General features: G+C 43.1%; 5 protein-coding genes and 2 long non-coding RNA genes across 8 annotated transcripts; 6 read left to right on the top strand and 1 right to left on the bottom strand.

The window, feature by feature from the left end:
• Window positions 1-14023: 14023 nt before the first annotated feature.
• Window positions 14024-18070, top strand: LOC309362087. The gene is made up of 3 exons (XR_014164788.1): window positions 14024-14093; window positions 14367-14395; window positions 17367-18070. It is a non-coding gene; the product is annotated as an uncharacterized lncRNA (long non-coding RNA).
• Window positions 18071-18880: 810 nt separating this feature from the next.
• SH3BGRL (SH3 domain binding glutamate rich protein like) lies at window positions 18881-58106 on the top strand. Its single transcript, XM_081897529.1, has 4 exons — window positions 18881-19102; window positions 46249-46434; window positions 51997-52077; window positions 54434-58106. The coding sequence occupies exons 1-4, from the start codon at window positions 19058-19060 to the stop codon at window positions 54464-54466; spliced, it is 345 nt and encodes a 114-aa protein (XP_081753655.1). The 5' UTR covers window positions 18881-19057; the 3' UTR covers window positions 54467-58106.
• A 3327-nt stretch (window positions 58107-61433) lies between these two features.
• Window positions 61434-63332, bottom strand: LOC309361860 (SH3 domain-binding glutamic acid-rich-like protein 3). Its single transcript, XM_081897105.1, has 3 exons — window positions 63139-63332; window positions 62375-62542; window positions 61434-61850 (listed from the first exon to the last, which is right to left on the bottom strand). Exons 1-3 carry the CDS (start codon window positions 63184-63186, stop codon window positions 61749-61751), a joined length of 318 nt encoding a protein of 105 aa, XP_081753231.1. The 5' UTR covers window positions 63187-63332; the 3' UTR covers window positions 61434-61748.
• Window positions 63333-64126: 794 nt separating this feature from the next.
• LOC309362070 lies at window positions 64127-71588 on the top strand. Its single transcript, XR_014164769.1, has 3 exons — window positions 64127-64811; window positions 70374-70543; window positions 71400-71588. It is a non-coding gene; the product is annotated as an uncharacterized lncRNA (long non-coding RNA).
• A 927-nt stretch (window positions 71589-72515) lies between these two features.
• Window positions 72516-77175, top strand: LOC309362017 (TLR adapter interacting with SLC15A4 on the lysosome-like). Of its 2 annotated transcripts, none has more exons than XM_081897490.1 (2): window positions 72516-72637; window positions 75908-77175. In XM_081897490.1, exon 2 carries the CDS (start codon window positions 75959-75961, stop codon window positions 76871-76873), a length of 915 nt encoding a protein of 304 aa, XP_081753616.1. In that variant the 5' UTR covers window positions 72516-72637; window positions 75908-75958; the 3' UTR covers window positions 76874-77175. The 2 variants fall into 2 exon arrangements, with proteins under 2 accessions (XP_081753616.1, XP_081753615.1); XM_081897489.1 differs by lacking the exon at window positions 72516-72637 and adding an exon at window positions 73070-73319.
• Window positions 77176-90172: 12997 nt separating this feature from the next.
• Window positions 90173-119937, top strand: LOC309361987 (sodium/hydrogen exchanger 2-like). Its single transcript, XM_081897408.1, has 12 exons — window positions 90173-90244; window positions 94289-94752; window positions 96287-96537; window positions 97469-97686; window positions 98943-99139; window positions 102556-102645; window positions 104214-104284; window positions 107836-108000; window positions 110220-110331; window positions 111182-111316; window positions 118992-119064; window positions 119609-119937. Exons 1-12 carry the CDS (start codon window positions 90220-90222, stop codon window positions 119746-119748), a joined length of 1941 nt encoding a protein of 646 aa, XP_081753534.1. The 5' UTR covers window positions 90173-90219; the 3' UTR covers window positions 119749-119937.
• A 4089-nt stretch (window positions 119938-124026) lies between these two features.
• On the top strand, window positions 124027-138946 carry LOC309361867 (transmembrane protein 182-like). Its single transcript, XM_081897117.1, has 5 exons — window positions 124027-124309; window positions 125656-125770; window positions 129047-129145; window positions 130406-130543; window positions 138502-138946. Exons 1-5 carry the CDS (start codon window positions 124157-124159, stop codon window positions 138729-138731), a joined length of 735 nt encoding a protein of 244 aa, XP_081753243.1. The 5' UTR covers window positions 124027-124156; the 3' UTR covers window positions 138732-138946.
• The last annotated feature ends 4577 nt before the right edge of the window (window positions 138947-143523 follow it).

A 143523-nucleotide genomic window follows, 5' to 3' on the forward strand; every position in this document is an offset into this window, starting at 1 on the left:
GCGCGTGAACTTGCGAGGTTGTTAGCAGAAGAACAGCAGCCTGGCTGCCCAGACACCTTTATTCTGCAAAGAGTGGCGGTCGGGGGCTGGGGAAAAAGGGTGCGTGCGGGGATAAGAAGCTGGGTGTCCCTGCGGCAAAGATTTCTCGAGAACGATGAAGGAGACAAAAGAGAGGGTAGTCGGGAGAGAATGTGCCTTATTCAAAAAAAACTATCCAATTGCTAAGCTGCTACGAAGTTTTCTGTTTTCATTCAAATTAATAATTAGCCCTTATATTTCTCTTCCTTGGACAGACGTCACTGAAGTTCTGTAGTTGCTCCAGCAGGTGTCTCTGTTTAGTTGCAGAATAATGAATGCTTCATGCACATGCAAAGTCACAAATGCGTGTTCCTTTCAACCCCTTCAGATATTTGATACTGTTTTTTTTAAAAAATAAATACTTGTGCAACATCATTTCCAGCCCTTCTTTCACTATCTAAATAGCCAACACACTGTTTCTTCCATTGATCATCAGGATCACAAGATAATTCTTTTCTACAACTGCATGCACATGAGCTGCAGTGACAGCCCGTGCCCCGGCTCCAACAAAAATCATCCACCTACAGTGCAAATATTCATGCAATGAAAGTCAGCTGAAAAACATACCTGTCCAAAGGATCTGAATGGCTTTGAAAGCTAAATGGGTGCTTCACCACAGCATATAAGGCAGTCAAGTACAGGAACACACAAGGCTTCTATCTGCTTTTCCAAGAAACAGAATGCAGTAAATTCCAGTGAGTACAATTTGTGAAATCTCTCCCATTTTTGCAGCAGACAGATTGCTCCGTATAGTTAAAGCTATGGTTTTCCCGGTAGTGATGTATGGAAGTGAGAGCTGGACCATAAAGAAGGCTAATCGCCGAAGAATTGATGCTTTTGAATTATGGTGCTGGAGGAGACTCTTGAGAGTCCCATGGACTGCAAGAAGATCAAACCTCTCCATTCTTAAGGAAATCAGCCCTGAGTGCTCACTGGAAGGACAGGTCCTGAAGCTGAGGCTCCAGTACTTTGGCCACCTCATGAGAAGAGAAGACTTCTTGGAAAAGACCCTGATGTTGGGAAAGATGGGGGGCTCAAGGAGAAGGGGACGACAGAGGATGAGATGGTTGGACAGTGTTTTCGAAGCTACCAGCATGAGTTTGACCAAACTGTGAGAAGCAGTGGAAGACAGGAGTGCCTGGCGTGCTCTGGTCCATGGGATCACAAAGAGTCGGACATGACTAAATGACTAAACAACAACAAAAACAGATTGCTCAAATGGCTCAAATAGTAATTACACATATGATGTCCTGTATGCAACAGAAGTAGGAGAGCCAGTGTCCTGTGTTGGACATTCTGAACCCAGAAGACCAGGGTTCAAATCCCTGCTGAGCCATGAAACTCACTGGGTGATGAGCTAGTTACTCACTCCATGCCTAACTTCAGGGCCTTGCAGAGCTAGGCAGAGGCCCGGGCCAGGTAGATAATGTCCCCCCCCCCTTTTTTTACCATGGGGATAACTGAAGTCTTATAAATAAATAAGTATATAAATAATTTTCACAAAAGTTATGCTGACAAATAATTTTATTTCAAGGCTTGAACCTTATCTGCATATAAAGACAAAATGGAAAATAAAGATATACAATAGTGCTTTTTAAAAATACATAGGGAAAAGGATTATTTTAAGTAATTACATTTGAAAATGCTTTCCTAGCTTTCTTTTCTGCAAATTCTTGAATTACGCAGGAAAAATCAAGCAACTTCACCTTATCGTGGTTTATGTTTATCATTGCTAAACCATTTAGGTGTTCTTGAGCCATTGTTGATCGAAAGAAAAACTTAATTCATTTTAATATATTGAAACTTCTCTACAGGCCACTGTAGCTGGTAATGATAAGAAAATGCGTAATGCAATTAGAAGATTTGGAAAAATGTTTTCCAAATTCAAGTTTAGTATTTGATCGGCAATTTCTTTCGGTGATGGAGAATTAAGTTTGAAATTCGTATCAAAAGTTTGCTTAAGGAGGAGTACTTGACTCTGAATTTCATCACGGAAATATGGTTCGAGTATCACAAGTGAAACCAAGTGCATTTTTGTATCAGTTCGTCATTATTGAAGTATTGTAACTTCCACAAAACATCGAAAAGTTCACATATTTCCCTAACAACAGAAAAATGCCATGTCAGTCCAACAATAACAAAGTCAATTATTTTGAAGAATACATTCACTCTGAAGTCGTTTTAGCATCCTCTTGAGTTAGACATCCCCTGCGAGTAATAAAAGTATCTGAAACACCTATTTTGACATTCTTGAAGTATGTTATTCCATTTCTCTCTAAAATTCAAAATGTCTCTTTGCAGTTGATCTATGTTGTCCCTTCCAACATCCAATGTGGCATTGCGTGATTCTATTACCAAGTTTATCTCATGTATCATTGTGAGAAGTTTGCTCCAAATACTTGGCATTACAACATATTGTACAACGCTCTGTCACAAGAGACTAGGGCCCTGCGGGACTTGATATCTTTCCGCAGGGCCTGCAAGATGGAACTGTTCTGCCAGGCCTTTGTTCAGTCTGACTCCCTCTCCTTGTAGCACCCTGCTTGTGGTTAACGCTTAGCTGGAATGAAATATTCAACGCAGCAACAGAGAAATTAAAATAATAATTTATTTGTCAGACAAATAAATGAGAGGCTCAGTGGTATATGGTTACCAAGCTCTGGCCTGCCTCCTGCCATTATGGCCAGCACTTATATTCCCTTAATCCAGCCCCCTTTGCTCCTCCTTGGGCTGCCTCTGTTCAATCAGCCTGGTTGGATTTCCTATTGGCTGATTGCTATAACTAATCACAAAAAGATACACCCATATCCTCCTGTCCTTATAAGGGAGACAAAGAGCTATAAATGACAAATAAGTAATAATATATCTTACATGGAATCTTAATTACCAGCTCACCTCTTGCCCTCCTTGCCCTATTGCCTTCTAAAACAAATGGTTAATCTTACATTTTTATCTTCAAGGATCTTGAGTTAATCATCAATGAAAGATCTCCTTCATTTGAGGGTCTTTTAAACAAATGCCTGACAACTATATATCAGAAGTGTTCGATGGCGTCTCCTGTCTGGCAAGGGGGGCTAGGCTCATTTGCCCCTCTGGTCTCCTATTGCAATATGACTCTAAGAATCTAGCATTTCTTAAATCCTTTGCATAATTACATTTAAGCCAATATATTTAAGCTAATATATTTCATGCATTATAATTTAGGAACCTGATCAAGATATAAGCCAATATAAGTCTTGATTAAAAATGCAGTCTATATTCAGATGCCACATTCCCCCCTTTCAAGCTCAAGGACCTTGCTTACCAAGCGTCCTTGATAGCTTGATCTTCATCATATTCCTGAGGTAAAGCTCTGTATAGGGCCATGATATGAGGTAGAGTTTCATTCGAAATCATCTTGCTAATTGTACTTCTAAAACGTGAGATGATACATGGCACCATACATAAAACCATTATTACTACCGTCAAGAAAAACAAGCAAGACAATAATATCCCTTTGAGTCCCGCAACATTAGGTAACCAATTGGTGAGCCATCCCATATCCCATCCTTCCCATATTTGTACTTGGACATGTGCTATATTCTCCATCTTTGTAGCCAACACACGGATTGCCTCACCATTATCTGAAATGTTAAAGCAACAGGCATTCCCTGTCAAGTTCAAGACTCCACATAGGCCTCCCTGCCTGGCAAGTACATAATCCATTCCCATTTTCAGCTGCAAAATGGCGGCTCTACTTTCATCCAACTGTTGTGCAATAAGTCTCAAACTCTGGGCCGTTGCATTGGTTACAAGTTCCACTACTGCTTGCAATCGAATTATTCTGTTTAGATTATAAATAGGATCCCGTGCCCCTTGTATGAGCTCACCAGGATTCCAGGAGGCAGGATCATAATAGGCTATAATGCGCTCTGGCGGCCAATCATCAGCACCGCTCCAACTTTGGGTACTTCCTCCTGCTATACGAGAAATATCAGCATTCCTTCGTGTTCGCTTAGCTGAACTAGTGGGCATAATCCACATTGGTGGTAATACCCATCCCAGGAAACAAGTCCCACTCCATTTGGAAGGGAGTTTCTTGTATGCCCATTCTCCACATATCCACCACAACCATCGGGTCTGAGGTTTTTGGTACGTGGAGTACAGAAGGCGAAAATATCAAAAGAGGTAGAGAGTTCACAGTGCAGTATGTTAGATTGCCTTTTTCTGTCACAGTTATGTTCCATACCACTTTCCATGCATGAATAAAAGGAGGTGCACAGGGCAAGGTATTCCGAGTTCGATACGTAGTACCGTTTGCCCAGGTTTGACTATTCTTAATATAATCCCAAGTATAGTGACAATGAGAAGAGCCTATCATGGTAGGATCAGCTGCATCTGATGATTTATGCACACAGATTTCCCCTTGCACAGGTATAACTCGTAATGGTTTAGTTGAGTTCCAACCGGGGAAATTCTGTACTTCTGTTTGGTGTGGCATTCCGCTTACCATACCAATGGCACTTAATGGTATTGGTAATAAGGGCATACCTCCCTCTGAATCATCTGGCCCAAGAGAGCAAACAAGGCAATTGGTCCTATTTGCAACATTGGCTACCATTTCAGCTAAACCTACCCACATATTGTGGTCATGGCTGAATCCATATTTAGCAAATTTGGTCAGATTCAAGGACCCTTCCCTTTCCCAAGGGATCAGGATTAATAATAAAATCATGTTGATGTCTAGCATATGCATTCCTTCCACAAAAGATTACCTTATTGTGATAGCAAATAATTATTAGTCCCAATATAATTCCCCCAGTGACAGAAATGGGGAACCACCAAGACCAAAACATATATCTTTTTATCTTCAAGGATCCCCAATGTGTAATATCTCTGATAATTGTTCCACAAGGGGGCAGTCAATCAATTGTATAAGAGAATCTTCCCGTTCACAATTGCTGGTTTAGACGCTCCTCAAGCTTCAGGCGTGCGCAGGTCAGCCAGCTTCCAGGTTGTGGCTGCAGCAGGCCGGTCGTCTAATGTTGCCCGTGACCTAACCCGTTCCCGGTAGGGCTAGATACAGGGGTTTTTGGAGAGAGTCAGTTTTAAAGGATTAGAGGGGTCACCTTTGCATGTCCAACTGCCTTCAGACTTCTTCAAACGAGAGTGATGAATCCAGGGGGTCACCTCAGCTACCTTCACCGCTGTTAGAATAGAGAGCAGGACGGTGTAAGGTCCACGCCACTTAGGTGCAAGTGGATCACGTTTCCACTCTTTCACCCATATGCTATGCCAGCCTGGAGCTGATGAATCGGCCTGGCAATGCTGCACGGCGTGTGCTTGAGGGCCCACCTGTTAAGATAAAAAACAAACAAACACGGGAGAGAGACAAAAACACGGGAGAGATTGCACTTGTCCCTGTGTCACATGGTCTCCTATTTGTTTGAGGTCAGTTGGAATATCCTGAACAAAGGAGGGCGGCCTCCCATACAGGAGCTCAAAAGGTGACAACTTAAGTCTTTTTGTGGGTGCGCACCGAACACGAAACAGTGTTATGGGTCAGCAAGCACATGGGGATATTAAAGCAGCCTGTGCTTTTCCTTTGCAGGCTTGGCACAGCCCGGCCTGGTCCCTGGGGTGCAGGGCCGTAAGAGATGGAGGCAGGCTGGGCCCTCTCCCTCCTGGGTGAAGCACCTGCCGGAAGCCTCGTGGCAATCATCCCCCCCCCCGGGGGCACACGCAACAGACACTGGGGCCAACGGAGCGTGGTGGGTTAGGGTGGCAAATGCCTCTCTGAGCTCCGCAGAAAAGCTGAACTTGCACCAGAGCCGCCTCTGACCCACATAATGGGCTATTGCCAGCTTGTATTTTAGGGAGCTGGATTCTTGTTTTCAGCCTTGCAGCAGCAGTACCCGACTGCACACACTTAATGTGATCTCACAACAATCCTAGGAGGTAGGCCATGGTTATTCCCATTGTAGAAAAGAGGAGAAACGGAGTGATATAATGCCAGCAGTAGTATAAATATGTCCCCATACATGCACCATACAAATAAAGAGTGGACACATAGTCCTACAGATACAACCGGCCCTTTGAGGGTGACCAAACTGTTGATGCGGCCCCCGATGAATTTGAGTTTGACACCCCTGCTTTAGACATATTAGTGGGCTTCTGGCATGCCCTGCAGATGCCTTGCACAAGCGTCTGGCGGTAGGTAGTAAGCCTGGCCAGGTGAATTGCATTGTTTGGATCCCAATTAGGATCTTCCAAGGGAAAGTTGTCCTGGAGATGATGGTCAATATTATAAATATTTCCCACTCTGGCCTGCTCACGCAAATATATCTGTGCCTTTTCAATTATGTCTCTCCTTTCCTCAGTGGTGAAAAGAGTATTCAGGAGCTGGCGACAATCTGTCCAAATAGGACTATTACTATTGAGGTCACCAAGTCCATCATAGCCTGAGGTTTTTCTGCGAAAGATGGGGTGTTTTCCAATTCATCAGATCTGTAGTTGTGAATGGAATACATTGCAGGGTCGAAGTTCGAGGTGGCCGTGGTCCAGGTTGCCCATTAACCAGCACAGGCTCCTCAAGTGCATCAAATACTCTTCTAAGAGGGGCTACTACGTGACCTTTTTCTTCACTTTGCTCTAGGGGCCTCAAATCATAGGGGATGGTATTTGTCCCAAGGCGTTCTTTTAGCAGCTTTATACGCCTGGCTGTATTGCTTGCTGACCGATTAAGGTCTCCCTGTAACTTCTGTAATAATTCTCTAGGACTTGGATGTACAGGGGTTTGGGGTAGGCAATCAGTTGTTCCACTAAAAGAGACTGTAGATGGAGTTCTACTGGGACTCACAGGTGGAATAACCACTTCTGCTTGGGCTTCATTATAGGACTCCAATGCCTCCTGAAGATATTTATCATAATCTATCAAGGAATCAAGCTCTGTGACTCCACCCCCATTATTCGTTCCACTTTCTTGCCTTGGGGTTACAACTGGTGGAGGGTTTGAATTAGGCTCCCTTCGATGTGGAGCATAGGGTGGAGGTGGAAGCACCTCTACCTCTGGTCCCTCAAAAATGGGTTTGAGTTTATTTGGCAAGATTCCTTTCCTAGCTTCGGCTTTTACAGCCAATAATTTGCATTGTTGGACTTTGCATTCCCTTATCCATGGAGGATTTTTTTATTTAATGTGCTCAGCCAGGAATCTATATATGAAAATTGTTCTGGGCACCCTCCAGTTTCTTTGGTGATGTTAGACCAAAGTTTGCTTACTAAATTTATATCAAAGGTTCCCTGGGATGGCCATCCAGTAATTTGTTTTGGTCATTCTAGTTCACATAACGTTCTCAAGCGCTCTGGCGTCATTTTGACTCCATATGCCCCTGAGAAGGCTTTCTTAAAATTATTTAACATACATTCAAGAGGTGTATTTCCCCCTTTGAACCCCCAACTCCCATTGTATGGCCCTGTGAAGTATCCACTCAGTCACTCACACACATGCCTTACTGGGAAACGAAGTAGTACTCACTCCACACTTAGGTCAGCTACACATTGTACTTTCTCACACATGCAATGCGCTAGATACTTCAACCACACTCTACCTCCCAATCTTCCCTTTTCCCTACACCAGATCACCATCTGATGTACCCAGCCACCTAGCGTACTCAGTTCCCCTTTACTGAGACGCAGAAGTTTGATCAGGACTTCTCTTCCTCCCAATTAATTGGAGGGCCAAAACCCCTTAGTGCACTTACCCTTAGCTGGTTGCCTGTTTATTTCTCTGGTCCCCCCCGGTCCGTCGCCGCCAGTGAGCAGGGTATCAGACAGACGAGACTTCTGCGTTCCCCCTGGAAAAATTTACCAGTGCGCGCTGGGAAGCAGTTTAAAGATCCTCTCTCTTGTACCCTGTCCAATAGGGCGAAGGGGCTGCGTTCCAGCAGACCACTTATCCGAGTCACGGCACCATAAAATGTAGCACCCTGCTTGTGGTTAACGCTTAGCTGGAATGAAATATTCAACGCAGCAACAGAGAAATTAAAATAATAATTTATTTGTCAGACAAATAAATGAGAGGCTCAGTGGTATATGGTTACCAAGCTCTGGCCTGCCTCCTGCCATTATGGCCAGCACTTATATTCCCTTAATCCAGCCCCCTTTGCTCCTCCTTGGGCTGCCTCTGTTCAATCAGCCTGGTTGGATTTCCTATTGGCTGATTGCTATAACTAATCACAAAAAGATACACCCATATCCTCCTGTCCTTATAAGGGAGACAAAGAGCTATAAATGACAAATAAGTAATAATATATCTTACATGGAATCTTAATTACCAGCTCACCTCTTGCCCTCCTTGCCCTATTGCCTTCTAAAACAAATGGTTAATCTTACATTTTTATCTTCAAGGATCTTGAGTTAATCATCAATGAAAGATCTCCTTCATTTGAGGGTCTTTTAAACAAATGCCTGACAACTATATATCAGAAGTGTTCGATGGCGTCTCCTGTCTGGCAAGGGGGGCTAGGCTCATTTGCCCCTCTGGTCTCCTATTGCAATATGACTCTAAGAATCTAGCATTTCTTAAATCCTTTGCATAATTACATTTAAGCCAATATATTTAAGCTAATATATTTCATACATTATAATTTAGGAACCTGATCAAGATATAAGCCAATATAAGTCTTGATTAAAAATGCAGTCTATATTCAGATGCCACATTCTCTTTCATAAGAAGTTGTATGAAAGTGGCCTCCCAATTTTTCTCACAGGCCCATATAAGTTCAGCACAAACAGTTGGGCCTGGTGAGCTTTTAAGGTCCCCAACCCTAATCTGCAGGTTGCCATCTGATTGGATTTTATTCTGATCCTTATCTGATTTGAGGATGTATTTTAATTGTCTGATTTTATATTAATGTGTTATACATTTGATGTTAGCTGCTCTGAGCCCGGCTTCGGCTGGGGAGGGCGGGATATAAATTATTATTATTATTATTATATTCAAAAGTGTTCACGTTTTTTTTTATTCCCCAAAGATCAGCTTTACATTCTGCAGTTAAATTTTTTAATTCACTGGTCTCAGATACTGCAGTTCGAATACCATCAAAATGGTTTGCTATTCGTTTTACACTATCAGAGTGTGATTGGCACAACTAGAGAAAATACAGTTCTCATTCTTTCCATTTAGGATAGCCTGTACACCTGTGTACTTTCCAGCCATGTTAGACCCATTGTCACAGTCTTGAAAGTTCAAATTGAGCCTCTCTAAGACGTCTAATATTTCAGTGGCAATTTCTTCTCCAGTCTTTATGGAAAATTCATGAAAACCAAGAAAGCACTCTTCAGTTACAAAACTTTTAGCTTCCCTCCTCATATATCTGATGATGAATGATAACTGTTCTTGATGAGAGCAATCAGGGGTTGCATCAACAGCAATCGCAAAATGCTTAGCTTCTTGTATTTCTTGAATGATACTCCTCTGGATGAATGATACACAAATTTCAATAAACTCATTTTGAATTCTACTTGATAGGTAGTATACTTGGAGTCTTACACCATTTTCCTGTGCATTTCGTACTTCTGCAACATGTTCTGCTAATAATGAATCGTATTTACTGAGGAGCTCAACTAAACCCAAAAAGTTACCATTATGACTATCACCAAGTCGTTCAGAAGAACCAAGGAAAGGGAGACCTCTCTCTGATAAAAACAGGATAATGTTGAGGATGCGTTGAAGTATTTTCTTTCAGCCTTGAGCTGGTCAAAAACATACCGTAATTGTCAACTGCAGAACCACACAGAGCAGCTCTACTTGACATTTTCCACGCAATATAGTTTTCTTTATGTAAGTTAGAATTTTCATGGCTAGGAATGTGATCCTTTAATTTTCTCCATCCTTTCTCTGTACTCCATCCTGGGTGATCTGTTAGTGCACTCATATTAGTCGTAACTCCCCCAAAAAATCAAGGTTCACAATAAAGAGATTGCTTAACTTGGCTCCAACACAACCAGTCTTGTTTATGTTTTTCGCCATTTTTCATTATTACAGTAAAAAGACGGCTTGGAAATGAATTATTGTCCTTATCACTCGGAACATTCATTGGTACCTCAAAGTCCTGAACAAATTTGACCATTAATTATAATTAAATTATAATTAAAACTTCTCCGTCTTCTTATTCTACTCTTAAAAAAGATGTATGCTTGTGAGAAAGCCACTATTGCTCATAAGCCACTATTTCTTTAAAAAACATGGTTTCCACCAAATTTTATCCTCATTGAGCTATATGTACTCCTTGGTTGTAAGTAATATTCCTGGCCTAGTCAACAAAATTTTAAACAAATGGCCACATCTTCATCAATTTTCCATCATTTTCCAAAAAAAAAAAAAAAAAAAATTAGCGATAAGAAAGCCAAAACACTTATCTTAAAGGTACGTGTGGTTTTAATTTTTGGCAAACAATATTTCAAACAAAAACTCACCAACTATTAACAGCATGAAAAACATGGTCCACCATCACGTTTGTGGCACACTGGCTGCTGGAGCCTTGGTCGCCTCCACCCACCCGGCCCCCATTCCGCGCTCCTCTGCGGAGCCAATTGCAGGCCCTGCCCCAGACGCCGGGGAAGCTTTTCTCTCTCGCTGCCAGCCATGTCCCCAGGGAATCCGCCCACCGCCGCCGCCGCCTTTGCACCTCTGCGTTTGCCCCAATGCATTCCCTGTGATTGTGAATATGCTGACCGAGGCCCCCTTTGGAATCGGAGGCCTGGGCCAAGTGCCCCGTATGCCCCCCCCCCCTTCTGTCTGGGCCTGCCTAACCTACCTCACAAGGTAACTGTCAGGATAAAATGGAGAGGTGGAGACCTGTATATATATCACTCTGAATTCATTGAAGGAAAGCTGGTATATAAATGTAGTACAGTGGTACCTCGGGTTAAGTACTTAATTCGTTCCGGAGGTCCGTTCTTAACCTGAAACTGTTCTTAACCTGAAGCACCACTTTAGCTAATGGGGCCTCCCGCTGCTGCAGGAGCACGATTTCTGTTCTCATCCTGAAGCAAAGTTCTTAACCTGAAGCACTATTTGTGGGTTAGCAGAGTCTGTAACCTGAAGTGTATGTAACCTGAAGCGTATGTAGCCCGAGGTACCACTGTAATTAAAGTAGATGTGAAAGCCAACAGGTCCATACCACCAATGCATTTAAGGCTTACACAATAGAGGGTGGGAGAGACAGTGTGAGCTGGCCACATGCTGCACACTGCTTTAGCATTGCTTGCAACAAAAACTCTGAAGAACAGCTGCTAGTTGTTGCTGGGAATGGAGGAGAAATTTGTTGGGATTTTTCTTCTACGTGCAGCTTCACACGAAGTCAATTAAGAGTTGGCCGAAGGCCAAGCATGGCTGAGCAGAAAGGAGTAATTCTGCCTAGAGATATGCGGCCTTAGGTACAGCTCTACCATTGGTTGAGGTCTCACACAGGCATGATGACTTATGACCTAACTGACTAGAAAGGTTGTTGGTCAGTGTGGAGTCTGAGAGTCATTTGGATTCGTTTTCTGTTTTTGTATATAGTAATTTGTAGAGTCTGCTGTAAATAATAAACACCACCAAGTAAACAAGTTACTGGTAGCAGGGTCTGCTTCCTGCTTCGTCCATCCTGCCTGCAGCTGATTGCTTTCTCAAACTCTGCATATGCTCTGCTAAGGTCTGGCTAAGGTCCTGCAACAGGTCAAAGTTGCAAAACTCCAATAAAATTAGATTCTGTGCATATTTAAGTATGAATCTCTCATATTCTCATTTTCCAAAACAACATGAGAACTAAAATACAGTCTTCCTTGAAAATTCTCACTTCTTTGAATTCTGTGATGCTCAGCCAAACAATGTCTGCAAAAATACACGGATTGGGGAAAATTTTGTATAAAAATAAACACGGTGAAAGTAACAGACAAAACTGCATTAAATTAGGACAAATTGCTAGCAAAAATATGTACAATAGTCATAACGGCATACAAAAATGTGTTTAATAGAAAAATATTGAAGAGCGTTTTGGTGTGGAGGGCACAAACCAACCACATCAGCTTACAACCAAGCCTGACCTGTACCCAATGCATGGTATCACCCTCCAAGCCAGCATTAACATTTGTAGAATCACTTCCAATGCCCTTCTTCAGGAAATCTGCAAGTTGAATAGCAATAACTTTGGCTGGTTTGTCTTTCTTTGAGCCTTTTTCTGGAGTGAAATGGTAAAGATACCTTCCACCTGGCACACTGCACACAGAATAATGCTTCCCTGTGATGGTGATGTGGAGCTGCTTATCTGAATTGTCTGCTTTCAGCATAAATTTAGTTGTATCTTCACAGCCGTCAAAGAAGATGCAGTCAATATCAGCCTTCTGAAAAAGACCATCAAATTCCCAATCCAGAGATATCATAACTTTTTATTGGGCCCTCTTGACTTTATTGTGATCAACGACAAGTCTTCTTCAGTGATCAACCCAGCATCCATGAAGGCAGCCGTGGTGATGGCAGCTGTAACACGCAGGCAGTGGCGTAGCATGGGTTGTCAGCACCCGGGGCAAGGCAAGTAATTTGCGCCCCCTAACCCCTAACCTGCCGCTGCTGCCAGCTTCTTCTTGCTGCTGCCTGGTCTGGTCTGGTGTGGTTCTCTCCCGCGCTCAGCGCTGCGCTGGGCAGCTGCTGCACTGTCCCTCCCCCAGATAGTCCCTCGCTCTCTCTCCGCACCGCACGCCTGGCACCCACCCCCTCCACAGTGGGCGGCGACCCGGAGGCTCGGATCGGATTCGCACAGCCAGCACTGCAGTGAGAGTGAGTGAGCCAGGTAGGGGCAGAGAGCTGCGAGTGCGAGCGCGCTCCCCCCAGATATTGCACCCGGTGCAGCCAGCCCCTCCCTGCACCCCCACACTACGCCACTGCACGCAGGCCAACTCCATATCCAATGCTCTGCATAACAACATTGTGTATTTCTGATGTTTTGTACTCTTTTTATTAGAAGTGGAAGGCTTTCTTAGTGTCAATGTATAACTTCCATAATTTCCATCTTGGGCATTAGCTATTTGTTCTACACGTTCAACAGCAGATAATATTATTTCATTTGATTGTAGTGAAACATGCTTCACTATATATTCTTTGGTAGATTTGTGCGCTTCATCAATAAAAGTGTTCAAGGACACTTTGAGATAACCTGGTATGTTTGCAGGAGTCTGGACAACATTAGCCATTTAATTGATTCTGATTTATTTGTGTGGAGATTAGACAGTGTTCCATCAAAGCACACCTTTCAGTGCGTTTTCCTACCACTTTCCTTATTGTAAAGCTTCTGATCTTTCAGGGAAGAGGACTTATTTTGCACAAGATTTTCTAATCAACTGTAACTGTACAACTTGAATTTGCCAGTATAAAAGTTAATTCCACTCAAAAATAGCAACTATCTGGCAGCTCCCCTCAATCCTCCCTAAGAATTTCTCTTTAGATAAGGCATCTTCTTTCCGCGTGGAAGCCATTTCAGTCTATAATCAACACATTTATTACTTGTTTCCATCTTTTTTTAACCCAGTGAGTAACTTTACTTTCCATTCACGAATATTTTATATATAATGAATATATCACAAGAAGCATCCAAATGCTATTAATAAAAAAATGCACAGCATTGCCATAATTATTAGCAATAGGTCATCCATGAGAAAGATGAATTGCATGTGAGGGGTAATTAGGGAAGTGATTAAGCTGCCAATATCATAGCACTTTTATGCAAGCATATCATCACTTGAAATACTGTGTACATTTCTTGGGCACCACATCTCAATATTGTAGAGATATTTTAGAGCTGGGAAAGGTGGAAAAGGGGGCACAGCCAAAATTATCAAGGGCTGGCGTAACTGCTATGAAAGGGGCTATTTGAGGCTAGTTTGCAGGGGGGGGGGTGATAAGCAGGGAGGCATGACAGAGGTGATACAATGACGCATGGTGCAGAGAAAGTGGGAAGGGGAGAAATTTTCCTCCCTCATAATATTAGAACTGTTATGTAGTGAAGTTCACCCTGGGCCAGCAGGGGGATACTGTAGATAGTTTTCACTCAGGTCTGTAGATAGTTTTCACTCAGGTCCACGTCAGTTATTTTAGGCGGGAAACTCTGGGTTGTTGTTGCTACAATGTTGACAGCTGGCTGCCTATAAAAGCAGGCCGGCTGAGCTGTTTGCTGTTCAGTCTTCTGATCCAGCATACAAAATAAAGAGCTGCTTGGAGAAATTGCTGTGTCGTCTGCCATGTCTACCCACTATTCTACAAGAACCCTGAGCCAATGAAGTTGAATTGTGAGAGATCCAGGTCAGGCAAAAGGAAATACTTCATACAGCACATAGTTGAACTCTGACATTTGTTACTGCAAGGTGTGTGATGGCCACTGACTTAAAATGAATTGAAAGGGAGTTTAGACAGATTCACGGCCTAGGATCCTTGTACCTATGGGACCGCCTCTCCTGGCATGCCCCACGGAGAGCCTCAAGGTCCATAAATAGCAACACCCTTGTGGTCCCTGGCCCTAAGGAAGTTAGATTAGCCTCAACCAGAGCCAGGGCCTTTTCAACACTGGCTCCGGCCTGGTGGAACGCTCTGCCTCATGAGACCAGGGCCCTGCAGGATCTGATTTCTTTCCGCAGGGCCTGTAAGACAGAGTTGTTCTGCCTGGCCTTTGGCTTGGAGCCAATTTGATTCCCTCCCCCTCTTTCTTTTTTTCCTTTTACCTTTCTCCTCCTGTGATGAGGCTGCATTTTAATATTTTAATGTTTCAATATTTTAGTTGTTGTATTTTAATCTTGTTTTTAAGTTGTATTCATTCAACTTGTTTTTATTATTGCTTGTAAGCTGCCCCGAGCCCGGCCTTGGCTGGGGAGGGTGGGGTATAAATAAAAATTATTATTATTATTATTATTATTATTATTATTATTATTATTATTATATGGCTGTCAAAAATCTGCTAGTCATGGTGGCTATTTATTTGCTGCATCAAGGATTAGAAGCACCATCAAAGATCAGAGGCAGGATGAGGGCAGCTGGCTTCACATCATGTTCGTGCACTTCCAATCTTCTTCTGGCTAGTCCATTGTGGGAAGCAGGATGCTGAACTAGGCAAGCTAGGGCTATCCTAAATATCATCAGGTCTAATAATACCCTGAAAGTTTATGATATTTAGGTTAATGGCAGCAATGCCTGCCACTGGACAATGAATGCATTGTGCTAAACAAGGCCTGGGCTTAGTTTTTAAGAACTGAATTATCTAAAAAATAGTAGCAACATAAATTGGAGGTTTTAAATTTAAACTGGGTTTTAGAATTTCAGTTGTATTAAGTGCCCCCATTAAACCTGATTTATATTCACATAAAGATGCAATATAAGCGTAAGAAAGTCTGCAACTGAATCTATGGCCCTCTGCCAGCTACATCATTAGTGTGCTTTTCCATGTTAAAAAAAAAAAGAACCAAGGCAAAAAAAATGTGACGTTTGAGGTCAAGCATTATAAACATAACACGTGGTGATTTATTGTGTAAACTCTGAGTAAGACTTTGTCAACTAAACAGCATGGAAACTTCCTTTCCTCCTCATGAAGAAATGATGTTCCAGCCACTAACAACTAATCCTTGCTTCAATTAAAGTTTTGGGAATTTGAGTTTTTTGTGTGTGTCCTGTTTGGAGACTGAAATCCTTAATTACACAATTGTTCCCCTAAACTGATATACGCTAAGTTCTGCAGCACATAATGCAGGTGTTGGCCAGAGGTTTTGGATTTCTTCCCTTTCCCTTTTGTTTTGTTTCTGTTCTGCTCCTTTCCTTTTCTCCTTCACTCATATTATTCAATACAAACTTTATCCCAGAGTCAAAGGTACCAAGTGTTTAACTTCAGGGATTGCCAATTCTTTAATCTCTTTGCAAGTTATTCCGATTAGGGAGGTGATAAGACCTCTATGGAGGAGGTTTGGGTGGTTGTACAAATAGAAATTTTTACTATGCTAGGCCAAAAGAGCAGCTGCACTGCAAGGTTCTGATTACTAGCTTTGCAAATGTGGAGCACAGTGACCTTAAGGCAGAACCAGCTGTTCCAAAATGTGCATGACCAGCCCTGTGTCAACATATGGCATCTTTGGGGAGCTCCTGTAGCCCCAGTATCTGGGGAGGACCCGCTGCTGATGCATCCAGATCCCAGGTTCAAAGTTCAGCATCTCCAGGTTGGGCTGGGAGAAAACCCTGCCTCAAATCCTGGAAAGTTTCTGCCTGTCAGTGTAAGCAAGACTGAGCTAAATGGACTAAGGTAAAAAGGGATGTGGGTGATGCTGTGGTCTAAACCACTGAGCCTCTTGGGCTTGCCGAGAGGGGTCAGCAAGGCTTACCTTGCCTCGGATGGTTCACTGCCGCGGAGCCCCCTCCATGGGCCGGATCGCAGGTGTGCAGGAGAGTGCGTGACCGCGATTTCCAGCGTCTGTGTCGACGCAGTTTCCGGTGCTGCAGAAGTGAATCCCTGCACTGCGCCAGTTTAGCGCAGAGCACGGGGACTCACCGAGCGGGCGGCTCAGTTCAGGAGTGCGTGGGCCGGTAAAGCAACCCCTGTGGGCCACTTGTGGCCCGTGGGCCTTAGGCTGCCGATCCCGAAGGTCAGCGGTTTGAATCCCCGCAATGGAGTGAGCTCCCATTGCTCTGCCCCAGCTTCTGCCAACCTAGGAGTTCGAAGGCATACCAACATGAGTAGATAAATAGGTACCGCTGCGGCAGGAAGTTAAATTGCATTTCCGTGCACTCTGGTTTCCATCACAGTCCTCCATCTGCCAGAAACGGTTTAACCATGCTGGCCACATGACTCAGAAAACTGTCTGTGGACAAACGCCAGCTCCCTTGACTTTAAAGTAGAGATAAGCGCTGCACCCCAGTCGCCTTTGACTAGACTTAACCGTCCAGGGCTCCTTTACCTTTTACCTTACATGGATTAATGACCTATCTTAAGCCTACTTGGATATCTAAAATGTTGCTGTGTGTGTTTTAACTTGTTTTAAGTTTATTCGTAACTTTTTGGACGATTTCAATTGTTGTTTTTAACAGCTTTTTACCAATAATTTTACTGCTCTATTACTTTTGTAAATTGATTTGAAGGTTAAAAACAAACAAACCGTAAGCAGTATATGCAGTTTATGAAATATTAAATTAAAAATTAAATGAATTGTGTTATTGAATAAGGCATTTTTAGATATTTTGTATTGTTTATTGTTTCACATTTTCTGATTGTGATTGTTTTCATCTGCTTTATCTTAAGCCACTCTGAGAACGTTAGAAGAGCCTACTGGAAATGGAATAATAAGAAGAAGAGGAAAAAGAAGAAGAGGCTGATATTGGAAAGCGAGATGCCCGATGTCACATCATTGCAGCACCTATTATGAACAAAATGGGGCCACGAAGACAATGATCTGTTACAGCCTTTCAGCCTCAACATCTCATTGTGCCCTTGGCCAACCGTATCTCTTAGCTCAGATACATCCAATAGGGATAATTGAGGTGAAGAGTCTGTGCTATAAAACACCAAGACCCTGGTTTAAATCTGCCATGAGACACTTTCTCTCAGCTTCACCTCCTCTTTTGCCTCAGGGCAGTAATAATATTTACCCAGCTTTCTGGGCCATTGTAAGGGCTTTTTGATCAGTTTCTTGAATGCTGCTCTCTGGCCCATCAGGAGTAGACTTGAGTTGCAATGGCCTCCACAGTCACTTATGGACTCACTGTTAAAACTGTGTTCATGGAAGACAATCTTACTTGGCTATGAGTGATCGCCAAAGAAGAAGAATGAAGGTACCAGGAACAGGGCCTTCTTGGTGATGGCTCAACATTTGTTTAATTCCCTCCCACAAGAAATGCATATGACCACATTGTAGTTAAGCCATGCTCTTAAGCCTTTTAATTTTTTTGAAAAAACTATAAACACTTGTTTGACTGTCTTTGTTTGCGTTCTCATTTTGTATTGTTATGTAGAGCACTGCCCTGTGTTCTTTGGATGAAAAGTCTGTACAAATTTAATAATAATAATACAGCTTTTTTAAAATGAGGTTTAATACTGTTATTTTATAAACCGGAATTGTTTTGTTATACAGTACATTTCTTGCACACTGACTTGCAGGTGTGCCCTTTATTCAGGCATTTTAAAACTATATTTAAACAAAGCATTTGAAACCAAGAGCCAAGCATTATTACCTTAGACCAGCCTTTCTCAACCTTGGTTCCCCAGATGTTGTTGGACTACAACTCCCATCATCGCTGACTGCTGGCCCTGCTAGCTAGGGATGATGGGAGTTGTAGTCTAACGACATATGGGAACCCAAGATTGAAAAAGGCTGCCTTAGACCTAATAATGCGAACTTTCCCGATTGTAAGCGCCCCGAAGCAGGGGCATCTCTTGCGTTAAGTCGGTTTCACGTTGATCGGTGCGATTTTTGAACGCAAGCCATTTCATTTTAACAAATGCCTCGGAGCGGCTTTGAAGGTTCTGGGGCTTGAGGATTGTAGCAGAAAGTGAACAAAATAGCTTCCCCGTTTCGGAAAAAAGAGATTTACCCCTAAATCAGCAGAAACGCGTTCCCCGCCCCCCGGGGCCAGGAGATCCGGCGCGGGTAATAAGCGAGCCTTCGCAGTTCGCATTTCTGCTTCGGATTGTATCACCAGTGCAGTTTCCCCCACTTCCTTTCGATTCCGCGATACAAACATGCTCTCCCTCTCAGCTTCTTCCGGGGTTTGGATGATCAGCGAGCGGGTCCCATGCGTAGCAATAGCAGCAGCTGCCGCTCGTAGCAGGAGGCGGGGCATTCCGTGTTTCCACACTGCACGGCGCTGCGCCTCTTCGCCTGCGCGCTTTCTCTCTCTCCCCATCCTCCTGCGCTCGCTTTTGGCTGAGACACTGTTCCTGGCCTCCTGCGCTCGTTCTGCCATCGCAAAGAAGCGCCTGCGCCCTTCTTCAGGATGGTGATCGTAGTTTTCATCGCTTCTTCATCAGGTTCCACAGCGGTAAGGAGAAGCCAGCGGCTCCTGCTCCCCTCCCTCGCCCAGTAGCTGTTCTCCTTCCTAACTTTCCCCCACCCCTTTGTACTGAAGGAAAGTTGCAGCAGCAGGCTCCTTCCCTTCCCTCTCTCCCGTTTCCCCCTACAGTACTGCGATCTCTTACATTCAGGGCATTTCCCTTCCTTATTTCTTTTATTTCCTCTGCTCGCTTACCAAAAATATGGGCTGGGTGGCTTTTGCAAATTGTAGCAAGCAATTTGGGACAATCTTTAGCAGGGTTTATTTTATCTGCCATTTTATGATGGGGTGGGGGGTGGGGCAACCCTATGTATTATCGGCATCTTCAAGGCTGACATGAGTATGATCCTAAGCAATCTTACTCGGAGGCAAGCTCCGTTGTGCTCAGTGCTGCTTCCTGCCCTTACTGTGGCATCAGCTTTCATAGTATGAGAAGCTGAGACTATGAAAGCTGATGCCACAGTAAGGCAACTATCTCTGTGCTTGATTACCTGGGGGGTAATTTCCCACTGAAAACAACTGGATTGATTCATGAGAAAACATGCAGTAGGATTGTTTTTCTCTTCAGTTGCCAGAAAACTCTGGACAGTGCAATCATTATGTACATGTTTATGGACATCTCAGAAGTAAGTTCCATTAATTTCATTTTGTCTTGCTCCCAGGTAAATGGGTATGCAGCTGCTGTCTACAGCTGCCAAAGCAACACATGGATCCTCTTCTGGAATTTAATTCCCATTGACTTTAATAGGATTTGCTTCCAGTGAAGCATACTTGGATAGTGCTCTTTGGTCTTTAAAGTTCTTTGCAAATACCCTTGAGGAAGGAGTACTCTAATCTGTACTGATTACTTTGCATGCTCCAGTACTGAATCCTAGTATTCAAGACTGCTTCTGCTTGCTTAGGGTGGTCCTTCCAGTTCCCAACTTTTAAATTTTTTTTTATTGTATTGATTTGTCACAGATATATGTACTAACACGTAACCATGTAAGTACTGTACTTGTCTGAGATAACTTGTTTGCAACCTAGCAAGTTTTTCACTAATAACTTTAGGAAAAGCTTAAAAGTGGAGTAAACAGGGTAGACTTCTGCTGCATTTGGTGATTCATGGGTCGCAGCAGCAAGTAACCTTTCCTTACCTAGGAAGGGCTTAATCTGCACCTTCACACCTTCTGCCTACAAAACTGTTTAGCTGGAATGCATGAAGGCATAATGTGAGTGCATCTTAGCATGTACAGAGTGCCTTTCCCTTACATTTGAGTAGCAACCACCAACTTCGATGTTCCTGGGGTTAGGCGAAACTATACCTAGGGAAGGAATGGGTTTCAGTTCTCATTCTTTTCCCTTTTTGGCAAAAGCACTTTTATTTCATGGAGATTATCCAGGAGGTAAGCATCCGTTTAATCCACTTAACGCCACTCTTCAGGCTAGTCCTGCTGTTCAGAATACAAAGGCTCAGATTTCCCCCTCTGGTATAGAAATTAAGCATTAACCTCCCCCAATATTCCTTTCCTGTTTCGTTTCTTTGCTTTTCAGTATCCAGTTCTACAATCTTGAATGCTCTTGTTTTTATTACATTTCTATATGACCTCCCTTCAAAGGGAGTGTGTGTGTGCATGTGTGTGTGTGCATGTGTAAATCTTGTTATTCTCCAGACATGGCTTGTGTAACTTCAGAAACAGAGCTAAATCAGGTGCCTGATTGTCAGGTGTGTAAATCAGGTGTAGCCCCTGTGGCTTCGTTTGGACAAGGAATTGGAGGGTCCTTTAAGAAGTAAATTTGGTACCAATATAATTTAGAACACAATGTACCGTATATACTTGAGTATAAGCCGACTTTTCCAGCACTTTTTTTATGTTGAAAAAGCCCCCCTCGGCTTATACTCGAGTGAGGTGGGCGGCAGCGGCCCAAAAGGAGCCCTTTTGGGCTGCTCCTTCCTCCGCCGCTGCCGCTGTCATTTCCGGCTGTTAGTTCTTCTTTCTCCGCCGAAGCCACCACCACCAGGTTTGTGGTGTGGTGAACCAGCTTATACTTGAATCAATAAGTTTTCCATTTTTTTGTGCTAAAATTAGGTGCCTCGGCTTATATTTGGGTCAGCTTATACTTGAGTATATACGGTACCTTGGTTCTAAGCTCTGCTTGGCCATTAAGTTCAATGGGTAGCTTTGTACAGTACCAGTCTCTGCCTACCTCACAGGGTTGTTAGGAGGATAAAGTGGGGAAATCCCATATATCTCCCTACTCCCACTCTTTGAAGGAAGGTTGGAATGCAAATAATATGACAAAGAACCTGAATATAACTATGATAAAATAAAGCCTGCAACAAAATGTTGCAGTGTGGAATGAGTCAGATTAGGATGTTCCATTTCATCCTTTCTCTGTTTACTGAAGATGTTTGTACTAGCTCAAACCTTGGGGTTCCCTGAACCTGCTTATAACCTCCCATTAGTGCATGGATTCTGCTATTTCGGGCGTATAAGGACCCAGTGCTTGGAAAATTTAGAACATTGTTAGTGTATGATTATAACTCTCGGACTCCAGGACAAGGTGGCTTTTAAAAAGAAAGAAATTCCCAACTTGAAATGTACTTGTGGCAGATCTGCCATGTGAGTGACCCATTCTAACCATAAAGCACCATTTTGTATGCCAGTGAAGGCTTTCTTAAAGTACATCCTAGGAGCTGCTTTGTAAAAAAATGTCAAGACTGTTGGTTCATCTTGCCCAGTAGTGTCAACTTCTGTTTTAGACAGCAATTAAGGTGCTTCCCATATTATTTTCCACTGACCTTTTAAACAATAGAAGCTGTGGACTGAATTTTGGGCTATCACTGGCCTAATCAATGCAGATCTACAGAGAATTGAACTCAAGAGTGCTGATTTTGGAATCCAGAATTTACTAGCCTTTGCATCATGGAACCAACAACATTTGAGAGTGCTGTGCAGCTGAGGTAATCCATGGTCTGGCTTGTCATTGCATCTGAAACCTGACTGATGGGTTCTTTCCCACAAACAAGCCATGATCCGTAAGCCCAGAGCAAACCTTGGTTACAGCTCATCGTCCTCTTGGAGAAAAATAATAAAAGAGCCTAGGTTTGGACTTAATGCTAAGCCAAACAGTGGCTTAACTCTCACCAGGGGTGCAGGGGAAACTCACCTTTGAACCACAGTACAGTGGTACCTCAGGTTAAGTACTTAATTCGTTCCGGAGGTCCGTTCTTAACCTGAAACTGTTCTTAACCTGAAACACCAACTTTAGCTAAGTTGAGTTCTGTTCTTATCCTGAAGCAAAGTTCTTAAGCTGAAGCACTATTTCTGGGTAGTGGCGGAGTGTGTAACCTGAAGTGTATGTAACCCGAGGTACCACTGTACTGGTAGTTAAGTTTAATATGATGTGTGAGTCAGACCTTGCAAAAATTAAAGTGCAGACTTTATGCAGCAAGACAGAATCCAGTATACACTGGAACTTCAGGCAGTTCAGTTTCTTGTGGATAATATTGCAGAATAACTGACGAAATGACTGTACAGTTACATGCGGGGGGTGGGGAGCCTGTGCATGTGGCAAACACTCATAAGGAAGTGGTGAAATAGTTGCACCAGTTTTTACAGCACTTCTGAGGTGGATTTGGATTGTTTCTTTATTCTTGCATTGTGGCTTCAGATGTTTACCAAGCAGCAGGATCCACCTTCTTCTAAATCTAAAGAAGCCCATCAGCAGAGTGACTTGGAGACCACCCACCCAGCTGTGTTGGAACAGCTGAGTCTCTGATCAACTCCTGCCTAAATGGTTAGAACATTTGAACGCTGGTAATGCAGTTCTTCTTACTGCCTCCTCCCACCCCGCTGAGTTTTGATGTGAAAGACCACTCAGTCAGCTCCTTCCTACATCTTGTGACCACACTTGCCATACTATGCACAATTCTGATTGCCCCACTTAAAAAATAATATTGTAGACTGGAAACAGTGTTAGAAAATAGCGAGACGCCAGGCACATTTTGTACTTGCCTATTGACCATTGGCAACCAAGTGAAGATGCCTGAGTGCCACCGTTTCCATCATCTGGAGGTCATTGGATCTGGAATGTTTTCACACACTAGCAACACATCCTGTAGAATTCTATCAGTTATATTTTATCTGAACAATCAGAATGAATTTCTGGAACCGAACTGCTTTTTCTGTGCAGTTAGAGCAGGAGCAGTCCAGAATAGGCCAATATGTGTGTGGACTGTCCCTGGATCAAGGGACTTTCTAAGTTCTCAACGTTCTTAAGCTAGCTCAAGGTTGTCATCTGAACTAGCCAGATGTTTAACTGATAATCAATAACAGTTAGTTCATTATTTGAAAAAATAAGACTTCAGAGCTGTCTTACTCCAAAATGCCAACTAGACATTCTGTTTTGGCAATTGTAAACCTTGGTTTAAGGAACCATTTGGTGCCCATATCGTGACTGGAAAAGGTGCAGAAAGGGAAATGTAGGGATTTTGCAAGATTTGGTGCTTTTTAGTTAACGGGGGAAAAGGAATAAAGTGGTACCTTGCTTTTAGAACAGCTTAGTTTATAAACAACTTGGAAATAAAACGCCGCAAACCCAGAAGTCAGTGTTCCAGTTTGTGAACTTTGCCACCTGCCTAATAATACATGGAGACATAAAGTGAAGCTTGATGTTGGAAAATTCAGGACAAGCAAAAGAAACTACTTCTCACAGCACCCAGTTTAACTATGGGATTTGCTCCCACATGATGTAGGGATGGCCACCAAGATGGATGGATTTGAAAGACGATTGGACAAATTCGTAAGAAGATAAGGTTGTCAGTGGCTACTAGCTATGATGACTCTGAATACCAGCTGCTGTGAAATGCCAGTGGGGGGAATGATTTAATAATAATAATAATAATAATTTTTATTTATACCCCGCCCTCCCCAGCCAAGGCTGGGCTCAGGGCAGCTAACAAGCAATAATAAAAACAAGTTGAATGAATACAACTTAAAAACAAGATTAAAATACAACAATTAAAACATTGAAACATTAAAATATTAAAATGCAGCCTCATCACAGGAGGAGAAAGAAAAAAGAAAGAGGGGGAGGGAATCAAATTGGCGCCAGGCGGAACAACTCTGTCTTACAGGCCCTGCGGAAAGAAATCAGATCCTGCAGGACCCTGGTCTCGTGAGGCAGAGCGTTCCACCAGGCCGGAGCCAGAGTTGAAAAGGCTCTGGTTGAAGCCAATCTAACTTCCTTAGAGCCTGGGACCACTAGGGTGTTGCTATTTATGGACCTTGAGGCTCTCCGTGGGTCATACCGGGAGAGGCGGTCCCATAGGTACGAGGGTCCTAGGCCATGAAGGGCTTTAAAGGTCAAAACCAGCACCTTGACCCTCTACTCCACCGGGAGCCAGTGCAGCTGGAAAAGCACTGGGTGAATATGCTCCCATGGCAGAGTGGTTTTGCACTCAGATCCTGTTTGTGGTCTTCCTATTGACATCTGGTTGACACAGGACCGGCCTAAGACATTTTGGCAACTAAGGTGAACCACAAAATGGCACCTCTCTCCTTGCCATGGAAAAAGAAGTGAGGGAAGATCTACATCAGGAACAAGGGGGTGGCATTTTGACATCAGGATATGCTGCCTGGTGAATCCTTCTGCCTGAGTCAGTTGCCTCACCTTGTCTCATGGGTGGGCCGGCCCTGAATATAGATCTACATCAGGATCTGCTGCACTTGTGCCCCTTGAGTCAGTCGCCTCACTTTGCCTTGCAGGTTTGCTGGCCCTGTGCATGGCTATAAGTGTCATTGCTAAAATACTGCTTTTAGCAAGAAGGAGCTTACGGTGTAGGTATTTTTCTTAGGGTGACAATTGTTGCTGACACTTGATCTCAAAAATCATAGCAGAAATTAGTTTTGTTAGGGAAAATTCACACTAAAATGTTGACATCTTGGTGCAAGAATGTCTTAAAATGGATGTGATCAAAGCAATCTTTGAAACTTTGCAAAAAAAAATTGAGTTTTGCAATGCAGTTCTCCAGCCACGTAATGTATTAAAAAGTCCATATGCAGTGGTGAAGTGCATAAGCATGCCTATATTGGTGAATTGGTGAAAACTGTGTTGTATTAAGGAAATGTGATTGCAAAAATGTGTATATTGGGAGAGATTTATACTAAAATGAGAACTTTTCATGAGAACTTTTTTTTTAAATTAACAGTTGATGTAGAAATGCAGAGAACTGAACTTAAGAATGGGAAAACAAGAAACGGAAGAGAAACAGAGGTGTCAGATTCTCCCCTCCCTAGATGAGTGTTGTAATCCAGAAATATCTTCAGGGCCACAGGTTCCTCATTCCTGGTCTACAACACCAACCATGTTGTGGTTGCATGTGGATAACACCAAAAATAAAACGAATTGAAAAACAAATCCAAAGAAAATGGCTCCTTCCATTGCCATTTGGAAATGCTTGGCGAATTAGTCAAATTTTGATCTTAGGTGGCAGCCTAAGATCTTTCCTTATGGGGTCTTTCCTTATGGAGAGCCTCATAAATTCAGTTCCCCACGGTGACTGCTCCTGCCCCATATCACTAATGTAAGTTTTCCTCTGTGCAAAGTACAGTACAGAGGAATTTGTTGATTTTGCCATTTCTGCGAATTGGGAGAATTGAGCTGATTCTGAACCCAATGTCAGTGGTTTGTAAAGGTGCCTTATTAATTGAACAAGCTAAATGTAAGAGTAACCCCAGGAAGTTTAATTTTCATTGCATTTTAAACAGTGTGTATATTCATGTTGCGTGTATGTGTTAATAAGACATTGTATTATATTTGCAGTGGCCTGTGGCCAGTGTGGGGAACTTTGACCTTCCAGATGTTACTAAACTGCAACTTCCATCATCCCTGACCATTAGTCATGCTTGCTAAGGGATGGCAGTTGTAGTTCAGCAACACCTGGAGGCCCAAAGGTACTTCACTCCTGAATTGGAACTGCTTTTTCTTTTTCCAAGAGCCCAGTTTAAAGGGAAAGGGAAACCCATCCCTCTCCCAAATTTTATGCTATATGCAGAGGTCTCTGGAGTGGGGAGCCTCTTTTTGCCTAGTTAATGCTGGAATTTGGATAAGTTGCGTGAGTCTCTGTCATTGCTTCTGAGATCTCTCCCAACACAAAGTGCAAATTTGGATGGATTCCTGCTTTTGTCTAAAACCCATCAAGAAATGAGAGCAAAGACTCTGCCCTGTGTGCTCGTCAAAGGACTTTAATGGAGGGGTTGGTTCCATAAATAATGAGTGACTATCAAGCTATATCAAACTTTATGGGCCCCTGGACCCAATTCTCTTTCGAATTTGGAAGGAAAACTTGTACACATTTTGAATAAGCAAGATGGGACACTTGAATAGAGTTTATGGTATAAGAAGAGCATGGGAACAGCATGTGTTTTTTGTTGTTGTGGTTGTTTTTTAAAAAAACCTTTCCTCTTATGCAGCCTGCTGATAATGCACGTCATATATAGGTCATGCAGCTTAGGCTTTTATATAGGCTGTTATGTTACCCCCTCCTCAGGGGGGTAGACTTCACACAACAAAAGGGATCCCACAGCAGAGATTACTTTTAACAGCTCAAGACACTGACAGTGGCTTTGAGTGCTATAGCAAGTGTGTGCTAGCATCCATGTGCATGGACTCTGCCATGGGCAATTGGTGGTGCTTATTTGTAATAATCATAAAGGATATGACGTAGGGTATATATCTGTGCGCTGCTCTGGTTTGCCAGAAGCAGCTTAGTCATGCTGGCCAGTAAAGCGAGATGAGCGCCGCAACCCCAGAGTCATCCACAACTGGACCTAATGGTCAGGGGTCCTTTTACCTTTATATAGGAATCTATAGCCTGGGCAACCTTTCATATTTGAGTCCCATTACATACTACAAAGCCAGGTGCCTCTAGTCAACTGCATGCAGCTGATGATGTTTGTTTGTAATGACGAACATTAGTCTTTCAGTACAAACAAAATGCCACCTCTAACAACTGGACAACATGCAAAGAATACTTTTTCCAAAAAGCGAGGCATGGTGTAAACCAAAGAATCAAATGTGATGCAATTGAGGATAAATGAGCACATTTTGGGGGTGGGGGTAGTTATTGTCTAGTTCAGGCATGACCTGCCTTTTTGTGCCTGTGGACACATTTGGAAATTTGAGAACATTCCGTGGACAGCAGTCACATAATGACTGTCATGGGAAGGGTGGTGGTATTGAGCACTGTATGGGTGTGACAAAACAAAGAAATGGCCGCTATTGGATTTTGGCATAATGCAAAATGATTGCTGCATCTAAAATAGTGGGGAAATCCAAGCATAAAATGGTGCAGCCATGACACAGCTGCCCCATCAATAGGAATAAAAGGTCACCAGTGCAGTCACTCACCAGTGCAGTCACTCACAGAGCGAAGTTCTTTGCACCTCTGCTCAGGATAGGGAGGGTAGGCACTCAGTCTTGGCACCAAGTGCTACGTGGGCATTTTTAAGGAGATGTGTTCAATGTAGGAGAGGCTGAGGCAGTACAAAGCACTGATTCTTGTGCCCTATGGATTTAGAGGGGATATAGACCTTTCAGGGTTTCACAAAAGTACAGTACCAGCAGCAACATTTCCCCTCAGTTAGCAGCCTCTAGTGTAGTTTCTGCTCCTTTGAACATGGTATTTACTATTGGTGATTATCTCTCCCCCTGCCCCCATACAGTGGTACCTCGGGTTAAGAACTTAATTCGTTCTGGAGGTCCGTTCTTAACCTGAAACTGCTCTTAACCTGAAGCACCACTTTAGCTAATGGGGCCTCTCGCTGCCGCCACGCCGCCGGAGCACGATTTCTGTTCTCATCCTGAAGCAAGGTTCTTAACCCAAAGTACTATTTCTGGGTTAGCAGAGTCTGTAACCTGAAGCGTCTGTAACCTGAAGCATCTGTAACCTGAAGCGTCTGTAACCTGAGGTACCACTGTACTTTAAAAATATTCTCTGGAAGTAGTCCTGATATTCTGACTGGATGAATGTTTTGCCCAGTGAAATGACCCAGCAGAACAATGACTTAACAAAAAATAAAAACCCTAAGAAATGATTAGCTAAGGCATTTGGCACAGATTCCAGTTTTCCTTCTGGGAGGCAATCTGCCAGTCACACCTTTTAAGTATGATTTCTGTTTCTTCCCCTTCCTTCTGTTGGGTGTGGTCTCCCATGTTTCCTCAGTCCTTTTCAAGGCATGGCTTAATCCTGCAGGGTACAGTCTCCTTGTAAAGTTCCCACAGGTTATTAGGGTCCAGAAGAGCCATTTTAAAACACACACACATAAACACACACCAATAAATATTTACAGACTTAAACCCATAATCTTTATTGTTCCTGAGATGCAGAGGGGCAATATAATGTGATCAGTCTGGTACTAAATCTCATTTGACAAACTCACTCAGGCTTAAGGGCTAATGCCACAACATTCAGAGTTCTGTTTCCCATGCGCAGCAGGTGAGGCTGTGCACCACATTGTGTTTCCAGGGAAGATTAAGAATTATAAAGGCAAGTTAGAGACATTTCCTTTCTGGAGAATCAACCTCCCCTTCCCCCGCCCCTGGTCAAGGATCACAGTACAGTACTCAGGACTGGTCAAGTTATTTATTTCTGTGCACCCCACCTTTTCAATTAAGGAATTCAAAGCAGCAAATACAACCCCTTTTCTCCAAATATTTTTTTATCATTGCAACAACCCTGCAAGGTACCTTGACCCAGTAATAGCAGCTGACCCAAGGCTAGCTAGTGAGCTTTGTGGCTGAGTGGGAATTTGAACCTGAGAAATCCCACAGGTTCCTCTCACTGCAAGTAAATATTTAAATCAGTAACCTTTTGTTGCCCTTTCATGGTACTCAAAACCACCAGCTGCACTGGCTTCCTCACTCTGCCCAATGATAGGAACAGCTCCCTCCCCTACTTCACTTGATACATATACTGTATATATATTTCTGGTCATTAGCAGGATAATACAAATGACCAAACTGGAGTGGGTGAAGCGGAGAGATAGAGAGACAGAAATAGTTGTTCCAGGTAGTTCCAGGCATACCAAGGTAAATTCCCATTGATAAATAACTTTGTTGATGGCAAGCAGGGCAATGTTAACAATGGCTAAACAATGAAGCTATTGTTTTGTCATAGATTTGTTTAAACTGTGTGATAGTCCCTGCTAATCCTTTAATTAGCATATGTGGTGGCTAATTAAGTCAGACCCTGTGTGCTGGACAGACACCCTTAATTCTGTGAAATCAACATGGGTTCAAAGGTAATGGAGTCAGCCTAATTCCCTTTGAGGTGAGAGCCTGGGGGGACTGAGCACAACAAAGCATCAAATAACTAGGTGTGAGAATACAGATGAGCAGGGCCTCTCTCCTCAAACCAGGGCTTAGGATAGCAAGGTGAGAACAGGTGAGATGTAGCTTTTCTTGGGCTGGGCTGGGGTTGGGGAGGCAAGCTGCAAGGCAGGGATGCTGCTGCCTTTGGAAGAAGCTGGCGCTGCTTGGGACGAGGTGGTTGGAACCACCCTCCTACAGGAGGCTATGGTTGTAAATGTGTGTAAACAAGCCATATATCATAAAGACGCCATAAAGACTGTGTCCCCTTGTCCAAAAGTGAACACAGACTCTGGGTTAAGGCACACCTGCAACCCTTGGAATCTCGCACCGCTTGGAGATTGAGGTGGCACATAGCAGTATTGTGCTAGGGAAAGTAAAGCAACAGATGCTGGGAACCTTGCAGAATGGCCGAGACCTGGCTCAAGGCTTGGTATGAAGGACAATGTCTGTTTCCTCAGGTCCAGAGGATGGTGCCCCTTCCTGCCTCAATCAGCCCTTGATCTGCCTGGCCCATTGTCTTCTCTGCTCCTGCTATGCCCCTAGGACTGGGATGGGGAATCTCTTGTCCGGGAGCCAGATTTGGCCCTCCAGGCCTGGCCCTTGGGACTGTCCCCAGACTACACCACTCACTGGCCCTGATTTGCACCCCGAGTGTTTTTGTCGGCTAGAATGTGTTTGTAGAGGCAGTACAAGTGTCAGCTAGAAGCCCAGGTAGATGGTGTGGGGACCTCCATTCCTGGGGTAGGGATACCCAGATCCCATGGTTTCAGAGTTATTGGCAGAGTCTTCTGGGCAGATCTTGCTCCACATCATGTTTGAGGTCTGGGCGGAGCTGAACCATGGCGGGCCACAGCTGCATTCACCCTAGATCTGCAAATACAGTACAGACGAGCCTCTTCTGTTGTGTTTTGGTTCTGAAATCCTTTCATGACAAGAATTAAGGACCTTTTGGTTCTGAAATTTGGGCCACATCTGCACCATACATTTAAAGCACTGCAATATCTTTTTAACATTTAGTCCCTCTTTGCCTGGAACTCTGGAAATGGCAGCTCTGTGAGGGGAATAAGAGACTTCTAACAACTCTAGGCACCCTTACAAAACTACATTTCCCTGGATTCTTTGGGGGAAGCTGTAACCATTATAGTGATATTACTGTGTTGTAAGTGTGAGACTTTAGATCTCCACCTCTGATGTTGTGGTTAGATATTAGAGGTTCTTGACATTGCTGCTTATTTCTTCCATTCTACTGCTGCTGTTTAGTTTGAATTTGGGTGCTAATTTGGGTGCTATCATTTAAGCTTCAAGAGCTACCATTTAATGAAAATGTACATGCATTGTTTAAATCTGCCTTAAGCATTTTCTTAAAGAAAGCTCAGGAAAGGTGGGCTAATCATGAAATTTTGGTAATACTGGGTAGCATTACTACCTATTACTGAGATACAGCTGTGCCTGAACAATATCTATAAATGTGGGTTAGGTCAGTATATTTTTTTTCTGAAAGGCATTCATTGTTCTAGTGACAGCACAGAAATGCACAGCAACCAGCCTTTGGGGAAACACAGTTATTTTAATGTCTCTGACAAGTTTCCTGGCAGACCTAAGCAAACAGCTGAGTTAAAATCCCAGCTTTTAGATCCCTTAAAATGCCATTACCTATATCTGTTGTTGCGAGATCTTGATTTCTGTGTAACAACAGTTGTACAACACTACTCAGGACAGTGTGGAAATGGATATATGTTCTTCCACAAAACTATTAAGAAACACTATTTTAATTTCAATCATCTTAACAGGTTCTGGGACTCTTAAAAAAAATATACAACCATCATGGAATTTTTACTACATGATAACCATCTCTCTCCCATTGCATATACACCCAGCCCTCATTCTAAAGTTCCCCGGGTTCACTGGAAAATCCCAGTAGCAAGTAGGCTACAAATGTGGAAACCTGTGGCCCTCCAGATGTTGTTGGATTTAAGCTCCCATCAGCATCAGCTAGGGTGGCAAATGATTGCAGTTGATGGGAGCTGTCCCCTAGCAACATCTGGAGTGCCACAAGTTCCACAGGCCTGCCTAGAGGGGAAAGGTTTAATCAAGGGTTCATAGTCTAACCACACTTTCCATAAGTTGCCTTGTGTGAGAGTTACACCTAGGTCCCCAGCAGTCAAAGTTCTGCATTACCAGTTGCTCCTTTGGGACAGCTCTGACCTTCATTTTTAAATGTTAAGGCTCTAGGTCAGGGGTTGGCAACATAAGGCCCGTGGGCCACAAGTGGCCCATGGGGGTTGTTTAGTCAGCCCACGAGCTGCCCCCAAATCAAGTCGCCTGCTCAGCAAGTCCCTGCCCGCTGCGCTAAACCAGCGTGGCGTGGGGACTCACTTCTGCGGTGCCAGAAATCGCACATGGAATCTGGCCCACGGAGAGATCTCCACTGGTGTGAACCGGCCCAGGCGAGGTAAACCTTGCCAACCCCTGCTCTAGGTGGATGCTGTGACTTATTAAAAATGTGATAACCAAATGGCCTGGGCCAAGCCAGAATCCCAGAACACAATGGGGATGTAGTAGACAATGTGAAGGCAAACTTACAGCTGTGTTCATATTCCTTTGCTGAACTTTTAAAGTAGTGGATGGATAACCCATCATGTTCAGTGAATGCCCTCCAGCAATTGTTGAGGTTTTATGTGGTGTTTATTTTGGACTAGGCAAAAAGCCATTTCCAAGCATGTAAAAGTCAAACATGGTTTGGCTGAATTTCAGAGACTGCCAAAGGGCAGACTCTTTTCACATTGAAAAGCAGTAATTGGGGTTATGGCTATGATGATTTGGGAGGTGCCCAGTGCTTTAAAAAGAAGCAGGAGGTCGCTGGAAGACATCCTTTTGAAACCTGATAATGTTTTGCCACACTGCATTGCAGACAGTGTATGCTTGTTTTATTTCTTCTTCTTTTTTAAAGTGCTTTGTTTCCAAGCATATGTTTTAAGGAGAGGAACAATGGCATGTCTAATGCTGGGTTCTGCAGCGGCAACATGCAAACTCAAAAGGCACATCCACACACACACAAAAAGATTAATCAGATTTTCTAGATCTTCTGATTTCAAAGTCAGGCATAAAGTTAGCAAATCAGCTTGAAATTGGGGGGTGGGGGGTGGAAATGGGTAAGATGACCAAGCAGGGCACTTGGCCCCACCTAACCAGATAGAAAGCATTATTGAAATTAGAATTATAGCACATAGAGAGGAACTGGCGTGGCTTCTGCAAGCAGTGGCAGACTTGGGTACTATGGTGCCCTGCGCGAGGGCAAAATTTGGCATTCCTCCACCCCACCCCAGTCCTTGCGCTACTTTCCCAAAGGTGGGTAAGGAGGTACCTGGCTTTGTGACGGAGGCACAAAGACTCTGGCAGGGACCTAGAGCCCTCCTATCTCCTTCCCCAAGCTGGGAAAGTGCTAGCTAGGCTTTGGAACAGAGGCAGAAGGACTCTAGGACCCTGTCAGAGCCTCACGCCTCCTACCCATAGCCTAGCACCTAGCTCACCCTGCTTTGAGATGGCATCCCCTTGGACCAGTGAAAAGCCCTAAATCTGCTCCAGCTGTAAGGCTAGGTTCTGTCTTAACTAACAAGTGTTTCTCAAACTTGGGTTCCCAGCTTTTGTTGGAGTACAGGCGTAACCTTCCATCATCCGCTGCTAGCTGGACCAGTGGTCAGGGATGGTGGGAATTGTAGTCATAACAATAGCTGGAGACTCAAGAGACTCAAGTCTGAGAAACACTGAACACTTCTTTTGAGAGTGTTGACAAGCCTATAAGTAGAGGTGATCCAGTCAACACTGTGTATTTAAACTTTGAAAAAGCTGTTGATTAATCACCGCCCTGAAAGACTCCTGATAAGCTTAGCAGTCATTGAGTGGGATGGTGGGGAAGAACAGGTCCTCTTATACATCAGTAATTTTAACCACTAACTTGTTTAAGAAAAAGTAGAGAGTAGGGATCAATAGGCCATTCTCACAGTGGAGGCTTTTAAGAAGTGAGGTCCCTCAAGGATTCATATTGGGACCAGCGCTTTTTAAGTTGTTCATAAATTAGTTTGGGTTGAGCTGCTTGGCAGCCAAGTTTACTGATGACACTCAGTTGTACAGGAGGTAAGAACAGAAGGGCATTGCAAAGAGCTCTGAAAGAATCTTTTCAAAGTGCATGAATGGTAATTAAATTAGCAAATGTTATTCAATGCAAGCAAGTGCAAAGTGACACATACTATTGCAGAAAATAAAATCCACGTATAGGCCTATGGAGTCTGAACTGGTGGTGAGTGACTAGGAATAAGATCTTGGATTCATAGTTTGCTTGATGAAGATTGTGACCCAGTGTGTGGCAGCTGCGAAATAGGTGAAGCCCAGGTAAGGAATAATTGGGAAACGGACTGATAATAAAACTGCCAGTATCACAACGTTGTTAAACAAATGTTGGACACGCTTGGAATACTGTGTACAGTTTGGGTTTGCTTCATCTTAGAAAGCATATTGTGCAACTGGATAAGGCCCAGACAAGAGCAACTATAACAAACACAGAATAAAGAGTTATGCATGGTTTGTAGCAAGTGGATAGAGACGTTTTTCTTGCCCCTCTCACAACTAGAGTCATCTAATAAAGTTTAATGTTGGGATAGTCAGGACAGACAGAAGAACGTATTTGTCTGGGTTACATGGTGGAATTTTCTACCACAGGCCCAGGTTGGCAAGGGCCACCAACTTGGATGGCTTTAAAAGGAGTATATTCATGGAGGACAGGCATCCCCAAACTCTGCCCTCCAGCTGTTTTGGGACTACAATTCCCATCATCCCTGACCACTGTTAGCTAGGGGTGATGGGAGTTGTAGTCCCAAAACAACTGGCGGGCAGAGTTTGGGGATGCCTGATGGAGGACAAGGACTATCAGTGACTACTAGTCATGACCTCTATATTATTAGCTCCAGTATCAGAGGTGGTATGCCTCTGTAGACCAGTTGCTGAGAATTACAAGTGGGGAAGAGTGTTGTTGCACTGAGGTCCTCCTCATTCATTTCCCACAGGCCTCTGCTTGGCCACCAGTGATGCCAGAGTACCTGAGCCTCCAGTCTGAGCCCACAAGGATGTTACATTATTGCATTAACATCTGGAGGGCACCAGGTTGCAGAAGGCTGTTCTGTGTAAACCTCTGGGTAGAAGAGCCTGAGGGCAATTGAGGATGGCAGTTTGGTTGATGACTTATTTGTGAGATTCTAGAAGCAATTATCTAGATGCCTTAGAAATAGAATTCTGAACTAGGTGAATTTTGCCAGGAAGCTGACACCAGACATCAGCAGCACAAGACCTGTAAGTTAAATTTCATTTAAAAGTAGGTATTGTGAGAGAGTAAGTCCCCCCCCCCCAACTTAGCAGGTATAGTAATCATGCATTCGGGACTTTTTTAGCTGTGTGGGTTTTGGGGTTGGTGTGTTTTTGTTTTTTGCCTTGTGCTGGGTGGTCTTGGACAAATTGTTGCCTGTCCATTTTGATTATCTTTAGTAAAAAAAATAAAATCGGAACAGTTGTCTACCTTACAGGGTTGTTGCTAAGACAAATAGACTGTGAAAATGCTTTTGCAATTCTTAAAAAATGTGCAGTAGACTGCTGGTTTCTTTTGTGAAACCAGTCATAGAATCATAGAGTTGGAAGAGACCACAAGGGCCATCGAGTCCAACCCTCCTTTCTTGTGGCTTAAGAACATGTGTAACACTTTCTGAACAGTTTAACAAACTTTGGAATATTTGGACAATGTATGTTTGGAGGCAGTTAATACGTCTAATTTGATCGGGAAATATTTTGTTCTTGTACATCAACATTTATAAAGGACTCTATGCATTATGCTGTGTTGTATAATGAACTTATCATTTGAAGTGCTTTTTAAAAACATACAAACATTCCCACAGGCAAGCTTTCTTACTGTGGCTATTGCCACAGAATAATTATTAGTTTTAAGTATACCTGTCTAAAGTGCATCTTTCACTTACATTAATAAAGCTACCCTCCACATTCCTTTGAATACCTTGCAGAAGTCTTCAAAATAACTCCTAATTCTGCTCTCCTAGTTCATTTATTATTATTATTCCTCCTCCCATTTTTCCCTTTCCACTGTCTATTGTACTACATGCACTAAGTAAGCTTGCTAGGATAAAATCTGGACAGCACAAAGTTTAATTTTGCAGAGCTTGTGTTGGCTCCCACCTACCCGAAGGAATACTGGCTTCCTCATGTTAAATACATATGCAGCTTGAAACAGTGTCAAGTGAGAGGCCCATCTGACAATCTCTGTCTCCCTGGAGTAAAACCAGCTGCTTTTAGTTTACTTTCTTGTCAAGTTATCGGAAGCAATCTGATCTTCTAGGTTTTTGCATCAGAGCACAACTCTGCTGTTCTTCCCCCACACTTTTCTTTTTCTAAGACAATAAGAGGTTGTGTTCGTATCATACCAAATTAACTCTTTGACGTTAGGTAGTGTATATTTTTGTTTGTGTTTTTTAAAACACAAAAATATGTGTTTTTCTGACGTGAACGGTTCTTTGCTTTCCTTAAGAATAAAACTAAAATATGCACATTTTAGTAGTATAATTATTGAATACAAAACTGAAGCCTGAATGCATCTATCTGCAGATAAACAAATGTTTTATAAATATTAAATGCACACTGTTCAGAGAAATCCAGCATTATTCAATGCAAGCTGCTCATTCACTCCAATTTAATTTGTACAGTAATCTAATCACAGCACTAAAAAGAAATTACTCAGACCAAGCACATTTTGTAGACAACTTGATCTTGGATATATTTAAGTCTTTATCTTCCCCAATAGCTTATATGGATCTATTGTCTCTTTCCTGTATCCTTTCATTCCAGTTGATATGAAATATGTTCCACTTTTCTCTAAATCTATCGTCTTGCTGCCTGACTTCCCTAATCCTTATTATATTTGTAATTTGATCATCTGAATACAGTACAATATAATACAAAGGCACTGTGATACTTCTTTAAACAGCCATAGCTCCACCCAAAGAATCATTGGAACTGTATTTTTCTTGCTGCTGCTGCTGCTGTTAATTTATACCCTGCCTTTTTCCTGACGGAACTCAAGGCTGCTTACTGATAAAAACAAGAATCTTTAAAAACACAGAAAAAAACCAATCATTAAATTACAATTAAATATTGATAGAATTAAAACTATATTCATATATAAAATTTGCTTAAAACATGCCAGTAAGTACAGGTGGAGACCATTTTAGGCTTGTCAAATTGTGACGTGCTATTGCCGCCATGTGGGTCCTTTTGGACCCAGAAGAAGGCAGAACGGTGTGGGGAGGGGTGGACTGGGATGGGGGATGCTTATATATGCATAGGGGCCAGGAACGGAACCCTTGTGTGAAATGGGCACTGCCTGTACAATAAAACCAGCACAGCAGCAGTGCTTTAATTCAAAGCAGTCAGTTCCTAAAAGCCTGTTGGAACAAGGAAATCTTCACCTGCCGGCGGAAGAACAACAAGGAGGGAGTCAGTCTAGCTTCTCTAGGGAGGGAGTTCAATGTTCCGGAGCACCCACCAAGAAGGCTCTTGGTAGTTTGTTAAGGGTGCTGAGAATTGTTAGAAGGCAACCCACCAAATTCCCCTGATAGAGCCACAGTTACCAGCGTGCTTTAACAAGCAATCTTCTCTTCCCAGGGAACCAATGTATATGCTGTGATTTATAGGAAGTAGACCTATTAAAACTAATGAACATGATTAAGGTAGTTCATTAATTTTGTGACTCTTAGTTGAATGCCACCTGCCATCTCCATGGAAATTTCCCACATGTATTTAGCTCTTCAGAGAATAGCTCCTCTGAACTGGCCTGCTGAAATTCCAGCATGCATCAGCATGTGGAAATAGGTACCCGGTATGTCCATATCATTTAAATCGCCAGAAACAAAATAGCTGGGTGAGGAGCAAATGCTCAGGTGAGGAGCAAATGGATGTAGAGGCGAAGTGACAGAGACTGCCCACCAAATGCCACAACAGATAAGACAGAGACTCTGCCCTCTCCCCCAAATGCACTAGCAAACTTCCACTCCAGCAGTGACTGCAGATGTAGAAGACATTTTTTTTATTGACGGATTCTCTGTGATAAAACAGAAACCCATATTATTATTATGTTTAAATGCCGCGCACTGGCATTTTGTTGAGAATTATGTCATGTGGACAGTGCAAAAAAAGTCTGTGCCAAAGTAACACTGATTCTGCAAGAAATCTCTGTCTGGAAGCACCCCAAGTAGTTTTATGCAAGTAGAGCCTGTTCCATCACCTGGTGACTGCACGATGCACCTGGTGTCATCTCCCCTTGATTAGACCTCTGGCCTTTTTGTAGCCTGGCAGATACTCCTCCACCAGTTCTCCCACTGGAGCCTCCTCTGGCTTAGCTCATGAGGAGAGGGAGATTGAAGGCAAAGATTCTGGATCCTTTGAAGCAATGTACAGGCTTGTCCAATGCCCAAGGTGAAATGTCTGGGCAAGCTGGGCTGCTTAACATGGTTCTTCAAGTGTACTGGGGTTTCCTGCGGCTCCAAAGCTTCTTTTTTGGATGAAGTTCTCCAAGCGTCTGGGTCTGAGGGAAGCACTGTAGCTTAGCAGTGGCTTTGTTACAGGAGGTCCCAGATAGCGGTTCTGTACTATCCTATCTATGGTGGGATGAGAACTTTACAGAGGCTGATTCTCATGTAGCTTAAATGTGCCGTTACCATTTGTGATATTACCTGTATGTGCCTTCAAGGCACACACATGAAGGAAATGGCTTGGTGACCTTGAAGCTAGTCCACTGCTTGCATCATCAGTCCTAAATGCATCCAGTCTTAGCAATTCACACTTGGTGAGGTGTGTTTAGTTTTCACTAAAAAAAGTTCATCATCTGAAACCATTACATCTTTTCTAGTTAATTTTTTGAGATTTATTATTATTATTTTCTTATTCTCTCAGCACAACTCCTACCTGAACATTTTGGTGCATTGCATATGCATTTTCAAAGCCACCATCAAACACATATACTGTATGCATGTGCTTTTTTGATTGTCCACCAGTTGCCCAGAATGTTTTGTTGCCAGTTGCACAAGCTTTTGCAGGTGACATGACTTCATGTGTGATTCTTGGCTCAAAAAAGCCCCAGTGCCTGAGACAGCAGAAGCAGCAAGAGTTCAGCAGTAATTACCCACTTCTAAAAATAGTCATGTTTTATCAGACCTCATGCAATGCAGAGCAACAGGGAAATCGCTTGGAGCTCTTTGCTGCAAATGTCCTGATGGTGCTTGAATGCCCTATGGTCTGAAGAGATGTCAGCACCAGCTGAGGGTACTCAGCACCCTATTAGCAGGATTGCTAGAAGTCTTTGGGAGACTGAGGAGTGAGGTCCACATGGCTATTTTCTTAAAGTGGTGACACCAGTGGTGTAGTAGTAAATTCTGAAATGCTGGCACTCTGTGACAACTATAGCCACACCCCTTCATGAATTTTGTTTGGCCAGTGCATACTATGGCTTGAACACCAAGCTAGAGTTTTTTGCACATTTTGAGCATTTTCCGCTCAAATCCTGCTTGGCTTAACATCTAGCCTGATGAAGACTACTGGTGGACTCAAAAGCTTGTTCACTGTTTTGTGTCATTTTGCTTGGGACTTTGGAAATCCTTCTCCATTCCCTCCCTTTTATCCATGCATGCCATGCCAATCTACCTCTTTTTCTGCCTATCTTCCTTGATGGGTTTCTCTCAGAATAAAGCCTATTTATTTGGCATGCAGAAGATTAGCAAATAGCACCCCAGGAGCTGGCCTTGTTGCCCTGTTGTTAAATAATTGACAGAACCTCATCCCTACCTGCCTCTGCACCACTGAGTGGCATTGTCTCAATTTAGATATCACACTAAACCATGGATTGCAATAATCATAACTTAGAAGCCAGACTGTAGTTTCAACACAAACCACAGTTTAGAAATTCTTGCCTGCTTTTGTTTTCCAAACAACGTGTGCTCCTTTTCACAGGCTATTCCACAGAGCTCCAAACCATAGTAAGTTGTTTCAAATGGAGCCTTAAGCCAAGCTGTGACTTAGCCCAAAAGCACTGGCTCCTGGGGCAGAGATTGACATCTCTTTGCTTCTCTTCAGCCCTGTTGCTGCTGCCAGTAGAGCAAGACAAACCATAAACCCAAGTTCAGATGACAGGCTAAACCAAATCATGCCTTAGCACAGCAGCAGCTGCCGGGAGGATTGGGGGAGGAGCACGGTGACCATGATCTTCTCTTGAGGAACCTACGGTACTTGTTTGTGCATTCTCCTGAAGACATAGTTTGGTTTAGCATTAGATGTGAACTGGCTCTATGTCTTTCCTTCTCCACATTCAAGAGAGAGAAAACTTGGCCACAAGCTTTTAAATAGCTTTCTTTGGCAGATTAATAAACTAAAGCATTAAATGATTGATAGATTTGGTGAGGAGGTTAATCTGTAGGGTTGATGATTGAAGAGCACCTTTGTTCTGCTTTTGAATCAGTTCTGACTCTGGTTTGCTACTGAAATAGAAAGTGAAAAAAAGTCAAGCCAAGATGACATTTTGCTTCCAGCAATGAGTGCTGTCTCTTGAGTTATTGCAAGTTTACCTCTTGCTTCTCTCAGTGGAATGTTGTGAAGGTTTGTGCAACCTGAGTATCTGGAAATGGCAGTGGCAGAGGAAAAAACCAGCTTGTGTTTATTAATGTTCTTTTTAAGGAAGAAGAGTGAGCTGTAATATTCCAGGGTGTTATGTTTATGTAGCCTTCAGGAAACTCTAAATCTAAATACTCTAAATCTTGTGGCACCGTTTGGCACTTAAAGGTTGCCAAACTTCTTGTGAGATGAGCTTGTTTACTAATGCATCACAATATGCAACTGGTGAAGTAGTCTGTAGCTAACAAAAGTTTCTGCAGCAGTAAACCCGGTAGTCTTTCAGGCAGGAGTGGGGAGCCTTTGACACCCCCCCCCCCGGATAGTGTTGGACTCCAACTGCCACAATCCCTAGTCAGCATAACCAGTAACAGGGGGTGTTGGGAATTCTAGTGAAGCAACATTCAGAGGGGCTCAGTTTCACCAGCCCTTGCTTTATGATATTGCTCACACTACAGTGGTACCTCGGGTTAAGAACGCAATTCATTCTGGAGGCCCATTCTTAACCTGAGGTACCACTTTAGCTAATGGGGCCTCCTGCTGCCGCGGCGCGATTTCTGTTCTCATCCTGAAGCAAAGTTCTTAACCCGAGGTACTATTTCTGGGTTAGCGGAACCTGAAGCGTCTGTAACCTGTAACCTGAAGTGTCTGTAAACCGAGGTACCATTGTATAGCTAAACAATGACTTATCTATAACCATCACTTTATGCACTTACCTTGTTTGAGCCATCTCTTCCAACAGTTCTAACTGAAGGGTTGGTCGCTTTACAAAAAAATCCCTAAGGGCAAATTGGGTATATTCATGTCCTCCACAAACTATGTCTGAACCCAAGCCCTTTATGTTTCACTGAGGACAAAAAGGAGGCAATTGTCTCAGCTGAATGACTTTGTAGGCTTATTCCTTGGTTGATCTTTTTTTGGTTCAATGGGCTAACATGGCTAGTCTTCTGGAGGATTTGTTTGTGTGCCCCACATCATTTTTACAGGATCAGTTTCTTTGTAAGGAGGAAGTTTTGGAGATTTGTGCCATGTTTATCTCATTTGATTTACAAATATACAAGCTGATGGGAAGGGAGGAGCAGGCATGCACCCGGGCCAGCAAAATTTTCCAAAAGCTCAGCCCTCTAGGTCTCTCTTCCTGGCCTTTGGGATTCTTACCAGGTCAGTCTCGTCCCCAGCCACCCCTCCTTTCTCTGGGTCACACTCTCACTCGCCCTGCTTTGCATCCTTCTTGTGTGCCTTTGCCAGGCAGGATGGGGCTTTGAACTCTGGAACTGCCTCTTGCTTCCCTGGAGAGAGATAGGTTTGTGAGTGTTAATAGGCTACTGTAGGAAGCCAAGCCTCCCATACAAAGCTAAAATTTGCATGTGTTACTCTGCCCACTTCTGTCTCTGGCCCTGCACACTGTAAGCATGTGGCCCCCAGAAGATTTCCCAGAAACAAATGGGGCCTTGGCTTGATAAAGGTTCCCGACTTTTCCAGAAAGTGAAAAAAAGTTGCCTTTTCAAAAAGTGAAAAGCCGAAAAGCCCAGCTAGACTCAAGCAGCCACATCAAATTCCTGTTGCTACAGAGTTTCCTTTTATTTCGTTTACAGTAATGCTAGGAAATTCTGTGCCCTTTAGAAATAAAAGTTCTTGGTTTTGTTTGTTTGTGGCATGCAGGTTAACTTCTTGGCTGGTTTTGTCTTCGGTTTAGACTCTGAAAGCACAACTGTTGTTCTCAGCTGGGCACTTTCGCAGGGTGCTCTTTCAAATTGGAATGGTATGCGCATTCCTGGTGTTCTCTGGAATGTCAAAACGACATGCAGTTAGGACCTCCAGACTGGCTTAGTTCCCTGTGGATAAATTAATTTGACTTGGCAGCAGCCCATCTCTCCCTTGTTATCGCTCCACTGAAAAGCGGCTCTCTTCTTCTGAGTTTTATCAACAGCAGTTCAGGCAATTTGAATGGACAGATCCTGTGGGCTGGCACCAAGGATGTCCTGTACAACTTAGTGGTATGCCAGAAACAATGAGTGTCATTCCTGGTGGTTCTTGTTTTTTAAAAATACACCTTTTGGTACCGCTCATATTGAAAACTAACCCTCTCCACGGAAACCTTGGGAATTGTAGTTCTGTGAGGGTGCTGAGGAGGCTTACCGTCAGTTGGGTAATGAACCCATATATTTGTTTCCAAAGTGTGGGTTTTCTTTTGCTGCAGGATGTGAGATGGTTGGGGTCAGGAAGACATTCTCCTTTGAGTAACACACAAAGGATCTGTACTAGCTGTCTATAGGCTACAAAGTCAAATTCCTCCTCTTAATACACAGTCAGGGACCAGCTTACCTTGCACCATGTATCCCTAGCCAATCTTTGTCTTCAGCCAGAGAGGCACTATTGAGGGTGCCTTGCTCCTGCAAGAAACAGGATGTTTAGTGCATCTGTGCCTTGGTTGGGGAATATGTTGCCTAATTAATATGATATCAAGCCAGCAATTTGTTTCAAATGCCCTGCTTCTGATGTGTCTTGCTCAGTCTATCAGTTATTTGTGAATCGTTGCCCAGAGGTTAAATGACTTTTGTGTTGTTTTTATGGATGTGTGATGATTAGCGCCAAGATACTTTGTTTGTTTGTGGTATTTAGGTAAAGCAAGCAGAACAAAGGATAACTTGTAGCTGGGACAGGTTGAGCTAGCCCTAGGCAGAGTAGGCCCAGCAGAGACCTGGCTGCACTTGATCCTGAACCCTGCCCTGCTGATCTGAAATGAGGGCAAAGCTGGGGCAAATTTATTTGTTCTGGCTTCTCAGTCTGCAGCTCTCCTAAGCGTTCCTCAGGAAACAGGGCTGCTGATAGGCCTACCCAAAATAGCTTAATTGTGCTTCCTGGCTTTTCAGACCCTTTTGTTACTGCACACTTCTGTGACTTTTACCTGAGCTATGAGCACATCCTTTTAGGGCAGATGGGGTGCCAGCCTACCGTCTTATATCCAGTCCAAGAGACAGTACTGGTTGCCAGCTTATTATTCCCCCTTATCCTCAGTGTCACCCACAGTAGGTAGGAGCATGGAGACTCCCCCTACTGCCGGGCTCCCTGCCTTTTGCCCTACCTGGCGCTGTGGCACGCGGGTGGCACTGTGGGTTAAACCACAGAGCCTAGGACTTGCCGAACAGAAGGTTGGCGGTTTGAATCCCTGCGATGGGGTGAGCTCCCGTTGCTCGGTCCCTGCTCCTGCCAACCCAGCAGTTCGAAAGCACGTCAAAGTGCAAGTAGATAAATAGGTACCGCTCTGGCGGGAAGGTAAATGGTGTTTCTGTGCGCTGCTCTGGTTCGCCAGAAGCGGCTTAGTCATGCTGGCCACAAGACCCAGAAGCTGTACGCTGGCTCCCTCAGCCAATAAAGCGAGATGAGTGCTGCAACCCCAGAGTCGGTCATGACTGGACCTAATGGTCAGCGGTCCCTTTACCTTTACCCACCATTATTCCCGAGTTCACTGTGTGACATAAATTTCTTTTTCCATTCTGTCTTGCTGTTGGTCTGACAGTGTTCAAGAATCATTCTGTCTTGTGCCTGCTCTATAGCTGATTTGCACTCTAGAAGCGATCCTGTGGAGACTTAAAGCCCTCCCCTCCCCCACTCCACTGGAAGGACATTTTGCCAAATACACATTTTAAAAAGGCAGACAGCAAGTTGAACTAGGTTGTTGTGTGGGTTTTCCCCGTGCTCTAGAGAGTGATCTCATTTTAGCATGTTTATTACTCTTACGTTTAGTAAGCAAAGCTTTAAAAAAAACCAACCTTTGAAATTGTCAAGCATTCCAAATATTTTATTTGTAATTGCCATCTATTTGTTGTTACTAATGAGCTTAGGATACAGAAAGCCCTGGAAAATAATTCAGAAAATTTTCGGCTCTGTAACGCTGGCTTGCTGCTTTATTAATTAGAGAAGAGTGTGAGCTAGAGTACTGACTACACAGTGTTTCTGTAAAACACAGAGCAGTTCCTGGGTCGAGGCAAGCCTATTCCAGAGAGCAGAATCATTTCTGGATTGTTTAATTAATTTTGAAAGTATCCACGGTGTGACTGGCCATCCACACAGACCCTTGTCAAAAGGTGTGGTTTTTGTTTCTGTTTTCTCTTTAAAAGTCTGTTTAAATTTTATCCTCTATGTCTGTTCTTTGACAGTACAAGTTACATCCCCTTGCTTGCATGACCCTGTACATTCGTATTTCCTTTCTGCAAAAAAACCTAAAAAAACAACAACTATGAGGATTAGTTCAGGCAGCCTTGCAGTATAGCACCACCTTGATAGCCATAGGTGCCAAGGAATTGTGTGCAGGCATGTTGGGAGGCTGGTGAAGGTTGGCTTAGAGAATATTGTCTGTTGTGCTTGCTCTGCACATGCAGCAGAATGAGGTGGTAGAATGGCTGTATCCCTGTCAACAAATACCTCCTAGCAGAGAGAAAACTAGGACATCAGAGAGGTCATTCTAGCCAAGCCCTTTGCCTGTTGTGCTGGTTTTCCATTTGCAAGGAAGGAGTTGTAATGCCAAGGCAACATTCAGACTTGCAGTCTCAATTAGTCTAGTCCATTTCCCCATCCTGTTCTGCTGCATGTGTAGACCATGCCTCTGCCTTCATCCTTCATGTCACTGCAGTGTACGTAGCTGAATGAGCATCCTACCAGAAGCTTCAGACGTGAGAATCAACTTGTATTTCTCCCTCTTGCTTCCCCTTTCAGCCTCTATACCGCAGCATGCCAAGGAGCTTAGCTACCATATTTGGAGCTTGTCTGCCTATCTTCTGACCTCACATCTGCTCAGTGGAGGATTTGGGTGTTTTTACTTGTCCAAATATGGGAAAGCTGCTTGAAGAGTCCAGCATCTGGCCTGAATCGGAAGTAACACAGTGTTTGTAGTGCTGCTTTTCTTAACAGTGGTCTCATTAGCTTAAAGCCAGCCTCTTTTTAAGCTTCTTTTTCTAGTGACAGGAGCTATCTGGGGATGGACAGATGTGCTGCCTGAATCCTACAGTTTCATTATAGCAACATAGGAATCTGTCTTTATACTGAGTAAGACCACTGGTCCATCTAGCCCAGCATTGTTTACACTGACGGGCAGCCGCTATACTGTCCCTACCTGGAGATTCCAGGGACTGAATCTGGGATCTTTACATGCAGAGTAGATGTTCAACTACTGAGCTTTTGGCCCTTTCTGTAAAGGAGTGTGTCCTCCATTGTCTCTCAAGGCAGATGGATGCCAACAACCCAGGATATTATCCAGTCACGAGTGAATAAATAATGTAGGTTACATTTGGGTGAGAAATGGTAGTAACCATGGTTAGATGCTCCTGTAGGCCAGGAGTAGTTCACTTTGTTTATTAGTAGAAACCTGCCTGTGCCTTATGATTGGCCTTGGAGAACCTCTTTGTAGTCACACCCATAACAGCAATTTGGTTGCTGGTCACCAGCTTAGCTTGGTATGCCAAGTATGCCCTTTCCTGGACAGGGATAGCTTGGCCACTGGGATTCATGCACTGATAACTTCACAATTGGACTGCTGTAATGCCTTCTTTGCGGGGGCTTCTCTTGAGTCTGGTCCATAAGGTGTAGCTGGTGAGAACCTTGTGGCCATGATGTTGATTGTAGCACCCAGTCATGTACATTATTGCACCTGTGCTGAGGGAACTTCACTGCCTGACAATCAGTTACAGGGACATGTTCAGTATATTGTTACTAATATATAAAGCCCTGAACGACTTGAGACCAGGTTACCTGAAAGACTGCCTTTCCTTCTGTATAGACTTGCAAAATCACTTAGATTGCCTTGAGAGATTTTACTTATGGTAAACACTACGGAGTATTACAGGGCGGTAAACCAAAAATGGGCATTTCCTACCATTGCCCTTGCATTGTGAGGCACTTCCTTCCGTTGCACATGAAACATCATCCATCAGTTGCTTCAGAATGTCTTGTAAAGACATATCTCTCTTCCCCCTCCCCCCCCCCGGCTTACCCTGATCCATGAGATTTGATCCTGTTATTACTAAATTTCTATTCCCACCTGATTCCTATATATATATATATTGTTCCAGATTAAAAAGCAACAGCAGGACGTGTGTGGCTTTTTGGAAGTCAACAAGATAGAGTATGAGGAGAAGGACATCGCGGCCAATGAAGAGAACCGCAAATGGATGCGGGAGAACATCCCCGAAAACTGCCGGCCGACCAGTGGGAATCCTTTGCCTCCACGAATCTTCAATGATGGCCGGTACCTTGGGGTGAGAACCAGGCCTCTCTTACCTGCCTTTTGGAAGGATACAGTGGGAAATTCTCCTGTGCAAGCCTTGAAATTAGGGCTGACAAGAAATCCTCCATCCTAGTCCAAAAGTGAACATTCAATTTTCAGGAGCCAAATTTCGGTTTGGGGTGGGGGGATATTGTGAAAGGGGGCAGCAGTTTCTTTTTCTTGTCCTCCTTTTTTGTACTTTGTATTAAAAGTTTGGCGAAGGGCTGTAGCTCTGTCGTAGAGCATCTGCTTTGCACACAGAAAGCCCCAGGTTCACTCCCTGGCGTCTCTAGTAGTCAGTGTAAACAATGCTGAGCTACATAGACCAATGATCTGACTCAGCATAAAACAGCTACATATATAAGGTAAAGGTAAAGGGGCCCCTGACCATTAGGTCCAGTCGTGACCGACTCTGGGGTTGTGGGGCTCATCTCGCTTTATTGGCCGAGGGAGCTGGCGTACAGCTTCCGGGTCATGTGGACAGCATGACTAAGCCGCTTCTGGCGAACCAGAGCAGTGCACGGAAATGCTGTTTACCTTCCCGCCGGAATGGTACCTATTTATCTACTTGCACTTTGACGTGCTTTCGAACTGCTAGGTTGGCAGGAGCAGGGACTGAGCAACAGGAGCTCACCCTGTCACGGGGATTTGAACCGCCAACCTTCTGATCAGCAAGTCCTAGGCTCTGTGGTTTAACCCACAGTGCCACCCACGTCCCATAGCTTCATATATAAATGGTTACAAATATAACACTTACAAACAGGTTTAAAAGCCTGCCAATCTCCCTAGGCTGGCAAAGGTTTTTTGATTAAATTTAAAATCATGTCTTCTTCTTTGGCGATCACTTGTAGCCAAGTAAGATTCTTCCATGTCTTCCATGAACACGGTCTTAACAGTGAGTCCCTAAGTGACTGTGGAGGCCAATTCTGGATCCACACGTCCTTCCACAGTGGGGCCATAGGTTTCCGGGCAGGAGTTGATCACGGTGAGGATTTGCCAAGCATGGCTTCCTCTTAACACGTTTCTCCCTTTCGTCCTGAGTTTGAGCGTCTTCAAACACCTTTGTTAAAGGCTGTTCTCCATTTGGAGCGCTGTCAGTCCAGTGTTTTCTCAATTGTTGGTGTTTATAGCACATTTTTTAGTGGGTTAAACCACAGAGCCTATGACTTGCCGATCAGAAGGTCAGCAGTTCGAATCCCCGCTATGGGGTGAGCTCCCTTTGCTTGGTCCCTGCTTCTGTCAACCTAGCAGTTCGAAAGCACATCAAAGTGCAACTAGATAAATAGGTACCACACTGGTGGGAAGGTAAACGGCGTTTCTGTGCACTGCTCTGGTTCACCAGAAGTGGCTTAGTCATGCTGGCCACATGACCCGGAAGCTGTATGCTGGCTCCCTCGGCCAATAAAGCGAGATGAGCGTGCAACCCCAGAGTCGGCCACGACTGGACCTAATGGTCAGGGGTCCCTTTACCTTTTTTTTTAATAGCACATTTTTAAAGATTTGCCTTGATAAAGTCTTTAAACCTCTTGTGTTATCCACCGGTATTTCGCTTTCCATTCTTAAGTTGAGATAGAGTAGTTGCTTTGGAAGATGATAATCAGGCATCTGAACAACATGACCAGTCCAACAAAGTTGATATTGAAGAATCATTGATTTGACACTGGTGATCTTTGCTTCTTCCAGTACACTGGCATTAGTTTGCCTGTCTTCCCAAATGATATGTAAAAATTTTCAGAGACACTATTGATGGAATCTTTTGAGGAGTTGGAACCTTTTGAGGAGTTAAAACCATGTAATAAGTTGCCCAGTGTGTAAAAACCATGCAGTATGCTCATATTCTGACCCCTTTCTCCTGTTTTATTGTGGCTGATCTGGAGCTTTCTGTGTTATTCCCTTGATACTCATAAGACGAGACTCTGCTTTAGGTGCCTGGCCTTTATGACTTGAAGACATGCAAAATGTTTTGCCCTTAATGGCAGCTATTTGGCTAACTTCACTTTGGTTCTCCCATGTGACCTGCCCGAGATCTGTGACCTTTGGTGGGAGAGGCTTTGCATTAAAGAGCTAGGCTGATTACATCACAGGGGGAATTGAAAAACCTCCTGCTGGCTCTGTTAAACACTAGTATTTTCTCAACTGCAGTTGCAAAATTATTGGTTTCCTCTGTCACACTTGGCAGTATAGAGTTAAGCTGACTGAATCCAGCAATGTGTTTTGTGTCACTGATGATGGTTAATTAATAATAATAATTGAAAGGAAATGGTGTATCTGGGTGGTCTATTTTTCATTATCCTTTCCCTTCCAGGGGTCGGAGCACCAGCTGTCACTTAAAAACAGCAACTCTGCCTTACCAAAATACATTATACTGTATTTGCTTAAGCAGTGTACACGCTTGAACTTTCCCTGGTGCAAATTGGATCCAGTCCCACTAAAATGTGGAAATGTGTAGCTTCCCCTTTTGCCTTTGGCTTCCTGTTTGAGTTAACTTAGATTTCCATCATTCAAGACACAGAAAGCTTTGGGATTTACCGGTGTCATCCTGTGCAATGCCTGCTCAGAAATAATTTCCATTCACTCCAGGCAAATCTGTACAGGATTGCAACATCAATCTCCTCCCATGTTCTTATTCAATTTTTTTAAATTTTTAAATAGGATGCTGATTATTAAAGAGTACTGCTTCAAAAGATAAGATAGTGATTTGATGGTTTGGGTTTTGTTTTTTTTAATGATTTATACACCACCTAATTTTTTTTTTTTTAAATACAAATCCTCTAACTGGTTTGCAGTTTTTAAAACTGGCAGTTTTAAAAACAATTATTGGGTAGATTTCAGAAGATGTTGAAAACAGTACAGTGAAGGTGGCTACCCAGAGAATAGGGGAGCGTGCTACACTAAAAGACTGATTCATTACAAGTGCAGACAAGTTACAGAAAGATGCATGGCCTCTCATTTCTGTAGTACAACTTGATAGCAAGAAATGAGATGCTCACTGTTGGCATCTTCCAGGGTGTCAGTTGGGCAGTGGGGGGGGGGGACATCTGTGTCTTCTGCAAGTATCATATGTTGTGCCTCTTGGCCTAGCAGGCAATTATCCAGTCCTTTTAGAACCTGGAGGAGGAAGAAACAGAGTAGGAGTTTAAAGATGCATGTATTGCTGTTGCCATGGATACTGAGACCTACTGTCTTGGCACCATGTTCAAGCTATACATTGTTAATGTTAGAAATTTTGGAGCTTAATGCTGTATTTGGGAGCTAGACGATTGCCAGGCATTCTAATTCCCAGCCCGCACTAGATACGACAACTTTTCAAGGAAGCTCTTCTCATGAACAGTGGGTAAGAAATAGAATATAATTACTATTACACACACACACACTTTAAAAACTGACCTGCTTTTTTATATGCTCAAAGTAGTTTATAAAAATGCAACTTAGCAAATAAAAAGGAGGGGGGGATCCTAAAAAACAGTAAGATATCATCTTCACTTTATTTGTATGATGTCTTTCCACAAAAAAATTGTGCTTACAATAGCGGTGTGTAGCGTTTATCAATGAAAACAGCAATACATCATAAAATCAACAATTGTGAGAACGATTTCATAACAGCACCGATAATAAAAGAGTAGTGTATATGTTACAATAAAAAACTGTTCAATCACATCCAAAAAACCACACCCCAAGTTTTTTTAAAAATCTTGGCTAGGTTACATTTGCATAGGCAGTACAGTGGTACCTTGGGTTAAGTACTTAATTCGTTCCGGAGGTCCATTCTTAACCTGAAACTGTTCTTAACCTGAAGCACCACTTTAGCTAATGGAGCCTCCTGCTGTTGCTGTTGCCACGCCACCAGAGCACGATTTCTGTTCCCATCCTGAAGCAAAGTTCTTAACCTTAGGTACTGTTTATGGGTTAGCGGAGTCTGTAACCTGAAGTGTATGTAACCTGAAGCGTATGTAACCTGAGGTACCACTGTATACAAATATAACTTTCTCCTGAGGCTAATTGAAACTAGCAATCCTGTGATGTCGAAATACATCAATAAATCCAACTCATTGTCACTCCAAACGGGGTACCAACTTGAATAAAATATGGGAGGTGGTCTCTTGGTAAGCCCGCCCCGTATAATCAATCACATGACGCAGTGCATGGGTGCCATTTAATTGGCAATGCCCATCAACTTGGGGGGGGGCAGCCCACTCAAATATTTGGGGTGGGGGTTGAAGATCCCTTGGCCCCTGGGAGTTGGCTCCTATGATTCCAAAGCCTTTACATGTGAGTTTTGTACCAATTTCTGAATGCCAGACGTATATAACTAAGTTGCCTAAGGGGAGAGCATTCAACCACTATGGGGCCAACACCCCAAAGGCCCTCATTTGAGCAATGGGTGGCATTGCTTCCTGTATTGGGGGAACATGGAATTAAGTCTATGAAAATGATGTTAATAGGCAGGCAGGTTCCAACAAACTTCCTGGAGGCATCTGGCTGTGGTGAGAACAGAAAGCTGAACTAGTTAGGCCTTTGGTCTGTTCTTACAAGATCTCAGGGTGTGGTCCAAAAAGTTAGTTGATATAACTTGCTGAAGCTGAGTGGGTTGGGATCTAGTCAGTGTCCAAATTGGGAGACTGACTTGAGAGTCCATATATGTTGCCTTGAGTTCCAAGGAAGAAATTTAGAGGGGAAATATTAAAAGCACCAAAATGTTCTAAGCACTGCACATATATTAAAAGATAAGACAGCCTTTTGAAGGCATGATAAAAAAGGAAGGAAGAAAAAGGAATGAGGTGGGAAAAGGAAAGCTAGCAGCTTCTCCTTTATTGACCAGTAAGAACCAGTTGGTCTCTTGTTTAACATGATGCTTTTTCTAGGAGGCATGAGTGCAGCTCCCAGCAGCCTTTGGGGCCTTGGCTGATGGCACAGGCCAGAGTATGCCTCATTTTTGTTTTGTGGTCCTAGGGCAACTGGCAGTGGGAGTAGAGTGTTCTTTCTTGAAGGAAGGGGGGAAGCAACTCAATCAGCCCCACCTGCAAATGCAGCTAATGAAGAACAAGATACTGTGTCCTTCATAACTTGGGGCCTAGTTATCTTAGAGAACACTTCTCCCTGCATGAGCTCCCACCTACCATATCTCAAAGACTAGCCCAGGGTTCACCAGTCTTTATAGATTTTAGGGTGAGCGCCTTCTGGTTACTCCCCAGATCAGCCCCTCCCTGAGAGAGTTGGGGGGGGGGAGAGAACAAACATTTTGCTTTTCCAAAGTGTAAACATTGGAACCAGTAGAATTAATCTGAGTCTTGAAAAGGATGTAGAGTTGAAAAAGGAAGTGGGAAGGAGTGTCACATTTCCAACTTCTTAAACTTTTCAATGGAGAGGAAGATAACTGTCTTCACAACCAAGGGGGCATTGAGTGAGAATGGTTTTTGCAAGTGCGAGGGGAAGACTTCAATGGGCTCTACTGTGCCCAAGGGTGCCATGTTGGTGACCCTTGGATGAGCCATTCTAACTGGATTGTTATTGCTGGAATGTTGATTCTCTTTCTGCTTTTTTTTTAATCTGAAAGAACTATGACGATTTCTTCGAAGCTAGAGAGAATAATGCGGTATATGCCTTTTTAGGCTTGACTGCCCCACCTGGTTCCAAGGTACGTATAATTTCATCTTGATGCCTGCTTATTTTCCCCCAGGTATTTGCATAAATATTTTCACTTCTTTAGTAAAACATCATAACAGTTCTAAAGGAAGATTTCTACTTGTTTTCAGAAACTCAAGCTATGTGCTTTTGCAGAAAGCATCTGTGGAGGATCACTATCCAGATAATGACTGCAGCATTGGGGGCACCTAACCCTCTGCACCATTGTCCCACTGAAAATTATCCCACCTCCAACACACACACACAGAGAGAGAGAGAGAGAGAGAGAGAGAGAGAGAGAGAGAGAGAGGTGCCCCAATGGTGCTGTGTATTGCTGGTATACCCTTGATGGGGCAGTATTGCAGGGAGGAAAGGGTTAAACCTCCCCTCCCCCAACCTTAGCCTTGATCCAGGTTGGCTGCTTTTTCTGGCAGAAAGTAGACTGCTTGAATCCTGTGCTTACCATAATGTGTAGGAAAGAGAGGAGGTGGGTAGGGAAACAATCCACAAGAGGGGACAGAAGAGGGAGTCCTTAAAAATCAGAACTTGCTAAAGCGTTTGTTGTAAAGGTGAATGTTAGCTGTGAAATATCTGAACATTCTTGGAACAGTGCTGTCTCTTTGTAATAGACTTTTGCCTTAGGTAGTTTACAGACTTGTTTTGCGTAGCTGTCTAGGTTAGTTAAGCACTGGATTCCTGTGAGAGCTCTTGAAATGGGAAAATTCTTTTCTGATTTCAATCAGATGAGATAGGACTAGCTTGCCTGCTAGCATTCTTCTATGTAAACACGTTTGAAGAGTAATTGATTCGCTATCAAGTGTTCACAGTGCTACATTTTCTCTCCAGCCCACCTTTTGATCTGATAAGTTGGTTCTTAAGGTTATTGTTCTTAAGGTTATTAGCTGTCATGCTTATTGACTCCTTGAATTTAAAAGGGGGAGGATTTGAAAATATTTAGCATTTGTATTGTGAACCATTGCTTTTTGTGTATGTGTGTGTTTTGGTTATATCTCTTGCACACAGAGAGACACACACCAGTTTCCCTGAAAAGAAACTCTGGGAGATATACCTTGACTTTTCAAAACATAGCTACTGAATTGCTGATTGCAGGATTTGAGTATACACAAAAAATGTTCATGTGATGTCCTTGCAAACACACCTGAGAGCCAGGATTGGCCCTGCTAAGTACATACTGTATGTGCTGAAAACCTGGGTGGTTGTTTTTTAAACAAACCCACATCCACCCACCCACCCACCCACCCACCCACCCACCCACCCACATAATTGTTTAAAGCATACCCAAAGCAACAACTTAGTGCAAAATAAAAAAATCAAGGTTTCTAAAATGGAAACATCTAGAAATGTGCTGGTTTAAAAACTCATCACCAACAACAGCAAAAAATGGAGTTCACAATCCAGGAAACACATAGGAATGTAGCTGTTGAGCATCTCTAAGGGAGGACTTTCTAGGTTAGCTGTTGCACAAATTAGAATGCAACTTAAAACTTTTGACAGATGTAGGATAAAGAGACATTGGAACAGATTCTTCCAGGGGTGCTGGTTCCTATTGGGACTAGTAGGGCGGTAGGAAGGTAGGTAGAGCTAGAACCAATGATAGCCAGAGCCCACTAATTTTAGCTTTGTACCCATCCTCCTCCTTCCTGCTGAGCTCTGCAAGTGGAAGACCAAGACTAGGGAGGAGGAAGATGGCAGGCAGGACCACCCCTGGCTTGGCCTGTAAGTAAGAAGGACTGCAGTTGGTGGGGCAGTATCCTGTCTACCCTAATAGATCAGCCTCTATTCAGATATGCTCTGAGCCCACCTTGAAACATGAACTTGCAAGCATTTAAGTGACTTGGGCTGTGATCCTAACCCCACATCTCTGGGCGTAAGCCCAATTGAATTCAGTGGGGCTTGCTTCTGAGCAGATATGGTTAGGATTGCATGGCTGAGTACTAGTTGAAGCCCTGCCATCTTGCCCTTTCCCACTGGTTCCATGGCCGCCTACTGCCAGCCACTCCCTGCCCGCTGTTGTTGCAGAAGGCAGAAGCAGCAATGAGCAACAGAACCAGTGTGAAAGGGGCAAGACTATGCAGTTCCAGCCGGTGTTTGAGCTAGTCTGCCTTTTATGTCCTATGCTAGCACACAGTGTCTCCTTGGGCCTGTGAGTGATAAGCTGAGATCAGTGGGAATTCTGCCATTTGCACAATGTGGCTTTGTTATTTGCCCAAGTAGCGCCACAATTTTTCCTTTCTTGTCTGTCATCAAAACAAACACACGTGTCCAAGTTGCCATTGTTTTGTTTTAATAGTAATAACACCCTTGCATTTTGTTTATTTCTGACGCTGTTTTTATTGTTGTTATTCTAGGAGGCAGAAGCCCTGGCGAAGCAAGAAGCGTGAATATTTTCCCTTGTGCCTAAAGCCTTAAATGTTCTGCGAAGGGAAATTTCAACAGCTTTTTGATACAGTAGCAAAATTATCTATGCTTCAAGAATTCCGCCCCACCCCCTATGCTGATTGCTGCACACGGCATCCCCACTATACATGAATATAAAATGGAAAATGCCAAGTGAAAACTCAAACTTGCCATGAAGACAAAGGGTGTCATTAAAGGAAGTGTTTAGAAATAATGAATTTTCCCCCACTTGTTCACCCAAGTGGTGCAATCTGCTTTTTGGCAATTTTGTAATTTTTTTATTTTATTTTTTGTAAACTTAAAAAAACACCCCACCTTATTTTACTATTAGTAATGCAAATCTGTAGTTATACTTGTAGTTCCAACAGCTGAAACAGCAGCAAATAATTCTGTTAATCAACGCCAGTGCCTCAAAAACATTACTGAAAAATAATGTTGGTGTTTCTTTAAATGTGATTTTTGAAACAAAAAAAGTTAATGCGTAGTGTAGTAATAGTTGTAGTTGCTTGCTGAGGTTAGGGTATTTCTTCATTTGTAGGATGCATTTTGAAATTGTCTACTGTAATTTTTCAGCACACAGCTTAGACCTTTATTAAAAATGCCTTATAATTCTCATTGGAGTGACCAATGTGAGGAATTCTCACAAACTCAAGATTTGATTACATTATAATATATCTGCTTTTCAAGGACCTGAAAATGCCTACTTGTGTAAGATTTTAGTGCAGTCATGGTGAAATGTACATAACAAACCATATTACAAATAAGCCAAAAAAACCACAAGAAATAAACCTGCTCTGGTCCTCATCTTCTGTAAAATTTGAAGGCTTTCATGCGACGTTTTGCAAAAAAAAAAAAAAAAATTCCATTCCACTTTGCTCGTGTATGTTTTAGAACTTGAAAAGCATAATCAAGTTATTGCTATTTGGAATAATAGTCATTCTGAGTAAATCTTCGCTGCTTTGTAGGAAGAGAGAATAATGAGAAAAAATGCCACCTCTACAGATTTGTCAGTGTGGATTTGCAATGCCATGAAGCTGCTTTCAGCAATCTTTGCTCATTGTGTTGATTTTCATTTAGTGCAATATTGAGCTGTTATCATTGCAACAGGCAATAACCTCACTCAGAAAACATTCTGGGGGACTGATTCATTGAGGCCTCTAAGTTGGAAAGTAATCTTGAAGACTGTGTGCCAAAGCTCTGATCCAGTGATATCTTGCCAAACACCTTTTGTCTACTGGCCACAATTTATCTCTTGTCCCCTTGTATATTGAACAAAGATGCTTTCTAATCTGTTGATTTTGACCTTAATAGTCTACTTGATCCTTGCTACCAAGTATTTTCTTTTCAAGGGTTTCCCCCCACTCCCTTAATTGGTGTGTTTATGAATGGGATTCATACCAATTTGCAGGACTGTCTACTGTATGCAAGCGCTCTGAGAATCAGGCTTCCTTTTCAGACATAGTGTAGCTTGTCACCATCTTATCATTTGTTAGACCTGGGTGATGAGCTTGAGGAGTAAAGTCTCCATACTCCAGAATATTTGAGAAGACAGTGGAGTTTAAAAGAGAAAGCAGTTATGTGACTTCCTTTGCTGACCTGTTCCCCCCCCCCAATAGAAAATGTTGGATGCAATGTTTGCAGAAATGGGTGCAGTCCAAAAGCAGCTGCTGCCTTATTTTACAAGCTCTGTAATGTAAAAGAGTTGGAAGCACAGCAGTATATGGAGTAGCTTTCACTATTTGCTTTAGCCCAAATGCTGTTTCTGAGCAGGTTTCTTAGTATGAGCTCTGTTTGGATTGGAAAATATGTTTCTTTCTCCCCTTTTCTGCATGGATTCTCCTTTCTGTCCTTTGGGATGTGATTACTGTAGCTTGCGGTGACATCTGAATCAGAAAACTATGGGTTATTACTTGCTTGCAAGCTATGGGTTGCAAACCTACTTCAATCCATAGTCTCAAATCATTGCTTACAGGGTCTTGTTGTCCATTCTTTTCCTAATTATTCATACCAATGAAACAAGAAACCAGGACAACTGCAGTTGGGATTCAGTTGCATGCCAGCAAATCTGGGCTACACCTTTAATGTGGATTTGGCACTCTTTACAATAAACCTACTTCTCCCACTCCAAATGATTTTCTTTTGAAAGGATGTGATTGGAAAATGCACTGTAAAGTGTAGCATAACAGATTTTTGACGTGATGCAATGTAACCTCTCCCCCCCCCAAAAAAATACAGAATGAATGCTTGACAACTGTGCACACCATATAACTTGCCCACAATCTTTGTGCAAACAAATGAGGTTGAATGCCCAATAAGTCACTTGTCTGGAAGTGACCTAGGAAATGGAAGCGTGACCAGTGCACAAGATGGAAGGAGGGCTACAGAAATCCATAGCATGCTCTTCATTCTCTGGGGGTTAATTGGGATGAGGAACCTCAGGCCTGGGAAGCAAATGTACCTTATCTGTGGGTCTCTTCTCAAGTCACATCAGCCTGCTTTATACCTATTTAGTGTTTTTGCCAGGATATAATGTGCCCTTAAGCTCTGATCGTGCTTCTTGCTTTCCTAGATGAAAGATACGGAGGGATATGTGAGCAAATTGTTGTTCCACTTTTGCTTCTGTCACCCACCACTGGCATGCGGCCCCCAGAAGGTTGTCTAGAAGGTCATGTGGCCCTTTGTCTGAAGAAGGTTCCCCACTCCAGATTAATCATTCATGTTTCAACCAGATTAGGGATATATAGGCAGCAATTTTAATAACTGAAACAGGCGGCCTACACCCATGGGGACCCGATTCACACATTGTATTTGCCCATGTGTGCCCAAAGTGATGTAGGACTGCAGAAAGTAGGGTGAACCAATGGTTTGTTTCCATGTTTTGCCATACAGTAGGAAGCCATCTCTTTTTGCCTGTCTCTTTCTTTGTCCTCCAGTGAATTAGCATCTGGAGACGCTTCAGCTCTAACTGCACTCTGTAGTAAATTGAGTCAAGGGTGGGATAGGATAATTCCTGTTGGAAGGACAAAAGCATGAACACATTGCATTGGAAAGAACAGTGGTGGCCTATTGAAGTTGTGGTCCATGTATTGAGCTTGAACAGATGTGTATTTTTAAGTTTCTTGTATGCATTTTAGAAACTCTGGACTGTGTTGTGGATGTTGTTTTTCAGTTGCTCACTTTTACAAGTGGGATAAAAAATTGCTTTCCTTAAAACCGTGGCTGTTTTAGGACATGTAAATATAACTCACACGGAGTCAGCACTGGGAAAATAGTGCTTCTAAATTTAAATGTAAGTCCCCACTTCTCTCTGTGTTGAATGGTGTGCCATGGTACAAGATCTTGAGGTCATGAGTCCCCTTAACACCTTCACTCTCCTTCCCAGGAATGTGACTTCTTCCAAACACATTATGGGAGGGTGGAAACAAATATTCTTACGTGAATCATCATAACTTGGCAGTCTTGGGGGTATCACAGCAGGGAATATCACAGCCAATTTCAGGAAGCAATTTTGACATTTCCTTTTTACAGTCATTTCTACAACCAGTAAGGCAACGAAACATCTTAGATTGTCATATTGACTCATGCCATAGAATTGCAATAAAGCAATTCCAAACAGCCTGCAAATTTAGAATTGTTTGTGTTTTGTTTTTGTTTTTAAAAAAAGAATTCGCAAACCCATCAGAATCCCTGCAAAAACAGCACCTGTGAATGTTGGGTTAATGTATTCACAGAATATTGAGACTTTTCCAGTAAGAGGCAATGGCTAGTAGTTGGTACCATCACATTATAATGGAATTCTCTGTCTTAGGGTATAGTTATGATTGTGTCTTAAATGAATTTAATTGCCAATTAGATAAATTCACAGAAGGCAGACCTATCCATGCCTGTTAGCTACAGTTGCTAAAATGGAACCTCCGGTTGATCTCTTTATTATCAGTGGCTAAGATCCGAAGTTGGGCAGGATAGCTGCCTACACTTTGTGGAAGCTTCCAACCAATCACTATTTGGAAACCAGATGCTAGAAGAGGTCTTATGTTCATATCAAAGGTCAAAGTACAGGCTTTTATCCGTGCTGTGAGCCGAACCCTGCTGCTGCTGCTGTTGCTTCTAGTATTCAGTTTTGTTCAGTCACAGCCCAATTTTGATCTTGGTCCTACTGTGAATCCCAGTTCAGGTCAACTTTATCATGTGTTCTGGGAAGAAAATGTTCAATTCTGAATGCTAGTGTGCCATTTATTATCCCTGGACTGCTTTGCAGGTTCAAGTAGCAGGCAATGATTCGAGGAGATATGGTGATAAATCTGTAACAAGCATTATTGCTAGCTCGTTAAAGAAAAAAAGATTGTGCAGTCCAGGCTGCCTTGATGGCAATCTGAGGGCACAATAATCCAGCAAGCAGCTTTTTCTCATTGAGGTATACCCCTTTAGGTGATTCATTGTTGTCCCATTCTAAAATGGTAGTACTACTACTACAGTGGTACCTTGGTTTTCAAACGTAATCCATTCCGGAAGACTGTTTGAGTTCCGAAATGTTCGAAAACCAAGGACTCAATAGCTGACAACTATCTTGCACCCAGCAGAAGCCGCGTAGCATGTTCAACTTCCAAGGTTTGTTTGAAAACGGAAACATTCGACTTCCGAGATGTTTGAAAACCAAGGTACCACTGTACTACTATATAATTCATTCTGTGACCATAGGCCATAACTACATCATGCAAAAAGAAAATTCCTTGTTTACATGGAGGGTGTGGTTTGTTTGTATGGAACGGCATTCAGTCATGCATGGCACACCTGCATCTTGAAAAAGTAGGCAACCTCAGATGTACATTCAGCAGCACCAAGAGAACTAAGCCAACATCTCTTTTGTAAGAGATTTGCCTTTAAACTGCTTTTTGAGACTTGGTAAAATTGAATTCTTGTGCTTTATATTAAAAACCTGAAATAATGTACTCTTTCCTCAAGTAAGGACTTTCTTGTTTTTATTAATAATAATCAGGCTTGTCATTTTTAACAATCTTGGGGTTGTTTTTTAAGGGTTTTTTTTAAATTAATGACTGCCTTTCCTGTTTTTAATGTGTGTTTTTTTAAAAAAAATCCCTCTGTCCCCTTCTGTGATCATTCTGGGTCCTGGATTAGGAAATAAAATCACAGGATGTTTTGCTTCTCTCTTAATATATATATATATATATATATATATATATATATATATATATATTTGCTTTCGTAGATTTTCACGGGTACAGGAATGCAGGTTTTGGTGTCCTCTGGTGTCTTCCCGTGTAAAAGTTGGGGTGTCTAGGCGACGTTTCGACGAGGTCTCACTCGTCATCTTCAGGCTGGTGCTTTCGGCGAGTGAGACCTCGTCGAAACGTCGCCTAGACACCCCAACTTTTACACGGGAAGACACCCGAGGACACCAAAACCTGCATATATATATATATATATATATATATATATATATATATATATATGCTTTCGTAGAAATATATATATATATATATATATATATATATATATTTCACAATTGCTGATTTCTTTGAAGGGTATTTTGTCTTTCTGCTAAGTTAGTCTTAAAATTGGTAATCAACACACAGCAATGAAAATCGATTTCAAAAAAATCTGTAGTAACAGATGTACTTCTGCATCTTTCCGTTCACTCTGTTTTGTGTTACAGTAGTATGAATTTCATAATAAAGATTTCTACCTGACACACACACATACACAAGCTTTACTGGTGTCTTGTTTATTTGTAATATCTAACATGCTTCCATGTTAGAGAGACTGGCCTTCAGCTTTTCCCTTTCCCTTTGCTCCATCCTACAACAGGGGACCCCACTTCTACTGTGTTCTCTTATATTTAATCATGTATTCTAAAAGCAAACAGAAATGAAGCCCAAATGGGCCATTGAAAAACGAAGAGGGAAATATTAGCAAGTACTGAAAAACCCTGAGATCTGCTAAAGTATTTACCAAAAGAGTCACAAAATCTTGGCTGATGGAGGGGTAGATGATGTTGGGAGGAGAATGGCTTGCAGTAGCTCTGCACAAGAGAGTTCTGGTTTAGGAAGTGATGATGAACAGCAGCATTTTGGTCCAAACTACATGTGACATTGCATACATATTTTTGCATTCAATATGCATTTAAAAAAATAATAATTCACAGAGCAGCCCCAGGGTAGTGGTGATAATTACTAGGGTTATAATAGTTGAGGAGGGGAGATTGGACCCTTTCATAGGCACAAAGCTTTCTTATATCGAGTCACAAAAATGGTCCATCAAGTTCAGCATTGTCTACACTGGCCAGCAGTGGCTCTTCAAAGTTTCAGGCAGGGAACATTCCCACCTGGAGATGGAACCAGAGACCTTCTCCATGCAAGCCAACCCACACCTGCAGCCTACTTTCCTCTATCTAAAATGAAATGCCGCAAATGACAAAGGAGGAAGGACACATACCCAGGCTCCTTTTCATCTGAACGCCAAAACATCTTGAAGCTCTTGTCTTAATTCTGTGGGCTGTATCGTGTTGTGTATCATGCAATCTTCCATAAAATAACGGTTCTTTCTGTTTGTTTGAAGTAGTTCTATGAACTACCACATTGGGCATACTGTATTTGAATAGTTAAAACTATGACATTCGCTCACACAAGAAGCAGCAATGTCTATCAGTTTGGTTGGCTTCAAAAGAGAATTAGACACTTTATGGAGGTTAAGGCTATCATGGCTACTGAGTATGGTAGCTATGCTGTGCCTCCATAGTCGGAGGCAGGTTGCTTCTGAATACTGTTTCTGGAAATCACAGGAGATTGCATTCAGATCCTGCTTGTGGGCTTCCCAAAGGTATTAGATTGCTGAGAAGAGGATGCTGAACTATGAAGGACACTGGCCTGATCCAGTGGGCTCCTATGTTCTTAATGGGCATGAGACACAAAGGACTGTTAACAGATCAGCTGGTTTTGTATACACTTTGCCTGCCGTTTTAATTGAATATTCCATCCAGATGTGCAATATTTTCCAGTACCTATACTCAAATGTTTTTTCACAGCTAAAAACAATGTGTTTCCACTGAGCTTCTGAAGAAGGTAGTGCTGAACATTGTTTCACAGAGAAGACGGCATGGCACTTGAAGCAAACGTTATCCAAAAAGCTGATTTGTCATTTGTGCAACTAAGGTATTTATAGCTTGGAATTTTTTTGACACGCAGAATTCACAAATTTCATCTAAGTCAAAAACTGGACAATATTTTAATATCTATGTGGAGCCACATCTCAGATGGAAATCCCTTCTCTTGCAACATTGTCTACCCTTCCTATCTTCAGGAACTTCCTAACTTCTTCATTTTCAGTTGCTTCATACAGCATCTCAAAATCCTAAAAACAAATGCAAACAGCCCATTATATAGATTCAAGAAACCAACAAATCTGGTATGCGTAATGGTTACAGCCATCTTACCCAAGATGGTGTTCTCCAGATGTTGCTGGACTACAACTCCCATTATTGCTAGCCATTGTCTGGAACTTACGGGATCTGTAGTCCCAAAACAGCTGGAGAACATCAGGTTGGAAAAAGCTTGGACCTGAGAGGCTTGGATTCAAATCTCCAGTCAATTGTAAGGCTTGCTGGAGCAGTCACCATCTCTCAACCCAACTTGCCCTCCAGGATTGTTGTAAGAATCATTGACGGAAGGCAATGGTGCTCAAATATTTGAGGAAGTTTGGGCTAAAAATGCAATAAACAATAGTTCAAATGGATAAAATATAATTGTGGGTTAGCTACTGTGAGAACAGAGTGCAGGACTACATGGAGCTTTGGCCTGATCCAGCAGGTTGTCTCTTATGTATCTTAGCTGCTTTGTGTGTGTGTCTTTGTGTTTGTGTAGAGTCTGATCTCTTACCCCACAATACTCCTCTCCATTAAATATTTGAGGTGGAATCGCATCTGGCTTCCCAGCTTTGTCCCTCATCTCTTGCAGCAAACTTTCACTGATGGACACATCCACTAACTGGTACTTCATACGGTTTCCATCCAGAATGCGAATGACATCAGACTGCCTTTGCTTCACCTAGGCAGAAACAAACATTCCTGTTGAAGATGGTAGCCCTGAATCATGGAGCCTCTCTTACATGAAGGACAATCACCCCCTACCCCATATAGACCTCTAGGACCAGTTAGAATCTATTTTCACAGTTCAGAGACACATTTCAGCCACAAAAAAATATAAGTACTTATTTCCTACAAGGTGTCTGTTTTTGAAAATTGGAGTTAGCATTTTTTAATTTGGGGGGCAGGGGAAAACAGCGCACCCAAGTAGTTAGCCTTGCCCAAGGCGTGAAATAGCCTGGCACCAGCACCACTCGGAAGAGAGCAAGGTTTGTGCGTGTGCCTAGATAGATATGTGCAGCCAAAAGTCAAAGTAGCTGAGAGTAAGAAATGGGCTCCTGTTTTTTCCAAAAGGTGCATTTGAGCATGTGCAGAGTGCCTTCCGAGTAGACGTGCCATGGGGTTTCTCTAAGTCAGCCCACACCTGTGCCACGAGCCCCTCCTAATCCGCGCCAGATGATGGACACACCTACCCAACCCTCCGTTTGGTGGCTCTATCGCTGCATCCCGGGGGGGGGGGAGCCGTCTCTACCTCTCGTCTAAACGCTCTCCTCTCACCTCCCTGGATCCTGTGACACTGGTGTAATAGACCCGAATAGTGCCCATGCTCACACCGGCTAAGGGCCCCGATCCTCGTTCATCCACCTCCTCCGCCCACTTTAATTTTATCTGCTCCGTCTTGGATAAAACTCTCCCTACCGCCCGCCCGAGCCACAATCTTCGCAGTTGCTATGGAAACGCAGCATCTCCTGCGCTGCCTGGATTATATCCCCCTGCCCCGTTCTCCGCCTGTAGGCTCACCGTACTTTCGGATTGGTCTGCTGGAGCTGCCACTCAAAAAAAAAGGCCAGCCCTCACAACGCAGGCCTATACGCTCTCACGTCCTTCCGCCTCCTGGTGGTTGCTCTCTGGCGCCCCCAAGCGCGGCTTGCGAGGAACGGCAAGAGTTTTTTTTTTGTTTGGAGGAAAAGGTTGCGGGAGGGCGCGGGACAACGGTGATTATACCTTGAACCGCTGCAGTAACTATTCCTTGCTCTCGTGGTAGCTTCACTGCAGAAGGGGTGGGCAATCTGGTGCCCTTCACGGGTGTTGGATTTTCATAAGCGCCAGCCTGGTATGGCCAGCAGTTGGGGATGATCAGTGAACTGTAGTCCCAAAACTGCCAGAGGGCACCAAGTTGGAAGGGACCCAGGGTCATCTAGTCCAGCCCCCTTTTGCAATGCGGGAACCTTAACTGAAGCACCCATTGCAGATGGTTATCCAACTTATGCTTTCAAGTCTCCAGCGAAGTGGGAACTTGTAATGAATGGGGGAACAGCCACAGCTCTGTGGTAGACCATCTGCTTTGCATGCAGAAGGTCCATAGCTGTCAACCTTCCCTTTTTTGTGTGGGGAATTCCCTTATTCCAGCGCCGTTTCCCGCTGCTATCCTGGATTGTTAGATATCCCGTAGACTGTCCCTGGAACAGATAAAGCTGCTGATCCCTTATTTTTGAGGCTGCTGATCCTTTATTTTCAATCTGAAAGTTGGCAGCTATCAGAACGTCCCTCCAGGCAAGGCTGGGAAAAGACTCCTTTCTGGGAGAAAGCTGCTGCCAGTCCGTGTAGACAGTTCGTAGCTTGATGAGCCAATTGTCTGGCTACCACTGATATAAATAAGGCAGCTAGCTCCCTGTGGAAGCCCAAAGGAAGAAAAGACTTATCACCTTTTCTACATGGAACATGTAAGTCCTGGACACTGGGGCACAAAACTGGTATCACCTCAAACTCTTGCCTTGTGGTCCATTTGCCATAAAGGCTGGCCATTGCTATTCTGCCTTGCCAGGAGTGGAAAAGGTAGAAAACTGAAACAAGTAGGCCCATTCCTACTAGAACTGGTCCATGAAACTGCTGTTGATTTTATTTAAGTTATTTATATTAATAAGGCACCTCATTCCACTCCTCTTTCCCTCCCCTGATTCAGGAAGGCTGAGAATTGGGGCTGGTGGTTAGATGACCAGATGCCCACCTTTAAAGATGTGGGGAAGGGGGAAGATTTGTGATGAGCAGCTTCAAGGCTTGGTAGGAGCTGTTGGAGCTGACTTGGAGCTTACATTCACCTCCTAAAGTCAACGAGATCTAATGAAGTGTAGTGTTTTGATTGTTGACCCAGACCAGCTTCAAATCCTTATTCAGCTGTCACCTTGGATCAGTCACTAACCCACCTGACAAGGTTGTTGAGAAGATAAGTGGTGGTAGAACCATGCATGCCAGCCTGGCATATTTGCAAGGGCTGCCACTTGCCTTATAATTAGCAAGTGGCACCTGCAGCAAAATGTGGCGTGCTCCTGTTCAGAATTCTTCCTAGTGTGTCTTGTCATCTTCTAGGATCCTCCATTTCACCCTCACTCAATTTCCTGTTCCCACCCTCTCAACAGTCAGCATTCCTTGTTCCCTGAGCATGCTCAGTCCTCATTAGGCTCTTTGGGGTTCCACCCCCATTAACGTTTTTTTGTACTTCTTAGGGTTCTTCCAAACCTGTAGATATCTCCTGTGTGTGTGTGTGTGTGTTAGAGAGAGAGAGAGAGAGAGAGAGAAAGAGAGATACCGATACCCTTTTGGACTATGAAGTATCCACATGCAAATGGTTTTCCTTTTATGAGGATATAAAGTTAAATTTATTTGTTAAGTGTTATCTATCTCAGGAAGGAATGCAGCAAGGCAGATGGTTATGAACGTTCATTTTCTACAAGGCATAGATTATGTGTCTTCTTCTTCTTCTTCTTCTTCATCATCATCATCATCATCATCATCTTCCTAAAACTGCTGTGAGCCAAAAAATGACAATGACCATTTATGCAATTATAGATGAGAATGTAATAATCTATTGTGGGAATACAGGAAGTAGCCTAGTCAAGAATCTAGTAAGACAAAAAGGAAGGAGAAAAGTTTCTGTGTTGCAAGGAGCTTGGAAGGGGAAATGAGCCAACTGTTTGAGGGGTTCTAAATGTTACTGGGTTTGTGCACTCCCATGGGAAAAAAAACTTTTCTAGCCTTCACTGTATACACTGAGTATCTCTAACCAATAGGCCTCCCAGTTCTGCAAGACATATTGTGTACACTCCAGTCAAAATTAAACATTTTAAAGTCTTAATGGTTTCAGTGAAGTAGATCTAAGCACATGTTGGAATATCCCATTGAAATCTAGATATATTATATATTGTAATTATATTAGCTTTGGCTTAATTTGCTTAAAATGCTTCAACTCTTCCTTTCTGGCTCTGAGCAATTTATTTCTTAATGCAGGTGAACCCCTCCCTGCACAGACCATTCTTTTGTGATTAGGCTTCACAATATAATATAAATTTAATGAATAATAAAAAATAATAATTAGGAAATGCTTCTGATTGTGATAATGAGTTACTTAATGTATTTTAGATCACCCTTCAACTGAAGTTCCCTGGCAAGCATGAAGTTTACATTAAGATACAGAATAAAATATCAATAAAAACATAAAACTACAATAATATAAAATTAGGCAGGGCAGCAGACAGCAACAGTTGTATAAAACTCCAGTTCCTAAAACAGTTGTATTATGAACCTCTAAAGTCCAGGGAGAATGGATATGTTTTTAATTGATAGCAAAAAAAGATTTATCCTCAGTGATACCTATCTCCACTGGGAGAAAATTCTACCTGTCTTGAATGTGTGCATTTGTCACATGACAATCAGTATGTGTTCAGACATTTAGTAAAATAACATTAGCATTCATTGATAGCCATAAATCTGCCTCCCTTTTGCAAATGATACTTTTCAGCTAATGGGGTTGAGAGACCAAAATTGTGTAAAGAAGCTTGCATCTGGAGAGAGAGAAAGAGAAAAAGAGAGGGGGGGAGGGAAGGCAAGTGAGCTGTGATTTATTTTACTTAAAGGGATTCCCTTTGGAATGCAGTTGCTGTCTTTGGAGAAAGGATGACGAGTTGTCTGCTTTTAGGAGCCTGCTTGCTTCCAGTTGGTTTTGTTTGTATATCTGTAAATATACAGCTATTATACAATAAATGCCCAGTATTCATTCTCTCTCTCATCCAACTAATCTGAATTCTCCAATGTAACCCCGACCCCGGATGTCTCACCTTTCATGGGAGTTGAGGGTACTTAGCATTGGTGCCAACAGTGGAAAGGAGAAGAAAGTAAAACAATATCTGTGGGATTAGGCTGGAGAACCACCATCATCCAACATCCTGTTTTAAGAGTGGTTAATCAGATGTCTGTAGGAAATCTGAAAGCAGAACCCAAGTGCAACAACACCCCCCCCCCCCCGATTTGATTCCCAGTCACTGGTATTGAGAGGCATATCACCTCCAGTGATGGAGGTAGAACATAGCAATTGTTGCTAGTAACTACAGATAATCTTATCCTCTATATAAGATCTCTTTCCTTGGGTGAGTGAATCCAGGTGCAGCAAACAATAGCACTCAAAAGAGAAATCATATTCCAGCAAAGCCCAAGAGCTTCAGCAGGAATTAGAACGATCACAGTGCTAGTTCAAGAGAAGCCCAAAAGAGGGTCATTGGAAAGTAAGGTGAGATCCTTCCTGAGGAACCTTCTGCAAGGGATTAAAACTGACTCAGAATCCCAGCTACAATTGGGGTTGGTAAAAAAATCATTGAACTCTCAGAAGTGCAAGCTGGATTTAGAAGAGGCAGAGGAACCAGAGACCAAATTGCAAACATGTGCTGGATTATGGAGAAAGCTAGAGAGTTCCAGAAAGACATCTACTTCTGCTTCATTGACTATGCAAAAGCCTTTGACTGTGTCGACCACAGCAAACTGTGGCAAGTTCTTAAAGAAATGGGAGTGCCTGATCACCTCATCTGTCTCCTGAGAAATCTCTATGAGGGACAAGAAGCTACAGTTAGAACTGGATATGGAACAACTGATTGGTTCAAAATTGGGAAAGGAGTACGACAAGGCTGTATATGGTGACAGCAGTCACGAAATTAAAAGACGTCTGCTTCTTGGGAGAAAAGCAATGACAAACCTAGACAGCATCTTAAAAAGTAGAGACATCACCTTGCCAACAAAGGTCCGTATAGTAAAAGCTATGGTTTTCCCAGTAGTGATGTATGGAAGTGAGAGCTGGACCTTAAAGAAGGCTGATCGCCGAAGAATTGATGCTTTTGAATTATGGTGCTGGAGGAGACTCTTGAGAGTCCCATGGACTGCAAGAAGATCAAATGTATCCATTCTTAAGGAAATCAGCCCTGAGTGCTCACTGGAAGGACAGATCGTGAAGCTGAGGCTCCAGTACTTTGGCCACCTCATGAGAAGAGAAGACTCCCTGGAAAAGACCCTGATGTTGGGAAAGATGGAGGGCACAAGGAGAAGGGGACGACAGAGGACGAGATGGTTGGATGGTGTTCTCGAAGCTACCAGCATGAGTTTGACCAAACTGCGGGAGGCAGTGGAGGACAGGAGTGCCTGATGTGCTCTGGTCCATGGGGTCACAAAGAGTCAGACACGACTAAACGACTAAACAACAACAACAAAGAATCATTGTGGATGGACACCTGGCTATCTTGGACTCTAAAGTCTTTCAGTTAGTATCTGGAATCAAAAGGATTTGGCTAACCCAAAACAGAAAAACAGACAGTAAAAAGATATCAGGAAAAGAAACTGCAAGTAGTAACAGTCCACGCTGAAAGTGGGTAACTTAGGGTGGGACCAGCTGCAATCTAGTGAGGGAAAACCTCTTACTATGCAAACTGATGCATTCAGAAGACAGTCTCCATGTGTTCAGGGGAGCTTACTACCAAACCCAGTGCAGGATTACAGACTTATAGACTGCTGTATCCTGTGTTCGTGACCTTCATAGGAGGAAGCCAGCCATGGCAGTTTGTTTAGTCTGGAGATGCAGCTTTCTCAGAGGTATGCAAAATAGAGGTATAGAATGGGAGACACTCTTGTTGACTGTGCACTAGCTGCATTTCAGGACTAGCCCAGGTAGTACTGGAGAACATATTCCCCAGACAAGAGACAAACATATTGGTGACAGCCAGTACTATATAATATGGAATAGTGGGTCACTTGGTGAGGCTCCGTTCAGAAGTCATGGGAGAATACTGTTGTAATGGAGCATTTAGTTGATCTGATAAGGAAACAGCTCCCTGGGAGTGAACAACTAGAAAATGAGGGAAGCATTACCTTGCGAAAATGAGCCTCGGTTAGAAGGAAATGGGAAAGCTTCATAATCAGAATGAAAACTGCAACTCTATTACTACCTAACTGTGACTAAATCACATTGATAACCAAGTTTTAAAATAGCTTCAAACCAGTCATCTTGATTTAGGAACACACGTGATCCAAGTTCCCCCTTTTCTAAATCCTCAGGATGATACAGGGAACTGGCAGTATTCAAGCACACTAACAATGCCCTTGCCCACATCCTAAATAAATAGTACAGAACAGAAATCGTGCTCCGGTGGCACGGCGGCAGCAGGAGGCCCCATTAGCTAAAGTGGTGCTTCAGGTTAAGAACACTTTCAGGTTAAGTACGGGCCTCCGGAACGAATTAAGTACTTAACCCGAGGCACCACTGTATTCACTGCCAGGATGAGTTTTTGCTGCATAACGTGGAGCCCAAATCTTTCCACCTACACAAGCAAAAGTCTTGCTGTACTGTTCAGATACCATTTTGCACCTTCATCTATTCTGCTGCCCCCTCCACTCCACACTAGTCATGCTTGCTGTTTCCCCCTGCTTCATGGTAGGCAGTGGAGCCTGGTCCTTTTAGGGCAGGTAGGGCACTGCCCTGTTCCCCTCAACCTGCCTTCTTGCTTGCAAGCTGTCCAGGAGGTGGTTCTGCACTCCACCTTCCTCCTCCTTCGTCTCAGTGCTGCCTTCATAGAACCCAGCAGGGAAGAGGAGGGGAAAGCTAGGACTCATTGGCTTTTTGGCTGTGGCTCCAACTACTCTTGGCCTCCCTGCCTGCCTGCCTTCCATCCTACCAACCCCAGTGAGCACCAGCCACAATTAGTGGTAGGGCTGCCACTGGTAGTACTGCAGCAGAAACATTCAAAGTAAACTCATTCTCCATTAGCTGATTCTTAGCAGTTCGAAAGCACCCTTGGGTGCAAGTAGATAAATAGGGACCGCTTTCTAGCGGGAAGGTAAACGGCGTTTCCGTGTGCGGCTCTGGCTCGCCAGAGCAGCGATGTCACGCTGGCCACGTGACCCGGAAGTGTCTCCGGACAGCGCTGGCCCCTGGCCTCTTGAGTGAGATGGGCGCACAACCCCAGAGTCTGTCAAGACTGGCCCGTACGGGCAGGGGTACCTTTACCTTTACTTTACCTATGTAATAAAAACAGCAGCATCTACATGCAAGAGGGAACTATTCACAGGCTTACTACGGGAGTCATAAGATTTGCAGCAGGCCTTTTTTCTTTTTGGAAGGAGGAACCCCACCCCCGCACCCCAACCAAACAGCCCAGACTGAGCAAACTCGGTGGGCATTGAATTGACTGTTGAGAGGAAGAAAATGGAAAAGGGAGCAGGGAATGGAGTTTCCTGGAAAAGGATGAGAAATCTGAAAAGGAGCATTGTATGCAGCAACATTTTATTGCAGATCCCACCTGCAAAGACGCTAGACAAATCCCACTCTCTTTCCCTGTTACAATAATCCTTCCAGTCACAGCATATACAAGCCACACACCCCAGCAGCAACTCCCACTTTGCATATAAGAAACACATTGTACTGAGAAGAGTGAAGTGTAGCTATTGTTTCAGGAGTCTTCTGTATTCTGCACAGGGCAAAGACAAAAGAACTGGGCACAAACCTAATATCAGAAACAGGAATGCTCAGAAACCGGTGGAAGAATATGACTTCAAAGAGAGACTCCAGCAGGTAAAGGCTGAATTCATCGAGAAGTACAGTTCTGTCACCTGTGGCCTACATCAGGAAAAAAAAGTTTTTATTCTACTACAGGTATTAATTGGCTAGTTAGAATGCATGAACATCGAGTCACACTGGGCCAGCCACACTGCTTCGTTTCCAATCAGTGCATATCCTGTAACCTGCTGAAATCTGGTAACTTTTTATACACATGTGCTTTATTTTAGTTCTGTTTTTGTTGTGTAGGCCTTGGCAATAATGTGGTAAAAATAACATACAGTATTCCTCAATAATGAGGAAGCATCACAGAACAAACTAAAGGAGAACGTGTTCACAACTAATGCATGATTAGTGTGCCAAAAACATGTTGCAGAATATACCCACAAAAAAAGCACCTGTGTGGACAGGCCCTGAGACTGACTTTAATTGTCATAATCTGCAGTTCTTGCAGTTCATAAACACTCTGACCTCACTGCTTATTCTCTCTCTCTGCTGACTTAGCATTCCTTACATCTGACAAATTAGACCTAGTTGACTAAAGCTTCTGTCACAATAGATCTATTGGTGCTCAAGGTGCCGCAAGACCCTTTGACGTATTTGCAGGAACAAACTAGGCACAGCTACCCCTCTGAAAACAGGAACTGCAGACATTGAGAAATAAAAGTTTCTACATCTGAATTCATTGAAGTTAGAAGTGGCTGAGTAAACTACCAAGGTTTTTGGTCACTGAGTTTGTACACAGTTCACACCCCCATAGAAAACATCCATGCGGACCCAGTAACAGAGAGAAATGAGTTTTTAGACATTTGTGGTAAAGAACAAAAATGAAGGAATGTAAAGAAATCTGCAGATATGAAATAGAACTAAACCCCCCCTTTTTTTCTTGCTGAACTATGTTTAAGAACAAGTTCAGCTAAGTCATCTGATTCAGGTTATACTTTTAAACTAGGTCTAGAAGTTGGAAAGATGTGCAGATGCTCCAAAAGTTGGATTTATTACGGAAAAGCTTGGAACTAAAGATCAATAAAAATAAGGAAAAAGGCAAGCAAGAGAAGATGAAATATGAAGTTGTCCTCCAAGCTCTGGTGCTTGAGTAAGTAAAATGTAATAAGTAAGTCTTCCATTATAGTAATGAATTCTGCAGATGGGATATTTATTAATAACTTATTATGAAGAAGATTGTGCATAAATCATATGTATAGAAATGTTAACAAACATTTTCCTTACTAACTGTAGGTTTTTCAAATACGCAATTTCATTGTGTAATTTATATTTGGTTATTAGTAGTTTTATGCAGTTCTCTAAAAACAAACATCCATTTATATCAGAAGTGGCTGTACATTGGGTATTTACCGGTACATTCAATTGGCTACAGTGGAACCTTGGGTTGTGAACGTGATCCGTGCGGGAGGCACGTTCGCAACCCGCAACATTCATAACCTGCAGTTCCACGTCTGCACATCCGTGGGTCACAATTCAGTGCTTCTGCGCATGCGCAAAGTGTGATTTAGCATTTCTGTGCATGCGCGAGCGCCAAAACCCAGAAGTAACCCGTTCTGGTACTTCCGGATTTGGCGCGGTGCGCAACCCGAAATCACGTAACCTGAAGCGTCTGTAACCCAAGGTACCACTGTATTTACATAGCAACTTAGGAGGTGTGGAGGGGAGAGAGGCGATAACTTCACTAAAATGCTACAATGGCACATTTAACACAGTAGATATACTTTGGACCTTTATGTGTCCATATTGAATACCCACAGTTAAGAACTACAGTGGTACCTTGGTTCTCAAATGCCTTGGTACTCAAATGCCAAAACCCGGAAGTACTGTAAGTATTCTGGTTTTTGAATGATTTTCAGAAGCTGAACATCCGATGCAGCTGTCGGCTATTGTTTCCAGGACACCTGCACGAATCAGAAGCTGCGCCTTGGTTTTTGAACATTTCAGAAGTCAAACGGACTTCCAGAATGGATTAAGTTTGGCGCTTTTGTTTTTGCTATTTATTTTGCATTTTTGTTTTTGAGGCTTTTTCGGTTAATTTGTTTTTGTGACTGTGTGGAACCCAGTTCAGCTACTGATTGATTGATTGATTGACTGACTGACTGACTGACTGACTGACTGATTGATTGTGTGACTGTGGAAATGGATAAAAGCCCCCCATCCAAACAATGACTATCAGCAGTGCAGGTAAGAATTTTTTTTAAATCATCTACAATAGTGTCTTATTTATTTTATAGTACAGTACATTGATTATTGCTTTCATTTTATGGATCAGTGGTCTCATTAGATAGTAAAATTCATGTCAAATTGCTGGTTTAGGGGTTGTTTTTAAAAGTCTGGAACGGATTAAATCGTTTTGCATTGCTTTCTATGGGAAAGCGCACCTTGGTTTTGGAATGCTTTGGTTTTGGAACAGACTTCCAGAACAGATTAAGTTTGAGAACCAAGGTACCACTGTACTGCACACTGGGCTTTCAGGTCCAGCTTCTTGCAGAGCAGAGCAATGAACTAAGTTCACTTTCGTTATTGTCTGGTTCCCATTTCCATGGACTTACGAAATTACTCAAGTAGCAACCGTCACTTGGAGAATATGAGTTTTGTTTGGCTTGTTGCCTAATACTCCTTTGCATTAAAAAATAATAATCATATCCTCTTTGGGGTATGTTGTCACTGGAGGTTAGATCACATATTTTTTCCATGAGGGTTGCATTCTGCACTAGAAGAAAAGGGGAACAGGATAGCTCACTAGACAGTTAGTACTCAGAGGATCTTTGAAGAAGGTACAGACTAAGGAATCCTCTGCCTCCAGCTTTGCTTCTGTTTACATTACTGATTTTACAGAGCATGTAATTCTCGCCTTCCTGCAAAGGTATGTTGTGTACTTTTATCACTATTTATTCTATTATTATTATTTTTTAAAACCAAACATTTCTTGTACTTACAGTGCAACACTTCTGTTCAGAAGAATGTCCCCACTTTTCCAATGGATTTTACTCTCTGGCCATTTGATTTAGTTTGGTAATTTCATCTGCTAAACTGTGTTTATGTTTGTACTTTTGTACACAAATTGCAGTGGCAAATGGCTGATGCATATGTGTGTGTGCAAGTGTGTTTAGGACGGCAGCTTTCAACATCTCAAGGTTGCGATTCTATGCTCATTTCTAATTTTGAGCATAAGTGCTGCTTCATTATTTTTAATAATCAGTTACACATATTCCTTTGTAGATGTGTAACTGTATCACAGGAATATGAATTGGTTTGATTTGCAGCTAAGATTCAGTTTGGAGCTAAGATTTCTGCTTCTTATGTTCATCAGTGAGAATCTTTTCCCCCTTTGGCTTTGTATGCATATTTTAAAATGTATACCGGTACATACTTTTAAAAAATCCTGTGAATTGTAGTTTGTTATGTGTGCTAAGAGATGTTGGGAGACCACTAGTCCCCTCACAGAGCTACAATTCCCAGAGTTTCCTGGCAGTGGGATTTATAGTTAACCTTCTCTGGGAATTGTCGTTCTGTGAGAGGAACAGTTGTGCTTTAACAAACTCCCAGTTCCCTTAACAAACCACAGTTCCCAGGATTCTTTGGGGGAAGCCATGACTGTTTAATGTGGCAAGATACTGATTTATATGTATAGTGTAGATGGGGCTTAAAAGTATTTTGATTTATGGATGAGAAACTGGGCAGAATCTGACGTTTCATTTATTTATTTAGTTGCTTATATTTTTATATCCCACCTTTTTTCCATTCCTTTCTTGAGAAGCCCACAGTGTGGTTTGGCAAACTGAATATTTCTGGCCTCACTTTCCACAGCCGATTTCTTTTTAAGGGAACTATTGTGACTTACCTTGCAAGGCTGTGGTAAAGGTGAATAAGACAAGACAGCAGATGTGATATTTGCACTGATGGTTTCCCCCTAGTTTTCTTCACTGTTTTTAAGGTTTACACTTGACCAACAGTAAGGTAAAGGTAAAGGGACCCCTGATCATTAGGTCCAGTCGTGACTGACTCTGGGGTTGTGGTGCTCATCTCGCTTTATTGGCCGAGGGAGCTGGCGTACAGCTTCTGGGTCATGTGGCCAGCATGACTAAGCCACTTCTGGTGAACCAGAACAGTGCACGGAAACACCGTTTACCTTCCCGCCAGAGCGGTACCTATTTACCTATTTCCACTTTGACGTGCGTTCGAACTGCTAGGTTGGCAGGAGCAGGGACCGAGCTACGGGAGCTTACCTTGTTGAGGGGATTCAAACCACCAACCTTCTGATCAGCAAGTCCTAGGCTCTGTGGTTTAACCCACAGCGCCACCTGCGTCCCTTTGACCAACAGTAGCTGGGTATAAAGGCGGCAATCCTTTATCTACTTTAATGGGAGTAAGCCCCATTGAACTCAGTGGGACTTACTTCTGAGTGCAAATGTATAGGGTCATGCTGTAAACTATTGTAAGATGCAGTTGAAGTCTACTGCTGTTTCCCCTGGGGTGTTAAGAAGATCCCAGGGAAAATTCTGGAGGGTATCTGTCAATTGTCCTGGGCAGAAAGAGTTGGGGAAAAGCAATGTTCTCCAACCTGGCATCCTGCCCCAAAGTTTTTGGACAGCAGCTATTGTCAGCCCCATCCAGCACGCCAATGCTTAGCTTAGAGGTAATGTGAATCAGAGCCCAACAGCATTTAGGAAGCAAGTGGGTTAGGAAAAGCTGCTGTAGAGCATTTTGCTGCTTGAGTTCACCTGCATGCTGCAGGACTGGGGAAAATGTTTATTTATTTTATATTATTTATTGAAAAATAAAAAGTACATAATCACAAGTACAGAGAGTAAGATAAGACACAAAGAAGAAGAAGAAGAAATAGTACCCATGTAAAAAACAAAACAAAACAGAAAAATAAATTGTATACATTACAAAAAGAAAAAAAAAATATTGTAGTTAACCAGACCTTAACCAACCTAATATGGTATTTATAAAAATGAATTCTAAGTATCATTAAATTTGTCCATGGCAAGTCTATGTTTGTTTGCAACTTGTTCATGTATAGTGAGTTTGCACATACCTTTAATCCAATCATGGAAAGGATCCACATTTTCGTTTTTTCCAGTTCACCAATACCTGTCTTTTTGCTGCAGTAAGGGTGCAGCATATTGTCCCTTTGTTAAATTCCATGTATTGGGTATATAATTCAAAAGGATATTTTCCTCTGCAAATTTCAGATTTTTCTGTACAGTTGTGTTGATTGTCTCTATTACCTTCCACTAAAATTTTATCAATATAGGACATTGTACAAACATATGTTTTAGAGAAGCATTATCCCTGTTACATCTCCTGGAGCTATATGTCTTAGATAGTCGTTTCATAAACAAGCGTAATGGAGTCGAGCCCAGTAAGTTCTAAATGTTATTTTTTGTTGTATGAGTCTTAATTTCCAAAATGACTTCATCTGCCCCTCACTTTTTTGTTTTAAAGGAATATTATCTACACTACGAATTCGACAGCCTGCCTCAATTCTCAGCCAGAATGCTAGCAGAAAGCATCCTCATCAACGTTGCCTACCAAGAGGAATGGCCAGACAAGACCCACCAATCCCAGACACTAAGAGAAGTTGGAGAAGACCCCTGGCAAAAACAGTTTAAAGATACAGATGCAAACGGAGACTTTTGTACAGAATCCAAGAATGAGTCTGCAGAGAAGGTGGCATTGATGTGCTGCGACAAGGAAAGAGGCCAAGAAGTTCCCCAGCAGAATTTTCTACAAAAGTCACCTGCAAGAAGATGCAACAATATCCCGCAGTCAACTCCTCAGTGCATACCAAGACAAGAGCAACACTGTGAAAACGAGCTGGATTTGTATAGATCTTGGTCGGGCCAAAGCCTTTACCAGAACTATCCTGATCTGCATATCGGAGGAGATCACATAGCTGACCATACGTGTGATTCAGGTTGCATCATGGACCAGACCTATGATGGACTGTCTGCTGGCCCTGTTTTGTTCTCAAAAGATATCCCGTTAGGACATTCACCTCTAAATGAACCTGTGTTGAAATCCAAGTCTGTCAAGTTCTGGCATGGAGAAGAGGTTGGGGAGAAAAGCATGACTTTCCACAAGCAGCCTCTTTCAAACTCCATACTCAACAACTACATGGAGGCAGAAGTCCAGGAACTTTATAAGCAGTTTTTGGAAGAAAAGCTGACCAGGTGCAGTTCCTTAACTCACTTCCTGACATCGAATATGCTGGTGAATAATATCAGTGAGGTGAACCTCCAGCTGCCTCATGAAAAACATGGTGAAGCATCCAAAGCAACACAAACTCTTTTCCATTCCTTAGCTCGGCTTGGTTTGCAAAACACTGGCAGTGGAAACAGCAGTGAATTTAGCACTCCAAATTTACAAATCTCAACACCACATTGCAGAAGGAAGCCCTCTGTGATGTAGTATGCATCATGACAGAAATACATGGTAGAACTGTTGATTTGTAAATACTGTTTGGTTTAAGCAAATTAGCCTTTAAGGTAGCAGAGGGCTCTTGCAACAAAACCAGCAACAGGCTGACAATCACTGCCTGTTTGGTGCTGAATCTCCAACCATTGTACCCTGGCCATTGAAAATGAGCTTGTGATACAAGCAGAAACTAGTTACACTACTGGAGTTTTCAAACAAAACCTCTGCATAGCCTATTAATGGTTGATTGTGAGCTGCTATGGAATTTCAGTGCTATTAAACATCTGCTTTATACCGTTTATTGTTATCCAACTGAGATTTCTTATAAAACCCAGCTTCTAACATTCCCTGTTTGCATGTTACTTCTGTCTATGAAAGTGATTTATAATTATAGGGCCCTTCCAGACATCCTTTTTTGCCCTTTCATGATGGTACCTTGGCAGTTATATGCAACCCTACTTTTAATACTGTAAAAGTTTTGGGGAGGACATACTGCTTTGTTTCCAACTGGTGCATATCTTGTAACTTTCTGCTGAAATCCTGTAATTTTTTTTATACCACAAATGATCCAGTTTAGAAAGCATGTTCTGCCCTGAAGTACCTACAATCTAAAATTCAACATAGGAAAGACAACAAAAAGTAGGGGAAGGCGATGGAGGCAGGGGTAAATGTGAGGGGTAAGTATTGGTTCACTTCAGTTACGGATACTCACATCATTATAGACTGAGAGGCTGTGCCACAGGAAGGCTCATTCAAATAAAGCTACTTCTAGATGTAAATGTTTTACTAAGGATACCACAGCAGGTTGATTGGGTGAGTTTCCCAGGGGGTTTTAAGGATGGCAGATAGGACACCCTTCTACTCACAGATCTTTCTCTGTCCTCTGCAAACCTCTCCTCCTGCAGCTACTTGGTGTGTGGCAGGGATGTGATTTCAGTCCAGTAGGTTTTAAAAACAGTCTTGCTTAGGGCATCTGGATTTGAGGGAGATGATTCTAGGTGGACTTTGGAAGCAGTCATTGCTGCCAGTTTTCAATTCATTTGTGTTATGGAAAGTCATAATGGAACTTTCCCAAGAAGCCCCAATGTGCTTACATATAAATAAATCCTGAAATATGCACACTTCCCCATCATGACATGTTCAAATATATATTTATGGAACAATTGGACTGCTTAAGGTCTTGTGATCTTTACAGAAAAGCAGAGGAACAGAAACAAACCGGGACTTCTCCTTTCCATAGCTGATTTTGACATGCCATATTCTTGTCACTGTGGAAATCCTTTTTATAGAGCTTTTCTGCTCTTGAAATGCAAACCTTTTTCTCCATTGGCATTATTTAGTGAGGATGTAATCTTTCTGGGCACTGTGACAAAACAGCTGCTGGGAAGTGTTGTAGGTTAGTGATAGCAGAGGTGAATTTAGGGCAGCATGACCAGGGCACTGTGCTGAGGGAGAGCCTTCCTGTCCAAAGCCGTGTAAGCGCTTGCCCAGCTTTAGGGAGAAGACAGGAGGACCAGATCCTCTGCTCCTCCTTCCCCAAACCTGGCACCTTGCTTACCTGGTAGGGCTAGCTAGGCGATATCTGGTTTTCAACTTCGCAGTATATCACCAGCTAAACATTGTGATATACCAATATATTACATCATCTGAAATAAAGATGGAGACATTGGCTGGCTCCACAGTTTCCCCCGCATTGTGATTTTGGCATAACACACACACACACATCATGATCCAAAAAATTGATCTATGGCTGGATGATGCATTTCTGGCCATATGATTTAAAGGGGAGGACCATAGATCCTTATAAAGTTTTTAGCACAGGTTTAGGAGAATTTTAAGAAACATACAGTACAAGAACTGCAAAGTCGAATAATTCCTGATCTTAATGGATGAAAGAATGTTGAGCATGTTAAAGAGAGAATGGAAGTTCCATAAGGACTGATTCAATAACCAAGAAACCACTTTTAAGGGTCACAAGTTATAGAAGAAAAGTAGGTTAAAAAAAGTTTTGTTTTATTAATTTCTTCACTCAAAATATTGATTAAATGGACTTTAGCAGGTAGATGATACAAAATATCATCTTCAGAGTAAGCCTCAATAAATCCATTGACCCTTGTTTCCTTCTAGATTGCCAGTCTGACTGAGATTTATTTACTTACTTAAGGTATTTGTATATCGCTTTTCAGGCAGACCTCACAAAGTGGTTCATGCTCCAAATAGAGGTGGATGGTCCCTTATAAAGTAGACCAGGAGGTTACTACCTTATGCCGTCCTTTGTGGCTGGAATTACTACCAATCCTAGGACTGGGAAATTTTCTCTGGTTTAAGTCCTTAATTTCGCTATTGTCATGGCTAATGAACTTGGGCCTCCTCTGTCTTGTTGATCTCTCCATTGATGAGTGTAACAGAAGTCCCCATATCTATTTCTATGGCTACTAGATGATTATTGGACAAAACAACTATTTTATAAGGCTCCACTATTTTTTCCTTTACACAGTAAACAGTGTGGACCTCCTCATGTGCTTCCTTTCCCCCTTCCTCCTATAAATGATAGGATTTTTGTTTTCTTGCCTGACTCTTGCCCTGACTTGGTTGTGCAACCAAATATCTGCCTTGATTGTGCAACCAGATAGCTCTCTTGCTAAATGCCCAGTTTTCCTGCATTTCTATCATTGGGACATTTTGTGTCTATAGAGGATGAATGCATTCCACAATGACAACACCACTCCAACTCTCTGTGCTTCTGTTAAGGTCTGTGCACTTGGTTTATAGACTCATTTTGAGAGCCTTGGTTTTCAAGATGCAAGTATTGCAAATATCTCACTGCTGCATCCATGGTTCTTGCCACCTTATAGCGTTGTCCCAGGTCAGGTCCCAATTTTGAATTTAAATATCTCCAATCTGACACACAAATCTCACCCTCTCCTCCAGAACACCCTCTCTAAGCCGGCCAGAAGCTTTCATACTTTAATACTCTAATTTACTGGGAACATTTAGGGGACTTGCCTGCTCCCCCTAGTCCACCGAGCACACACCACTGGTTTACTGGTGAGCAGTCTAATAGAGAATAACATAGGAAAATGAAAGCAACCACAAAAACAAGCTAAAGGGTAAAGCCTTAACTCCAACATATAATAACAAGACACAATATTTAATTCTATGATGCAGCTCTGGATCCATTCCAATCTGGCTTCTGCTCTGGTCATGGGAACAAGATGGCTCTAGTCACCCTAACAGATGATCTCCATAGGCAGCTGGATCGAGGCGGGTCAGGGCTGCTGATTCTTTTAGACCTGTCAGCAGCCTTCGACATGGACTCCTGGACCACTGCCTCGCTGATGTGGGGATCCAGGGCACAGTCCTTCAATGGCTGCGCTCGTTTCTCTCTGGTCGGGGACAGAGGGTGGCACTTGGGGGGGAATTGTCATTGTGCCACCCTTTGGTGTGTGGAGTGCCGCAGGGTGCGACATTCTTCTCGATGCTTTTCAACATCTTTATGCGGCCCCTCGCCCAGCTTGTCCGGAGTTTTGGGCTGGGTTGCCATCAGTATGCTGATGACACCCAACTCTATCTGTTGATGGATAGCCATCCTGACTCGGCCCCAGACACACTGATCAGATGTTTGGAAGCTGTGGCTGGATAGTTACGTAGGAGCCGGTTGAAGTTAAATCCTTTGAAGACAGAGGTCCTTTGGCTGGGCCTGGACGATATGGGATTGGGGGGGCAACTCCCATCTCTTGCGGGGGCGCAATTAGTGCGAGCACTGTTCGTCAAGAGTTTGGGTGTAATCTTCGACACCTCCCTTTCCATGGAGGTGCAGATTGCAGCTATAACAAAGGTGGCATGTTTTCATCTCCACCAAGCTAAGCAGTTGGTTCCTTACCTCTCTCGCCCTGACCTAGCCACTGTGATCCACACGACGGTCACCTCCAGACTGGATTATTGTAACTCACTCTACGTGGGGCTGCCCTTGAGACTGACCTAGAAGGTCCAGCAGGTGCAAAATGCCGTGGCGAGACTCCTTACAGGGTCCTCACTGCGGGATCACATTTACCCAGTGCTATACCAGCTGTACTGGCTCCCGGTGGAGTACAGGATCAGGTTTAAGGTGCTGGTTTTAACCTTTAAAGCCCTATACGGCCTAGGACCCTCATACCTACGGGACCTCCTCTCCTGCTATGTCCCACAGAGTACCTTATGGTCTTCAAACAAAAACATCTTGGAGGTCCAGGGCCACAGGAAGGTTAGGCTGGCCTCAACCAGAGCCAGGACTTTTTCGGCTGTGGCTCCGATCTGGTGGAATGCTCTGTCACAAGAAACTAGGGCCCTGCGGGCTTTGACATCTTTATACAGGGCCTGCAAGACAGAGCTGTTCCACCAGGCCTTTGGCCAAGGCACAGCCTGACCCACTCTTTTGGTAATCCGCACAGAACTTTAGCCCAATGGTTGCCATTAATTTGATTTGAACTGATTTTAGAATGAATTGATTTTAGAATGCTGTATTACTTTACTGTTGTTAGCTGCTCTGAGCCCGGCTTCGGCTGGGGAGGGCAGGATATAATTTTCTTCTTCTTCTTCTTCTTCTTCTTCTTCTTCTTCTTCTTCTTCTTCTTCTTCTTCTTCTTCTTCTTTACTGCATTCAGCCAACCTGCTTATGCAGGTTGCCACTATTTCCCCCCTTAGCACTGAGATTTGCAGAGTATACTCCATGGAAGGGGGAAACTGTGGAACAGTCAAGAACATCTATACTTGGCCCTGCCTTGTTTTGTTTTTTAAATGACACAGTGCAAGGCCATTTTGATCAGGTATAGATTATCGAACGAGCTAACAAAGATCTTGCCTTAGGACAAGTGCTTTTTTACCAGTGCTTTTTTTCTAAAAAAATGTTTAGGGGTGACTCAAGAAAATCACCATTTTATAGTTCAAATTGGGAAAAATAAATATAGTAAATGGACAAAAGTACAAAGATTCACAAAATGTTTAGGGGTATGCATACCCCTGTGTGTCCCCTAGAAAAAAGCACTGGTGATTAGCATAATAACTGCAGCAGGCTGGTGCTGGTGGTGTTGCTAAAATGTATTATGTATGTGCTTGATTTGCTTAGCAAAAAAGTTCCTTAAGTGATTTGTTCTGTCCCCCAGCAAATTTCAAGTGGTCTGCAATTTAAAATAAAGCACACTCTTGTGAACAACCCCATTTATTTTGCAGAAGCAGATGTGGTTTTGAAACACAAGAGGGCAGCCAACGACAATCCAAAAGAAATTCCATCCCCTTTTATTTCAGTGTTTTTTTCTCCCAAAAGGAAGGCAATATACATACCAGCTAGGATCTAAATTCCATTAGTTCCAGTCCTGCCCAGAGCTTGGAGAGTTCATTTTAAAAAGGACCTACTTCTAGTCCAAGTCCAATATGTCCAAAAAGGAATTCAGGTACACATTCAGCTATTGATCTGCCCTGAATTTTCCAATACTGTATTCAATTTTATTTGCTGGTCCTGAGTTTTGTCACAAGAGAGAAAAAACCTTCAGTTTCTCTACCACATGCACAAGCTGTTCTGCAACCTCTGAATGATAGTTTGTGCGTGTGATTGTGTGTGTCTTCTAAACAAACAGACCAGAGCACCACACTGCTACCAAAGACCCTTATTCGATCAGTGCAAAGGTCCATCAAATTTCCAACAGTGGCCAGTCAGATACCTCTCTGGGAAGCTCACATACAATGGCACAACAATCTCCTCCATTGTTTGTCCCCAGCTTCTAGCAACCAGGGTCTGCGTCTGATCCTGGAAGCTCCATTTACCTGTGAGGGCCAATCGCCAGTGTGGGGCAGTGATTATGAGTGTTGTACAAGGACAGTGGAAGCCCAGGCTTGAAACCCTGATCAGCCATGAAGCTTTCTTGCTGACCTTGAGTCAGTTTCTCAGCCTAGCCTGCCTCAAAGCGGCGTTAGACAGGATGAAATTGTGGGAAGGAGCACAAAAACCATGCTTCAGCTTTTTGGAGCAGTAGGAGGATTTTAAGGGCCACATTCCCTTCTGGACAACCTTCTGGGGGCCACATGCCAGTGGTGGGTGGGAGCAGACGCTAAAATAGGCAAGGGTCTCTGTCTTCCATCCAGCAAGCAAGAAGCATGATCAAGATTCAAGGTCACATTCCAGCAGAGCAAAAGCCAGTGAAGTTTGCTGTGGTATTGGACTAGGGGCTGGGAGACTAGGGTTCAATCCCAACTTGATAACGAAGTTCATAGGGTGACCTTGGGTTAGTAACACTGCCTCTCAGCATAACCTACCTCACAGGGTTGTTGTGGGGATTAAACAATGTACACTACATTGAGCTCCTTGGGAGAAAGGGTGGGAAATAAATGCAATAATAAACAAACAGATAAAATTAGTAAATAAAAAGAAGGTGCAAAGCAATGAGGGCTGGGGCTGGGGAGGGTGCATGTGGCCTACAAACAACCCCCAAGGGCCAGATAGAGAGACTTGGTAGACCACATTCAGTGCCAAGGCCTGAGAATCCCCACCCCCGTATCAGATAATGATATAGATAATGGTAATAAAAAAATAGCTGTCAATAGACTTGAGCTCCATCAATACGTCTAATTCCTTTCAAAGCTGCCTAAATCAGCAGTCATCTGGTGGCATGGCAGTGATCTCATTTAGATAATTATGTGCTGTGCAACTGACACTGGGACTCTCTTTACAGAGGAGCTTAGGCACATCCTATAAGATGCAAGTGAGGGACTCGTTTGCATACCTAATTGTATTTATATTAAACAGACCGACTGAGTGCACAAACATTGGTAAACAGTGCTGACAATGAGCTCTCTGATTAAAATTACATGGTGCAGTATGGAATGTTTACATTTTCTGTGACAGCACATAACATCCCCGAATAAGTGCCTTGAAGAACGGATGCAAATCAAGCTCTCAGTGTTGTTTGTTACCATCTTAGAGGCAGGAGTGTGTAGGCTGTGGGGAAACCAGACTCTGAGAGAGGAAGCTTGACATCACAGGGAGAAGTCCCTAACCAGAGCTACGCAGTGGGGAAGACAAGGATTTGGCAATCTTCCTTTTAATGATGTGTGTTGGTTTGATTGGCAGCAGCTGAGAATAGAGCATCTGAGCCTGGCTGAGACGAAACACTGCCACTCCAACTAACTGTGTTTACTTTAAACAGCTACAAACAATGAACTCATGTGTTCCTTCTCCTCTCGCATGCCTGGGTTGAGCAGAGGCTTTCTGGCCCTGCAGAAGAGGCATCTTGGTTGGTCACTGCAAAAAGTTGAATTAGATGGGCCTTTGGCAGGGCTCTTCTGCAGAGCTATTCTTGTGTTCTTACGAAGATTAGACAAATTCTCAAAGGATAAAACTATCCCTAGCAAGTAGCAGGAATGGCTATATTTCTACCTTTGCTGCTGCAGGGAGTATGCCTCTGAATATCACATATCTGAATATCGGGACGCGGGTGGCGCTGTGGGTTAAACTACAGAGCCTAGGACTTGCCGATCAGAAGCTCAGCAGTTCGAATTCCCGCAACGGTGTGAGCTCCCGTTGTTTGGTCCCAGCTCCTGCCAACCTAGCAGTTCGAAAGCACGTCAAAGTGCAAGTAGATAAATAGGTACCGCTGCGGCGGGAAGGTAAACGGCGTTTCCGTGCGCTGCTCTGGTTCTCCAGAAGCAGCTTAGTCATGCTGGCCACATGACCCGGAAGCTGCACGCTGGCTTCCTCGGCCAGTAAAGCGAAATGAGCACCACAACCCCAGAGTCGGCCACGACTGGACCTAATGGTCAGGGGTCCCTTTACCTTTACCTTTATCAGTTGCTGGGGATCACAAGAGGGGAGAGTGGGGTTACATTTAGGCCCTTTTTTTGGCTTCCCACAGGTATCTGGTCTGCTGTTGTAAGATGGGCCTGATCCAGCTGGCTGTTCTGGAGAAAAGGGTGCCAGGTGTGGACACTGGCCTGAAAGGCAGGAAACAAATATGTTGAATAAACAAATAAACGTTACTTGGACTAATGTACTACTTGTGGCTTAGAGTAGTTTTAATCTGAGCTGTAAACTGTCTCTCCTGTCTCTGTTTCAATGAAAGGCAGGCTTTTTGCTGCCTTGCATGACCTGCTGTTGATTTGATTCACTGCATATTGTAATTTTAACGTTGTCGTGTTTGGAAGAGAATGTTATGTGGCTGCATACAAATATCATTTAAAAACAAATAAGTTTAAAAAGTGAGGGTTATTTTTGGAAAGGCATCTATATCAATCTTAATAGCAACAGGCGCAACACTAACAATGATCTGTTTGTTACTCCTCTCCTCTGTTTTTCTTTCTCTATTGATAGTATTGTTAATATGATATATTAACGCTAGCTAATATACTATTTCCTTCTCTTTTATTTGCTATTGTTGACAATACACTTTGTAGATGCATTTACAAATAACATAATTACATGTTTAATTAACAACAACAGCACTCCATTATGATACTGTAATTCATATTTTGTCCCGGTTTACAGCTTCCCTGTTCTACCCTTTTATGCACCACATTGATCAAATGGCTATTGATTAAAAATAAATGGTTCCAGACCATTACACAGCTTTTCCTTTTAGCCCTCCTTCCTTTTGGAGAATCCAGTTCATCCTTTTGGAGGAGAGGAAAATATGGGAGGAAACATAGCTCACAAATATGTTATAATAGCAGCTGAGCCCTTTCTCACTCCACCCCCCACCCCCTGCCATTCCCCCCCATTAACCCCCAGAGTTTCCCTTCCCATCTTATGCAGCTCCTAAGCTTGCTTTCCACTTTCCCAACCCCATTTCTGAAGCCACTTCTCTCTTCTGTTCTGCAGCCCCACTCTGAACCCGTTTTCACCTTCACCACCATATCCTTGCCTCCCCTCTCCTTGTGTGCAGCCCCAATGGTTACCTCCTGCACCTACTTCCTCCCCCCATTGCATCACAACTATTAAGCTGCCTTTTCACCACCAGCACAATTATGATGCCTCCACCCCTCCTATTCCCCAGGCTCTTTCATGCACCAGTTTTTATCATCAGCCCCATTCACAAGACTCCTCCTCCCTTCTCTCTTTTTTTTCCTGCTGCTGAACCCACATTTTCCCCTTCACACCCTTTGCCCCTCCTCCCCCACCTTCCTCCTTTTCTCAGCTCTCTGTTGCACACAGACCACTATCCCGTCTCCATCCCTCCTCCCCCCCTCTCTCTCCCCCCTTCCTTCCTTCCTTCCTTCCTTCCTTCCTTCCTTCCTTCCTTCCTTCCTTCCTTCCTTCCTTTTTTTTAAACATAATATTTATTAACAGTTTAAAGATTTCAGAGAAAAGCAAAAGAATTAAACAAAACAACCCTCTCTCTCTCCTTTTCTGCAGCCGATTGAGGTGGCTGCCTCACTCTGTATAACGCTCGGACCAGCCCAGATAGCCCACCACCACCAGTGTTCATTCAATAAAGAATCGTCTAGGCAAGAGTGCCCATGACTAATGCATCTCTATAAAAAGCTGCAGGGAAAAAGGTTGTTTGGCTCTTTGATGGCCAAGGTGCTGCTGAATGTAATACTGTAATCCTTCAGGAGGACTTCTCCTTGCACCCTTGCTGTGTGCTAAAAATGGCATCAGAAAGGGGGTTGTGTTTTGCTGGTGTTGACAAGCAGTTTTGGACCCCCTCCCCTCTCTTGATTTGAATTAGAAGAGAAATAAATAGATCACTAATTTGCCCTTAGTTCAGGTCTGGTGTCATTTAGGAAGCTGGAGCCAAAGTGGGCCATTGATTTTCACCCAGCTGTATTAGCCTTGGGCTTCCACGTTTTAATTAGCAGTGCCCTTTCAAATTCCAGCCAGTGCACCAAGTAGAGCCCTGTGCACTACATAGGGCTTCACATCATTAATATACCTGATAATATCAGCAATTGTGCTCCCTGCCTCCCAAAATGTGTAGGGTGGCCCTGTGTCCTTTATACAGGGAATTTCTGTATCTGAAGGAACAGGAAAGAGTCTGGCGGTACAATATAAAGGCTAGCAAATGGATCATGGTATGAACTTTTGTGGGTCCTTGCCCACTTCATCAGACGCCTGAAGTATTAAACCTGAGTTTCATACACACAGGGCTCATCCAGACTTCCCTCTGTGCAGTGTTTCTAGGCTCAGGCTTTAAAGCGCTGTGTCCAAGCACTTTTTGCTTTGCCCTGGCAGTGGCGTAGCGTGGGGGGTGCAGGGGGTGCTTGCTGCACCGGGCGCAACATCTGGGGGTTAGGGTTAGGGGGCGCAAATCCACGGGTTAGGGGGCGCAAATCCACGGGTTAGGGGGCGCAAATTACTTGCCTTGCTCCGGGTGCTGACAACCCTCGCTACGCCACTGTGCCCTGGTGCTTTCCCTCTGAAAGCTGCTTTTTACTGCTGCAAACAGCAATCTGCAGAAAACCCAAATTGTTGTTTGTTTTGATTCAGCATTAAAGTGTTGCTCTTTGCGTGGAAAGTGCTGGGGCAACAACGACGAAAGCGGTTTAAATCACCTAGAAAGTATGGGGCAAAAGGTATGTGTGGATACCCCCCCCACACACACACACTGCCTTACTTCCTGCTTCTGGGAAAGTGGGCAGTTAGTCTACAAAAGCTTATGGCAGGATCAATATTTCAAACAATAACGGATATGAAATTGAGGTGCATATGCAGAAGGTTGGGAGATGGGAGGAATGAATCTACATTGCTTCATTTACTTCAAAATATAAGCTGGCCTTGTTGCATTTGGGACTCTCTGCACACTTCCTGTTATGTACTGAAGTTCTCACCCTGGGCCAGCAGGGGATACTGTAGATAGTTTTCACTCAGGTCCAAATATGCAAATAAGGAATTGAAAATGACATTCAGTGATTGGATAGTTACAGAAAGTTGTCACTGTTGCGTTGTAGTAGAGCTCTATATAAACAGGTTGGCTGAACCCTTCAGTTCAGTTTTCTTCTGGCCTGTGAATAAACAAGAGCTGTTTGAAGAATCGCTGTGTCGTCTGATATGTTCACCCACAACTGAACACTTCCCTTCCTGATGGTGCCACTGCATGAAAATCAACAGCTTGTTCTCTGCCACCCCAACAGGGCAGGACAAGGAGAGGCTTGTAACATCTCTGGGAGGCTTTGCTCCCCCGGCACCTTCTGCATCTGTCACCAAGGCCAGGATCTATGAGAGACATCAGCAGCCACCCTGGGAGGAAGTGCTTGGCCTGTGTGGGAGGAACACTGAGCTACTCCAATAGTCAGTTCTAAGGCCAGGAGACTCAGCTGCACAATGTGTATAGTGGCGTATGGTAGGCTCCACCTGCCCACCTGAAAATTTTCATTTGAACTCCTAAGAGCCAGTGTAGTGTAAGAGAGCTAGTGTGGTGTAGTGGCTAAGAGCGGTGGACTCGTAATCTGGGGAACCGGGTTTGCGTCTCCGCTCCTCCACATGCAGCTGCTGGGTGAGCTTGGGCTAGTCACACTTCTTGAAGTCTCTCAGCCCCACTCACCTCACAGAGTGTTTGTTGTGGGGGAGGAAGGGAAAGGAGAATGTTAGCCGCTTTGAGACTCCTTTGGGTAGTGATGGATGTGATGTGAGAGTCAATAAAGCGGGATATCAAATCCAAACTACTACTACTACTACTACTACTACTATTCTTCTTCTTCTTCTTCTTCTTCTTCTTCTTCTTCTTCTTCTTCTTCTTCTTCTTCTTCTTCTTCTTCTTCTTCTTCTTCTTCTTCTTCTTCTTTGCAGAGAGCCAGACACACATTGATGGCTCAGTTCAGGAATTCAGATACACATGCTGAGTTACAAAACCTGTGCTTTTGTCAGGGAAGCTCTACTATGACTACATTGCCCCTAAACTGACCCCTTTGCCCAGGAACATATTGCTTTGCTTGGACTATGAGAAGAATCTTATGGGAACACACACACAAATATGTATACATGCAGGTATTTGTGTATGTATAGATAAATATCTTGGATCTGCTGCGATGGCTATTGTCTAATTATCTTATTGTGTTTTAAATGTATTGTAAGCTGTGTTGAGAACTTTAGGTAGTAGGCAGCATGTATAGATCCTCTTAAATGAACAAACAAATTGACTTCAGTAATAGGAAAGTAGATTTCAACTGAACTTTAGGAAAAATGAATGATTAGTAAGAACAGTTTCACCACGGAACCAATTTTTTGGAGTCAGGAACAGACTTTGGTCATCTTTGGTAATATGGTGCTCTCAGTGAGGCCAAAACTGGGTGCCCCAAAATGGTTTTTCTCAGTTATGGATCTTTTTGATTGTGCACCCCCTGGGCTCAGCACCCAGTGCAAGGGAACTGCCTGTACTGTCCTACATCTGGCATTGCTGAAACTTCCCCTCAGGTTGTTGGGCTAGAAGGCCTATGAGGCCTCCTTCAACACTGTGACTAGTGATGACTGGTAGGGTGGAAGGCAAGGAGACCAAGAGTAGGTGTATCCAGAGCCAGTGACAGACAGAGATAGCTAATTCACATTTTGTCCTCATCCTCTTCTTTCCTGATGAGTTCTGCAAGGGCCACACTAAGAAAGAGGAGGAGGAAGCTGACAGGCAACACTGAACTGGTTGAAAACAGGAAGATAGACAGGTAGGTAGGAGCTAGCTGAGCGTAGATTGAGGTTAGTGGGACAGTGTCCCATGTTCCCCTAATGGACCACCCTCTATGAATTGGTTCACATTAGGCTGGCCTGCTTTGCAACCTGGGTTTATATGCCTTATTTGGCTTGTTTTTATTTTGCAAAGTTAGAAGGATTGCTTAGGTTAGGCAGCATAGTTCAGAATGTCTTGATCTGGCTAAGTGGAAAATGCATTTTCCAAGTGACGTAGGTAGTTGCTGCTGGGTCTCTTTCTCCCCTCACTCCCTGCTCCAGCAGTGGCTCTTCCCCTTGCACACCCATCCATATAATTTACAGCATGCAGCAGGGTGCATTAAGTAGAGCAGCCTCCAGAACGCTCAGGCAGAAGCAGCAAAAGAGCTGGGCACCAGCCAGCCAGCCAGCCAGCCAGCCAGCCAGATGCTTGCCAGCCAGCCAGCTTGGCACTTCCCCTGACAGTGAGAACTCCAACTGGCAGATGGAGGCTCTGATCCTTGGATGGGAGGCCATGCCAGGACTTTGGCTTCTGGGATCCTCTGCCTCTGTCCTCCTCTCTCTGCCAGTAGCTGCTGCCTTCCAGAGTTCCACGATGATGGAGTCTCTTGAAGATATGGATTTGGAGACAAGCCAAGCGAATGAGTCTAAAGCCCACGCAGTCTTCTTCTCTCTAGACTATCAGCATGTCCAAGTGCCCTTTGAGATTACCCTGTGGATCATGTTGGCTTCCTTGGCTAAAATAGGTATGTTTCTCCAGGCAGGGGTTGGTGGGCTGGGTAGTAGAGCATCTGCTTCGTGTGCAAAAGTTCCCAGGTTGAGGATACAGATTTAGAAGAAAAGACAAGCAAATGCATCTAAAGTCCATCTAGTCTTCTTCTCTCTGGACTATCATCCAGGTAGGGAAGTGAGAGACTCATACCTGCAACCCTAGAGAGCCACTGGAAGTCAGTGTTGACAATACGAAGCTAGACTTGGGATAAGGCAGCTTTCTGTGTTAGTCCCAGGGAATGGGTTGGGATGGTGGATAAATTTGGTTTGGTTTGCACTGTAATCTGAACATACCTAATACAAGCTTCCCAAAAGTATATGTGAGTTGAAATGCAGCTGTATTTTTTGACATGGTTCTTCAGCCAGATAATGCGAACAAACGTGCATAATGTTAGAGGGAAGTGTTGCAGAAAAACGCACATGATAGTGAAAGTACAAAAATATATCATAATAGGCACAACTGCTTGCAACAAGCTGTATATTAGGATAAATTCACACTAATATGTTGGTGAATTTTCATGAGGATTTAACAAAAAGGTTTGCAAACTGATGTGGAAATGTGGAAAGCTGAATTTAAGATTGGAAAAATGGAAGATTTTTTTTAGAAAGTCTGATCCATTCATCTCTAGGGGTGAGGTATACTTTACGAGTGTGTACTGGGCAGCTTACAACTTGCAGGTCCGTTTTGAAATGCATGTGGAGACTTTTGTTTAACAGCAATGCCAAATGCCAAAACTGCACACCAGCGTCCTGTGAAACAATCAAGAAAGTTCACAGAAATCAGACCATGTCCAAATCTTTATAGAGGTGTATCAATGAGTTATTTTAGCAATACAAACTGTGACATAACATAATGCATGGTTTAAATTGTAAACAGTGCTTTTTTACTAGGGGGAAAAGGTGCTGCCAGAAAAAAAAAACACTGATTGTAACACTTTGAAGCTCTTGTTTTGTCTGTACAGGGACTCTGCAACAGGCCTCTCTGATTGCTATCTGTCTATAAAAAAAAATCCAACCTCCTCCAATCCATTTGTTTCCTTCAAGAGCAATAAAACAGCTGAATCTTTCCAATGAGACAGTAAGAATCCCCCCATTAATGTATTATTCAGATGCACAAAGTAGCCGGCTACATTGTGCAGCAGTATGGATGGAGGCTTTAGAAGGCTGCATTGATGTTTTCCATTCATTTGAAGTATGAATGATTCACGTACATTTAAATTGAATTCTCCACAACTAATAAAGCCGTCTCTGATTACAGGCACTCAAAAGCTTTTGGGAACTGCAGACAATAAACCCTGAGTATATATTTTTTTTAAAAAAGTTAAATGTATTTCTGAAAGATTATGTTGCGTTGACCACATCATATATTTTGCTTGGAAAAGTATTTAACGAGCAGCTGTTGAAATCTAAATACCTCTAGCTATTTTTAAAGGTAGGGCTAGATCCGAAAATGCTTGGGATGCAGGACCCCCCCCCCAATTGTGCATCCCTTAATTTTGAGATGGCTAAGGGATGTTTGTGAATGTCCTTTCTTTCATTCTATATAGCTTGGGCCCAGGTTAGCAGAAAGATCTTATGTCCCTTTGCAAACCCACCTGAATGCTAAGATTCTTGGGTTAGCACATTCTCTCAGTCCCACCAACCGCACGGTTGGCGGTGCCACAAGAAAAAAGCCTTTTCTCTGGCTGCTCCCGTATCGTGGGATTCCTTCCCAAGAGAGGTTAGACTGGCTCCCCCCTTGTTGTCTTTCCACGTGCAAGCTAAGACCTTCCTATTTTGACAGGCATTTGAAAACTAAGGTGCAGACAATGCTGACCACTGGGCTGCTGTCAGGACAAAGCGTAATTTAATTGCTGGTTAATTAATAATGATGGTCCTATATGTGTTTCAATGCATTTTAACAATTGCTTTTAATGACCTTGTTTTTATTACTTTGTATTTTATAATGATTTTTTTTTAAATATTGTAAGCTGCCTTGAATCCCAGCTTGGGAGAAAGGCAAGATATAAATACATTAAATAATAATAAATACATTCTAAAAACTATTTAGTTAATGATCTGCTCTCTGCAGGAACCCCCCCCCCCCCCGCTTTCTGCAATTCAGTTAAAGCTCTGAAGAAGACATCACGGGGTATCTCCTTCTTAGGGGCTTTTTTAGATCAGGAAAAGTGGGCAGCTAGGGAGACTGCAAAGTGCTGGAGAAATACTTACTAGAAAGAAACACCTAGGCAGTGTGTATACACACCCAGAGGCATAGCAAACCCAAATAGTACCCAGTGTGGAATTTTTTTTGTCACACCTCCACACATCGACCACTCAGGGTAGGCTTGGGAGTCGTGGGTGGGCGCCAAATGTCACCCCCTCAGCAAAAACACCTGGGGTGGTCCGCTCCCCCTTCCTACACCTCTGTGCCCTACCCCACGACTCCCAAGTACCCTGAGCCGTCAGGGGAAGCTATGCCGCTTTGCCGGGGCGTGTGCAAAGCTGCGCAGCTCATCCTCTCAGGAGCCACGGCTCCCGTGCGTCCCCCTCCCTCCCTCTGATACGACACGATAATCTTTATTATCATTGTCCCATACAGAACAACAAAATTGTAAAATCTACATAAAGCATTCAAAACCCAACAAGCCTGCTATCCCAGCTATCCCAACCTGGTTAGCCCCCTAAAAACTCTGATACCCCATTTTTAAATGCAATATACTCCCATAGAGACTTCTTACACTGTGTTTAAAACCAAAATCGCATTGGGTTGGAAACTTTTCTCAGATGGCCTCCCTTCCTCCCTGGCTCGCTGTAAAGCAGGAGCCGCTTACAGAGAGCCAGCGAGGGAGGGGGACTGCCAGCTTGCTGTAAGTGGCTCCTGCCTGTGGTGGAGGGATCCCACCACTGCCCGTACAGCGCATGTGTGGCGTTGCAACGCACAGCACATGTGTGCGACACAGTGCATGCGTTGTACTAGCGTTTTGTCACCAGCGCCGCCTGAGCGCTGTATGGACGGTGGTGGGATCCTCTGCTTGCGGCTGCAGTGGCAACGGAGGGATCCCACTGCCATCCGTACGGTACTCGGGTGGCGCCGGTAGCAGACCGCTATGTACAGCGCATGTGCAGCGTCACTACATACAGCACATGCGTGCGACACTGCGCATGTGTTGTACAACATAGTGGTTTGCTGCTGGTGGTGCTCGAACGCCTTACAGACGGTGGCGGGATCCTCTGCTCGCAGCTGCAGCCACAAACAGAGGATTCTCCACATGCGGCTGTGGCGGTGCGATGGCTGCCTGTGCCGATGCACACAGGCCGGGACGGCAGGGCAATCACCCCCGCGGGGTGCCTTCTTGTCACTCCCCCAGACATGGAATCTCCGCCCCCACCTTGCAACGCCACTGTACACACCTATTTACCCTGCATCCACTGTGCTCCCACTGCTGGTTTGAAAAGAAGTGTGCACATAATTTTAGCCACAGTCCACCTACCATAGACAGCCACACTGCCCCCAGCCACCTTTATGATAAACTAAGCTAATGCACATCCATTGAAATGTAACAAATCAAAAGTCCATTGAAAATGACACAAAAATGGATAATCCCCACCAGCATTTTAGTGCACATTTCTCCTAATCATTGCATTTTTACTCAAGTGCACCTTTTCCCCCAAGCAATTTTCTCCACTTTACTGTATGTGTTATGTTCACCAATATCTTCATTTTTATGCACCCTCTCCCCTAACATGCATTTTTGTAAATGTCATTTGAAGAACTGCATCACAAAATTGGACAAGTGCAAATTTTGAAGGATAGTATTTGATTTCCCATATATTGTTTTGGAAAGTGGGAATTTGATAGGTTCAGCTTTAATGCATACTAGTTCTGACTCCAGCCCACCAGGTGATTAGTTTCTGCTTCCTGACCCACAATTCACACGGCACTTGGTTTGGTGGGGGCACAAGCACATAAGCTGAAATGACCACAAAGCAACAAATGCTTCTGATTTCCCACTAATGTTGCTTCTTGACCTTTGCAGGTTTCCATTTGTTTGAGAAACTACCTTCCGTTGTCCCCGAAAGCTGCTTATTGATTTTCGTGGGGCTTATCATGGGAGGGATCATTTATGGCTTAAACGACAAATCCCCTCCTGTCATGGACAGTGACATCTTCTTCCTCTACCTCCTGCCACCCATTGTCCTGGATGCTGGCTATTTCATGCCCAGTCGCCCCTTCTTTGAGAACATTGGGACGATCCTCTTATATGCTGTTGTGGGGACAATATGGAACGTCTTTGGAATTGGATTCTCGCTCTATGGGATATGCCAAGTGGACACCTTCCAGCTCCGTGATATATCTTTGCTTCACAACCTCTTGTTCAGTAGCTTGATTGCAGCTGTTGACCCTGTTGCTGTGCTGTCTGTGTTTGAAGAGATACATGTCAATGAGAAGCTTCACATTTTGGTATTTGGAGAATCTCTTCTCAATGATGCTGTGACAGTTGTAAGTACATCTTCTTGAGACCTTGATGTGCATGGAAGTGCTGTTTCTAGGGTAGGGATGGGAAACCTCTGGGCCACGTTCCAAATGTGGCCCCCAGGTCTTTTTATCTGGCCCTCAAGTCTCACCCCTCTCCCCAGTCACATCAATTCTCTACAGGCTACATCCTTCACCAGACCTGCATTGTACCCTCCTTGGACATTTTTGCGTGCCTAGATTGATAATGCTTCTTGCTTGCTTGGATGGATTTTTTGTTGGTTGCTAGGAAAAATAGTTATATAAAAGGATAATTCCCTGGATGCCAAGATCCAGGTTTGGGGCAAATACTCTTTGATGAGAGAACCCCAGCAGAGATTTAAAATCACAAAATATACAACAAAGTAAAGTGTGAAAATGTGGCTGTTAGGCCCTCTTCCCCAACATAGAAAAACACCACACATTTGGTAAGTTAATTTATTTATATATACTTACAAATTATTCAAGGGTTAGGTTCATGTGCTTTTGTCGTGTGGTGGCAAATACAGAAGTGCAGGGACACTTCATGATAGTCACAGCCACACACCCCAGAGCTACGCCCCCTTCTAAAATTATAAAGTCCCTAAGACTTATAAAGTCTTATTGTTATTATACAATAATAATAATAATTAGAGAATGCATTGCAGTGATCAATGCAGATCTCCATGTGTTGTCTTTCAGCCAGACCTACTATTTTCTCTGTACATAGATGAGTAAATGATTTGAAGTGCTCCAATATCTTCTTTCAGAATGACTTGTGTTTTCCTTGAAGTTCCATTGCACAAAGTATTTATTGAAACTGAGGCACCTTGTGTTTTCAGTCTTCATAAATTCATAGCTTTGAAGCATAGAGAACAACTCCTTGGTGCTCTTCCCACATGCCTTCTCCAGAGTGACCCTGGGAGCCAATCCTCAATGGCCGACTAACTTCATTTTACTCTGATGGACTCAAAACAGCCCAAAGAGTGAGAAGACTTCTTTCCAGTGGTTAAAAAGCTCCCCATTTAAGCTGATTGGGCAACTCTAAGATGCTGGAGACAGGGACCTTGTTGGGACCCTGCTTCAGAAATAGTAATGGGTCTTTGATGACCTTCCTCCTGCACTGCACAATCCTAGACCACTACACCTCTGTCCTAGCCTACCTCTTAGATTTGTTGGGAGGATAAAATGGCATGGGAGAAGAACCATATACATGGCCCCAAGCTGCTTGGAGGAAGAACAGGATTGGATATGTGGAAATCTGGATATGGTCAATGCCTAGATGGGAGACCTCTGGGAATGTCTGTATGCTCCATGCTGGGTTCTGCCATGCCAGGAATGCAAAAGATAAATGCAACACACTTATGGTTTCAGTAATCCTGCTTAGACAAAAGGTGAAAGGACCAGAATAATAAGCAAAAATGGAGAAGATTAATTTGCCACATGTTCCACCACATGGGGATCCCACCTTGTAAAGATCTCTCTCTCTCCATCTCTCCCCACTAAAACCTTTCTGTTTTGTTCATTTCTGTCTTCTTCTTAGGTCTTGTATAAGCTGTTCAGGTCCTTCTGTGAAATGCCGTCAATTAAAACAGCGGATGTGTTCGCAGGAATTGGGAAGTTTTTTGTGGTCGGAATCGGCGGGGTCTTGGTGGGCCTCCTGTTTGGCATGATAGCCGCCTTTACTACACGATTCACCAAAAATATTCGTGTGATTGAGCCCCTTTTTGTCTTCCTCTACAGTTACCTGTCCTATCTCACAGCAGAAATGTTCCACCTGTCCGGTATTGTGGCGTAAGTAGATTGAGGGACTTCAGAGTTTTTCAGGCTTGCATGGCTCAGTGTTGAACCAAACTGGGCCTAAAGTCCAAGCTTTCAGAAATATCGGAATTGTGGTTAGGATTATGAGGGTGGTGGCAATGGAAATCAGTGTGGTAAACAGAAAGTTTTGGAAAATTAGCCCAGGGACAAAAAACTATTTATTGTAGCTATATGAACAGGCACAAATTGGGATGTGATTTCTTTCAAATGTAGTCTGTCAGGGCTTATCCACACTTACCTTTCCTCTGCGCTTTCCAGCTTGTGCTCTAAAGCTCCATGTCCGAGCCCCCCTTTAATTGCTCCAGAGCTTACCTTATGAAAACCTGCTCTTTAAAGCTGAACCGAAGAAAATGGCAATCTGTGGAAAACCCAAATAGCTGTTTGCTCTGATTCAGCTTTAGAGAGCAAGTTTTTGCAGGGACATGTCTGGAGCAAAAATTAAAGTGGCACTCAGAGCTTTAAAGTGCAGGCCTTAAAATGCCCGAAAAGAGGTAGATAAGCCCTCAGTCCATGTATTGCATTATGATTTGTGGTTTGGAAAGGAATGGGAATAGCCATTGTTCTGTGGTAGATCATCTGTCTTGTATGCAGAAGACTCCAGGTTCAATTTCCAGCATTTCTAGGTAGGTCTAGAAACCCTTGTATGAAATCAAACCACACAGGCAAAGGCACAGAGCTTTGCAAGGCTCCGTTGATCAGCTGACTGTTGGCCCTATGCCTTTGTGAGACTTTGCAATCATAGCAGAACATGCAAAGGAACAAGACTTTGCAAGTGGCAATAGGCTGATTGTTGGCACTTGTAAAGCCCTCCTGTGTGGCTTGTTGGCTTTCTGTGGGCTGGAGATTCCCCACTGCTGCCTGAAGTGGAAAAGTGTGCGGACCTTTCTTTTATTTTCTCTTTCAGAATTATTGCATGCGCAATGGGCATGAAACGTTATGTGGAGGCCAACATTTCTCTGAAGTCCCACACGACCATTAAATACTTCATGAAGATGTGGAGCAGTGTTAGTGACACCCTCATCTTCATCTTCCTAGGAGTCTCCACCATCGGTGACAATCATGAGTGGAGTTGGTCGTACATTTGCTTCACAGTCATTTTCTGTCTCCTTTGGAGAGCACTAGGTATAGAGCCCTTGAAAGATGGTATAAGTTCATGCATGGATCTGATCACAATTGCACAGTGTTTACATACGCATCCCTGTATCTACCCATCACCAGTGCTATTTGTTCTGCTGGGAAGAAGAATGCAAGCATAGTGCATATATATGTGTATGTGTTCGTATTTTTAACAGTTAATAGCAGCTTTTGGGGAGATGCTTAGACTGGAAAAGTGGTAGAGGAGGAAAGGATTAAATATCCTCTCCACCAGCACTGGTGTTCCTTCTCCCAATAAAGAAAAAGAATGTCCAGAGGCAGGTCTCTAAGGCCCCAAGACAAGGCCTAGGGGCAGCAGATGACTTCCTCCAGCAAGCACTCAAGTGCCACTGGGCCCTTTCATAGTTATCGGCTGGGGAGCCTCCTGTGGCTCCACTTCCTTTCTGAGAAATGCAGAGCCTTAAAGTTGCAGTCCAGCATGTTGTGCCTGTCCGAAGATTTTTTCACTGGGTGTGTTTTCTGTGTCGGCAAGCAGTGTTGGTGGAGTGTGTGGCTTTGGTGGAGTTGGTGGAGTTTGGTGGATTTGGAGGTCCAGGTTCAGGGCTTTCATGCCTGAGGATTGTCCATTAGTGTTGGGCCTGTACTCTGTGTTGAGTCTTGTGCCTTTTTGGTCTCCATCACTAGCCTCTTGTCCCCTGTGTCACTGCTGGAGTCATTACAGAGCATTGGGATTCATCTTTACTAGGGATGCTGGAGAATTCCAATGGAAATAGGAGTAGAAACTGCTGATGTTTTCTTATTTGTCCCATGTCCAGAACATAGTGTCAACTTTTAGATTTGAAAATAAGGGACCAGCAGCCTCACCTGTCCCGGGGACAGTCTACAGGATATCTAACAATCCGGGATAGCAGCGGGAAGCAGCGGGAAATGGCGCTGGAATAAGGGAATTTCCTGCAAAAAAAAGGAAGGTTGGCAGCTATGGTCCAGAACAGATTGTTGTTGCTTTCATTCCACAAACAATATGTAATTGATTTCCTCCCACCATTTGGATTGTGTTTCCTTTGCATTGAAATTCATGGGATGGAATAATACGATGACGATGCTGTTAATTCCATCAGTTCCATAACTTATGTAATGTAGTTTTTAGCAGAAGGCAAACTGCAGTGAAACATAAGCAACTCTGCATGTGATGAGTACAGAGTAGATGATGCCTAGACTTCACAATTACCAGTTTAATTCCCTTTCACTCCTGATAACTTTCCAACTTACTTCATCTGTTTTAGGAGTTCTTGTCCTGACTTTCATCATAAACAGATCACATGTCAACACCGTTACACCCAAGGACCAGTTCATTATTGCCTATGGTGGGCTTAGAGGAGCCATCTGTTTCTCCCTGGTTTTCTTGCTCCCTGACTATCCAAGAAAGAAGCTCTTCATTGCAGCAACCACTGTTGTGATCCTCTTCACTGTCTTTGTACAGGTAAAATGAAGGCTGTCACTGTAATTCTCCTCTGAGTAGGTTTGTTAACTACTATTGTAGTTTACTCGTAACTTGTAAACTACTATTCTGAAGACGTCCTTACATGAAATTTTCACACAGATCTGATTCTGGGCACACTCTCAAAATACACGATTATTTATTTCAAGCAATTCAAAAACTGCTTAATGAAAATGAAATCAAATCTCTAAGTGGTGTGCTTAAGATAATGTAAAATAGTAATCAACAAAGCAAGCAAAATCAACCAAGTTTAAAACTGAAAACCAAAATATAAGTCATGTTAGGCTGCTGGAATAAAAAGGTGACAACTCTTGTGAGGGAGTCAACACTGGAGGCACAGGGTATTTTTAGTCAGCACCATGCACTTGTGTGCTTGCATGGGTTGCTGGCATCAGTTGGCATTGCTGCTTCGTCAGCAGCTGTGCATATTATTGTGTGCTACCCAATTCTCCTGCCAGTGAAAGACTCCAGGGGTTCCTATGCTTAGGCAAGGACTGAGGTGCCCCCTGCCTCCATTGCCACTTTCAAAAAGCCAACAGCAAAGGTGGGCTGCTTTTGCCTCTCATCTCAGCTGATCCACAGGCAAGGAAATTGACTAGCTTGAGAGAATGCCTGAAAATGTGCAAATGTGTACCAGCTGGTGCACATTTGAAATGATTGCACTCTGCTTCCCCATATTACCTGTGGCTTTTCAAGAGATAGCCTAGGGTTGCCGTATTTCAAAAAGGAAGGCCCCAATTATTATTATTTTTACAAAAACACCAATAAAACATCAATTCTGCCTTTGAAATGTATGGCAGCCCTAGGTTTGTCACTCCTACAGCAGAGGATATTGAGAGTTTTGCCAGAATTAAATTTCTGGTTTCTGTTGACAGACATACTTGTAAACTCCTGAGCAAGATTCTATGATTTGCTCAACTTGATTTGCTCAACTTGTGTCTTTTTGTGGTATCGTGTGCCCTGAATGGGGTGGAGGGGGGAACAGCATACAGTATACTGTGCTGTAAAACAGATATAATGCATATATTTGCCTTGCACTGCCATCTTGTGGCTAAACTACATCCTTAATTATAGCACATCTGGGACCTAAATGTATTTTTAAATATCTAACTTGAAACAGGAAAGTTGGAACTGGGTACTGGATAGTTCCCCCCCCCCCAAAAAAAATAGCTTTATTGAGTTTTTTAAAATGTATATTTTATTTTATTAAAATACAAAATCAAGTGTAAAGCAAACTAGTAACAGAGAACTGGTATGATATTCAGAAACAAAAAGGGGGCCATAGACATCAGAAATGCATTCTGGACTTTTGATATACTGTAATAGAAATTATATCATATGGTGCTGTTGCTGTTATATAGACTTGTTATAAATCCAAACAACAACATCAACAGCACCACCATTAACATGGATATCCTTTATGGGATGAGCTGCATTTCCAGTTGAGCTTAGGTTTGTGAAACTATGCACATATTCCTATTTTATTGTACTTTATTCTACTGAGTTTCAATAATGACAGGCAGGTACAGAACAAAGAAATGAAAAAACAAAGAGGTTTAAATAAATAAATAAATAAATAAATAAATAAATAAATAAATAAATAAATATGATTAGTTGTCAGAACTGCCAATAAAGAAATATAGGATGCAACAATGTAATTTAAACATAGGGATGTGTGGCGTACAATTACAAAGGGTTCCATGGTCTAAAGCAAAACTATTTTTGAAAATTCACTTCAAAAAAGAATATAAAGGCTGTACTAAAACCAGACAGGCACCCAGAGCTGTGGTACCTGATGCTCCTGAGCCAAAGTGTTTGTATATAATATAAAATTAAAGCAAATGGTAAAGAAGTGATCTCAAACATTTTGGCCTATGGACACTGAGTTTACGTCAGATTCCCCCCCCCCCAACACACCCCAAGAAGTGTGATTTGCCAAATCTTGGAATACCAATAGAATGTAGGGTTTCCATTTATTATGTTCACAAGCAAAGAGTCATCACTGTGTGGCCCACTGTGTGGTAAGTGATTTATTACACATGACATTAATGTGAATTCAAATTTAACATGCAGGTTTCAAACAGCATAAAAAAATTCCTTCCAGTAGCACCTTAGAGTCCAACTACGTAAGTTTGTTATTGGTATGAGCTTTCGTGTACCAAACAGCATTAGCTTGGGCTGGGCTGGGCTGGGCTGGCGGTGGTAGTCACTGGGATTTCAGCAGGCAGGAATCCCCCCAGCACTCATGGGAAATTGTTCATGATAAAAGTCTGCAATTTTATCAGGACAAGTTATTTGTTATTTACCGTTGTAACAATTGTTTTCTCAAAATTTGCTTTCTCAAAATAAATAAAAACATAAAAGAAAAATAGTGGCAGCCCATTTTAACTGATGAGGGTGCAAATTAAAGATAGACGTGTTTATTTTTTTGAGGCTATTTTAGTTCTGGCATATTGTACTAAACTAAGAAAGCAGGAAGAAAATATGAAGGTTGGCCTTACCTTCTGACTACGAGTGATCAATTTTGTTTGTTAAATATTCTGCCCCCTTCAGCATCTCAAAGGGGCACCTGAGATTTGTAAAGACAAAATGTAATTTTGCTTTAATAAATTAATTTTATTATATTGAGAGGGGAACCCCCAAAAGCTCTCCTTCCCTGCTGTGATCCTGGGGGGGGGGGGAACCCCCTTCTTTAGCTGGTATTTAACTGGGTGAGAGCAGGGTTTTCTTCCCAGTGCAAATAGCTCTTCAGGACAACAGCAGGAGTGAGAAGTGTTAAACCCCATTTCTGTACCTGCTACATTGCCAATAAAGTTCATCATCCCAGATGGTTCAGTTTACATTACTGAATCCCGCATGTTAAATGTAAAGACGCATTCGTGTTGCATCTACAGTTGGCCCACAGTTTCATTCCTTGTTGAACCTCATGACCTCCTTTAGTGGGCAAACCCCCAAAAGATGAATAGAAAGCCGTTAAGTGTTACCTGCAACAAAATGTTGTAGCGTTAAATTCTCCTGCTTGGTGTGCCTGCCAACCAGCCATGCCTCCTTACTGAATGCTCCATTCCAAATCCCCAAACCCCGGGTTTTTTGCCCTCCTTCCCCAAAGTCAGCTGCATTCTATAACCAAGCATGGTCAGCCCTCATTTTCCTGTTTTTGTGTTTCTTCCACACCTTAGGACTCCATCCCCACCACAAGATCTTCTGTATTACTTGTAAACATTGTAGTTTTCAGAGCCCACTGACAGGTTCCTCTTCTAGATGGTGTCAGTTGGCTCCATAAGCAACAGCACACACACCTGAACATCAAACAGAGAGAATGATTTGCCCTGTGACTGATATAGATTTTGAATGAAATGTGCAAATTCTCTCTCTCTCATTCTTGTACTCTACGGCAGGGCATGACCATCCGTCCTCTCGTTGACTTGTTAGACGTCACCAGAAAGCAAGAAAGTGCTCCCACCGTGGGAGAACAAATTCATATTCGGGTAAGTTCTCCTCTCTGGGAAAGCAAGGATGTTTGGAAGAGAGCTAGTGGCTACCAGTCATGATAGCTGAGTACTCTCCCCACTCCTGGAGACAGTATGCCTCTGGATATTAATGAATGGGGCGCATAAGTTGGGAGAGAGTGCTGTTGTGCTCGTGTTCCAGGTATCAGGCTTCCACTGTGAGAACCAGAACCTTGACTAAATAGGTGTTTAGTCTGCTCCAGCAAGGCTTTATGTATTTATACCACATTGAGCTCCTTGAAAGAAAGTATAATAGTAAATGTAAGTGTAATAGTATTTTTTATTTATTTATGGCATTTTTATCCCACCCTTTCCCCAGAAGGAGCTCAAGGTGGAGTACATGGTTCTCAGCCTCCTAATTTAATCCCCACATCAACCCTGTGAAATGGGTTAGGCTGAGAGGCAGTGACAGGACCTGCCCAATAGTTTTTGGTGCCTGAGGTGAACCCCAAAATGGTGGCCCCCCAACCTCCAGGGAAGAAGGGCCGAGTTAATATCTACATGAGGAACAAGGGGTGGGACGGGACTAAAAATCAGCACCAGGATATGCTGCCCCCGTGGATCCTGCCACCTGGGGTGGTTGCCTCAGCTGGAGATGCCAGGGATCGAACTTGGGACCTTCCTCATGCATAGCAGCTGCTGTTCCATTGGAGCCCTTCCTGGCATTTCCTGAGGGTGGGTTGGGGACCCAGCGTACATGGCATAGTGTGTTGTAAACATCCTGTTCTGGAATGTCATACCATAATCACCAGTTAAGACCTTGAATTAAGATTCTGAATTTACTTTGAATGTAACACATACTCAGCTGCCATGTATGCTGGGTACCCAACCCACCCTCAGGAAATGCCAGGAAGGCACTCTAACTGACATAGTAGGGACGCGGGTGGCGCTGTGGGTAAAACCTCAGTGCCTAGGGCTTGCCAATCGCATGGTTGGCGGTTCAAATCCCCGCGGCGGGGTGAGCTCCCGTCTTTCGTTCCCAGCTCCTGCCCACCTAGCAGTTTGAAAGCACCCTTAAGTGCAAGTAGATAAATAGGTACCGCTTTATAGCGGGAAGGTAAACGGCGTTTCCGTGTGCTGCACTGGTGCTGGCTCGCCAGAGCAGCTTCGTCACGCTGGCCACGTGACCCAGAAGTGTCTCCCGACAGTGCTGGCCCCCGGCCTCTTAAGTGAGATAGGCGCACAACCCTAGAGTCGGACACGACTGGCCCGTACGGGCAGGGGTACCTTTACCTTTATCTTTAACTGACATAGTGCTTTTTGTTTTGTGGTTTCCCTCTCCCACCACCAGTTTTTTATATATTTAATAAGTGCACAAAATTGAGCATTTTAAGGAAAGGCAGTTGAGAAGATATCTACCAGTGAAGGATTAAATGGGAAGCTATATAGACAAATTTCCTTTTTTTAAAATTGCAGTTGTCTCCTTTGCCAAAAATGTGGTGTTGTTTTATCTGTGGGCAGATGTTTTCTTGCTATCTCTTACAGTGCATACTTTATGCAAAAGCAACACAGTTTATGTAGCAAAATCCTCTCTCTCTCTCATTTAGTTCTTGGATCATTTGTTGGCTGGCATAGAAGATATATCAGGACACTGGGGACAGTATTATTGGAAAGACAAGTAAGGATTTGATAGCAATACAAGTCTCTACATGTGTAAGTGTAAGAAATAAAACTCACAAGCCTGATTTCTGTTTTCACAAAGTCCCTGCTAGGGGTGGCTCAGCACTGCTTGATGGCTGCACCACAAAATGGGACAGCTTTTCCCTTTTCTTCCTCTTTTTCTTTCAACATGAAACACAAGACACGATTGTTTGGAAGATAAGTTTCTTTACAAAAGAAAAGAGTTTCCCCATTGCCAGGTGTTGCTCACCCTCTGAGCATTAGAACATTTTTCACAGTGGCACCATCAAAGAGTCAGTAAAGAAGATTCTTCAAAGCCAAGATGGTTATTGCAGATGGGTTTCTGCCACACTTTCATGATAAAATACCAATTTCCTTCACTGGGTTTAGGAGAACTAATTCCTTTTAAACAAGGGAGGAGGACTGCATGCATGGGGGTCAAATATGTCCCTCCAGGTCTCTCTCCTTTTGACCCCATGTGAACCTCCCTTGGTCACACCCTATTTCCAGCCATACCCTCTTTCCTAGGCCATGCCCCTCACCAGCGCTACTTAATCACAGAATCACAGTTTTATAGAGTTGGAAGGGACCATGAGGGACATCTAGCCCATCCCTCTGTATGCAGGAATCTTTTGCCTAATGTGAGGCTTGAACCCACAACCCTGAGATTAAGAGCCTGAGCTGTATTTCAGGTCCACCTCCCTGAGTGTTTTTGCTGGGATGTGTCATTCTGGTAACACTTCTTACTGGCCTGAATGGAGGGTAGAGAGGAATGTATGGACAAAGAAATTAGCCTTCTGCACATAGGTGAAATTCTCATTTCTTGCTCTGTCCACTCTTTGTCTCTGGTCGCACCCAACACTTGCATGTGGCCCTTGGAAGGTTGCCCAAAAAGGAATGCAGCTTGCCAGACTGTGCTCCTCCTTGCCACTTTGGTTTCTTGAGCCTGGGAGGGAAGGGCTTGGGTTCAGGTGGAAACCAACTGTTCCTCCAGCACCTTCTGCAGCAGGCATGGCCAAACTTGGCCCTCCAGCTGTTTTGGGACTACAGTTCCCATCATCCCTGACCACTGGTCTTGTTAGCTAGGGATGGTGGGAGTTGTAGTCCCAAAACATCTGGAGGGCCAAGTTTTGCCATGCATGTTCTAGAGTAACTAACTTGCCTGCCAAAGACCTCTGGGCCTTGGGCAATCCCAGGTACACCTTCTATCCATAAGCTTTACTTACAGAACTTGTTCCAATACAGACACAAAACAATCACATCCAAATAGCTGCATAAAATCATGTGGTTATGCCACCATATTCTTGATTTCCAATTACTTAGCTTTCCCGACAGACTTCCGTCTTCCTCAATGCGGGTCTGTCTTACCTTTTTGTTAATCTGCTTCTTTGGTCATTTTCCAATTTCCTCTGTTTTCTATATGCTATACTTAGAATCTGTCTTGTAATTTGCGAAATTTAATCAAAGCATGTCCAGATTTTGACTTGGGGACAATGCTTTTTTAAAAAATATTCTCTATAAGTTTCCCACTTCTTTTTGAACTTTTGGTTTGGCTGTCTCCTAATTGTCTCTGTCATTTTAGCCAATTCTAGATATTCCAATAATTTATCCTGCCGTTCCTCTTTTGTTGGTACTGATTCTCCTTTCCATTTTTGGGCAGTCAGTATTCTCGCTGCTGTTGTAGCATATAGATTCAGATATTCTCCTTTCTTCATTTGGAATATCTTAATCTAAAATGCCCAAGAGGAAGGCTTCTGGTTTCTTTATAAAATTTTGCTTAAACATTTTTTTCAATTCCTCATAAATAATATCCCAGAAATTCTAATTTTTTTGCAGCCCCACCACATATGAAACAATGTCCCTTCTGCATGTTTACACCTCCAGCAAGTATTAGATCTCATTTTATACATTTTGGCCAGTTTGTTGGGAGTTATATACCACCTATAGAACTTCTTCAAGAAATTTTCCTTTAGTGTGTAACAGACCATAAATTTCCATTCTTTGTTCCATAATCTTTCCCAAGCCGACAATTGGATATTCTTACCAAAATCTTTTACCCACTTAATCATTACTTCTTTCACCTTTTCATCTTTCACCTCCCACTCTAAAAGAAGATTGTACATTCTAGATATTACTCTTTTCTTATTTTGTATTAATTCTTTATCTAATTTTGATTTTTCTGTTGTAAAACCATTTTCCCTATCTGTCTTAAAAACCTCGTTTAATTGGTAATATTATAGTAAGTCTGTTAGGTGATGTCTGATTTTTTCGATTTTTTTCATTTTCAATTGGTTATCTTCTTCTTCTAATAGGTCTTTGTACGTGGCCCAGTTTGTTTCCATATTTTTTCTTTTCACTGTAATGGCCTCCATAGGGGATAGCCACCAGGGAGCTTTTGGTTCCAATAAATCTTTATACTTCCCCCATACCTTATATAGTGGCTTCCTTATGATATGATTCAGGAAGCCTCTATGAGTTTTAACTTTTTCATATCCCAGGTAGGCATGCCACCCAAAGCAATTATCGAAACCTTCCAAATCTAGTAAATCTGAGCTCTGCAATGTCATCCATTCTTTTAGCCAACATAAGCAAGCTGATTCATAATAAAGTTTCAGATCTGGCAGTGCAAATCCCCCTCTGTTCTTATTGTCTATTAATAATTTGTGTTTAATTCTAGGTTATTTGTACTGCCAGATAATCCTTGATATGTCTTTCTGCTATGTCTTGAAGCTTCCCATTCCCCCTATTACTGGGTTCATCTGAAACATGAACATCATCTTTGGGAGTACATTCATTTTTACTGTGGATACTCTCCACTAAAGCGACAGGTTCGGCCTGTTCCATATTTCTATATCCTTTTTAATTTCCTTCCATATTTTTGTATAATTATCATTGAATAAATTGCTATTTTTAATTGTAAACCAAATTCCCAAGTATTTGACCTCGTTAACTATTGTCAGACCCGAAATTATTTGCAATTCTTCTTTCACCTGTGCTTACATATTTTCTGCCAACAGTTTGTTTTTATTTATATTTATTTTAAATCCCACCACCTTCCCAAATTCATAAATTCTTTCTAAAAAATTTAGTAAGGTTTTCGGTAGTTATTATAAGATCATCTGCAAAGGCCTTTATTTTGTAAGATTTACTTCCTACTACTATTCCTTTTATTTCTGGGTCCTTTCTTATTGCAATTGCCAGTGATTCTAACACCATAATAAACAGAAGAGGTGACAGTGGGCAACCTTGCCTAGTCCTTTCCTTATTTTAAAACCTCCTGTTATTTCCTTATTTATAATCGGTTTCGCTCTCTGATTTTGATATAGCGTCTCTATGCCTCAGACGCTTAATTATTGTACACTGTTAGTGCGCATAGAAAGAGTGCAGGAGCAGGGCTTTCAGAAGTATTTTAGCAACCCGAATTCCAGTTCCTTCATGAGATCATTGTATGGGCAGAAATAAAACTTAATATTCTCTCTCTCTCTCTCTCTCTCTCTCTCTCTCTCTTTCTCTCTCTCTCTCTCCCCCCCCCCCAAATTCCCTGGACAGATTAGAATACTTCAATAGCAAATATCTCCAGAAATTTTTGCTCCGGGAATATGTGCAGCCCAAATCGAGCATTGTGCTCCTATATGAGAAGTTGGAGAGGAAACATGCCATTGAGCTAGCTGAAGCAGGGCAGCTCATTTGCGGTCCAGCCCATAGCTCATTGCTGTAAGTGGATTTTAACAACAACTACTACTACTACTACTACAACAACAACTTATCCATCTCAGGAATATAGCAACCTGCCTTATCCTGAGTCAGATCACGGGCTCACCTAGCCAAGAACCCTCTACTTATTTTTATTTGTTTTTTTTAATTTATTACTTTTATGCCCCACCTTTATCTTCCAAGGATCTTAAGGTCATGTACATAGTTCTCCCCCTCCCCATTTCATCCTCCCAACATCCCTGTGAGGTAGGTTAGGCTAAGAGATGGTGACTGGCTCATGGTCACCCAGTGAGTTTCAGGGCTGAGTGGTTGTTGGACTACAGCTCCTGGCACCCTTGACCACTGGCCATACTGGCTGGGACTGACCGGAGGTCAGCAACATCTTGAAGGGCTGCAGGTTGGTCTACTTGGATTGCCAGCAGCTTTCCAGGGTCTAGGGCTGAAGTTCTTTCCCCAGCACTGCCCTCACCCCAGAACATTTTTCTATCAACTTGTTGCCATATACAGAGTATTTTAATCTTCATGTTTGCCAGGCTATTACTCTGCACTTTCTTCAAGCTGGGATTGTGGCCATTGCTTCCTTGCTTGCTTGCATGTTATAAGCAGGTACTGGGGGAGGAGGTATGGATGGATGGGAAGAAAGATCACTCTGTTTCCAGTTCATGCTGCTTTGCACATCAGTGGTAGAACATCTGTTTTGCATTCAGAAGGTCCCAAGTTCAACCCCTGGTTTCTCCATGTAAGCCTGGAAAAAACTCCTATCTGAAATCCTGGAGAGCTGTTGCCAGTCAGTATAGACAAGATGGACCAATGGTCTGACTCAGTATATGGCAGCTTCCCATGTTCCAGTGTCCTGTTTCTGCATTAAAGGGCGATTGCAAATAAATAACTCTGGAGAGAAATTCATATTTAAATGCCTACTTCTAAATGCCTTTTCTCTCAAAACACTGCATTAAAAATGTACTTTGATATGTGTTTTGAGTTGAGAACTGTGCTGCAGTGTTTGGCAAAGTACAAATGCCAATAGACAGCTATGTTGCAACCCACACATGAGTCCCAGAGGTACAAATCAGATTGGTTTGTGTTGAAATTGAGGAAGACCGAATGCCTCAAGCATCCCTTCTGTGTGAAATGTTGGGGAGAGAACACAGTTTGGATGTAGATAATATGTCTTGTATGCGGATGAGCCTAGGTTCAATCCTGCAGTTAAAAGGAACAAGCAGCTTATTATTTTGTTAGCAGATGTCATGAGCCCCATGCCCTCTGGACACTTCAGTAGAAGTAACCTGAGTTTTGGAAAAAAATACACACAGCTGAAGAAGGATTGTGAAGGGCTGTTGCTTTTCCAGCTTCCTCCTTCAGCTCTGTGTACTTCTCAAGGGAATAGAAGGCAACCATACATACCACTTCATGATGCGGGGAAAGGAATTCCAGAAGCTTTGTGGGCACCAGAGGAGAACTTCCAAGCATAGCATCACACCCACAGGAGCTACACTTGGAGACTCACAGGTGCTCAACAACTTGGTATAAAGTACCTTCCTGTGCAATGTTTAAAGAAAACCTGTTTCAGTAGCAAGGCTGCATATACACACCATGCATTTAAATGCAGGCTAAACCACAGAGCCTAGGACTTGCCAATCAGAAGGTTGGCGGTTCGAATCCCCGCGATGGGGTGAGTTCCTGTTGCTCGATCCCTGCTCCGGCCAACCTAGCAGTTCGAAAGGACCTCAAAGTGCAAGTAGATAAATAGGTACCACTCCGGCGGGAAGGTAAACAGCGTTTCCGTGTGCTGCTTTGGTTCGCCAGAAGCGACTTAGTCATGCTGGCCACATGACCCGGAAACTGTACGCCAGGTCCCTCAGCCAGTAAAGCGAGATGAGTGCCACAACCCCAGAGTTGGCCACGACTGGACCTAATGGTCAGGGGTCCCTTTACCTTTACTTCCCCCAAAGAACCCTGGGAACTGTACTTTTATAAATGGGGTAGTTCCCGCAGGATTCTGTGGGGGGAAAGAATGCACTTTAAATGTAATATAAAGGGGTATGTGCAGAAAGTCACCTCTGTATCTCTCTGTCCTACAAAGCATGCTGCAGCAGTAGAAAGGAACTCACTCTCTCCTTCCAGCTTTAATGTCCATTTTGAAGGTCAGTAACTGGTTGTCCTCTCACCTATAAAGCATCTTTATAATATTCTATTTCTCTCTTCCCCGCCCACTGTAGCAACAATGACAAACACCCCACCACAGTCAATGACTCGGACAGTCTCAATCTAGATGTGGTGGATGATATCCAGAAGATATTGGAAAGGAATCTGTACAAAACAAGGAGAACCGTGAGCTTTTTTTCTTTAGTCGATAACAATAGCTGTGTAAACAAAAATGTGGCTGGGTCTGAGCCACCAATGCTAATTTCCTACAATTGCCTTAATGTGACATTCATTTCCCCCCAATGTTGCATTGTTTGAAGAAACTGTGAGAAACTTAATGGCGGTTCAGATAATGCGACCATATGCTAATGACGCCACGGCTGCTGCTGCTCACTTCAGCTCAGTGGTGGTTAGTGTCCATTGGGACTGGTAGGGTAAAATTCAGGGAGGCCAACAGTAGGTGGCGCCAGAGCCACTGATAGGTGTAGCCAATGAATTCTAGTTTTCTCACCATCCTTCTCCCTGCTGAGTTCTCCAAGGGTAACACTGAGACCTGGGAGAAGAAAGGGGTCACAGGCAGTGTTTCCACCCCCTGGAGAGGTTGTAAGTAAGAAGGCAGACAGGTGGGGACTGGTAGAGGGCAGACTAAGGTTTTGGGGGGAGTGCTCCATTCACACTAATGAACCAGCATCTACTGCTGCCACTATCACAAGCACAGTTGCTGTCCACTGCGGTGCACCAGCATAGAATCATAGATTTGGAAGGGACCACAAGAGTCATCTAGTCCAACCCCCTGCAATACAGGAATCTTTTGGAACCTCCCTTGGAAGTGACTTGCACAAAAGGGTCTCTGAAAATAGCCTAAGGGTCCTGGCAGGCATGCCTTGAACTTCTTGGAGAGGTAAAGCAGGGTATAAATATAAAATATAATAAATGCACCAATCTACAATGGACAGATGAGTCGGCTCCGCTGGGTAAAGAAGAAAGAAAGAAGCGTTAGCGATTAACATGTCTTGCTTGCATTGTGTATTACCAGGTGCCAGCATACAACAGGCACACTCTGCCTGGAGAAACAGAACCAGTGGAGCAAGCAAAGGAGATCTTGATCCTCAGACACAAGAGCTGGCAGATCCACATGAACAGAAGTGACTCGGACCGCTTGAGCAAAGAGGTACAAGTCAGGGTGGGCGCTGGGGGTGGGTGGAGCATTGAAACAGATTCAAATTAAGTAAGCTTTAAGGGACGCGGGTGGCGCTGTGGGTTAAACCACAGAGCCTAGGACTTGCCGATCAGAAGGTCAGTGGTTCGAATCCCCGTGACGGGGTGAGCTCCTGTTTCTCGGTCCCTGCTCCTGCCAACCTAGCAGTTCAAAAGCACGTCAAAGTGCAAGTAGATAAATAGGTACCACTCTGGTGGGAGGGTAAACGGCGTTTCCGTGTGCTGCTCTGGTTCGCCAGAAGTGGCTTAGTTCTGCTGGCCACATGACCCGGAAGCTGTATGCCAGCTCCGTCGGCCAATAAAGCCAGATGAGCACCGCAACCCCAGAGTCGGCCATGACTGGACCTAATGGTCAGAGGTCCCTTTACCTTTTTAAAGTAAGCTTTTACTCCAGTTACAGTTCTCAGTTTTCCTGACCTTATGGCAGGGGTGGGGAAACCTTTTTCATCCTGGGAGGGCCACATGCCCTGATGGACAACCTTACAGGGGCTGCATGGCAGTGGTGCACAGCACCAGTGGTAAAAGTAGCTAGAGTAGCAAGTGTTTGTCTTACCTTTGTACATTGCAGCTATGCAAAAGTCAAGAGGTTTCTGCATGTACTCCATGCTCCACAAAGGCAAGCTAAAGCCATTGTTGCAGTTCAGGGACACATTTGAGCTTAGCAAAGGCACTTATGGAGGGCGTGGAGAATGGCCATTGAGGGGTGCAGATTGGGGGTAGGTAGTGTAGACTGGGAAGAGTCCTGAGGGCCACAGAGAGACACAGGCATAAAGCTCTCCAGCAGAGATTTAAAGTAGTAGTAACAAAAACATGCGGCGAAGTAAAGTGACTCCCAAAGCATCCCCTTAAAAGCTTTCTTTCCAAAGTTTCCCTCTTTCATCAGCATAGGAAAAGACCACAGGTAAGTTAAAAAAACGGTTTACTTACAAACTTCTCCAAAGGTCATATTAATATGCTTCAGAAAATTGCGCAGGCAGTAAAACTTGGCTTAGTTGCAAAGTGGTGACAGTTCCTAATTATTGGTATAGGAACCCAAGAGTGGCTTGTGTGAGCCTTGCAGTAAACCAGCACAAACCACCTCACCAGTAGTCTGCAGTCATACAAACCAGACACTGGTTTATTCATTTGGTGACAAGTCTCAGGAGAATGTAGCACAATATTTCGGTGTGGCTAACTCTCCTTAATAACTCTTCAGTGACAACCAGGCCCTGTTTCACATGGGGTGCTAGTCTTCATCTCACCACAAGATGGAGCCATTACAATTATTATGTTTACAAGAAGAAGAAGAAAAAACACACAGAAAGAATCTTGGGAAAACCATAGGGAAATAATTGTGAATTGTGAATTAATGAACTTAATGGTTAGGAGGGTCATATGTAGTTTTTTAAAAAAGTTGGGAGAATGGAATGAAATATCTTATTTTGGTTTGTGTTTGTGAATTATTTATTGTGAATTATTGTGAAGTTGTTATCTTGGTCATTTCTGGTTGTACTGTGTTTTTACATTATTGTAAGCTGCCCTGAATGGTGCATGGACACGGAACAGATAAAGAAACAATACTTATTTTATATAAAAAATTTAAACGGACTGGCTAACCTATAAAAATGTGTGTGTGTGTGTGTGTGTGTGTGTGTGTGGACTTAAGCTTTAAGGGGGTGGACAGACTTGGTGAAACTACTACATTTTATGGGACCCCTTAAACTTGATTGATTTTGGAAAGAACCAAGGCTTTGGGAGTAGAACATCTGCTTTCCATGTAGGGGGTCTGAAATTCAGTCTCTGGCACCTCCAGGTTGGGCTGGGAGAGACCCCCTTTCTAAAATTGTTGGGGGCTACTGCCAGTCAGTGTGGACAGTATTGAGTTAGATGGACCAATGTCCTGACTCAGTACAAGGCAGCTTCCTGTGTTCCTTGTACACCAGAGTCAGGTTCAAAAGACAGATAGACAGGCAGAATTAAAGAACAGGGTGCTTCTGGGCACATTTTGAGTCTGGGAATTTGCTGTCGGAGTCTGAAGGGAACTTGCACTCATTTCTGTCACGTCCACTCCCAGTTACACCAAGTCTTCTAAATTTCACATGTCCCCTCCATACATCATTTTGATTGTCCTGTTGCACACCACCCCGATCTCTGTGTGGTGGGAGATTCCAGGGGTTCCAGGCATTCGGCTTCCTCGGAATGAGAGACAGCAGACACCTCCGTGTCTTTAGGATATATGGCCTATTGACACATATGTGCAATGAGCATATATGTAACCTGCTGGAGGGGCTCACAGCATTAACACTCCAATAAGGAGTGTTCCTCCATAGCCACAGCCTTGAATTTAAACAGGAATCAAGCATCTCTCTCCCTCTCAGGTTTCTGTCTGCCTTCTGCTTCTAGTCCAGCTCTCTCTCACACACTTGAACTCCCACCTTTTCCCTTCTAACTACCTATCAGTTTCCTGCCCACCTAGCAGTTCAAAAGCACATCAAAGTGCAAGTAGATAAATAGGTACCACTCCGGCAGGAAGGTAAACGGCGTTTCCGTGCGCTGCTCTGGTTTGCCAGAAGCGGCTTAGTCATGCTGGCCACATGACCCGGAAGCTGTATGCCGGCTCCCTCAGCCAGTAAAGCGAGATGAGCGCCGCAACCCCAGAGTCGGCCACGACTGGACCTAATGGTCAGGGGTTTCTTTACCTTTACCTTACCTACCAGTTGAGGAAGCCCCCCCATTTGACCAGAGCCACAGAGCCAGTTCCTTTGTTACCCTATCAGCCCATACTTTAGGTCATTACCAAGAAGCTGGCCAGCTATTCCAACAATTTAATCTTTGCTGGATCGAGGAATTAGGAGAGTCTCAGGCATGCAGTCTACCCTCCCCTGCCCCCAAACTCATAAATAGTACATTCATGATTATTTGTGCTCATGATGCACTTGGAGTAGTTATGCTTTCAGTACTGTACTGTTTTCACCTGCAAAGGTTGTGGGGTGGGGTGCATGGACCACTTTGTACCCATTTAGTGTAAGTCTCATAACTTCCTGCTGAAATACTCTTAACCTTTTATACACTGGTACCTCGGGGTGCGAATGGGATCCATTCTGGAGCCCCGTTCGCATCCAGAAGCAAATGTAACTAGTGACGGCACATCTGCGCACGCATGCACGCACGTGTCACTTTTGGCCACTTCTGCGCATGTGCGTGACGTCATTTTGAGCATCTGCGCATGTGCAAGCGGCGAAACCCAGAAGTAACCCGCTCCGTTACTTCTGGGTTGCCGTGGAGCGCAACTTGAAGCATATTCAACCCAAGGTATGACTGTACTGCAAATTTTCCATTTATTTATTTTTTGTCCCACTTTGGTTGTGCTGTCGTGCAAGAATGCCTTTCCAAACAACAATAATGTTCTCACTTTGGGAAGCATTGCAGAACAACCAGTGTTTTTTTTCTAGAAAAATGTTCAGGGGTACTCTCATTTTGACTCAAATAAAAAACCATCATTTTATAGTTCGAATTGGGAAAAATAAATACTGTAAATGGACAAAAGTACAAAGATTCACAAAATGTTGAGGGGTACGTGTACCCCTGTATCCCCCCAGAAAAAAAGCACAGAGAACAACCAATAAAGGCCTATGGGAAGCCTTGTACCAGGCCTTAAACCCTTGGTTCATCTAGGTCAGTATTGTCTACACTGACTGGTAGAAGCTCTCCAGGGCTTCAGGCAGGGAACCATTCTCAACTCTACCTGGAGATGTCAGGGACTGAACCTTCTGCATGCAGAGCAGGTGTTCCACCACTGAACAAAGGCTTCATGTTTCTTTTTTTCCTACTAGGAAAAAATATATATTAAGTGCCTATAGGTAACTCTATTCCCCATCCCGGAAGACCACACAGAAGCTGTGTGGTCTTTAGGTCAGGAAAATGACAGAAAACAATCTCTCTCCCAGTGCCACTTCTTTGATCAACACCAGAGTCTCCCTCCTCCTTTAAATTACCATTTATCTATAGAAAACCCTCAACAACAGTAAAGCCCAGAAGATCTAATGACTCACCTTCTGCATTATATCTGCTTTTGGGTCCTAAGTTGAATAATTCATTTTTTTATTGCTAAAACTATTACCATCACACAAAACCAATTCCATCTATACATACAAATTTAATGAAATCATACAAATAACATAGGACAGGTTTATTTGATATCCTATTTCTGATATTCAGAGGAGACTGCTTCTGCTTAGGTTACCAAAATGGCAGGGTCCATGAACAAAAGGGAGGCATCAGCAGGCTTGTGGGAACTCCACCGTTTGCTGAAGGACATAAAAAAGTATCTAGGAAGAAGCGCAGAGCGGGGGGGGGGGGGGAACCAAGTACCGTACATATCCTCCAAGTGTCCCAGTTTTCCACGGACAGTCCCAGAATTATGAAAGCAATCCCTGCTTCTGATTTGATCCTGGAATGTCCCTGTTTCCCTTGCCACTGAGCTTGAAGATAAGGATGAGTCAGTGGAGTAATGTGTGCATTGTTGTTGTTTTTAAAAAGAATCACATAATCAAGCAAATAGTTTGCAGGCCATTAACTATGTCAAACTGCATCAAATGAACCGAAATGCTAGAAATCCCCAACATTGCAAACCAGTTGCTTTTTAAAAAAATAAATAAATAAATCCAACAAATAAAATACATTTCACCATAAACTTCAGGTTTGATTATTTTGCCCATTGAAAACACCGAGGCATGGGAAGCTCCCCTTACATTGAATCAGACTACTGGTCCGTCTAGTACTGTCAACTCTCTAGGTTTCAGCTCTGCTTGCAGATGCCAGGGATGGAACTTGTGTGCACAGCAATGATTCTATCACTGAGCTATGGCTGTTTCTCAGTAGATCTACACTGAATATATGAAGCTGCTTTTTTGGGTCCCACCAGTGGCCCTCTAGCTTTGTATTGTCTATGCCGACTTGTAGTGACTCTCCAAAGTTTTGGGCAGGGATCTCTCACAGTCCTGCTAGGAGATGCTGGGAATTGAACATAGCACCTTTTGCATGCAAAACATGCGCTCTACCACTGAGCTATGGTCCTCCCCCAAACTGGAGCTTAAAGAAAGAAGGTGGAGAATGACCAATTCTTGAACATCCTTTCTACCCTTGATGACCTTTTCAGCTTGAAGAGACACACGCACACACATACACAGAGTGTGCTGCTCAGAAACAATCAAAATAGGATTTGGAAGGCTTATGCCCTGCATGGTGCCTTGCATGTGTTTTATTTTTTGCAATTGTATCTCCATAAAAGTCCTTTTGGGACCTCATTTGGATGACCTTCTCAGGAGTCATTCAACTTCTGTACAACCATGAATCCTATTGTAATTACAATTGCAGAGACATTGAAAAACAATGGGCAAAGAGCACAGGGTCCCTTCTTACAAGTGAAAAGAAACAAAAGCAACATGGAAAAAAAATGAATTGGGAAGTATCCAGACTTATTTGGCAGCCCTTACTCTGGGGCCTAGCTGCCAGATCACACATCCATCAGAGGCTTACATTCTGCTTTAGAAACATAGCAGGCATATTCAGGCTTTCAATGTGGGAACAATAGTTCTTGAGGAATGCAGATTAGTGCTTTAGCAAAAGGACATGGCACTCATTTGCACGAGTCGAGCCCTCCACCGGCTTCTCATCACAGAGCCAAGGAACACCTCTGCAAAGACAGGCCAAGTTTCTGTTCGATTTTGTGTGGATTGGCAAATCTGCTGCTTTCCAGATTAGGTTGGACAACTGTGTCCAAGGTAGATTGGACTTTGTGCATCACCTTAAAAAATGTATGATCTGTAAACATCACTCCTCGTAAACTGTGAGTCTTGTGTATATTTAGAAGTCCTTTTCTTATCTTGGTGAAAAAGGAAAATAAATGGAAACAGGCTGGGTGGGAGAGTAACAGATGGCTGTTTGTATGATCCAACTTAATGGTAATCTTCAGGCAAATGTAGAATACTGGAGTTGGAAGGGGCCTCCAGATGTTTCTTGGACTTTGCTCCCATCAGCCCTTTGGAGGGACACAGGTTCCCCATCCTTGCCATAGATAATCAAGCACCCCAACCTACCAGAAGCTGGAACCTAATCCAAAGCCATCCATGTGTACCCTTACTTCCAGCCATGGACGTACTTGGCTACTGTATTTTGCTGTTTACGGGGCTGCCTTTGGAAACACCGAAACTTCAGTGCATACTTCTGCTAAGATTCTGAATGGGGCAAAGTGTTTGGATGATATACCCATCTTGTCATGCCTGACACATTGGCAGAGGCATACCTAGGGTCCCTTGCACCCTTGGTAAGAAGCTGTATGGCATTAGCTCCCCGCCCCCATCACCTTTGTGTCACGTTTGATCTTGCCACACCGGCAGCGGTTCGTTGCCACACATTTTTGCCATACACTGCCTAGTCTGATAGCTGATTTATGTGTGTGTTCCCCTTGCCTTGTGTCTCCAGCAGGGGCTGGTTTTGCTAACCCCTGGGTATGCCTCTGCACATTGGCTTTTGGTCCAATGCAGGTTCGGTGACTGAGGTGATTTTCCAGAGTTCTAAAATGTGTGAGGTGCCAGCCTCCATGGGAACAACAGGCTCACTCCTGAGACAGTCCATGTGTCTTGTATTGAAATTAATAATGGTAAATTTATTGTTGTGGACACCCATCTGTCTCAAGAGACAACAGAGTATGCCTCTGGGGGAGACGTCAAACTGCTGTGTTAGCAGCAGCAAAGTGACTTCCCTGGGGTGCACGCACATTTAATACATCTAGAAGAGTTTTAACATCACCAAGAAAAGCAATATCAGCAGAATAAAACAATATACACTTAAAGCATATAAAACAAGCAATAAAAAACAATGTTTTAAAGCCTGCAACAGTAAGTCCCCAGCGTACATTTCAATTAAAAGGTGTTTGGATTTTTAAAAAGGGGTTTCTTCATGCAAATACAGACCTTCCAAGGACCCCCATTTTCCAGGAACAGCCCTGCATTTACAGAAACCATCCTGGTTTCTGATTTGATCCCAGAATGTCCTGCTTTTCCTTTGGACGTCCCTATTTTCACCAGAGAAATGTGGAGGGTATGGAGTTGTGACACCCCCAAGCCAAGGAGATAAGTAACTATACAACCTTTAGAAGACATCTGAAGGCAGCCCTGTATAGGATTTTTTTAAATGTTTGATGGGTGGTATATGATGATGATGGTGATGGAATAGGATGTTCCTATTTCCACTGGAGAAATGTTGATGGGTATGCAAATATGTGTTCTTTCATATTGCTGGCACGTTCCCTTGGAGTCTTCTGTGGGGCACGGTTAACAGGAAGGCATGAAACTGTATAGGTAGATGCACAACAGACCCATTTAAGCATATTACACTGGATGTGGAACCTGTGGTTCTTCAGATGTTGCCAAACTACACTCCCACCATCCCTTATTATTGGTCACACCGGTTGGGACTGGTGGGAAATGGAGTCCCCTAACACAGGATGAGCTTATCCATCCCTATATTCAGCCTTTTCTCTTAAACTTTGAATGTTTTTCCCAATGTTCAGTTCCAATAATTTTGAGTTTGTTATTTCTAAATGGTTAAAGGATCAGACTGTGAATTATGTTCTTTCTTCATTGCAGAAGGATGATTCTTATTCATCAGAAGGGGCTGATGGGACTAACCCCAAACCCAAGTTGTGCAGGTCCCTTACTGGTAAGTTGGAAAACTCTGAGCCTAATTATCCCAACACTGGTCCAGTTTGAGTTCCACATGTTTTCTGTGTGAGAAGATTTCAGATTCATTGATAGGCTTTGATGCTGACCCTTCTCCTAGCCACTAGATGCTTTTTGGTAAGTGACAGGAAAATCGTTCTTGCTGAAAATGAAAAAGGGCAGTTGCTGGAAACTTCAGGTGGGAAGAGTGCTGTTGTTGCTTGGGTCTTACTTGTGGGTTTCCCAGAGGCATCTTGCTGGAGGCTGTGTGAGCTAGATCCACCTTCTTGATCCAGCAGGTCCTTCTTAGGTTCTTATGTTCAGATGCTGGTGTGTGAGTTTGGCAATGCAATGGTGTTTTGATGCTGTTTCACCTCCTTTGACTAATAACAGGATAATTGCAACAGGTTTTTATACCTGTGTAATGGTTTTGTACTACTACTTAGAAGCCTACTTTGGCATTAAGTAGTAGTAGTAGTAGTAGTAGTAGTAGTAGTAGTAGTAATGTTACTAATCAGGCACATATCTTTCCTTCTTTCCTACAGCCAGGCATTCTAGAAAAGCTCCGAGTGTGAAATCTAACAGATCAAAGTCAGTTGGTTTTATTATACCTCTGCAGCCAAGTACTACCCGCTGGGTTAATGACGAGGAAACTGGGAAAAGGCCAATTTCAGAGGAGAAGTAACACCATGTCTTGGCTTCCCCCCTGCACTCCTTTTGTACCTGTATTATTTTCCTGACTTTGTAGAAAACAATAGAAAGTGCCTGAAATGCACTCCTGTGTTATCACATTTCCTCTTTCAGTACATTGGAACTGGTTTGTGATCATGTTAAACACTGTATTTATTTAATTAATTTTATTTAGGCAATGTATATACTGTAATTACAGTCATCTCTATGCAATGTACAAAGAGTGAATACATTCGTGGGAGGCGGGGATCAACAGAGATGGGGCCTGTCTCAAATGGAAGGGAGCTCCATAAAATAAAAGAAGCATGTTCAAACTTATCCAGTTTCATGAGGAATTCTCAAAAATCTTAAAAAGAATCCATATGATCATTTTATTTTATTTAACAACATTTAACATTACAGATTAAGATAGACACCAATTTTACATGTCTGAGTAGCCTTGCAGAAAGATAAAAGATTTTAGCAGGCACCTCCCCAAAAACTACAGCAAAGACTCCTGGCTAATTTCAACGGGCTATTTATTTTTTTGTTTACCAACCTTTATCAGTCATACAACATGAGTGAATTTTACAGTGACTGCTTGAGACACTACATTCAGGAAAAAGAAACTGTGTGGCACAACCCTTTCAGAACAACACACTTTCAGAAGCAGGGGGTAGGTGGGTGGGTTTCCTGCCACAAAAGAGCTCTGTGTTGCAACCTTATGCACGTCTATTTGGAAGTACCTTCTGTTGAGTTCAGTGGGCCTCATTGTCACAGGTGTATGCATAAGGATTGCACCTGTAATCTAGTGTTTTAGTTGCCTATGCCCAGGGAGTTTTCTGTGAGATGGAGCAATAAAACGTGTGATCACACCTCTTGCTTTCTGAACTAGAATGGCCAGAAAATGGCAGAACCGTGTCTGCTTCTTTTCCTGGGCATATAGACTGGCTCTTACAGGCCAGATTCTTTGGAAAAGAGCACTTTAGCAGTGCACTATCTTGACGGCAGCAACCATTTAATGTAAACTCGCTTTAAATGAAAAATATATATTAAACATTTCTGTATTTTGTCTGTCTATCTAGCTATCTATCAGAAATAAAAATGCAGTGTGTGAAAGAGAGAAGGTTTGCATCTATGTGGAGTACAATAGTGTTGTCATAATATTTTTACTGGCACAACAATTACTTTCATGACTATTATTCCTTCTGATTAGTATACTTGTATGTGTGTGTGTGTGTGTGTGTATCTATACACCATCCCATTATATTGCTGAGTCCACTGAAGCTGTAAATCAGGAATGGGGAACCTATGGTCCTCCAGAGTTCATCAGATTCCAGCTCCCATCAACCCCCACAGGAAATGACCAGAGATGAGAGGAGCTGTAGTCCACCTATGGAGGGCCACAGGTTCCCTATCTCAGCTGTAGATGATGACCTGAAGGCTGGATGATACTATGGATAGATTCACAACTTGGTAGAGCAACCATACCCAACAGATGCTCATGAAAGGCTCTGTAGAAACCTGTGGAGAGGTCTCAAGTGGAATGGCCCTGTGCAGTTGAACATTTATATAAATAATTTAGATGCTGCTGCAGGTGGTTCATCAAATCTGCGGATGGAACAAAAGCTGGGCAGAACAGAACATTGGACTGAAAACAACAAGATGAAATTCAGCTGAGATGTAAAGTTCTGCATTTAGGTACCCAAAACAATTGAAACAAAGGACAGAGGAGATCTGGTTTGGCAGTAGCATACAAGAAAACGATCTAGGTGACTTAGTAGATCACAATGTGCACATGGGCCAGCAGTGTGATGCAGCTGCTAAAATACACGCAAATGCAGCCTTAGACTGCATTAACAGAAGCCCAGTGTCCAGATCACATGGTTCCATCCTCCTCTATACTGGTCAGGGCACATCTGGAATAACTAGGGTTGCCATATGTTCGGAATTTTCTGGACATAGCTGAGATTCAGTCGTCAGTGACAGCATCCTGGCGGAAATTGATTAAATGTCTGGGAAACTGTCAGAAGAGTAGATTTTGGTGAATTTCCTTAGAAATAGCTCAAAAGCTATTTCAAAAAGTGTCCAGATTTTCACTTTTTGAAATATGGCAACCCTAGGAATAGTATGCCCAGTTCTGGGTGTCATATAACATGTTATATTACATATGTCCATAAGAGGGTGACTCAGCGAGGGAGCTGGAAACTGATTCCTATGATGAATGCTTGAAGAACTGGGGTATGTTTAGTCCAGGGAAGAGAAGATTAAGGGGAGACATGAATGCCTTCTATTATTATTATTATTATTATTATTATTATTATTATTATTATTGCTGCAATTTATAGACCACCCTTTATCAAAAGGCAGCAGAGGATGGAGCAGGGGAGAAGAGTGTGAGGGGGCAGTGTTCAACATGGCAGTCCTTCAGATATTTGAAGACAATTATGTATTCTTGAATGATGATATTGCCTTCTAGTTGACTGGAAGACATATTTGTGTGCTGTAAAACCTCTGACTTCTGCATGGCTGGAAAGAAAGCTATTGCACTGAGGTAAGAGTCATAGTCACTGACCCACCCACTTTTGCTACTGGCCACTCATCTTTACCTGTGGCCCCACCCACCACAGGCACATGACCCACCCACCCCCAAAGCAAAATGTCTTGTGCTGGCCGTGAGTTTTGCCCTGCAACTCTGGGTCCCTCACACCGAAAGCAACACCAATTCCATCTCAGAATGATCTCTTTTGATATCCAGCATTTCGAAATCCCACAGTTAAGTGGAAAATGCTTTAAAAGTTGGGATCTCAATGCATGGCAAATTAATTCTCTGTGGAGTTTCAGGCTTATGAAAAGTGTTTAAATTCACTGTGTCATTGAGTACTGCATGCCTGTGTGGAAATAAATTGTTGCCATTTGATCCACACACATTTCACTCTCACAGCTCTGAAATCCTCTCCTTCTTTCACTGGAATAGCAATGCCATCTTTTAGCTGTGTACCTTTTGGCTTTTTTTTAAAGAGTACACCTAAAAATCTGAAGATTGAACGCAGGATATACATGCTTGCAAATACTTGTAAGGCACATGCGTTAGCGGGCTGGGCTCCAGCTCCCTGTTGAGCACAATTTCCCTGGCATACAGTCGTACCTCGGCTCCCAAATGCCTTGGGAGTCAAATGTTCTGGCTCTCAAACGACCGAAAAATGGAAGGGAGTGTTCTGGTTTTCGAATGTTCTTTTGGAAGCCAAACATCCAACAGGGCTTCCGTGGCTTCTGATTGGCTGAAGGAGCTTCCTGCAGCCAATCAGAAGCCAAGCTTTGGAAGTCGAATGTTTTGGAAGTTGAATGGACTTCCAGAATGGATTCTGTTCGACATCTGAGGTACGACTCTATGATTCTGTGTAAAGTGGCCCTTCTAGTTGATTGACTTTTAAAAGCAGAAAATAAATAGGTGTTCACTTGGCAATGGCAGTAAAGTCTTCTTCATCTCTTACTTGTGCAAAGACCTCTCATGTGTAGAAAGAGAAGCTGTGCTACAAAGATCCCACACCAGCACCATAAAACCAAGGGGGGGGGGGGGCGCGCGACCAAAACACCTTTCTTCTTCAGTCAGGGTCAACTCTACTATTAGCAAACTGTTAGTTATTTAATTCCACTGCCAGTGGGGAGTGGCATGGAGAGGCCTTTATGGAATCTTTTGCTTTAGGGGATCAAATAGATTTATGATTCTTGGGCACCATGTGATTTGTTTGAGGTAGATTGGGTTGAGATGTCAGGTGTAGGGAGACTCTGAAATGAGATTTGCTTTCATATGATTGGTCTGCTTTCCTTGGAGCAGGAGATTTTGAGCCGATGCGTTTTTTGCCCACAGGAGCCCCAGACTTAATTTTGTTTCTGAGTAATTTGGTTCGTGGAAGAGCCATTGCTCAGTACTGGAGCATCTGCCGGCCTGGAACCCTGAATAGGAGAATTCCACACAGCAACATCTTGGACTCCCAACATTTTGTTGCAGGTTCCACTTTCTCTATTTTTATGAGAGAAATTGGTTGCAATATGTGCAGGTGACAGCATGCAGCTCTTTTTCGGACAGAATGTCAGTTACCTTGATGCAGATTGAAAGTTCAGAGTATACATACATGGGCGTGCTTTAATGCCTTAGCTGCTTGGTAGACCCAAGTCATCAGCTTTTCATAGCTCTCTCCTTAGTGCCCTGTGAAATGAACACCAGTCATGAAATGATGCTGATCTGTGTCTTAAAATAGAATCCCTACTCTTCATTCTCTACTCCCTGCTCCTCTCTCTCTCTCTCTCTCTCTCTCTCTCTCTCTGCCTCCCTTCCTCTCCCTCTTCCCAAAACAAGAACATTATCTTCCTCCTTTGCTGAGTTTTGAGCTGTCCACCCCCTCCTGCTTTGTCTTTCTATCATGAAGATCAAAATAGCTGCCTTTTTAGCAGGGATCATCGGAGTCCTTGGGGTCCTTCTCTTTCTTGTAGCCTTCGGGACAGATTATTGGCTCCTGGCGACGGAGACGTGTGGAGGATTCATACCTGAGAACGGCACCTATCACACTGAGGAGGTAAACCTGGAGAAATAGTTTGTGAAGAACCTTCTGTAGCTTTAATGCACCATTACCAGGGGAAAAGAGAATGCTCTTGGAAAGGAGAGGAAAATGAAAGAGATTGAGAGTTTTGATCCCAAATAAGAAACTCTCGTGCATGCTCTCTCTTCACCTGACATATTCAGATTAAATTAATTCTTAAACAACCAGACTACCATCAGTGACTGTCATCTGCAAAGAAAATACAATGTTTTCCTTAGAATTATGTGTCCCCCCCTTACATGCAGATCTAATGGATGAATTAGTGCAGTAAAACCCATATAATGACTCGGCTAATGTTTATTTAACCTGGTGTCACCCCTGCTAAAAAACAAGGACATATTGTAGCAAATATTACACTCCAGTTCTGGTAACTGGCTAAGCCTAAAGTCCTATCCACCCTTACCTGGGAGTAATCTGATTGTACATACTGGGCCTTACTTTCAAAGTAAATATGCATAATATTAGAGGGCAAAAAGCAGCCAGGCTTGTAAAATTCTGGCCAAATAGCAAACCTTGACTGTGTGAATGTAGGAAATGTCCTTGGGGATTCTCTCAACTCCATCCATTGTGTCTCCAGTTTCTTTGGCATGTTACTCACTTTCCCAAGTGGAGGAAGAAGCAGGGGAGAGGTCCAGTTCAAAACATGCTTTTACCCAGTGTATTTGTTCCAACTGCTGGAATGAGATATTATTAACCCCACACCCAGATTCTTTTAAAACATTGGCTGGGATCCAAAGAACCAGGCTGCTTGTTCTGTGCCTACCAACCAGACTTTTAAGGCTTATGTTTTCCTATGGTTTCCCCCACCTCTCCTTCTGCATGACAATCCCCTTTTGAAACTGAAGGACCTTTAGAAACAGTTTGACTTTGTGACAAGTCTTAGGGAAATGGACTGCTGCTTAAAAAAATGAAAAAACAGCACTCACACACCTACAAAACACACTGTGAATGTTTCCAGTCCTTGGGTGTACATAAAGTAGTCTTTTGGGTTTTGGAGAATGATGTCCAAAAGTTGCATTTAAATTAATAAACAACAACACATTGGCTAGCTATTATGCTCTGTCTTTGTATATATAAGCAGTGATTGGTATATTAGGGATTCAAGCTCAATTTTAACACTATCTGCCTATTAATACCATGTTTAAAAATATAACCTATCTACCAAGAGTTGTTGTGATGATAAAATGAAGTGGGCAGTACCCCATACAGTATCTTACAAGAAAAGTGGGATACAAATGTAAATGAATAAATGCTTCTGTGCTAAATGGAATGCAATAATTTTCATAGAACTCCTGGAATTTCATTTCATTTTTAAAAAATAGGTTGGGACGGGAAATTGGACAAAAGGAATTCTTACGTTTCACCATGAAGGTTTCTTTTGGCGGTGCTGGTTCTTTGGTGAAGATTACAAGGAGACCATATGGAACTTCTGGTTTAGTGAGTACAAGTGGAATCGGCAACACAGTGTTGCAGTATATAGTAGCTACCTAACAAGAGTGCTACTGTTGAGGTTGTAGCCAAGAAGGCATTGATTTTCATCCTGCCCTGTATTAATCACATGTGTCACTGTTTCTATTCCACTGCAGTTCACCTTCAACCAAAAATGACATTATTCAACTCACAGTCCACTGTGGCAAAATTATGTAACTTACATTGTGATTACATTATTCTACTCCATTCATTTCACTGCAGAGGAAGCTTAGTACAAATGGTGGGAGAACTGTAATCAATTATGTGTCATTTGCAGACTGAAAGCAGCAGGCGTATTTGTCGGATTGGTTTGCCATCCAGCCAACAGCTTTGGTTTAAACATAGTAACCTTGAGACTGCATTATTGAACTGCACTCTATGTGGGGCTGCCCTTATGCCTGGTCTGGAAGCTCCAGCTGGTGTAGAACACAATAGTTGGTCTGCTGATGGGGGCAGGTGACTGATAACATCTGCTAAGACACCTGCACTGGCTGCCCATATGCAACCAGCCAGGTTCAAGGCTCTTGTGTTGATATACAAAGCCCTGAATAACTTGGACAAAGCATACTTTGATCCCTTGAGCCCTTATATCCAGGTTTAATCACCAAGAAAGCTGTTGTCCTCCATGTAACAGAAGCCTGACTGGCCTCAGCTGCAAGTTGGACATTGAGTGTCAATGGTCACATGCTGTGGACCAGTCTTCCAGCAGGGATTATTAGGCAGTCACCCTCACATCTGTCTTTCAGGTGCCTCTTGAAGTCTTTTTAATTACTGCAGGCCATTGCAGATGTTTTAATTAGCCAGTTGCTTTTATTTGAATTGCTTTTAACTGTGTGTTTTTTTATTTTATTATGAATCCCTGACCTGATAGTTTATGGTTTGGGAGTAGATAAATATGTTTAATAAATAAGCATGATAGTTATCTAGAACTTTTGTGTATGCTCTTCCACATTCCTGATTCTAGAAACTCACCAGCATTTTATTCTGACTTCTGATCCTACTTGGAAGCAGACCTCACTTGGCCCCACAATGCCAAGTATGTGTGCACAGAACTGCCAACTGAGTCTTCTAATAGCCTTCCTTATATTGTACTTCTAGCGTTCATCGATAAAGTATAGATAGTTCTGGATTGCCACGTTAATGTAATAATGGAGGCCATCCAAGCCTAATTATTATAATACGTTGTATAACATGATATTACCTTAAGTCAAATGATCAAATTAAACATCACTTGAAGCCCATTCCCATAGCGCAAGATATTCTTGATAACCAGGAGATCTTTTATTACTTTTTGTGTCTGCATTAATGAGACCGATCGCAGCAAATTCATTTTGCCGCTTTTTGCAGATGCAATAATTAATGCAGTTGAAATTTCATTAGTCACTTAGCACGAACGAATGTCCATTTATTATAAAGTGCCCCCCATTTTGTGGGAAGCATTTTTAAGTAAAGTGGATAATCATTAATTAATTTGTTGAACATTCATCCTATTACCGTTCATCATGATAAGCCTTGGTGACATTAATATTGATGGGACACCTCTGCAGTAATGGCCCCTCTACTTCCTCGGAAGTATGCCATCCTTAGGCACTGCAGCACTCAAAAATGGTAACTATTCCTAGGTCAATTCCCAGGCAATGCAGGATGAATTCAATCAATAGGTGAAGTGCTACCTGAAAGTGGTGGTGGGGAGATAATAGATTATGATAGCTTCTACCACATCAAGCTTAGAACAAAGTAGGAAATGCAACAAAGGTCACACCCACGCAATACATTGAAAGCACATTTAACACACATTTAAAGTATATAATGGACCCCTGACCATTAGGTCCAGTTGTGGCCGACTCTGGGGTTGCGGCGCTCATCTTGTTTTATTGGCTGAGCCAGCGTACAGCTTCCGGGTCATGTGATGAGCATGACTAAGCCACTTCTGGAGAACCAGAGCAGCGCATAGAAATGCCGCTTACCTTCCCGCCGGAGCGGTACCTATTTATCTACTTGCACTTTGACGTGCTTTTGAACTGTTAGGTTATCAGGAGCAGGGACCGAGCAATGGGAGCTCACCCTGTCGTGGGGATTCAAATCGCCAACCTTCTGATCGGCAAGTCCCAGGCTCTGTGGTTTAACCCACAGCTTCTCCCAAAGAATCCTGAGCACTGTAGTTTGTTAAGGGTGCTGGTAGTTGTAGCTCTCTGAGGGGGAAAACTGTATTTCCTAAGATTCTATGAGGGAAGCTATATGCTTTAAATGCACATTGAATGTGCTTTAAATGCTTGGTGTGGATGTGACCCAAAGGTGTAGTGTGGAATGCATATGCTTGGGGTTGAGGACCCTCCATTCCATTCCCACTTCCTGATTTTCTATCTCCTCCCATCAGTCAGTATTCTAGGGGCACTGAACATGCTCAATCCTCATTGGGTTGCTTGGGAATCTCCCATGCTGTGCCTCCCCTAAAGATTTTTTGTACTTTTGTGAAAACAGAGATTTTCCCAAGCTTGTTGCTACCCTCTACTTGCGTGTGGATGGTGCCATGTTGGCGGCAATGACACAAACAGCCTTGACATTGTAAACAGAGAGAATAATGATTTCCTAAAGAAACAGCCATGTAAAAATATATATAGTAATGAGGATTTTCATTGAGATTTTTCCCCACTAAATAGTGCCATTCACCACTCAGAAAGATACTATTGACAAAAACTCAACCACCCTTGCAGTTACTTTTGTGTTAATGTCAGACAGATAGAATCTGATATTTCCATTGTGCAGTGATGTTAGACTACGTGTTTGCGTAGCTGGTTGTACAATGGACAGTAGAAAAGAATAAGTTCTACAGTGTCTGCCCCCCCAAAATGCATTTTTTGGTTTACTTGCCGAAGATCCAGGACAAACTGCCACCTTCCGGAAATTCCCCCAGGACGTCACTTCCACCTTTGAAATCCTGGTAATGTCTGGGAAATCCCGGATGTAAGGCAGCCCTAATTAAAAGCAAGACAGCTCCTGCCGGCAGGCTTACAATCTAAAAAACAAACAAAAAGACTCACAAGGGGAAAGGGCAGAGTGGGTAGGAAATAAGCAAACATGGGACCAATTCTTAAACAGTTGCTCTGATAACTGCCAGCTTGCATATTTTAGATGTTCTTGCATTACAGATGCATGATTAGAACCCTTGTAGACCTGATTACCGTGACTGTTAAACCACAGAGGCAGCAGACAACTGTCCTGTTTTCTATTTTTTTCTTCCAGCGAGTCAAGCACATCCAAAACATTGCATGCATGGCTACCTGTTTCCTATGCCTATTGCACTTGGACCTCATCCTCACCCCTCCTACGATGCAACTGCAGGTATGCACATGTTAAATTTGACCCCATAGACTGAATGTCTACTGTTATCCTAGCACCTTGGGTACAGTGGTTAAGAATGATGGACTCGTAATCTGGGGAACCGGGTTCGCGTCCCTGCTCCTCCACATGCAGCTGCTGGGTGACCTTGGGCCAGTCACACTTCTTTGAAGTCTCTCAACCTCACTCACCTCAGAGAGTGTTTATTGTGGGGGAGGAAGGGAAAGGAGAATGTTAGCCGCTTTGAGGGGAGTGGAAGGCGGGATATCAAGTCCAAACTCCTCCTCCTCTTCTTCTATTGCATGTATAGACCCAACTTGACTTCTAAGTAAACAGGGAAGGGCTATAGTAGCACAGGGGTAAAGCACATGTTTTGCATGCAAAAGGTTCAAAGCCCCCTTATCTCAAAGAAATGGCTGAGAAAGATTCCTGTGTGAAACCCTGAATTGTTGATCCATTGTTCTGCTGGGAAGAGGGCTTAACCCTTTGCCTTTGCACTGTAGTCCTAATGAGCAATGGAACACCAGACTTATATTGAGTCAGATTATTGGCTCATATCTCAATATATTGCCTACACTTACTGGTAGCATCTGTCCAGTGTTGGGACATTCCCAGCCTTACCTGGAGATGGTGGGGACTGATCCGGGGACTTTCTGCAATCAAAGTAGATGCTTTTACTACTGAGCTACAGCAGAGGTAGCCAACACAGGGCCTTCCAGATGTTGCTGGACTACAGTTCCCATTATCCCCAGCCAACATAGCAAGTTGTTAAGGATGATGGGAGTTGTAGTCCAACATCACCTGTAGGGTGCCATGGACTCTGGCTGTGGCCCTTTCTCTGCATACCATGGTTGCAATTGTAATCACCTCCTCCAACCCCCCCCCCCCCATGAAATATGATCATACATTTATCATGTTTGTAAACATAGAAGGGACATGGCTATTCAGCACTGGTGTTCTGTGTATAACATGATACCTACCACATGATGCACCCTGGTTATGCCTGCGAGTTAGGGTGCAGAGATCAGCTGAATCCATTGTAGCAGCTCCATAAAACTGACAAGAAGCTGATTCTGAATTACTGATGATAATCCTGGGATTTGTTTCATTCTCTCCCCCCCTCCCTCCCTCCCGACTTTCCCCAAATTGTTTGCTGGAGAAACTTGGAACAAATTGGTTTGCTACAAGCCTCTCCTGAAAGGAGATCCGATTATGTGAGTTTACTCAGCGTTCCCCTCTACTTTCTTCTTTCCGATTGCGCAGTGTACAGGGGCTTCTGGACAGCGTTCATTGTGCTGGCTGTCACCGCCAGCCTCGTAGGAGGATTTCTCTTGGTGTGTGGTGTGCCTTTTGTCAGTGCACGGTTCTATAAAGTAGGAGGCGGATTCTTCATCACGGCTGGTAAGCTGCCAATTCATGATAATTGGATATATGGGTGCCTGGGATGCTGAGGCTAATTCCCACTTTGTGTAGCCTGTGTGTGTGTGTGTGTGCGCACATGCACATAAGAGAGAAAGAGAGAGATTGAGAATGAATTTGAATGTGTGCAAAAAATTTTTTAAAAAATCACATGGGTGTTCTCATAATAAATTACACAGTATTTCATAAAGAGAAAGGTGCATGTATTGACCACTGGTTAGTTTCTCTTTCCTTCTTTCTGGCACAGTAGTTGGAGTGTTGGATTTCATAGAATCATAGAATTGGAGAGTTAGAAGGGACCCTGAGGATCATCTAGTCCAACCCCCTGCAATGTAGCTGTCCCAAAGGGGGATCAAACCGGCATCCTTGGCATTATCAGTATGTTCTAGCCAACTGAACTATCCAGGATTTGGATCCTGAGACCCAGATTGAATCCCAGCAAGCCCACAAAACTCACCGAGTCCGCTAATTCCTCTCTCTTGTTTGTGGGTGCTCTTGTGTGGTGCTACCTTCGCTGTATAAGGGCCACCAGCACTCAGAGAATGAAGGTCATTATGATGTTGTTATGAGTTTTGAGGCGGGTGGGGAGTAGGCTGTATGCTGAGGCCCTTCTAACCCCTAGATCCAACAAGTGTTAAAATATAAGCCATGCTAAATTCCTGATGAGGTGATTGCCTGGGTAATGGGCCATTAAGGGGAACAAAGGAAATGAGCTGTGTGTGAGACAAACTCACAGATTGTTAGAAAGACATAGCCAGAATTGAGAGAAACTGAAATTGACAGATTTGGTTATTCCTACTTCTGAATAATTGAGGTGCCATTCATTGCTGTTCATTGCTGTTGAGGTGCCATTCATATCGCTGCTCATTGCTGCTAATAGATGTGGCCTTCATACATCATTGGACTACAGTTTCCATCATTTTTGACCATTGACTATGCAGGCTGGGGTTGATAGGGGTTGGAGTCCAATGACAGATGCAACTAGAGCCCCTCTCCTACCAGCCCCAGCCTGCATTGCTAATGGTCAGGAATGATGGGAATTGTAGTTCAACAACATTGGGAGGGCTACAGGTTCCACAGTGCTGAATCCTCATTCCTTTTTAAGGCATCTAAGGTAGCAGACACCACTACATTTAGCGGTAGGATGTTGCAATAAGTTAATTATACACTGTGTGAAAAGTACTTTATTTTGTCTGTTCCGAACCTCTAGCCAATCCATTTCATCTAGAGACTCTTGAATTTTATACACCGATATTTAATTCTCCACATAATGCAAATGTGATTTATACCCTGCTCCTTCCATAAAATTCTCAGGGCAGCTAAACATAACTTCCAATCCAATAAAACAAATGTAGGAGGATACAAAATACAATTGTACAAAGTACAATTAATACATCTAGTAAATACTTTAATCCAAACTTGTTCTTATGATTGTTCCAGTAATATTTAGTCAAAGGTCTTTGTATGAGATAACCTGGACCATCATCTGAATCTCTGAATAGAGTTCTGTAATGTTTATCTACACTGGCGGCTGCTTCTGTTGTTATCGTGTATCCTCTGTTAGTCATACTTGGAGCGGATCGATTGAAATTAATGAATTTGGCTAATCTAGGGGACGTTAATTTCAGTGGCTCAACTCTGAGTGGATTTGTAGCTGGATACACACCCAATAATAATTCAATGTATGAACTGCTTGACAAATAAGGAGTCTCAAGGTGATTTACAAATTTAAAGACATAAAACATCATAAAAACAGGAAAACAAAAACGAATTACAACAGAAGTTATAAAATAAACTATATAATAGACTGAGTGGGGGGTTATTGGGTTGTTTTTGTTTTTACTTTTATTTTGTGTTTGTGCATTGTGACTTTATGCTGTGACTACCCTGAGACCTGCAGGTATAGGGCGGTATACAAATTTAATAAATAATAACTAATAAAATAAACAGCAGCAAAAGCTCTGACAGCAAGATACACAATCAATGAACTGCAAAATCATTTTATACACCATCCACTCTAAGAATAAGAATAAAATAAGAATCCATTGCCATCTTATAACATTCAATAACATCAACAGTATTTCTTTCACAGCCTTTGGATTTGGAATGACAACAGAAGGGGGAAACTGCCATTGTCATCTGATATGGATGGCAGATCATCCTTAATTAACTTACGTGTCCCGGAGATCTTTCCTTCGAGAAAAGTGAAAGTGATTGTAATTTATAGGGAGGGGGAATTTGTCTTGGGATTAAGTTCTGAGATAGGAAATGCGGATTCTGCCTACACCCTAAAGTAGAGACTTTCTTTGCTCCTAAATAATAATCTGATTGATTGATTGATTGATTGATTGATTGAAAATACATCATCCTTCAGTTGCCACCCTCCAGTTGCCACCCTGATTTTGGGAGGGGGGTGTTGCCTGAGGTTTTGGTCTGTGCTTTGTTTTGAGGTAGGTATAGGTCGCTTATTACAGATAGGAGCACTGCCACTATTATGATGTGCCTGTGACAGTTCCTAAAATTTTCAAGTGTGTCCGCAGGCCACAAATGCTTGGGGACCACTGATGAAGGGTGTTTTTTAGGTTTCTTTTTTAAAAAGTAAACTAAGTGTTGTTGCCCCTAGTCGCTCCACTCACTAACCCTGCAGTGTAATGTTAGAATGAACTTGTTCAAGTGCTATTGAGGCTTTTCATGTCTCCTGTGCCTTCTCCTTTGGCCTATTTTATTGTGGTTCACTGTGGTAGCTAAATTACCACTGAACAGCTTCTTTATTATGTAGTGACCATGTATGACAATAGACTCTAGAAGGCTATTGGAAGTTTCTTGCAAGTGGTCTGTCTTTTTATGCATTTAACACCGCAATTGTAAACACACTTGAAAGTTGGAGGCATCCATCTGCCCTAAGAGACAATGGAGTACACTTCTGGAGGTGAAGTCTAATGGCTGCATTAGCAGCACCTAAGTGCAAGCCTGGACAGTGTTTATAAAGGTCCTGGGCTTCCCAAACCACAAGATTCCCCTCTCAGCCTTGTGGATGTGGACCAAAGAAAAGCAGAGCAACACATTTGTCACTAGCTGGGCTGCAGAAGTTCCTGGAAGGATGTGCACAAGGCACCATCCAACCATTTCAGGGACTTCACTCCAGATTTGGGTAGGGTTCACTCTTTAGCCTATTCTTCTCCTGAGGATATCCTGCAAGGTTTAGGATCCGACCTGAAGTGTATGTCTGCATATGGTGATCAGGAAATGACACTGTGTTACGCCTCTAGGGATGGGGAAATCCACCAATGTTAGTTTTTCTCAGTTTCTCATTTTTTCCAATCTGAAATACAGTTCTCCACATCTTCACATCATTTTGTGTGCTTAAAAAACAACAACCCACCAGCATTTTAGTGCAATTTTTTTCACTTAATGTATGCTATGAAAGCAATCTTGCCTAATATACACATTTTTCTAAAGCACTTCCCCTTAATATAATGCATTTTATTGTATGTTACTTTTGCATTAGGTAGGTTCACAAATAAATGCAAACTGAATCAAATTTCTTCTCTATCCCTAAATGTCCCCCAGTGACTAAAACATGGACAAGGTTTAGGGATTTCAAAGCCAGAAGAAGAGGAATGTGTCATGAAACCTAGCAGAATCTCAGGTTCAAAGTGACAGAACTTGGTAGGACTGCATGCTGTGCCAGCAGAGACCTTTTTCAATTACAAACTGGGCTTCAGTAGGGGAAGATTTGATCATCTCATTGCATTCTTTCTTTCTAAGAATGGCAGGCAATTATTGACCGTGTTTTAGAGCATCTGCCTGGTAACCTGCCAGCTACCTTAACAAAATCTTTCTAGGTGGTTTTTTTCCGGAGGCACCCTTTCAAAATGAACCAGCTCATCTACACTTGTAGGCTGAGAAGATTATTCAGCAGATGGACCTGGAAGCTTTTTGATATTTATTGCTATCTTCTCTTGGAAACCTTTATCCCTACCAAGCTACTGGCCGTGTTGCCAACTGCTTTATCAGATAATGAAACACATTTTCTGTGAGAAGTGCTTTGCCATGAGGTGTTCTTAACCATGTTTGACATGTGACAGTTAACTTGAGAGAGGCTTTCTTTGCATATTCATGTAACAGTTTCCAGTGGTTTAGCCTTGCAGCAGCAAAAACCAACCAAGTATACTTTAAAGACTAACAGATTTATTGGATTAGAGCTGGAATTTAGGCCATGAATACGTATGTCATATCACAGGGGTGGGAAAACTCAAATGTGGTCCTTCAAATCTCCCCAGTTGGCCCCCACAACTCTTCCTGGGCCACACCACTCATTGACCCTGCTTCACACAGAGAATGTTTTGCTCTGGGTGGAATGCATACTTTAACTACAGTATTTCCTCTCTCTTGGAGACTAGAGAGGGGTGTGTGAGTGTGTGTTGAAATTAGCCTATTGTAAAAAGACAAATCCCCACGACGGAGTGAGCTCCCGTTGTTCTGTCCCTGCTCCTGCCAACCTAGCAGTTCAAAAGCACGTCAAAGAGCAAGTAGATAAATATATACCGCTCTAGTGGGAAGGTAAACAGTGTTTCCGTGCGCTGCTCTGGTTCATCAGAAGCAGCTTAGTCATGCTGGCCACATGACCCGGAAACTGTACGCCGGCTCCCTCAGTCAATAAAGCGAGATGAGCGCCGCAACCCCAGAGTTGGCCATGACTGGACCTAATGGTCAGGGGTCCCTTTACCTTTACAAAACTTATAACAGTTGCTCCATCAACCTTCATATCTAGTCCTGCCCAGAACTGGCATGTGGCCCTTGGAAGATTGCTCAGAAGGCAAAGCAGCTCTCAGAGTGAAAAAGACCCCCATCACCTGCTTAAATCCCCGCTTCTACACAATATTATGAATGGAGCAGGAGCCCTGCCCTCTTTTCCACCTGGACACTCTACATGCACCTGAAAGACCTCCTATCATATGAAAAGGATAACAAATAAAACTGCCAATATCAGAATTCCTTTATGCAAGTCTATGGTGCAGCAACACTTACAATACTCTGAACATTCTCCATTCAGAAAAGATATACTGGAGCTAGCAAGGGTGCAGAAAAGGGCAGCCAAAATAATCAAGAGCCTGGAGACACTCCCCAGGGTGGGTGTGGATTGGATAAATTCATGGTGGTTAAGGCTATTAAGTCATGATGATGCCTATGTTCTAATGCCACTGTTAGAGCCACATGCCTCTGAAAACCAATTAATGGGAACCATTAATTAATGGAAATCAGTAACAGCAACGTGAGAAGAGTTGCCGTTGAGGTCATATTCTGCTGGTGGACTTCCCATAGTCATCTGATTGGCTGCCGTAGAACAAGATGCTGGACCAGATAGGCCTTTGACTTGATCTAGTTGTATCTGATGAGTGTAACAGGTGGCCTGGCTCACAGGGATTCTTCCCAGTCCTTGACGGAGTTCCACCAAACCTTTTAAAGAAAGAAAATAATAGAGAGAAAGTGGGGGGGGGGAGAGAGATAGCCAACACTTTATATTACAAATTGTTCTCTCAAAGTTAATAGTTCCATATTGTGGCTGCTATAAGCTGCTCATATATCATATGCATTTGCACTTATGAATTGCCAATGAAGATATCAGCATCTCATTATTTTTTCTTAGTTTTTTTGGATGTTTTTGCTAGGCAAGGAGGTGAGAAAAAGGGGGGGCTTGAAAGTTCACTTTCCCTGTAATTAGCAAATTATAGACAGGCTTCGGAAGTTCTAAAGAGAGTCTGGAGTTCATCCACTTGTCTCTACAATTAGCCAACAAGGTTTCACGATGCTATGAAGCGAGAAAGGATGGCACAGAGTTTAGTGCACAATTTACTTGAAATTAAGTTGCTACCATCCTTTGACGTAGAAGGAAGAGTTAGGAAGGCTTGCAGTCAGCCCCTAGACAATTGTTGCAAGAATTTAAAGGCGAAAGGTGCCATAGCACGGTTCAACGCCCTTGCAATTAGCCCCTCCCCAGAAGATACCATTGACCTAAATCAACATTGAAATGGAAACTCTCAATTAATCGCAGGCCCTAATGCGTGGAGGCAGAGAGCGTTTAAAGAAAGGAAGGGATCAGTTCTGTCAATATATGCAGCCAGCCAATGCCACAAAGCAAAACTGAACAAATGAATACAATTGTGCTATGAGTAAAACTAAAGACTAGATCAGTCCCAACACAGGATTCCAGGAGATGTTATCTGGCCTGGAAACCAGAAGGTGCCTTCAAAAAGTGTGTGTGTGTGTGTGTGTGTGAGAGAGAGAGAGAGAGAGAGAGAGAAAGGGTGTGTGTGTGTGTGTGTGTGTGTGTGTGTGTGTGTGCTTCCCATCCTTCATATCTTTCCTACTCACTCCCACTACACCTTACTTCTGCCAATGCAAACATTCCCACTAGTCCTGCCCCATGGAAATAAGCAAGTAGAGGAGGGGTGTCTAATCTTTTATTTCGGCTTAAGAGCCCCATCAAGAATTGGCAAACCCTTCAAGGGCCACATTATGTTAGTTGTGGGCATGGCCAAAGTGGACAAGGGCCATTTCCTTGCATGTGTTCATGTACACACTCACCACATATACATCACACATACAGACCTCTCACATATCAGCATTTTAATGCAAATATCCCCTGGTATGTGAATTTTTGTATGCAAATTTCCTTAATATATACATTTTTGCAAGCAATTCCCCCTTAGATGATATGCATTTTTGCATATTATTTCCCTCTCAGATAATGCATTTTCTCCTAATAGACACCTTTTGGCACACATTATTTGGTTAGAGAACTGCACTGCAGAGAAGTTCAAATTTTGAAGGATAAAAGCATTTTGGTTAGCATATTTTTCCATTAAATGTGAATTAAAGAGTTAAAGAGTTTTGTATTAAAATGCAAACTGAACTGAAGGTATCTCCCATCCCTATGTACCTTCTGTTCCTCGGTACCCATCTCCTATGTGGCAAACCTGCCCTTTTAGGCCACCCTGAACTTTCCACCTTATGAGGAAGAGACAGCACAAAACAATATATATATATGTGTGTTTTTATAAACTTTTGCTCTTGTTTGGATTGTATAAAAATATTACCCTCCCTGTGTTCTGATCTGGAAAAGTCCAATAAATAAACAGTCTTTCCCCAAACATTGCAAGAGGGTATGTAACATGATCACTGCAAAGTGTATCTTAGAAATCTGAAACCAATGGCTAAGAAACAAGTTCAGCAACATGCGGAGAGTGATAATGGCACCTCATGCAAATCTAGGAATTCGTGACTTTTGCAGCTCAAGAGAATAGAAACAAGGTAATATTTTATGCAATTTGGTCACACTTCCTAGAATTATATCAATAGCTTTGCATAGCATGCATAAAACATGGACAAAACATTGCAACAGATCCTCTCTCCTAAAAGCTTGCTGCTGAAATCCTGTAACTTTCCATACTACAGGTGTTCCAGGGGTTTGCTTTGTTTCTTTGTCTTGATTTTGTTGCGCTATAGAGCAATATTGCCCCTTCAGACACCAATAATGTGGTAACATCAGGGAAACATTGTAGAACAAATAGTGCAGAATGGTGTGTGGATGGTCTAGCATAGGTCCACCACTAATGCATGATTATTGCGCCAATGACATGTTGCAGAATACAACCGCAACCCTGTCCACACAAAACACCTGTCTTCAGGGGCCCTGTTTGTAAACTACTTTGGGATTCATCTGAGTAGGAAGTGCCATAGAATGCCACTTCCGACATCAGGAGGAGGGGGTTTTGCGGTCTCACGACCCATTCACACTCTCGTGGGGCTGACTACAGCCCCGCGAGAACAGGGGAATCCGGGATCATTAGTATGCATTATCACGCAAATACAAATAATCAAACCAACCAAACCAACCAAGCCTCTCTCTTCTTCTTCCTCTTCTTCTTCTCTCTCAGGTGCTTTATTTGCCCTGCTCATATTCATGTTTGCAATGTGGAAGGAATTTGCTGCCGATCTCCCGAAGTACATACTTCTAGAAAGAAGCGAAAGATGCCTCGACGATACTCCTGTGAACGTTTATTACGGGTGGTCATTCATGTTTGCAGCGGCGGGAGTCCCCTTAGTGTTTATTTCTGGAATCCTTTTCTACCTTGTCGGTTACAGTATCCCGAAGGAGCTGGAATAAGAAAAGGCTGGGCCTCTGTGGGAGATGTGCAGGAGGGGAATGATCTGATGCTGTCATGGCATTGGGGAAAGCGTTTGTAGAAATATGTGTGTCATTTAATGATGGCAAAGCACTCTAAAACAATGGTGGTGGATCACTTTAGCACAGAGGTAGGGAACCTCAGGCCCAGTGACCGAATGTCTGGACCTTGGGACACCCTTCACAGCCACAGCTCCTTCACTCTGGCTTGTGTTATGGAGGATAAAGGTGTGTGTGTGTGTGTGTGTGTGTGTGTTTAGAAACTAGCCTACTGGACAAAGGTAAAGTTTATATTTGTTGCTTTGCCCACTTTTGCAACTGGCTCCACCCGCCACTGGCATGTGGTTCCTAGAAGGTTGTCCATTGTGGTCCTTGGACAGAAATAGGTTCTCCACCTCTGCCTTAGTGGGAAATATGTCATTTGCTACCTCATAGGGCATGTCATTTTGGAGTGTGAAACTTAATTTTTGAAAATTTATTCAGCAAGGGGGGTCTTATATGTATATTATTTTGGGTGTGAGGAATTCAAACATGCCATTATTTTTGTGACTGGACAACATTTAGCTTGGTAAATCCAGGTTTGATTAAAAAAACTGTTCTTGGAAAACCAAAGAATTTTAATTTTAATTTCTGAAAATGTGGGCAATGCTATAAAAAAGTTAGTTTCTCTGCACAAAGCATATCCAACTGAGCATACAACATTACCTTGTACTCATACAGCAATATTAGAAAGTAATGACATCAGTTCATAAGAAATTTAAACAGCAAGTTTCATCAAATCTTGCTTGGCTTCGTCCTTGGCCATCAGCCGCTTCTTGGCCTCTGATGTAGCCCTGCTGCCTCTGTGACTTGTTACACACACCTCTCTATAGACTGAGCATAACAGGGCCATTGTGGAACTTTCATGGGCTCAACAATAAACTTATTCACTTCCACCGTAGTAAGATGACATGTCAAAGGAGGTTCATATACCCATTCAGACTAATTGATCAGCTCAAACAGGGACAAAACACTGGGGTTCATGGAAGGCGTCTTCCTCAGACATACAGAAGGTTCTCTCAGTGCCCCCCAAGTCAAAAATCTTTTGGACACCAGTTCTCCTCTTCTCACTGTCATCTGAGTTCAAGGGTGTCTGGATTATTATTTTGCTGAAAGCATACCATGCTGAGCACTGAATTGTTGGCAAAGCCTGTTTGCTATTGTTAACTATTTTGAATGGCTCTCTGGATCAATATCAAGAAGGTCCAGATCCATTTCATGTATTCCTATCATTATGGCCTATGTGATCCAATACCCATACACTTGATCAGTAGAGAGATTAGTTACAATATTGTCACTCAGCGAAGTAAGAGGCTCTCCAATTGAGAGTTTGGTGACTGAAGGACTACTGTATTTTTCTATAAGACACCCCATGTATAAGATGCTCCCTATTTTTGGGGACTCAGATTTAAGAAAATGGAGGGAGATGGCCCTGTGTATAACCCCCCTAATTTTTGACATTCTTTTTAAGGGAAAAAACCTAGTCTTATACACAGGAGGAGGTGTTGGAAGCTGAAGAGGTAGCAGGATTTATTTAGTGAGCAGGAAGTGTCTGGTAGAGAGCAGTCCAGAACCAGAGGCAGCGATGAGTCAGGCTTGTGAGGAAGCCAGGCTGTCTCCCCCTCCCCATGTCTTCCAGAACCAGAAGAGGTATGAAGCAGCTGGGCAAAGGGAGACAAAACACTGGAGTCTCAGATTGCTTGGGAAGGACCTAGCAGAGGAAGAGACTTAGAGATCTGTGGGACAGTGGGGGCCTTCAGTCCTCGCAACAGCCTCATTGGGGCAAGATCTCCTCGGAAGGGCTCACTAGGCCTGACCTCCTGAGCTGTTTTGTTTCTTTGAATAAAGAGAATTAACTTCACTGACACCATGTGAGTTATTGCGGACGTCATCCCGAAACCTACCCTGACTTCAGCTTACAACCAAGCTTGACCTCTACCTGATTCGTGGTACCACCCTCCCAGCCAGTGTTAACTTTTGTAGAATCACCTGCAGTGGCCTGCAGGCTCTATTCAATGCCCTTCTTCTTTAGGAAATCTACAATATTATTAGCTTGTTTTCCCCTCTTTGAGCTTTTGTCTGGAGTGAAGTGGTAGAGGTATCTTCCGTCAGGCTCACTGCACACTGAATAATGCTTTCCTGTGATGATGTGGAACTGCTTTCAGCATAACTTTAGTTGTATCTTCACAGCCGTCAAAGAAGATGCAGTCAATATCACCCTTCTGAAAAAAGACCGTCAAATTCTTGATCCAGGGATTTCATAACCTTTTATTGGGCCCTCTTGACTTTATTGTGATCAACGGCAAGTCTCTGGTCTTCTCCAGTGATCAAGCCAGCATCCATGAAGGCAGCCGTGGTGATGACAGCTGTAGCACACAGGCCAACTCCATATCTGATGCTCTGCACAGCAACATTGTGTACTTCTGATGTTTTGTACTCTTTTTATTAGAAGTGGAAGGGGTACTTGATTTTTTTGCAACCGGGGCAGCAAAATGCAGAGCAGAGAAAAAAATTACACTTGCAATTAAAGATGTCAAAAAGCTTGTCGAGTTTTGAAGTGAAAGCCTCTTTGACCTCTAGCATTTCTCTACCAAGAGATATGTGTTTGGCTTGCTCCCAGTTCTCTTGAATCTTCTTTAAGACTGTGACTTGCGAATATACAATGGGGGTGGCAAAAGAAGTGTTTGCTTGTTCCCACTTTAGGGCGAATGTCTTTTGCAAGACTGGCTGCTGGGTAGTTTCTGACATCCTCATCACTTTGTTCTCTTAGCAGTAGCCCGTACGTCATGACGCCTTGCAGAGTTGGGAGTTCAGAGGGCAACAACTCTCTGCCAGTTCCAATTAGGTTGCTCCTATGCACGAACGTCCCCAGTCTTGTTCTCTGTTTAGAAGTCATTGTAGGTCAATTCCCAATGGTTGGGATGGTAGTAGCAGCAGCACTGATGGACAAGTAATATAACTGCAAGTACTTAGCAATCATTTTTAATTATTTTCATGCAATTTTCCACACATTTCCCCCCACAATATTTTTTTAATAAGGCAAGTTTAAAATTATTAGAAATGCAAAAAAACACACACACGTCAGTATTGTTATGTAGTTATATACCAAGCAAAATGAAATCATATTAATTTACCCAAAATATGCTTTGGATTCCCAAGTCATGTTACAACTTTTTAGCACCCCTCATTTGGGGAATATGAAAGTCGAAAAATCCAACATGCCCTAATACCTCAACATTTGCCAACCTGGTGTCCACCTCCCTCTTGTTTCGGTCCAAAGCTTCTACAACCTCTAGCCAGCATTGGGTGGGTGTAAGGAGAGGGAGGAGAACTCTCCAAAATTTTAGGAAGGGGGTTGCCACTTGCCATATGTATCCATAGGACATGGCCAAGGGTTTCTGGTTCTTCATTTGTTTGTTTCTTGAAGCGTTCCCAGATTGGCTCCCTGTGCTGCCTCCTCACCAGCTACATTTCCAGGAACCCAATGGGAGCAACACCTTTTCCTATCACATCTCGTTGATCCCAAGGCATCCTAGCTTCCTCCACAAAATGATTTGCTCATTTGAGAGCCATGAAATGTAAATAGGCTTGAAACTGGTATGCATTTGTAATGTAGACCTAGTGATGTCTGGACCTGCCAATTATAATTTCTATCATTTTTCAATCTCAAGTTAAGTTCTCCACATTTGTATACCAGTTTGTATTCCCCCCCCCCATATTAAAAATTAGTCCTGAAAATTAACCATAATTTTAATGCCGATTTTCCCTAATATACACATGTCTCCATGTAATTTTGTGTAATATACCCATTTTTGCAAATGGGTTATCCCTGAGGATAATGCGTTTTTGTATGCTGTATTAATATATACATTTTTATGCATGCTCTACCCTCAGTATATGCATTTCTGTACATATTACTTGGCTGCAGATCTGCCCTGCAAATTTCAGATAAGGGCAGGTGTCAGAGTATGGCTGTGCTTCAGTTTGCTCATTTTTGGGGAAAGTGCAGTTTAAGCAGGTTTTCCTTTAAGTGACAACTGAATAAAATCCACCACCAACCATCCCTACTGGAGACAGAAGAAACTGTGTAAGGCCCTAAAGCCTTTTCCCATTCACTAATATTCCAGAGGTACCCCAGAGAGCTAATAAAATCCCCATCTATTGCTCTAAGAATTTCACTGGGCTTTGCCCAAATGTGAGAGTTTACCCTCACTTCCACATTTATAGGAGCTAAAGATTAGCTTTTAAACAACTGAAGGAGAGAAATATTTATCAAATTATGCAAGTCCTTAGGGTTGCCATATTTCAAAAAGAGAAAATTTGGGCACAAAAGTTGCTGAACTTGATTTCCCCAGACATTCCAGCGATTTCTGCATGGACACTGTTTGTGAGGGCTGAATACCGGCTATGTCAGGGAAATTCCGGGCATATGCAACCCTACCTGCCAGATCCTGGTTTTGCACAACAAATCCAGGGACCACCCCCTTCCATCCCAACCCAGTGTCCCCCATGGAAATCCCATACCCAGAACAGCATCCCCAATCATGTAAATCGAGCCACTTAGTCCATGCATGTATTGCTGGGTGCATGTGGGATGGGTGCTTCCACTGAAACAAATAGGGAACAGCACATTTAGCAAGATCCCTCTGCAAGCTGGAATAGTCACCAGCATCTTCAGATGCTTACCTGGTCTGGAGAACCTGTTACAGCAGTGGACTAATAGGAGCACACCACT

Source organism: Podarcis melisellensis (assembly GCF_964234715.1).
Source record: "Podarcis melisellensis genome assembly, chromosome: Z".
In the NCBI taxonomy this organism is placed as follows: domain Eukaryota; kingdom Metazoa; phylum Chordata; class Lepidosauria; order Squamata; family Lacertidae; genus Podarcis; species Podarcis melisellensis.

Coding starts and splice junctions, on each gene's coding strand:
- SH3BGRL (XM_081897529.1), top strand. CDS start 19,058: ATGGTGATCGTAGTTTTCATCGCTTCTTCATCAGGTTCCACAGCG. Junction 19,103..46,248: donor CTTCATCAGGTTCCACAGCG/GTAAGGAGAAGC, acceptor ATATTGTTCCAG/ATTAAAAAGCAACAGCAGGA. Junction 52,078..54,433: donor CTGCCCCACCTGGTTCCAAG/GTACGTATAATT, acceptor TTGTTATTCTAG/GAGGCAGAAGCCCTGGCGAA.
- LOC309361860 (XM_081897105.1), bottom strand. CDS start 63,186: ATGGGCACTATTCGGGTCTATTACACCAGTGTCACAGGATCCAGGGAG. Junction 62,543..63,138: donor GTGTCACAGGATCCAGGGAG/GTGAGAGGAGAG, acceptor GTTTCTGCCTAG/GTGAAGCAAAGGCAGTCTGA. Junction 61,851..62,374: donor ATGGAGAGGAGTATTGTGGG/GTAAGAGATCAG, acceptor ATTTGTTTTTAG/GATTTTGAGATGCTGTATGA.
- LOC309362017 (XM_081897490.1), top strand. CDS start 75,959: ATGCTAGCAGAAAGCATCCTCATCAACGTTGCCTACCAAGAGGAATGG.
- LOC309361987 (XM_081897408.1), top strand. CDS start 90,220: ATGTTGGCTTCCTTGGCTAAAATAG. Junction 104,285..107,835: donor CAGTATTATTGGAAAGACAA/GTAAGGATTTGA, acceptor TTCCCTGGACAG/ATTAGAATACTTCAATAGCA. Junction 110,332..111,181: donor TGTACAAAACAAGGAGAACC/GTGAGCTTTTTT, acceptor GTGTATTACCAG/GTGCCAGCATACAACAGGCA.
- LOC309361867 (XM_081897117.1), top strand. CDS start 124,157: ATGAAGATCAAAATAGCTGCCTTTTTAGCAGGGATCATCGGAGTCCTT. Junction 124,310..125,655: donor GCACCTATCACACTGAGGAG/GTAAACCTGGAG, acceptor TTTAAAAAATAG/GTTGGGACGGGAAATTGGAC. Junction 129,146..130,405: donor CTCCTACGATGCAACTGCAG/GTATGCACATGT, acceptor CCGATTGCGCAG/TGTACAGGGGCTTCTGGACA.